The following is a 144,179-nucleotide window of genomic DNA, read 5'->3' as shown; positions in this document are numbered from 1 at the left end:
AAGGAATGGACACCACAAGTAAGTATTTTTAGGACTAATTTTTTGATACAAGGTAAAGTTTATAAATTGGTCATAGATTCAGGTACTTGCAGCAATTTAATTTCATGGGATGTTGTCAATGCATTGAAGTTACCTATTCAACACCATCCTAAGCCATACTATGCTACATGGGTGGAAGACAATCAGAATTTCATAGTGCATCATTAGGCCATGATAAGCTTTTCAATTGGTGAGTACACTGATCAAGTACTATGTGATGTTGTAAATATGAACTGTGCACATGTCATCCTAGGTAGAACTTGGCAAGTATCTAGGAGAGTTACACATGACTGCTACACCAATATTTATACCCTATGGAGTAATGGGAAGAGGATTGATTGGACACCATTACCTTGCAAAGGACATGAGTCTCTTCTTATAGGAAGCATCAGAGAACTTGATACTGGTCAGGCAGAGGGTAGAATGAAGATGAGACAGCAGCAACTGATGACAGACAAAGGACAGAACATACTGAATTATGTGATAAAGATGAAGGCAAAATTTCAAGGTGGTGAAGGACTGTGGATTGGTGAAGTCTACTGTCCTATCAGAGGACATGAAAGGTACCATGAAAAGAGGGTACAATAGCATGTGGGAAGAAAGAAGGAGTACTGTCTCAAGGGGACTGGAATAAAGACTGTCCAAGCAAACAGAGACACAGTTGAAACAGTAATGGTGACTACTGCAAGGGCAGGAATTAAGATTTCTAATAAATGTTTGAATGTTTTGCATGTAGGTAATAAGAAGAGAGGGCATTTTACACTAGGAGATTTCATTCCTAAGCAGTATATGCAGCAATATGGAGTGAAGGAAACCATCCATGTGAAACAATGTTCTTGGGACAAGAACAACTTTCAAGGTGGTGAATTTGATGCAGGAGCATCCCATACTCATCTGGGGCACATTGGAGATTCAAGGACATATAGAGGTCTTGGAGCATCTCATGATATCAATTGGTCTATTTTACAACCCATCATGGTTTTTGAAAGAACAAAAGGTTATAGTTTTGTATGATGTATGGGCTGATTCCAATGTTGAAGAGTTGTAATTGATCTTTGGAATGGGATCTAGTGGTTGTTTAAGGTAGAGAAGTCATTAGTTAGGGTCTATTAGTATGTCATAACAACCCCAAGTCATTGCATACGTTAAAATAGTCAATAAGTCCCTTTAGACATAGTTTCATGCTTTAAAAAAATTCAAATTTTGCATAAAAGCTATTTTGGAGGGAAACCTTCTAATTTGAATTTTATAAAGGGATAGGTAGTGAAACGAATTGGAGTTAGTTAAGGAGGTTGAGAACTATCTCTTGAACATATATATATATGTGTTGGTACGGCCTGTACCTTAAGATAGTACGGACTGTTATAGAATTTGCAATACAAGTGCTTCATTTCAAGAGCAATTTGAAGAATCCTTTGTTTTGTAAGCATTTTTTGATATTGGAATGAATGGTAATATCATTTTAGATATGTATTGAGGTGATTCACAGGGTTTTCCACTCAGATTTGAAGATTTGATCATCAAAATTCTGTACTGTTGGCTGTAACAGTCATATTTTAGGCATTTTTTACAGTTTTCTTTGATTAATCATGGTATTTCCATGAAATGTTTACTGTTTCTTCATGGAATACCATCCATTTAACATGTATTATGATTACTAACCTTGTATTGAGCATTTAACCAGTGATTGGTGGCCACCAAAGCAATTAAGGTGTGAAAAAAAGAGGAAAATCCAAAGGGACAAGTATAGCAGCAGAGAATCTACCTTAAGGAGGTAGGGTTTTTACATTTTCTGGAGTTAGGGCATGCCATAAATATGGTGTTCCATCTTTGAACAGATTCTAGAAGTGATTGGAAGTGGGAGAACCGTAAAGCCCTTGTTTTATGCCATTTAATGAGAGGGTTTGTTGGAAATCGTGCCTAGAAAGGTCAACTTGGAAGAAAGATTGAGGAATCCTTAGTTTGACATCAAAATACCATACTGTAGAAAGTTTGAGAGTCAGGGGACAAGTTTGAAGGGTACTTGCTTTGTAAAAGTGGCTTAAAAGGCCTAATTTTGAGACAAAACTGTCCTATTCTGTACAATCTTTCTAAAATAGTGATATCTGATTTTTTAATATGTTATAAAAATCTGAAAAGGGTATCTAAAAATCATATTTTTTTGCTTGGTGTTTTGTAAAGTTTGGAAGAAAAGTCAAGAAAACAGGGTCTGCTGATCCGAAGAAGAGAGTAGCCTAGTCAAGAGGGGTAACTTGGGTTTGTGCATGAACTTGGTTTTGGGATTGTAAAACCTATTTATACATGTCATTTTGAGTCTGTTGAAACACTGTGTGGGGTTCAAAGAGATAGTTGAGGGTCTATTCCATATTTGTGGTATTTTCCCTTTAAGGTGTCTTAGAACCTAATAGGAACCTTGGGAGTTTGAATCAGTTTTGTGGGAATCCATCACCTTTTGCATGCCACTCTGCATCATGCTTGGTTGTCATGCTTATCTTCTAGTTGTTTCTAGAGACACTCTAGATGCATCTTAGAGGCCTTTAAATAGAGGCTCTCCTAGTGTGTTTGGACAAGCCTTATGGAAGCTTAATGGAAGCTACAAGTTTCAAGCTAAAATGGAAGCTTCAAAGCTTACATGCATTGGAGAAGATTCATATGCTCATATATTTTCTACTTGCTTCTATGCTTCTTCTAGCACTTCTAGTCACTTGGAGGTTTTCGGTTGGTTTGGATCGTGGAGGAATTGTGAATGATGGAGAAGGAAGGGATTTTCTATGGACTTTTGAGGCATGGCAAATTTAGCATCAATGTCCAGGTGCACTCGTGATATTCGCATACTCTCTTTGCACTATTTCTCTTCCTATCTTCATCATGTTTGCTATATGTGTCTGAGTACTCTCTGTGATTAAATCTATAATTGAAATAGGAATCTAGATATGCTATTTGGTTAAGAAGAAAACATTAGAAAACCCTAGTTCCAAATGAGAAAGAAATTAGATCTAAACGGGTTTGGGTCCGAATTAGAATCAAATTGAGAAAGATGATTTCAAATTTATAGTTAAACCTATTGGATGGATTAATGGATATGTTTAGAAAACAATTATTACAAAACTCCTTTTTATTTAAAAAGTTATAAATATGTTTCCTCTAGAAAAATACATATACATTCAAATCTACATACATATAAATAGCAGTGCTGATATATATACACATATATATGTATATATATACATATATACATATACGTATACATATATACATACATACATATACATATATATATATATATGTAATTGTCTGAATGATGTTTTATTAAATCTGAAATCGCATTTAAAATGCAAATTGTGAAACATTATTTAAGAAATGTTATAAAAAAATTATTATTAAAAAAAGGTGGGGGCGGAGCATGTCCTCACGCCTCCCCACTGCCACAATGATGCCGGCAGACATCTTCTGCGCAGGTACCTGCATCAGCAGGCCTGCGACAGTAGAGGCCGCACGACGACTGACGACAATTTTGTGTGTACAGTGCTACCTGTGACTAATAAATCACAAGGTATGATTTGGATATTATAATTTTGTTGTATGTTATAAAATTATTTTAAAATATTATTATAATATTATAAAAATATATATATATATATATTATTATATATTAGTAATGTGTGAATAATAATAATTATAAATAAATAAATAAATAAATATATATATATATATATATAATCATTAACTAATATAAATGAAGTTTCAATAATAGTTTTAGATTTAAATGTCTACATAGATTCAATTTAATTGGATTCATTTAAGTTGAGATATTTAGGATGATATGTGATTTAAAAGAACAAATTTTCAAAGAAGTATAGAGATTTTAATTTAAAGAGGGATCATTTCCAATGTAAGTTGTTATTGAACTGTCAGTATGAGTATTAGCGAGTTGGATTATAATTGATTTTTAATCAATTGATGTTCTTTGGGTCATTAATATGGATATTTTAATAGTAAAGATTTAAACAAGAAATATTGAATTCATTTTATTTAATGTATATTAAATATATTATTCAATGTATATTAAATAATTTAGAGATGGTAATTTAATATTACGAGATGATTTTAAATTAAGAAACTTAAATTTTAATGTTACATTGGGTCATTGTTACATTTTGACCTTGTTATAACATAGCTGCGATTTGAGTTATTATATTGATTATAAATTATTGATATGCCTTGAAGATTAGGTAAATATTAACTAATGGGGATTATGGAAATATAGTTTGATGAGTTTATTATTTATTAATGATTGTTGGGTTTAACAAGCTATTAATAAATAATGGTTTAAATAGTTATCAACAAATTTGATTAGAGATAATCTAGTGAAGATTATTTAATGATTGAAGTTTTGTAAAGACATTAGTTTTTGGATTTGGATTATAATTGATTTTAATCTATTGATAATCATTGAGTTGATATTATAACTATGATATTAATAATTAAGTTGTGCGATAGAATTTTATTATAAATGATTAATGATAATACGAATTAGTCAAGAGAATGTTGGTATTCTTTGAAGATGACGAATGAGGTCACACAGAATTATTATTAGGATTCCCAATATAGCTTGTATTTAAACATTATCAAGATATTATTATTGAATTATTAATAGGATCATTTGAGTATTGAATTAGAGTTGACTTTTAACTTACAAAATTATAGTTAGTTATTAGTCAACTTATATTAATTGGAATGTTGCCTTGGATATGTAATTATTAATTAAATTAATTAGAGTTAATTAAATTTAATTAATAATCAAGTTATGTAATAGAGTTTTAATATCGATTCCTCTAGCAAAGTTGTGAAGTATTTACATCGAAGTTGATAAGTCATACTCTCATGACTTGATTAATGACCTTAGATGTTTTAATGGTGAGACTTAGTAATATTGAATTAGAAACTATTAGATGTTAATAGGTCATGGATTGTGTACCTATGTTAATTGGTTGATTTAATTGATCATTTTAATAAAGTTATAATCTTCTTATTCAAAAATTGATAATTGATTCCCTTATAATTTAGATGAATAATGATCCTCTGATTATGTAGAAAAGTTGAAGTAACATTAAAGAAGAGTTAGTCAATTGAATATGGATCATGGTTAAATAGAGGACAATTTAATTAAAAGTCAATGATGATCAGTTTAGTGAATATTTATCCTCAAGTTATTTTGTATAATAGAAGGATAATGCTATCGGGGAAAATGGGTTGACTTGTAGGTCAAATGATGAAACTTAGACACTTGAGGTACACTTGAATAATGGAAAATGAAACTCCACACATTATTCAACTATGAGATTTTAGTAAACCAAAACATGTGTCTGCATCGTGTATTCTATATGCTTCTTGTTTTTGGGTTTTTGGGTTGACTAGTGTTGACCAGTACTAGGTTGTTACCAGAGGCTCGGGAGTTACGAGATGTGTTGGCAAGTTGATCTTATTTGGTTTCAATCTTTATAAGCCCAACTATGGTTATGTGATCGTATGCTCTATGAAATGTTTGTTATTGTTCATCAATCTTCATGTATATGTATCTAAGAAACTTGAGCTAATCATTTTTGAGTCATCGATCAGTTATCCTTGGTTTATTTTATAGTCACCATGATGAGACTGAAATGTTGATTTATTGATGATGTCATATTGTGACATGTTTCACTCAACCATTTTGGAGTCTTTGATCAGTATGATTTTGAGATATTCTTGGTTGCTTATTGAGAACCAATGGATATTGTGATTTATTATCAGTGATGCCTTCAGTTGCCAATAGAGAACTGTTCTGGTCATGATTTTCTATGGATGTTTTTCCAGACGCTCATGGATATTTTGATGATTCTTATTTGGGGGATTTGATGATTCTTATTATGGATATTTGATGCTTTTATCATGGATATTTGATTTTTCATTTTATGGATTATCTTTTGGATTTTCTTTACAGTCGCTTGTATAGGACTGTGGTAATTTATGATTTCATGAGCATTAGGGTAGGTAATCTACTTGTAGTGTCGGGAAGTGGCTTGCAATGGGGGCCGAGGCCCTAAGTGGCTGCCAGGGTAACTCATTGTAAGTTTGGTTAATAAGTGATAACATTTACACACTAAATGGGGATTAAATGAACCTAAAAAGATAATTGTTTTGATGTTCTCGCCCATGCCTCGAGCGCTTGTACAGGCTAGGATGAGAGTAGTGAGAACACATGGTTGCGACCTTGCATTCCATAGTATGCCTCGTCAGTATGAGAGGATACTAGTAACCACATGAGATCAGTATGGACCCGTGGAGTTTAGCTAACTGCCAGGGTAACTTGTACGAGATAAATGTGATGACACTTTCCCGCTTGTAGAGTAGGTTTCCTACATGTCATTATTGTGCCTCTAAGAATTAGATGTCGATTTTGTACCTTTGAGTTAGTATACTTTTAGGATTCTTGGACTTAAAGAGATTTATGCTTTGTGGTTATGATAGCCTATTGGGGACTTGAGATTATCTCCTCAGCACGGTGGGAGTGGACCACTTAGGTACCGCACGATCGGGTGGTAGTGTTTTATCACTCTTATCATTTGAGATCTGTCAGAGACACCATGGCTGGAGTATTATTGGTTGGTATTTATCTTCATTCTTTTCGTGGAGCATTATGATAGACGATATACTTTATGATGGATGTATTTACTGGTATGTTCTTGTATTGATGATTTGCATATGTTAGTTGATGATATATTATGCTTTGCTTTGCATGTTAGTAGGATGTTTTAGGAGTGACATTCCTACTATGATAATACCGATGATCTCTTCAGTGCTTTGGAATGTTACGCACGGAGGGATGGCTAGGATCCATGATGGTCTAATGATGCTATTAACGGTTGGGAGGAAGCATGCACTTAGTTAGTTATGTTTGTGATGTATGGTTATCTTCTATTATGGATGTTTATATCTTTATGATGATGTTGTATCATGTATGGTTATGGTTTCATTATGTTATTGCATCATGGATTAATATTGGATGATGATGTACTTTATTTACATGGATGTTTATTCTTTTAAGCTTTTTGTACCCTGTGATATGTACAGTGGATGATTGAGCAATTCTAAAATGTAATTACTAAAAGGACACTTGTATATGGTTTAAGAACATTGGATGTATCCTGGTTATTTCATTGTTAAGGATGTAATGCTAGATGAATAAGTTATGATTAGAAGTAATTCAACGTTAAGGGATCTTTAAAGAATGTGATCTGTTATGTTATGTTATTTTTAGTTGGATTTTACTATTGCTTCCGCAAGTGTTGTGTATGGTTTTACTTTCATGTTTAAAAAAAAAAAATTGTTTGAAAAACTTAGTGAAATTCTTTGGATCCCTTGGCGGGGCATTACATTTGGTATCAGAGCCCGAGTTTCAACATTGGGAGCTCTGGGTATATTTGAATGCCACTAGTTGTTAACTAGTTGAACAAAACGAAAATCTTGAATTGTCATGTGTATCTCTTTCAAATTGGAACTTGAAACTAGGTGAACTGAAACAGAACTTGAAACTGTTACTTGCATATTTTTCATACTTCAACACTTAGCTTTCAAAATTGAAAATTCTACTGAAAACTTAAACGAGGGCAAAACTAAAAATTGAAACTTATTCTAGTTGCAAAACATGTATCTTTTATCTAAGTTTCAAGGTAGTATACCTTTGTTTATCTTTGCAAGCATTAAGTTGCTCTTGTTTAGAATGTATTAGGGGATATATTTTAGTAGTTGTTAAAGGAATGATGTTGGATCGATATGGTTTTTGGTTTACCATTAAACTAGAATCATATTGCTCTAAAGATGTTGTAATATCTTCAGTGGAATCATGCCTCCCTACAGAGGAAAAGGGTTCAATGGGACCCACATAGTGAATATCTTAGTTTTTCATTCTTGTAGGTTTCCAGGAGTAAGCCTAATCCCAGGGGGGGTGGATGTAGTGCCTGCCCCTAGTTCGCATTTTGTTATCATTGTAGAACTCTTTTGGAGCTAGTTTTATGTTGATGGCTAGCAACATTGTTATGAGATTATCAAATATTGTGCTATGGATTCAGTTTATTATGTGATGAGATTACTTACTCTATATTTCATGTATGTATGATGATTATTACATTTCTTTCAATTATTAATGATGATTAGTTAGATAGTTTATTATCATATGTGTTTTATTATGGATACTTATCCTATACCTGCATGTGTATGGTGTGTGTGTTTGCTTTGCGTGCTTGCTTTTGTATGGCATGTCTGATATGGTTAAGGAAGGGAGTCGTAGTCACCTGCTAGTCAGGATCTACACGATGCACCACTTCCTACCATTTCCTGTTTAGTTTAATATATATTGTGTTTGTACATGCGTGGATTTTATGCAGGTTGCAGGTACCGAGTATCGACTTCTCTGAATTGCCAGGATGAGCGTACCCTATCACATTATCTCAATGATAAGAGAGGGGAGATAAATTCTCAAGTCCAAATCCCAACCCTTTAAGCCATTTGTTCTAATTGGAAAATTAGGACAAGTATCTGAGTTGAGTACCATCCGAATACGCTGGATAACGTAATTCGTGATATTAACCCTTGGTTTGATTTTGTATGTATTTTTGTTATGATGAGTTTTCGTATTTCTACCTTATGAGTCTTTGATGTATTTTCTATTAATTAAGCCTAATTAAAAGATTTAATTAATAGTTTAATTTAATGAAAAATTAATATGGTATTTTAATATTTATTTTATTTAATTAATTGAGAAATTAATTAAATAAAATAATTAAATGTGAGATAAAAGTTAAAAGTTTAAATTTGGAATGTGACAATATTTATTTTAATAATAATATATTTGGAGTTCATTTTTAAATAAATGACTAAATAATATTATTATTAAAGCTAATAAATATTTTAGCAATTAAGTTTTGGAAAATGAAATTTAAAAAGTAGAAGATATATTTAAATTAATAAAAGATTCTAAATCTCATGTGATTAAAATATAAATATATTAAGATTGAAAAGTGAAATTATTAAAGTAAGTGCATGAGATTTAATAAATAAATAAATTAAATTGGAAAGAGTAAATTAAATATTATATTAATTAATGTGCATTATTTTCATGTTTGCTCACATAGGAGTTGGCAAATTCTCGGGAGTTGTCATATAGACAACACTGGAGTTTGCACTTTAAGAATGCATAAGTTTTCTACACTTAGATGTTAGAATTTTATTTGAGCACATGGTGTCTACAACCTTAAGACTTATCTAGAAGGTTGGAGAAGGCTCATGCTTAGTTGTCATGCTTATCTTCTAGTTGTTTCTAGAGACACTCTAGATGCATCTTAGAGGCTCTCCTAGTGTGTTTGGACAAGCCTTATGGAAGCTTAATGGAAGCTACAAGCTTCAAGCTAAAATGGAAGCTTCAAAGCTTACATGCATTGGAGAAGATCCATATGCTCATATATTTTCTACTTGCTTCTATGCTTCTTCTAGCACTTCTAGTCACTTGGAGGTTTTCGGTTGGTTTGGATCTTGGAGGAATTGCGAATGATGGAGAAGGAAGGGATTTTCTATGGACTTCTGAGGCATGGCAAATTTAGCATCAATGTCTAGGTGCACTCGTGATATTCACATACTCTCTTTGCACTATTTCTCTTCCTATCTTCATCGTGTTTGTTATATGTGTCTGAGTACTCTCTGTGATTAAATCTATAATTGAAATATGAATCTAGATATGCTATTTGGTTAAGAAGAAAATATTAGAAAACCCTAGTTCCAAATGAGAAAGAAATTAGATCTAAACAGGTTTGGGTCCGAATTAGAATCAAATTGAGAAAGATGATTTCAAAATTATAGTTAAACCTATTGGATGGATTAATGGATATGTTTAGAAAACAATTATTACAAAACTCCTTTTTATTTAAAAAGTTATAAATATGTTTCCTCTAGAAAAATACATATACATTCAAATCTACATACATATAAATAGTAGTGCTGATATATATACACATATATATGTATATATATACATATATACATATACGTATACATATATACATATATATTTATATATATATATATATGTAATTGTTTGAATGATGTTTTATTAAATCCGAAATCACATTTAAAATGCGAATTGTGAAACGTTATAAAAAAATTATTATTAAAAAAAGGTGGGGTTGGAGCATGTCCTCACGCCTCCCCACTGCCACGATGATGCTGGCAGGCATCTACTGCGTAGGTACCTGCATCAGTAGCCCTGCGACAGCAGAGGCCGCACGGCTGCTGTTCAAGTCGCACGACGACTGACCACACTTTTGTGTGTACAGTGCTACATGCAACTAATAAATCGCAAGGTATGATTTGGATATTATAATTTTGTTGTATGTTATAAAATTATTTTAAAATATTATTATAATGTTATAAATATATATATATATATATATATATATATATATATATATATATATTATTAAATATTAGTAATGTGTGAATAATAATTATTATGTATATATATATATATATATATATATATATATATATATATATATATATATATATATATATATAATCATTAACTAATATAAATGAAGTTTCAATAATAGTTTTAGATTTAAATGTCTATATAGATTCAATTTAATTGGATTCATTTAATTTGAGATATTTAGGATGATATGTGATTTAAAAGAACAATATTTCAAAGAAGTATAGAGATTTTAATTTAAAGAGGGATCATTTCCAATGTAAGTTGTTATTGAACTGTCATATGAGTATTAGCGAGTTGGATTATAATTGATTTTTAATCAATTGATGTTCTTTGGGTTATTAATATGGATATTTTAATAGTAAAGATTTAAACAAGAAATATTGAATTCATTTTATTTTATGTATATTAAATATATTATTCAATGTATATTAAATAATTTAGAGATGGTAATTTAATATTACGAGATGATTTTAAATTAAAAAACTTAAATTTTAATGTTACATTGGGTCATTGTTACATTTTGACCTTGTTATAACATAGCTGCGATTTGAGTTATTATATTGATTATAAATTATTGATATGCCTTGAAGATTAGTTAAATATTAACTAATGGGGATTATGAAAATATAGTTTGATGAGTTTATTATTTATTAATGATTGTTGGGTTTAACAAGCTATTAATAAATAATGGTTTAAATAGTTATCAACAAATTTGATTAGAGATAATCTAGTGAAGATTATTTAATGATTGAAGTTTTGTAAAGACATTAGTTTTTGGATTTGGATTATAATTGATTTTAATCTATTGATAATCATTGAGTTGATATTATAACTATGATATTAATAATTAAGTTGTGCGATAGAGTTTTATTAGAAATGATTAATGATAATACGAATTAGTCAAGAGAATGTTGGTATTCTTTGAAGATGGCGAATGAAGTCACAGGGAATTATTATTAGGATTTCCAATATAGCTTGTATTTAAATATTATCAAGATATTATTATTGAATTATTAATAGGATCATTTGAGTATTGAATTATAGTTGACTTTTAACTTACAAAATTATAGTTAGTTATTAGTCAACTTATATTAATTGGAATGTTGCCTTGGATATGTAATTATTAATTAAATTAATTAGAGTTAATTAGATTTAATTAATAATCAAGTTATGTAATAGAGTTTTAATATCGATTCCTCTAGCAAAGTTGTGAAGTATTTACATCGAAGTAGATAAGTCATACTCTCATGACTTGATTAATGACCTTAGATGTTTTAATGGTGAGACTTAGTAATATTGAATTAGAAACTATTAGATGTTAATAGGTCATGGATTGTGTACCTATGTTAATTGGTTGATTTAATTGATCATTTTAATAAAGTTATAATCTTCTTATTCAAAGATTGATAATTGATTCCCTTATAATTTAGATGAATAATGATCCTTTGATTATGTAGAAAAGTTGAAGTAACATTAAAGAAGAGTTAGTCAATTGAATATGGATCATGGTTAAATAGAGGACAATTTAATTAAAAGTCAATGATGATCAGTTTAGTGAATATTTATCCTCAAGTTATTTTGTATAATAGAAGGATAATGCTATCGGGGAAAATGGGTTGACTTGTAGGTCAAATGATGAAACTTAGACACTTGAGGTACACTTGAATAATGAAAAATGAAACTCCACACATTATTCAACTATGAGATTTTAGTAAACCAAAACATGTGTTTGCGTCATGTATTCTATATGCTTCTTGTTTTTGGTTTTTTGGGTTAACTAGTGTTGACCAGTCCTAGGTTGTTACCAGAGGCTCGAAAGTTATGAGATGTGTTGGCAAGTTGATCTTATTTGGTTTTGATCTTTATAAGCCCAACCATGGCTATGTGATCGTATGCTCTATGAAATGTTTGTTATTGTTCAATAGTCTTCATGTATATGTATTTGAGACACTTGAGCTAATCATTTTTGAGTCATCGATCAGTTATCCTTGGTTTATTTTATAGTCGCTATGATGGGACTGAAATGTTGATTTATTGATGATGTCATGTTGTGACATGTTTGACTCAACCATTTTGGAGTCTTCGATCAGTATGATTTTGAGATATTCTTGGTTGCTTGTTGAGAACCAATGGATATTGTGATTTATTTTGAGACATATTTTGGTTATTGAGAACCAATGGATACTTATGATTATCAGTGATGCCTTCAGTTGCCAATAGAGAACTGTTGTGGTCATGATTTTCTATGGATGTTTTTCTAGATGCTCATGGAGATTTTGATGATTCTTATCTTGGGGATTTGATGATTCTTATTATGGATATTTGATGCTTTTATCATGGATATTTGATGATTCATTTTATGGATTATCTTTTGGATTATCTTTACAGTTGCTTGTACAGGACTGTGGTGATTTATGATTCCATGAGCATTAGGGTAGGTAATCTACTTGTAGTGTTGAGAAGTGACTTGCAATGGGGGTCGGGGCCCTAAGTGGCTACCAGGGTAACTCATTGTAAGTTTGGTTAATAAGTGATAACATTTACACACTAAATGGGGATTAAATGAACCTAAAAAGATAATTGTTTTGATGTTCTCACCCATGCCTTGAGTGCTTGTACAGGCTAGGATGGGAGTAGTGAGAACGCATGGTTGCGACCTTGCATTCCATAGTATGCCTCGTCAGTATGAGAGGATACTAGTGGATGCATGAGATCAGTATGGACCCATGGAGTTTAGCTAACTGCCAGGGTAACTTGTACGAGATAAATGCGATGACACTCTCTTGCTTGCAGAGTAGGTTTCCTACATGTCATTGTTGTGCCTCTAGGAATTAGATGTTGATTTTGTACCTTTGAGTTAGTATACTTTTAGGATTCTTGGACTTAAAGAGATTTATGCTTTGTGGTTATGATAGCCTGTTTGGGACTTGAGATTATCTCCTCAGCACAGTGGGAGTGGACCACTTAGGTACCATGCGGTCGGGTGGTAGTGTTTTATCACTCTTATCATTTGAGATCTATCGGAGACACCGTGGCTGGAGTATTATTGCTTGGTATTTATCTTCATTCTGTTCTTGGAGCATTATGATAGATGATATACTTTATGATGGATGTATTTACTGGTATGTTCTTGTATTGATGATTTGCATATATTAGTTGATGATATATTATGCTTTGTTTTGCATGTTAGTAGGATGTTTTAGGAGTGACATTCCTACTATGATAATATTGATGATCTCTTTGGTGCTTTGGAATGTTACGCACGGAGGGATGGCTAGGATCCATGATGGTCTAATGATGCTATTAACGATTGGGAGGAACCGTGCACTTAGTTAGTTATGTTTGTGATGTATGCTTATCTTCTATGATGGCTGTTTATATCTTTATGATGATGTTGTATCATGTATGGTTATGGTTTCATTATGTTATTGCATCATGGATTAATATTGGATGATGATGTACTTTATTTACATGGATGTTTATTCTTTTAAGCTTTTTATACCTTGTGACATGTACAGTGGATGATTGAGCAATTTTAAAATGTAATTACTAAAAGGACACTTGTATATGGTTTAAGAACATTGGATGTATCCTTGTTATTTCATTGTTAAGATGTAATGTTAGATGAATAAGTTATGATTAGAAGTAATTCAACATTAAGAGATCTTTAAAGAATGTAATCTGTTATGTTATGTTATTTTCAGTTGGATTTTACTATTGCTTCCGCAAGTGTTGTGTATGGTTTTACTTTCATGTTTTAAAAAAAAAAATTGTTTGAAAAACTTAGTGAAATTCTTTGGATTCCTTGTCGGGGCATTACACCTGTATTGTTTTGAAATCACCCTGACTCTTTTCTTTTTGCAAGGAAGAGAAGTATTCATATATGGGCATGTCATTTATCCATAAGCATGGAGAAGTCCAACCCATTCTTTGCATCATGCCAATATTTAGAATGAGTATGAGCTCATATAAAGGTCAAATACTTGAGATACTTGGAAAAATTCTACATGCAACCTATCAGTTTTGATTTCTTCCCAAACAATGTGTTTGTTCTTGTCACTTAGGATGGCTTGAATAAAGAAATAAATCCAATTTTCCCAGAGGAAGGCATGTTTGTTTCCTTTGACTCTGTTTAGGAGAGTGATTAGATCTTTTATTTAAGGAATCATGTGTTCTCTTGTTAGAGGGTGAGGAAGATGGGAACGTTCTTTCTCTAGCCTAAGTGGCCAATTTTTTGCAATTGCATTGTTGAATGTGTTTGGAACTAATGCAAATTTGGCATCTAAAAGATCGATTGTCCAAGTTTCATATTCTTCATGTGGCAGAATCCTCAAGGTGCCCATGACTATAACCCTATTAACATACACTAGAACTTCTCCTAGGTATATATTAATACATCTTTGGGTTGCATCATACCTATTTTTGCTTTCTAAAACAAGATCTGGGAAAAGAACTAATTTTAGAAAACTAGCGGCCTGCAACAATCCACTTTTAACTATCTTTTTTGTGATGGACCTAGGTTTTGGCTTTGAAAACCTAGTTAGTAGTTTGTCAATTTCCTCATTAGCTAGGAAAGTGTCTTTTATGGCATGCAGGAAATTGGTAAGGGAGGTGGTAGGATTTTCTTTACGTAATTTTGGGCAAAACCCAGCCATGGAGACAATAGCTAAAATGATCCCTTTTAAAATCAATAAGAACAAATGAAAATGAATAAAGTTTAATAGGGCTACCCCACTTAAAGAAGGAAATGTAATAGTAACCAATGAGGGGGGTAAAAGGACTCACCACGAAGAAGAAATGATAATGGACTTCCATGAACAAACCCTATTGTAGACTACTTATGGCTCCATAAAAGGTACGAACACTTACCTCATTCAGAAGATATCATAATGAAAAAGAAAGGTAGACTAAAACAACCTTAAACATGTAGTTGCATCATGATTTGATATGGAAAGTGCCAATTTCACAAGAGCATTTAATCATTAATGAGTTTATTTTCCTTTGCATGTAACAAATCTTTCTGCCACCCTTCATACCAATTATTCATTACAATGTATCACTTCAACGTTTTTAGAAAGATTTCAGTAAATCTTTATACTACCACTTTTCATCTCTTGTGAATATTTTGGATTAGTGAAATGAACTCTTGGACCATTTTGAAGTTCAAGATTTCAATTTCAAAGTCGATAACTATATGAATTCTAGTGTATATAACCATCATTGACATTGAGAAATAAAATTTAAATAATCAAATTATGAACCTAAATGAATGATTACTCAAAATTCAATTTCAAGCATGGCCATAATTTGACAAATAACATTGATCTCACTGAACTTAGACAAACAAATGGACACGAGGAATGAAATTTGAACTTTGAACTTAATTAATTTAGAGCCCAAGTTCAAGGAAAGTAAATAAAAATATTTGAACATATTGACCAGATAGGAAAAATAACAGATGAACATTGAACTTTTAACTTAATTGAGTTCAAGTTTCAAGTTCAAAACTTAGATTAGAGGAAAAGTCATTGAAGAATTTGAGCAACATGTACGAGGCTTTTACTTAGGTAACAACTGGCTCTGATTGGTGATTTAGACCATCAAGGATAGAAAATGAATTTAGCATCTCTTGTTTCTTAAAAGACAACTAAACAAAATAGGAAAGGAGAAGGAGGAACAAAAACCAAAACAAGAAGCAAACTAAATGAAAACACAACTAAACATATATATATATATATATAATTCAAAAATGATAAAGCTTAAGCCCTTGCCCATTATAGGACAAGGGAAGCTCCATTCCATCCAAATACTGAAGTATGAAAGAATTGGGGTTGAGAACTCTACTGATTTAAAAGGGGCCTTTCCAAAGTGATTCAAACTTACAATGAGAACCCTTTGGTTCTCTTCACTTATTCCAGAGAAATACCTGATCACCCTTCATGAATTTCCTTGGCCTAGCTCTATGATAAAAAAAAATTCTTAACTCACATTTGATGTACAATATTGTGATTGACCACCTTTTTCCTCTCTTCATCTCTCTTAATTAGGCAATATATTATTTTCTCCAGAGAATCCTTAAAGGTAACATCTTCTAAAGTCTTTTGGACATTAGCATCAACTAATTCAAGTGGAAGTGATAATTGGGCCTCTACACCATAAATCAATTTAACAGGGGTCAAGCCAATAGCTCTCTTTGACATTGTGCAATCTTCCCATAAGACTTCATATAATCTTTTATGCCAGTCCTTAGCATTACCACCAATGAACTTTCTCATGATAGAAATAAGATTCTTATTGGAGGACTCTGCTTGACCATTTCATTGTGAGAAACAGTATGAAGCATGTGAGAGCCTTATTCCATTATCATAGTAGAAAAACTATAATTTTTGTGAGGAGAAATTCTAAGCATTGTCAGTTACCAAATTTTCTAGAACACCAAATAACCAAGATGGTTTCTTTTAGAAACTAGTAAACTACTTTAGATGTAGTTATCTTCACTAGCACTACTTCCACCAACTTAGTGAAGTAATCTATAGTGGTTAGGATATGGGTGTCTCCTACTCTAGAGATAGGATTAAGTGGACAACCAATAAAGTCTAATCCCCACTGCCTAAAAGGCTCTTCTATCACCACAGGTCTAAGAGGACATGCGACCAACTTAGGTCTACATGTACACATTTTACATTTTTCACATCATCCTACCCATTTGTATGCATCACCAAACATACTTGGCTAGTAGTACCCATTCTGAAGGATTTTAAAAGTAGTGGTCATTGATGAATAATGTTCTCTGCATGCTTCATTATGAAATACCTGGATTATCTTTCCTTGTTGGTCATTATCAACACAACATAGCAACATAATGTAATACCCCAAAATTGGCACATTGCCATGTTAACCAATTCTAGTCTATTTTATGAACCCTAAGTCCTTTTTTACTGGGCAAATTTGATTCTGATTAATTGCTACTTAACCAAGGTGTCAAATGCAGAAAACCCTAATCTGTATTAATCTACTCTTTATTTAATTCCTAAGTATCAACTCAAATTATCTTCATTAAACATATTGATCAAATTTGATTTAATTGAAAGTGTTCATACATTGATTGAATTAAATTACTTCTTTAGCTAATGTGCAAGGGAATTAAATGTATTTAATTTAAAAATGTCTTCACTTTAATTATTGAATGTAATTGTTCAATTAATTGAAAATATGAATTTATGAGGTCATATCTCATTTTATTATATTAAATAATCCCCTCAAATCTTCTCTTCAGTTTAGGAATGTGAATTTTGAGTGATCTATCTCTCAAATTGAAATTGATCTAATCAACTTTTTCAAACACTTAGGTGAATATCAGATAACTCTTTAATACACTCAAGATCTGAGTTAGCTAACCTCACCTACATAGGGAATCTTCTATCCTGACTAAATCTCATCTTTGATCTTGGCTGTTCATCCCAGTTGATCTTAGCCATTGATTGATTTCAAGAATTCTATTTAAGAAGATTCTAATTCCTTATTAAAGAGGTTGAATTGAATTGCATCAAATTACTATCAGAATAGATACTCACTTTCTTAATACTTTCATAGATTTCATAATTGTTTAGCTTTAATATCGTCTAGATTAAAATGCACTCATATAGCTTAATTTTCTTTTTGTATTATTAGATTAGAATTGCATCTCATCTAGATTAATTTCACTATCATACAACTACATAAATCCTTCATATTAAAAGGTCTAGTTTCCCATTTCTCAGTCTAAGAGCAAAGGCAAAATCCATCTAGTTAGAAGGCAACAGGTCACACTATTGGATTACTCAGATGAACAATTCAATATTCATTCTAGGATGATCTCTCAAGTAATAATTGTGTTAAAGTGTGTGTGATGATCGAAGGTCCATAATTCACATATACATTTCTGGTGCCCACTGTGGGGTTGAGAAATCAATTGTTTTGGCCTCATATAATTTGTTTTCTATTTTTTAATGATTCTGTCACATTTGTCCATACAAATTTCCAAATTTTTGTTCAATAAATCTAATTTTCACATTAAGAACTGAAGATTTTGCCACTTTTATTACACTTCCTCATTTGAAAAAGTGCATAATTGTGTGGTTTCTCGTGTAGAGCACATCATTTTCTCTCATGGGCTTGTGTAGGATTTTGCATGAAATTTTGCAACAACACATGTAAAGTACAATTTTCTAGAATATAGTTTATCATTATGTTTAACTAATGGTTTTCTTTGAAGCATTTTCTTTTGGATTTCTAATTTTTGGTAGCATAACATTGGTTTGTAGGATGCTTGATGAAGACACCTTTATCAAAAATAGCTTGAAACAGATACTGACTATGTGATTACAAGATGCTTGTCAAAGAAATACATGTTAACGGATTATTTCAAATCCACTTTGCATGTCATGTCTTTTTTTTTTGCTTTCCACACATAGTATTCTTAGGGCTTGTGAACTTCATAGGGTGCAAGAAAAGGGAATAGGGGAGTATGCTCTTTACTACTTGGAAGTGATGCCCAAGACTAAATCGAAAACCTAGAAGCCTTTGAAATATGGCACCTAAGGGAGGCAAGCAAGTTAGTGGTTCTCTAGAATGAGCCTTCTCTATGAAGAGATGATGATTTCCTTTTAGGGAATCAAAATCTTGAGAAAGGATAAGTCTAGATCGATTAAGCTAACTTGGTGATTAATATGTCTTGCATGTTTGGGTGAGGTGATGAGGTAGAGGAGTATGCTCTTTCTCCTTGAGGGAAATGAGAAACTTGGACCCTTAGATCTAAACCACTAGTCTGAATCAACCCTTAGAGGGCCTGACAGAGCAATCAAAACTCCAATAATGACCCAAGTGAGAACACTCCTTTCGCTGAAGATTCCAGCTCACTATACTAAAGAAAATTTGTAGAGAAAAAGACTCCAAAGCCATATTACTTTCATCTTCTTCATTCTAATATAGCATATCAAGAAGAGGCTTTGTCTATTGCACTGGTTAGTGTTGACCCCAGTCTTGCTAGTCAAGTATATACACATTCATATGCTGGTGTGGGCTGCTAGCTTCAACTTCACTTGTGAAGCCATTGGAGGTTAATGTGAATGGAATCCAAGTAAAAACTTCTTAGTTAGTTGGTACCTGGTTCACCACCAGAAGGGGGCATAATCTTTGTGCAAGGAGGGGGAAGAATCTCTCCTATAGAACTCACCATAGGCATGTACCTAGGCATTGGAAGGTAGTATACATGCTTGACCCCTACCACAAGGGTGTTTGTTCAATGTATATATTATTGAGCTCTTTGAATATACCAAAAACATAGGTTCCCTCTACTGGGGTGACATGGCTATGTGAGGTGAACACATGCACATAAGTTGTGGAGCAAAGATTTTGCTTCCTCTACCATTTTTTATTTTAGAAATAATGCATGTCTATTATTGAGTCTTTAAACTTGTCCAAACCTATTAAAAAAACTTAAGGTCAAGACCCCCAATCTCGCTGAGTTTCTTTATCCTTGGTTGGACTATTTGTGACTATTGCTTGCTTCCCATGTTATCTGAAAACAAACTATCTTGTTCAAAACCAAAATGCTATTTAACAACTTGAAAACCATCTTGCTATCTATCTGAAATCTATCAAAACAACCAACAATCTATTTAGAACTATTTGAAACTTGTAAAATCTCCTCAATATTGTCTCTATCATCACTCTAGTCCCAGTTTTCACACCTAGTTTTGCAAAATTTTGTATGAGAACCTTTTGGTCAGCACTTCTTTGCATGACCCTATCCAAGTCCTCATACTATCTTGTACAAATCTCTATGTGAGATCTTGAAAATCTATCCTTTTATGTTAAATTATTGTCCTTTTGTCAAACTAGCACATTCTTGTGTGGCTTTGAACAAGTTCTCACATGAAAAAACTATCTAAAATTTGTTGTTCTAAGTCTTCGCCTAGTTCTTTGTTCTTTTTCACATGGTTCCTTGGGAATCTTTGCATGGAGTCTTGTCCTTGAAACTGTCAAAACTATCTGTCAGAGCTATTTGCACTCTAAGTCTGGTTAGTAATCTACAATATTTTACCTCTTTTTTTGGTCTACAAATAGTTTCAAACAATGACATCTTGCTTAGCTAACAAATTGTGACCTACACATGAAGTAGTCTCATCTCTTGTCTATCTCATCTTTTTCTTTTTGTTCTTGTCATAATTTATGTCATGATAGTCATTATCTTTGGTTGTTCTAGCCATTACTTAGACAACTCATAACTTAGTATATAACACTCTTATCTCACTTTTTGAGACTACGTTCTAGTGTGGTCTTTGTCTAGGTTTTTCTTTTTGTCCTTGTTTATAATTGTAGTAGAGATTGTTTTCTAGTTTATACATCATGGTCTATGTCTAGTTCATATAGTGAGAAGTCTTCACAATCTCCTTTACCTATTAGATCACCTCATGTTTAGAGAACATTCTCTATAAACTTACAACAAAATAGGAAGCCCTTGTACCAAGTGGATCCTAAAACTAGCAAAGGTCATACATCTCCAAACAAAACAGTTGAATTTTTATTTAGAGGACCTTTCCAACAAAAAAACACTAAAACTTATCACATTCCTACAATGGCTGATCAAGAACCCAAACATGGAGAACATAGAAAAGACCAAGATAAAAATAGGAATGAACAACACAAGGGATCTCTCTTCATTGATGAGAATGAGGAAGAGGTAGAAATACTCCCTAAACACATTAAAAAATGTTGTAATGAAAAAAACTTCTAGAAAGTCATGGAATCTTGCTTAATGAAGAGAAAGAGAAATACTTTCTCAAACTTGCTCAAGAGGGAGCCAAGATCTCCTTACTCATCCACGTGGGTTTTGGATAATGCTACAAGACACAAAAAACTTATAAACTATGTTGGTAGAAGGAGATTCATAACAAAAGAAAAGAAAATTAATTGCATTGTAATTTCCTTAGTAAGGATGATAAACAAAAAATCCACTCCCTATCATGTATTAGCATGGGAAAAAAGTATATTAAAATGACTAAATGTAAAGTTTTTTCCACCCAAACTTTGCCACATGTTGTTGTTGATATGAATAGCACTGTATGATATTGGAGGATGTTTGTGAAGTGTTGAATTTCATTTGTGGGTTGCTCCCCTATTCCATTCAATTCCAACTAAGATGCCTTTCATTGTTTTACTTATTTATCCATTCATCAAATGTGATCATGATGCAAGGCAAGGAAAGAGTATCCCCAAAGGAGATGTCCTAGCCCCTAGCTATATAACCACATAGCAAAACACAACAAGAAGAAGGAAGAATGCAAGATATGACACCGACTTACAATAATATATTCATAAAATATAACTAATTACATGCAATATGCCAGGCTGTAAGGCCTTCTTGGTTATGGCCAAATACAAAGCAAGTAATAGTTCTGCAAGATACCTAAAGATCCAATCCCAAACCCTAGTTAGTCCAGATCCACACTCTAGTAGAAACCTCCAAGGAAGATCTCAACTTGTGCTTGCAAGCCCACCAAGCAATCTCCTTGTTTTCCAAGCTATAGCTACTAGCTCTTCTCCAATTTTTCTCAAGATCCAAGAGTAAATTATCTCACATTCAGTGCTCTATCCACACATTCCCAACTCCATCACAATCCTACTATAAACTACCTCACATTTGGTGGTCTATCCATAGACTCAAGAAAACTCACACTCTAGCTACTCCCCACACTCACTCCTCTTCTAAGTGAATGAATAATGAAAAAAGACTTCACAAAAACCCCTACTTATACCAATCTAAGCCAAAAGTCAGCCCAGAACATAAATTAAATACAAATACATAAATTAAATGCCAAAGTTGGCCTCCAACAACAATTAAATTCCTAAAGTTGATGTCTTAGTAAAATTGTGATATCTCCGAGCTCCAAATGAATTAGAACTCAAGCTTTGAACTATAGTTAGAAATCTAGGCCCTGTTTAATCCTTTAAATTGAATCCTCTAACTTGTTGTAGAAAATTAGTTACACTACCTGCAATAGGCACCAAATTCCTAAGTAATGTTGAGCTCCATAGATCATGCTGAGCAACCAAAGACCATGTCGAGAAACCAAAGACCATGATGAGCAAGCAAGACATTGCTGACCTCCAAAGAACATACCAAGCTCCAAGACCATGCTGAGCTCCATAGACCATGCTAAGCTTGAAGACCATGCTGAGCTTCCAGACCATGTTTAGCTCCAAAGGCCATGTTGAGTCCCATAGACCATGCCAAGCTCCCAAATCATGCCGAGCTCCAAATCATGTCAAGCACCACTCCTTCTTTGACTGAGTACTAGTCCAAGCACTCTCCAAACTAACTACTAAGCCTCCACCCATGAACTCCAAAGTAGTCACCAAGCAAACCCAAGATGCTCCAGCATCAAACTCCCCAGGTAAATAGAAAACTGTGTCCCACACTTTGATGCTTGAAGAAAGAAAAAAAATCATCTTCATCTTCACCAAAGGCTTCCACTCCAATAGGGACAAGAAAACCAATCTAAATGTCATCTACATCTACATCATTATGTCAAACACCAGAATCTCAACTACCCAATCAACATGCTCACTCCTAGGAACAAACTGAACATAAAGCTTCATTGGAAAATCCTCATCCACATCAACAACTAGTGAATCCACACTAGCAACGAAAAAATCCACATTAGCAACAACATGTAGATATCCATCAACATAGTCCAAACTCACAACCCTAGCAATCTCATTGCTCACAACAAGATGCTCTTCATGAATACACAACTCACCACCAACAACAACTAGATCATCCATGACCAAGTGCTTTGTAATTTCCATGTCAGATCCAACCACCTAATAATGAAAACCAATCTCTATCCCAACATCAATAAGGTTAGGAATATCCTTAGAAACAACCTCTAGCTACTCTACAAGTTCTATATTAGACTCCACAATCTGATCAACAAAACCAACCTCTTCCACCTCAACCTTGCTATGCCATCTTCTTTCATGAACAAGTATTTTAACTGCCCTAACAACTCTCTTCCAGATCAATAGACTCCAACTCCAAAAAAAACTACAAAATTCCTTCCTTACCTCATCCTTAACATGATTAGCCAAGCTAGCTTCAAATCAAGCAGTCATCTCAGAAAACCTCCTCTCTACCACATCAAACCTCCTCTCCACCACATCATGGAGATTCACAATCATCTCAAGGTCCAATCCTCTCAGAGCCATCTCCCAAGATCTTCATAAATCCTCTACAAAAAATCCTTCCTATGATCCTTGTGACAACTTTGAATTGTTTGCAAGTTAGATCATAACTTGTCACCTCGCATGAACAATCAGGAACCAAATCACAAGCCCAAGACCACAAATCTGCAATCTTCAAACTCTCTACAATCATGCTTGAACAAGATCAGTCTTCCATCTTTGCATCCATCAATCCATCTGTAAGCCCTCTATAATTGCAAGCCAAAACCAAGATCTGCCACCTCACAACCAAAAGATCTAGGACTCCAGAAATAAAATCCACCACTAGATCAAGATCTCCTTAGATCTACTTTTCCAACCCAAGTCCTGGTGCAAACTTCCTCAACTTAGATGATCTATCTACATGCTCAATAACAACCGTCACTCTAATACCACCTCATGTAGGGCAAGGAAGGATTATCCTCAAAGGATATGTCTTATCCCCTAGCTATATAACCACGTAGCAACACCACAACAAGAAGAAGCAAGAATGTAAGATCTAACACCAAATTACAATAATATATTCATAAAATATAATTGATTACATGCAATGTTCTAGGCTATAAGGCCTTCCTAGTTATAGCCAAATAAAAAACAAGTAATAGTTCTACAAGATCCCTCAAAATCCAATCCCAAACCCTAGTTAATCTAGATCCACACTCTAGTAGAAACCTCCAAGGAAGATCTTAGCTTGTGCTCACAAGTCCACCAAGCAATCTCCTTGTTTTCCAAGCCACAACTAATAGCTCTTCTCCAAATTTGCTCATGATCCAAGTGTAAACTACCTCAAATTTGTTTCTCTATGTACACATTTCCAACTTCATCACAATCCTATTGTAAACTACCTCACATTCGGTGGTCTATCCATAGACTCAGGAAAACTCACATTCTAGCTACTCCCAACACTCACTCCTATTTTGAGTGAATGAATAATGAAAAAAGACTTTCCAACAGCCCCTACTTATACCAATATAAGTCAAAAGTCAGCCTAGAACACAAATTAAATACAAATACATAAATTAAATGCCAAAGTCAACCTCTAACAACAATTAAATTCCCAAAATTGATGTCTTAGTAAAATCATGATATCTCTTAGCTCCAAATGAATTAGAACTCAAGCTTCAAACTGTAGTTAGAAATATAGGCCCTCTTAAATCCTTGAAATTTTCATCCTCTAAATCATTGTAAAAAATTAGTTACATGGCCTATAATAGGAACCAAATTCCTAAACAATATCGAGCTCCACAGATCATGCAAAGCAACCAAAGACCATGCCAAGCAACCAAGACCATGCCAACCTCCAAGACCATGTTGAGCTCCATAGACCATGCCAAGATCCAAGACCATGCCAAGCTCCCAAACCATGCTGAGTCCCATAGACCATGCCGAGATCCAAAGCATGCTAAGCACCACTCCTTCTTTGATTGAGTACTAGTCCAAGCACCCTCCAAACCAACTACCAAGTCTCCACCCATGAACTCCAAAGTAGTCACCAAACAAACCAAAGATGCTTCTACATTAGATCATTGAGTTTCCCTTTCCCATCACTATGCTTGAAACCATTAAAATGATTCTCCACAACTATAACACTATTTCTTAATTAATGAGTCTTAAACCTATCGTGAACAATGTCCAATGTTTTTCTTGTTAACATATCAATCAAGTTTGTTATTAATGACACACACTTATTTAGATTGTGTATAGCTACTAATATTATTGTATAGCTATCAACATTTTCCATGTATTTCAGTTGTCACTGATTTCTACAGTTTCTACTAAGTCCTTTGGACAAATCTCAGTGGTTACTGAGCAATCACAATTATAGTAAATATGAGTAGTGTAAACCATGCATCTTAGTGTTTGTCAAGTTTACTAGTGCAAGCTAAGCTATATAGTGTTCATCGAGTTTGTAGTGTATGTGATGTGAGTCTAGTGTTAACTGAGCTACTCAACATTAACCAAGAGACTTAGTTTATACTAAGCTCAAAGTGATAGTGTTTGCTAAGTCATACAATATAAATCAAGAGACTCAATTTATATGACAAGTTTCAAAGTATCTACTGAGTCACCAATGTAGACTAAGTTCAAGGCTACTTGGAAGTGATCAGTATGGACCAAGCTTCTATGTATATGAAGTACATGATGATGTTGAGCATTGATAGTGGATGTCGAGTATCATAACCTCACCGAGTCAGTCTTCAAAACCCAAATGTCTTCATGTGGACTGACAATGTAATATTTGTGAACTTGTATTGTGGCCAACTTTGAAATTTGTGTAATTGGATTGATATATGTAATGTATTGCATCATATCCAAAGTGTGTGAGAATAATGAGAATGAGCATGAAATCAATGTAATCATCAGAGAGGAGCAGAAAGAGTGAATTGAAAAGGCTATAGCAGTATAAGGAGTAGCAAAGACATATCTATCACAAAAAGGTGATTAATACATAAAGGAATCTCATTCAACAAACCAAGTTGCTGATCAAAGATCATCTACTATTTCATCCTAATAGGTGGATAAGTCAAATCCTTTCACAAGATATACCTAATAGTCTTTTTTAAATCTCTTTACCAAGTGCATACGTAGTTGTATGTTTGTAAATCCTTTCACAAGGTGAACCTAGTAGTCCTCATTTCTCCTAATAGAGCAGATCATCAAAAGTGATCAATGTAAGTTTAATAGGCTAACTTTATACTGTATTACTAAAGTTGTGGGTGTCATCCCCACCCTAGTTTTACTTTCTATTTGGAAGGTTTCTAGGTCACCAAATCTTTTTGTCATAGTGTTATGACTATTTTCATGTTTTTTAATTTTTTGTGCATGTAATTAGATCAGATTACATGTGATAAATTCAATTCTAATTGAATAGTTAGATTAAGAGTTGAAATTTTTGAAATTTTAGAAGTTACTAATTCACTCCTCCCCTCTCAGTAACTTAGCATAGTCTTCAATATTTCCAACAATTGGTATCAAAGCATTGTGCTTCTTAAGAGAAAGCTTAATAGCTTGAGCAAAGATCAAGGCTATGGATATATTTAAACTTGATAAAGCTATTGATAACGAGAAGCTAGATTTAGAAATGACCATTGCCCAACTCAAGAAAGCAAAGGAGCAACTCTCTCAATCTCCAAAAATAAGAAAATAACTTGCAATTCAAATGAATGATCATCTCTACATTTAAGAAATAATTTAAAACCTTCATTTAAGCAATTCAAATGAATTGCTAGATTTAGCAATTCAAATGATTGGAAAATTGCAATATGTAGTATATAATAGACTTGGTATTGTATTAGTAGTGGGGATAGTAGCAAAATTCTCTACTAATAGCATAGAGAATCACTTGATGGCTATGAAAAGAATAATGAGATACTTGAAAGGAATAGAAGAGTTTGGTTTATACTATAAGAAGAATGAAAATTTTGAACTGAAAGCCTACACTAATGCTAGTTGGGCTAGAAACATTGATGAAAGAAAAAGCACTACTGGAGGAGCATTGTTCTTAGGTAAAGACTTGTTACATGGACTAGCAAGAAGTAGAATTGTACTTCCCAATCTACTATTGAAGCAAAGCATGTTGTTACTGCTATTAACTACACAAATATTGTATGGATCAAGCAGCTACTTAAGGGAATAAAGGAAGAAATCACAGAATCAGTGACACTTTATTGTGATAATATAAGTGCTATCAATATATCAAAGAATCCTATGATGCATAAAAAGACAAAGCAAATTGAAATCAAGTATCATTATGCAAGGGAATTGATTCAAGATAAAGAGGTGAAGATGGAATATATTAACACAAAGGAGAAAATTATTGATATCTTCACAAAAACATTACCTAAGGATGCTTATGAGAATCTAAAAGGTAAAATAGGGGTGATACCCCTATCAAAGGCTATGTAAAAGATAGAGAGAGTGCCCTACATCAAACAAGGTGACATTCATTTAATACAAATTGATGTAGTGGATCTTGCTTTAGGAATTTCCTAAAGTACTCACAAAACTAGAACTACAAAATAGTTACAAGTAAGGTGATAGAGGGAAAAATAGAAGAACCTACAAAAGCCTATATCTGCATATATTAAAGATTCCAAGTGATTGAGTATATGTCTTTGGCATTATTGTCAAAGAGGAAGAATGTACAATAAACTAATCAAGTGCAAAAGGAACAATGGAGAAAGTACATCATCAGAAGATCAAGAAAGAAAGAGGGAGAAAGAAGAAAGCAATCAGAGAAAGGATTAGAACAAAGAGGGAGATATTTTCTAATTAGAGGGAGTTATATTTTGTAACCTAATCAAAAGATGGAATTTTTTGATAGAGGGAGAGATTTCAATACAAGTTTTCTTTTCGGTATTGGCTTACTCTTTTAACCTAGTTAGTTTGATGGAATAAGATGTTCATAATTTGCTTGACTTGGTTGATTAGTTTGGTTTGCCATCAATGCCAAAGAGGGAGATTATTGATATCTAATTGAAAAGATCATTGGTTAAAAATTTTGTTGAAGAAGACTATGTGTTTCAATCATTGTTTTGTCACTGATGTCAAACCTGCTATTTGTTGGTAAGACAATTGCTTATATGTTTCAAGTACTATCACTTAGTTGATTGATGAGGAAGATTTGATCAACAAGATGTAACAAAAGTACCTAGAGGAAAGTTTGAGTTATGATTATGTAATGAAGTACAAGGATCAATTAAGACAATGATAACATAATGTATTGATGATCTACTTAAGGTTACAAAATGGCTTACTACAATTAGAAAGTTTAGAAGAATAAGTTAAACAAAGTTTATTTTCCAAGCTTGACCAAGTGGATAGTAGGCATCGAGAAAAGTTAGTTCAAGCTGAGCAAAAAGTTATTTGGAGCCAAGTGGAAACAAATTCAAGTGGATGCTAAGAAAGATACTAGATGCTGAGTAATTTTTAGTTGATGCCAAGCACTAGTAAAATCTAGTTGATGTTGAGTGATTTTATAGTTGATGCCGAGTGACACAAAATGTGTCAAAAATCATAAGATTGATAATGTCAAGCTATTGCATTATGACAAAGATCAAAGATTTACCAAATAAAAGCTAACAAGTTTGTTTTCTTAGAACTTGTGAATCAAAAGGAAGATAAGATTGAAGAGCTAGTGGCATAGAATCATATGTAAACCATTTTTGAGGTGAATTCAAATGGATTCTAAGATAATTTTCTAGAAAAGACAAGACATGGGGTAAATACATTGTATCCTACCTAATCCATCTAAAACCCTAATTTAGACAATGGATAATGAGCATGAAAAGTTCTAATTTCCTGTATATAGGAATGTCTAGTCATGAAGAAAATCAATTAGAGAGTTTGATATGAGAATTTGACAAGGAGAAGGAGAAAGGGGTTTTTCTTCATCAAGTGACCCAAGAGAAGAGTTTGCGTTAGCATATTAAGTAAGAAGGCTTAAGAGGATGAATGCTTGAAGGGTGAACAAGCTGTCAGAGCTACAAAGAAGGCAAGCCAAGCAGAGTTGAGGATTGAATAGAGATTTATAATTTGCAAGTAAGGTTGTAAGTTATATCATATCAAAGCTCTACTATTACTTTCTAACAGTTGTATTAGTCTAAGGTAAATTCTTTGGAGTAAGGTTGACTTAACAGTCATTAGAAAATCCTTTAACAAGGTGGCATTCCAAGTGAATGGCCTAAAGTCCTCTAACAAGGCTCACTTTTAATAGGGTGATTGAAATCACTTAACCCAATCACATTTAATAGTGTGTATTGTAACCTTTAATAGGGTTGGCCTTTATTAGGGCATCACTTCAGAAGAGTGAAAAAGGAGTAGCATATTATTGGTGAATCAAGGCTAAAATTATATTAATGCCCTATTTATCCTTTTCTTCATCCTTCTAGAAGGAACTAAAACATTAATTATTTGCAAGAGCTAGAAGCTTCCTCCTTCCAATAATTAATGCATACCCCAAAAATTCCTCCTTGGCAATAATTAATTAAATCACGAGAGGCTTCCATCCTTCCAATAATTAATACATACCTTAGAAGCTACTCCCTTGTAATTAATAATTTAATTAATTAAATACAAAGTCACCTTTTAATATTTAATTGAATGACTTTATAAAAAATTAATTTAATTTCTTCTTATCCTCCACTTAGACTTTGGAGAATGTGAGAGCTAAAAGATGGGGTCATTACAAATCTGCCCTCCTTGAAATTTCTTGTCCTCAAGAAATTAACATAATGAACTCCAACTTCCACCTGGATCCCAATTGAAGTAATATGTGATATTCATATGGACATTAAAAAAACTGCAAATGAACATCATTAAGACCAACCACATGTCCTGTAAGTTAGCTCCCAAAACTTGTGTTGATGAAGTATAAGTCTGGATGTCACTAGAAGGTAGCTCCATAGAAGATCTATGAAATCTCTTCTTCCCAATTGCTGCAACACAAAATTGAATCTTTTTAGATGGTGAAAACAAAGCCCAAATCCACTCAAGAGAGTGATCAATATCAACTGCAAACATCAAATTGTCATAAGACAATGTGGCATCCATGTTGAACATAGTACTATCACAGAAGTGAACATCAACACTTTTTTGATTGATATTATAATATGATTTTGTCATTATATCACTCACCTCATTAGAAATAATAGGTTTACCATCATCAAAACACACATCTACAACTACATGAATACTGCTAAACTCCTTGTTGGATGGTTCAATTGACATAGAAGTGGTTGCTGATATGATAGTATCCTTGCATTCTCCTAATCCCATTATTTTTGCATCACCATCCTCTGACAAAGCTTCATATGTGGACTCCTGACTATCACCAACAACATAGCTCAGTGGTGTCTCGACCCCATATAAAGAATCAACTATCTTTTGCTCTGGAGCAACATACAAATTGTCAATGTTGATGCCCATCTTTTTAGCCATAAGTTGCAACATCATATCCATTCGCCTATTTTTCTCCTGTTGCATCCTATTCTACTCCTGTTGCATATGTAACCCCTTCTCTAATGTACCCAATAATCTAAATATTACATTTTCTTGGTTGAAACTGGTATTTCTATCATCTCAATCACCCATGTTGCTATCTTGTTCAAAGAATGTCTCCTCTGTGTTTGTATGAGTGGATTAAATGCTTAAGATCTCCACAGGATGGTAGGACTTATGGCTCTGATACCACTGTAATGGATGCTTTGATACCACTGTAATGGATACCCTAGAAACTATTCCTTTAATTAATTCAATACAAAGTCACCTTTTAATCTTTAATTAAATGACTTTATAAGAAATTAATTTAATTTCTTCTTATCCTCTACTTAGACTTTGGAAAATGTGAGAGCTAAAAGATAGGATCATTACTATAATGGATACCCTAGAAACAGCTCTGATACCACTATAATGGATACCCTAGAAACAAATCTGATACCACTGTAATGGATACCCTAGAAACAACTCTAATACCACTGGAATGGATACCCTAGAAATAGCTCTGATACCACTATAATGGATACCCTAGAAATAGCTCTGATAACACTATAATGGATACCCTAGAAATAGCTCTGATACCACTATAATGGACACCCAAGAATGCCCATCTATCTAGCCATAAGCTGCAACATCATATCCATTCACCTATTCTGCTCCTATTGCATATGTTCAACAATGAGACTTTCAACCCTATTTATCCTTTTCTTCATACTTCTAGAAGGAACTAAAACATTAATTAATTACAAGAGCTAGAAGCTTCTCCTTCCAATTATTAATGCATACCCCAAAAATTCCTCCCTGGCAATAATTAATTAAATCACGAGAGGCTTCTGTCTTCCAATAATTAATGCATACCCTAGAAGCTATTCCTTTAATTAATTAAATACAAAGTCACCTTTTAATCTTTAATTGAATGAATTTATAAGAAATTAATTTAATTTATTCTTATCCTCCACTTAAGACTTTGGAGAACGTGAGAGCTAAAGGAAGGGATCATTACAAATCTGCCCTCCTTGAAATTGCTTGTCCTCAAGCAATTAAGTAACATAATGAACTCCAACCTCCACCTAGATCCCAATTGAAGTAATGTGTGATATCCATATGGACATTAAAAAAACTACAAATGAACATCATTAAGACCAACCACATGTCATGCAAGTTAGCTCCCAAAACTTGTGCTGATAAAGTATAAGTCTGAATGTCACTAGAAGGTGGCTCCATAGAAGATCTATGAAACCTCTTCCTCCCAACTGCTGCAACACAAAACTAAATCTTTTTAGATGGTGAAAAATGAGCCCAACTCCACTCAGGTGAATGATCAGCCTCAAACAGTAGATTTTCATAAGACAATGTTGTATCCATGTTGAACATAGTACTATCCCAAGAGTGAACATTAACACTTTGTTGATCGATAGTATAATATGGATCTATCACTATATTGCTCACCTCATTAGCAATAACAAGTGTACTATCATTAGAGCACACATCTACAATTGTATGCTTACTGCCAAACTCCTCGTTGGATGGTTCAACTAACACAAAAGTGGTTGTTGATATGAAAGTTCCCTTGCATTCTCCTAATTCCACTATTGCTACATCATCATCCCCTGACAAGGCTTCATATGTGATCTCCTGACTTTGCATGCATGTCTCTACTAACTCTACCAAAATTCTCACATCACCAACATCATAGCTGGCTGGCTCTATACATGTCTCGATCCCACTTGAGGAATCAACTACCTTCTACTCTAGAGCAACATAAAAATCGTCAATGTTGATGCCCATTTGTTTAGCCATAAGTTGCAACATCATATCCATTCACCTATTTTGCTCTTGTTGCATCCTATTCTACTCCTATTGCATATGTTGCCCCTTCTCTAATGTACCCAATAACTGTCTGAACATCACATCTTGATATGGACTAATATACATTTTTTCGAACACTTTTCCCTTTATCCGGCTATCTATATGATCTCCATAGGATGGCAGGACTTATAGCTCTGATACCACTGTAATGGATACCCTAGAAACAACTCTGATACCACTATAATGGATACCCTAGAAATAGCTCTGATACCACTATAATGGATACCCTAGAAACAACTCTAATACCACTGTAATGGATACCCTAGAAATAGCTCTGATACCACTGTAATGGACGCTCTGATACTACTGTAATGGACACCCTAGAAATAACTCTGATACCACTATAATGGATACTCTAATACCACTATAATGGATACCTTAGAAATAGCTGTAATACCACTATAATGGATACCCTAGAAATAGCTCTGATACTACTGTAATGGACACCCAGGAATGCCCAAAAGCTAAACCAAGGCTAAAGTTATATTAATGCTGAGAATGCTGCAATCAATTACAAAGAGATGTATTCCAAAGGCCAAACCCTGAAGGAATGACATCTAGAATGTTACAATAGAGAATGAACGTCCTCTATTACCAAAAAAAAAGGGAGTGTGATTCACACATCCAAGCTCTTATCAAATGCAAGTCATAATCATCCAATGATCAACAATGAGACTTTCAACCCTATTTATCCTTTTCTTCATCCTTCTAGAAGGAACTAAAAAATTAATTAATTGCAAGATCTAGAAGCTTCTCCTTCCAATAATTAATGCATACCCCATAAATTCCTCCCTAGCAATAATTAATTAAATCATGAGAGGCTTTCATCCTTCCAATAATTAATAGATACCCTAGAAGCTATTCCTTTAATTAATTAAATACAAAGTCACCTTTTAATATTTAATTGAATGACTTTATAAGAAATTAATTTAATTTCTTCTTACCCTCCACTTAGACTTTGGAGAATGTGAGAGCTAAAAGATGGGATCATTACATTTGTATTGTAACCTTTAATAGGGTTGGCCTTTATTAGGGCATCACTTCAGAAGAATGAAAAAGGAGTAGCATATTACTGGTGATTTTTCCTAAATTGGGTTTCTACATTAAATCATTGTGTCAAATGTGCTGATGGATGTGTTGTGTTTCATGCTTTACATTTCTAAAAATTGATTTGATAGTAACATATAAGTTTTAGTTAATACACAATGAATGCATGCATGGGTATGAATGTTTTATGGGTTAACTAAATTATGAAAAGTTTTATTTGTACATTTGGACCTTGAATAACTAATTCACCCCCCACCCCCACCACTCTCTCAGTTATTCTAAAAGAATTCTAACAATATTTTTTGTCTTTTTCAAACTTTACTCTCTCCTCAAAAAGATGGGCACCAATGGAGAGAGTTTTGACTTATGTCAAAACTTTGATCAGCCCCAAAACATCATTGTCTCCAACATTGAGTGGAAAGTGGGGTAGTATGCTTAGGGTTCTTAAGACTATATTATTATTATTATATTGCTTGACTTGTCCCTTTTATAAGGTGGCCACCCATGCTCTAAATTTTCTTTATTAATATTATCTTTTCTTTGTAACATTGTTTGTTTATTAAAGCATATATGTCTCTTCTAGGATCACAGGGGCCTTGTTGGGGAGAATTTTAGAAGACCTCTTATTATTAAATTCTCTAAATTTATAGATTCTTACTAGAGGACCAAGCACAACCCCTTATTATTATAAATTCCAGAGACCAAATTATGTAGCTACAAGAAGGTAAAATTTGGTGTCAAAAGTATATTTCTTCTCCATAAATTTTATTTTGTTTTAGGAGATCATATTCATGAAGTGTCAATGATTTGACTCAACTTCCCTACAAATTTCTTACTTGTAAATGGATGTCACTATAGAATTCATCTCATTTAAGGAGTCATTAGAACATTGAAAAAAAAATGGATTATTTTTCTCACATGAGTTGAATTATGAAATAAGATATCTTTCTTCCATTGTAAAGAATGTATAACATATAAATTTACAATACAACTATTTATGTGTTAAATTAAATCACTCTATCAAAAAGGATGTAACCACTATGAAATATTCATACTAATTGCATTATAAGAAGAAGCATTTCATTTACATGATTCTCCATATTACGTTAGTCACATAATGAAAAAATTACAATGAGTATTTCCTTACAAGTAACATATATATAATTTCTCAATCCTTTCTTTCACAATTTTAAACAATGAATATGGATAAACAAATCTCTTTTACATAAAAACAAAATGACAATGAAGACTTGATATCACAACACATCTGAGATGACATGGGACATTGGTCTCTTTTAAAGATTTTTTTAACTTTTTCAAGGATGAAACACTAATATATTCAAGGAATCCATCTTCACAAAACCTGCACACACACACAAAATAGGAACCATGGAGGCTCACCTCCCATCCTAGGCTTTTATGAAGCCACCCATTGAGAAAGGGATGCAAGATTCAAATGAGATACACACACACATCACTTGCTATTGCATAAACACAACACATGACACAAAAAAAATCCTTCTCATGGCTTACACATTGATTCACCATTGGAATCATTTCACATTGGATGAAGGTGGAATCTTCTAAGAGGAGATGTCATTACCAAACATAAACATCATATTACAATTGTATTTTCCTCTTAAGGCCATCATAAAAGAATCTCCTCCTTCTTACACACAAAACCCCTTGTATCTCCCAAAAACAACAAAGATATATGGCTTCAATGGAGCCCATACTCCATGAAAGAAAAATAATTCCTCATCATGAGGTAAATCTTCTCAACTAAAATGTTGAGCCCAACTAATCCCTTCACCCAAGGCTTCTCTTCCCTCCCAAGGGTGAGTGAAGCCTTCACACCCATGATCACATTCAACATCCAAAGAAAACAAGAAAATTCAAGAAAGAAAACTAAGAAATTTTATAGAACACAATACAAATTTACACCATCTTCCTTGGCTATACCATGTTCACATTAGTTTGGAACTTGTTTCCCCCAAATATTTCCATTGTTCACTTCCTACACACTAAACTTGAGCATCAGTAGTCCAAGGAGGTCATATAAAATACACATCATAAATGTATACGAATTGAAATGTTATGTAATCCATATTAACATAATTCAATAGAATTCCTTTACTTAATAATTTCAAATAAGACATTGAAAATGTTAAAATATCAAAATCTGCACACCAATTTTAACATACTTCAATTGTCATAATCAACTTTTATTTCTCAATAATTTTCATATAAAGATTTTCAAATGTTAAAATGTCATAATCCACATATCAACATAAATTTCTAATAAAATAATCCAACTAACATTCCAAACCTCATCCTAATCCATTTCCTATCAAAATTTAAAAATGTTGGGTCTATATTGCTTAATCAGCCAACATGAAAATTAGTTCTGATTACCTACCTTAGGTCGAAACTACCAAAATGTAATCATCAAAACTAGTATACTTGATTTAATTAAATATAGTTTGATTACTAATACCATCTTTTTATCATTATGAGATATTACATGATAAGGCTTATGTCTCAAAATCACTAATGTCAAGGACTCAGGATGTTTTCATAATCATATTTGCGTAGATTTAAAATCAGTCATTAGGTAAACCCATTATTACTTATTTGACAAATTGACTTATTATATTTAGATCATGTTGATCCCTACCGAGTAGGCTTTATCTAAATTGATAACAATTTTTGTCTATAATTATTAATATTAGTACTCACAAAGGTGGGTGTTAATTCATCTTTTCACAATGGCCTCTTAAAACAACTTTCCTAATAGATTGTAATCTACTATGAATCCATCGACATAGTTTTCTAAGTTATAACATCTTGAGTCTTCATTCCATAGGGTCATAGCTTACCAACTTGGTAAAATTTTGAATACAATACTTATGACAATAATGACTACAATGTATATTAGTCTTAATTAAGATCTGAAGTCCAATATCAATAAGAAGGATGCCACTCATGAAATACCTAAATCCTAGATCCTAGTTATCATCATTCTAACATAAGGAGTATGGTAATAGTCTATGCTTCATACATGAGAGAAAAGAACATGAAAAAACACATCCTTATGCTTATTAGTTCTAACTATGCTTGTGTTTTTTAGGGTTTATAATATGGTACTAGGGAAGGGACCTTACAGACATGACAATATAATGAGAGGATGCCACGTACCAACAAGCCTGGTCAGATGTGCCATTTCAAGAGAAAATCAGGTGGTGTCACATGGTATCTAGGTGGTGGAGGTACCCAATGTGTTTGATAGAGTAGCATGATAGGGCAGTACAAACCAATTAAGAACTGGCATGTGCTAGGCTTGGTCAATCAAGTTTGGTCTGAATTCAAGATGAGAGGGAAAATTGAAAATATCAGAATATCATATATTTAATTATTTTTCCTTTTGAACATATAGGATTGATTTAAATGAAAATGAGTTTTATTATAAAGTTTTTACTTTGGCATAAAATTAAATATTTGTAAGAAATTAGTGCTCGAGAATCAATTTCTAAACTTGGTTTTCAAATGGCTTCCCTGAGCATTTTACTTAAGAAAGTATAGGCTTATCATATATCAAAAGGAATCTCTTTGAGTCTACTTTCCATATTTTCTATTAATTTCCACATAAGTATCAGATGGTAAAAATTATACTAGGTTCTATCTAAGGTGCTCCTTATGCAACTACATCTTAGTATGGTTAGTTTAGATTCAATTTCTTAAAAAATTGGAAATGGGTATTCACAAAATTTGGAGAGGGTCGTATTAGTAGTATTATTTTTCCTCCAAATTAGTCTATTATGGGTTTTGGAAAATTTTGATATCAAATCTATTAGTTTATCAAAATAGGGCTTTTCTCATCATTCTTGGAGATATTTTTAGAGCTTTTTGGGTAGAATGATGGGATTTGATCAAGTTTCTAGTTCTAGAGAGATGAAAGAGGTTTTGCAACAACATTGGAGGGAGATTAAAGTGGACACATGTCAATTCCATATTAGATCCAAGATTCCTTCCTCATCTATATCTTTCTTTCTTCTTTTATTGTATAGGGTTGGTTCCCAAAGTTTTGAGCAAGTTCTAAAGTGGGTTTCTACCATTCTTTCAACATTTTTCTCTTGTATGAACAACAATAGTAAAGATAGAGCATAGTTCTAATCTATTGGTGTGTTTTATAGGTCTTTCATGCATCTTGAATGTACTTGTTTGAAAGGAATGAATATAAAGAACAAAAAATTACTTAGTTTCATTTGGATTCTTGTCTCATTTCTTTGTTGTTTACAATCTTTTGTGGTTTATGGACAAAGAAAATAGATCTAGTTGCATCTCATTCTAGGTTGTCTATCTTGATGTGATTTTCCTTTGATTCAAAGATTCATGTGAATACTTGACACATTTTGACATGATTATGAGTTTCATGATAAGAAAATTTGATAAGTATGAGGTTTAGATTGAACATAAATGTCTGAATCAAAAACTGAGAAGATAGATCACCAATACCTTATGTATGTTGTGATTTTTGGAATCCACAGTGGATAGAACACTCATCAGCTACATGATCAATTTAGTTATTTTGCTACATATGAGGTTTTTTTATTCAAAATAAAGTATCAATTATCCATTTTCCTTTTTAGTTTAGTAGTTGAAAGGATACCCTCACTCATCCTATAGGTTTCATAGGTTTTGTAACTTTCTATTGTATAAATTTGTTATTACATAAGTATAAGAGAAATAAGGGTTTAATCTTCTTTGTATAGATTTAGTTGTATGCTTTTAATTGGTACCATATGAATGAATCCAAAGATCTATCCACCTAGCTTTTGTAGAGTCTAAAGTAGAAGAAGGAGTTAAGGCTTATAGTTGGCCCAAGTTCTTAAAAAATTGTGTCCATCATAGGAGATAGATTCCCTTAGATGCAAGATTTTCTTGGCTACCTAGTAGTTAAAATCACTGTTAAATCAAGAGCCAACAAAATAGCAACTCCACTAGCGATGTATTGAATGTCTTTTGTAGATGAACCTTGAGAATCTGGAAAGAGATTCAATACAACAATAATAAAAGCATGAAAATAATTTACTACAACAACAAGGTTGTGATATTTTTTCCATTTTCTTGCTAAAGATACATGTCTTCCAATAATTTGTTACTCATGGTAGCAATTTTTGAAAGTTGAATGAAAATTGTGTTTTACAACCATAGTAAGTTTATCATCAATCAGTTCAGCTAGGTAATGTTTTAAAGTGTTGTTGTAAAATTTAGAGTCAAGAATGATCAAATTTTTTTTTCCTCTTTTCTAAGTGGGTAACTCTTTAGAAGTGGTTTGATAGTTGACAAGTTCTCCACAAATTGAAACTCTAATTCAGATTTGTCAAGTTATAGTTTTATGTTTTAAAATCTTTCTTGCATGAGTGAGTGGAGACTCTAAAATATCTTTGTACTAGTTCCTAAGTGGTTTCATGTAAATATTTTAAAAGACTCAACATTTTGTTGAGCATATCTCAATCTTTTGATAGTAGTTCTTAGAAAGGAAAGTTATAAATTCTTGAATAGAGAGTTAAAGTGTTGTATGCATCTGTTGTTTTATGAAGTTGAAATGTTATAGGGTAAATCATAGAATTGATTTCATTGTCCTCATGCAAGGAGATGGTAGTTCTACATGGTTTTTTAGAATGGTGTGGAGAAGTTCATGTTTGCACCCATGCCAAATGAAGAGATCTAGTTGCAGCATCAAGACTAAAAGTTATTTTAATTTTCATGAGTTTTTCTTTCCATGAAAGTTAAGTGATTAGAATGGTTTCCTCTATTCAGTTATTTCAGCATTGAAGAAAGAGGTAGACACTTAGTTTTAAAATGGAGTCAAATCTTAGATCTGAAAATAGTTTGGAAAATTATGAGAGTGTTTGCTATAAGGATATTGTGAAATTGAGAAAAGAGTCATTTGATCTGATTATCATTTTCATAAGGACTAAAGTAGGATATTTTCAAAGTCTAAATGATGTACAAAAGTACCTAACATTTAAATCAACACTTATGAATCTTCATATTTCTATAAGACCCGAGGAGGTTTCATAGCCTATTATTTTCCTAGATGTTTTCATTCCTAATTTAGCAAAGTGGTCAACAAGATTGAGGTTAGAAAGGGTTATTCACATTGAAGAATCCTTGAAGAAAATTGAGAGTTATTTTATTGATAATGAAACAAATGTTGACTATTCTGTTGATCAATGTGAATATGCTAAAAGTTAGAATGAATGTGATGAATCCATATATAATGATAATACAATATTCTGATTGTGAAGAAAATGATTCAAGTTTGAGGGAATAAAATGATTGAAGTAAGCATGAGAAATATAGATATATAACTAAGAATGAATCATGTGACTATATATACGAGTGAAGAAAACTCTAGTAGTAGTAAGGGAGACTATTCTTGTGACAAAAATGAATATGGTGAGGTCCCTAGTCTTGAGGTATTAAGAGAAAACATGTCATAATAAGGCTTCTATTTTTTTAGGTTTTTTTATTGATGATACTTTTTCTATAAGTGTTTCAAATTGGCTAGATTATGATCATAGCCAAGGAGAACTAATTTGTGATGAAGTCTTGCTAAACAATGATGAAATTTTAGAACTATTGGTTTGAGATTGTGAAAGGTATGCCAATGTTTCCAATGATGCTCATAATTTCCCTTGTTGTGTGATTTCCCAAGATGAAGTCCCTTCCCCAAAGTTTGATATTGAAGAAAATATAAAATTAGAATATTTTGTGTCAAGTTTTGGAGTTGTATATGATAGTAGTTCAAATTCCAATACACATGACGAGTTAACTGATGTGGGGAGTACTACTAAGGGGAGACTTAGTGTTGATTCAAATTATTCTGATGTTGATGATCCTGGAATAAGTTTTGATTATTCATATGATGAAAAGGAAAGGGCTTGAATTTTTTATTCTTATTCTAAGGTTTCCTTTTGTGATGATGTGTCTTGAGATGATAAGTTTAATAGATTCAAAGTTCACTCTAATGACTTTTTGGAAAAGAACAATAATAGTAATCAACATGTTGTATGTGAACACTTTCATGATATGTTTTGTGACTTGGTGACTAATCCACTATTTGAGTAATGTGAAGGAGTTTTTAGAACATGTGAAATCTGATTAGATGACAAAAAAGATTGAAAAAGAGGAGAAATTAGGTTTCATATACCTTTCATATCTAGTTATACAAGGTGAGTTTCAAATTCATGACATATGTGACTCCTTGAATCAAGTAGAGTACAAATCCTTTCTGTTTCCATTGGATAGAATGCATAATTATTGTGATAAAAATTAATTTTAGCAATTTTTAAATCCTTGATGTCAATCCGTACTTTCATAAGAGCAAGTTTTAGGCAATGATTCTAGTGTTTACATGCATTATGAAAGTGAAGATGTAGATTTTGTTTTGCCAAGTGAGTTGATTGATGATGTTCTTCTAATTTTTAAAACTAATGGAATTGATATTCTAATCTTACTTCATGAAAGTAAAAATGAGAATCAAGTCAATGATAGACATAAGAAGTTTTGTTGAAGTTTCAGCGGCTTGGGCCATTGTTTGTAAAGTTTAAGATTAGTTTTCTTGCTTTTGAAATAAAGTTGTTTGAGAGAAATTTTTGGAGTGGTATTCTTATTATAGAGATCTAAATCCTTTCCATGCCTAAAAGGGACATACATCCCCTAATAGAGCCACTGCTAGACTCAAAATTGAAGCTCTAATTTTGAGTACCATCCTGAAAATTGAGTCAAATTAAGCCCCTATAAGAGCTTTCCATACATATGTACCCATCCATGATTTTTTGGCATATGATTTTTTTCATATATTTAACACCTTTCATTTAGTATATTAATGAGCCCCATAGTGATAAGTTTCCATTCTGAATCATTCTATGAAGTTTCATTTTGAGCATTGTTCAAATCTACATTTTTGCTCAAGTGTCAAACAATGATAGGAAGCTGAGTTTGCAATTGAATATCTCTCACCGAATTAAGTTTCATGATTCATCACCTTAGGAGTGTTTATTATTCATATTAGAGAACCTATATTTCATATTTGAAATCATTTTGACATGTTTTGATCAGGTTTTGAATCCCTCAAAGTTGGTTGTTTACTATTGTCATGTTGATGCATATTGTGTTAGAATATATAGTCCACTAATATACTTGAGAGTGGGGGGAGGGGGGTGAATAAATTATAAAAATATTATCATGATAATTGACTTTAATAATCTTAAACAAATGAGTAATGTTAATTGAAACCACAACAAGATACTCATACACAATTAACACCAGATATGTTAACTAGGGAAACCCTTGATCAGAGGGAAAACCTCGATGGGGATTGTACCCACAAGATGACATACTAATATAAAAATTATTTATTAGAGGATAGACCCGATTAGGAGTCTACTACAATATTCAATACATGTGAGTCCTTGTTAGGAGACTTTGAATCCCTGTTAGGAGTTGTGCCAACCCTGTTAAGAGTTGTGGAAGACAACTTGACCCACTGCCCAAACAATTTCAAGGTTAAGATCAAAGAACCCACTATCCAAATGATCTCTATATTATTCCTTGTAGAATAATATAACTGAAATATTCTTCCTTCCTCTATATTTTTCCTATCAATTGAACTTCTACTCTTTTAGATCTTGTAACTAGATCTCAAATTGTGCATCCAATGATCCCTTGAAGTGCTTACATGCATTCAACTCCATCTTTCACTATGAACTAATAATTCACATTACACTTAATCCTCTAAATAATGACCTCATCATAATTAAGGGAAAAAAATTCTTTTATACCTTATCTTCATAATAATTCCTTGAGTCGGCCTTGAGGCTTTCTAAAATAATAAATATAGAATAGTTAATTATTTTACAATTATAACAACACTGTCAGCTCATACTCTATAAAAAATTCACACGTGTGGAACCATGTCTAGCACACATGCTTGTTCCACTACATGATTGACCTCTATCACTATGTAACTGTGCATCTCTTCATTACGTCTTTGATGAAAGATAGTGATAGATCATCAGAACTCTATTTTCTAGTACTCTATTTTTGCACTACTTCCAGTAAATCAAGTGTAACTTCTATACACCATTGACTTAGACTTATTCCTCTTAAAAATATAATTAGGAAAACCTCAAGAACATGTCCTCCACTGCACATCATCTAAAGCTTCCCAAGCTTTTGTACATCTTAAAGTTACTAATTTCTATTCTTACAGTCCTAATAGAATTACTACTATATTGACATCAATGAAAAATATAGTCATGAATGGAACATATCAATACCCATCAATACTTAGGATACTTCCCCAATGTATTATCATCATCATTCATTCTAATAATCCTCCTCTTTGGAATTGGTGGCAACATAGATGAAAAAAATCTAATTTCCAAGAATACCAAACTCTACTCTGTTGCTGCTACTATTGTTGTCATCTTCTCAAATCCTCTTCAATAATCTAAAATCTTCTGGATGATACTCATGAGTTGTTCATGATGAACAACTTACAACATTGTTTCCATAGAGATATCATTTTACACACTAACACATTCCTCTATACACTTACATGTTCTTCTATGCACTTACATATTCTTCTATACACTTACATGAATCTCAAAGAGATAACACTCCCCCATTGACATCTAAATAGGTGTCTCTTTCATAATTTCCCCTCCCCACTGCCTAGGAGATGTTTTTCTTGTACAAATTCTCTCCCCTATTAACATCAATGTCAAAGGTATCAACAAGTATACAATTATACTTCTTCCAACTCTTTCAATTAGCTAAAGTGTCCAAAGACACTATTTAATACAAAATACCAAAATACCAAGAGTCCTTAATGATTCAGTACATACTAGATACTCCCACATACATGAAATATTAACATTTAGTCCAGTCTAACCATAGTGCTCTATACCACTGGACTGATGCACTCCTTACATCAACTACTCCAAATTTGGTAGGGGCATAACCACTAGCATACCTCTTAGGTACTCAAAAGTATCTGTAGGAAAAGGTTTCATAAATATATCTACAATCTAATCTTTAGTACTTAGATAATCTAACCTTATCTCTTTCTTTGATGCCTTCTCTCTCAAAAAATGATACTTTATGGATATGTGCTTTGTCTTAGAATGCAATACTAGATTCTTAAACATAATTATTGTACTTGTGTTATCATAGTAAATGATAATAGGTTCTATAAACTCAAACCCAATATCCTTCAACACTTGTTTCACCCAAATAACTTGATTATAGTTATTTGTTGCTGCAACATAATCTAGCTTAGTTATACTTTGAGATAGACAATCCTATTTCTTGCTCAACTGAGAAACCAATCTTCCTCTTCTATCATCCATACTACCTGCCTAATTTGTATCAGTATATACACACAAAATGAAGTCACTTGATCTATCATACCAAATTCCATAATTAGATGTACCCTTCAAATATCTGAATACCCTCTTTACTACTGCATAATGATACTCTTTTGGATCATCTTAGAATCTTACTAGAATCCCTAATATATTTTCTATATCTAGTCTAGTGTGAGTCAAATATTGCAATCATCCAATCATAGATCTATACTTCTTCTACTCAACTATAGGTGTTTCATCTTTACTAGATAACTCATGACCAATTATCATGGGTGTACCAAAAATTTTACAACTTTCTAAACCAAATATTTTCAACAAATCTTTTAGATACTTGGTTTGTAAAATAAATATCCCATATTTGTTCTACACAATTTGTAATCCTAAGAAAAACTTCATTTCTCCTATCATGCTCATTTCATATTCATTTTTCATCTCTTTAGAAAACTTATCACTTTCTTTATCATTTCCTCCAAATATTAAGCCATCAATGAATATTACAATGATTTATAAACCATCATCAATTTTTCTCAAATACAAATTACCATCTGTTGTATCTTTAATAAATCCAAGCTTAGACAAATGCCTATCAAACCTTGCATACCAAGTTCTAGGTGCTTTCTTTAGACCATGCAAATCTTTCTTTAGTCTACATACAAAATCTTTATCTTCTATCAAAGGGAATCCGTTAAGTTGCTCAATGTAGATCTCTTCTTAAGTTCTCCATTCAAAAAAGCTGACTTGGCATGCATCTGATAAACCTTGAAATTCTTGCTTGTTGCATAAGCAAAGAACATCCTTACTACTTCCATTCTTTCCACAGGTGCATATGTCTCTTCATATTCTAAGTCTTCTTATTGTGAGTAACCTTTGCAAAAAAGTCTACCTTGTTTCTCATGACTTCTCCTTGCTCATTCATCTTATTTTTGAATACCCACTTGGTTCCTATAACATTTTTGTCTTTAGGTCTAGGAACTAATTCCCATGTCTCGTTCTTCACAATCTAATCTAGTTCTTCTTTCATTGCTTAGATCCAATGATCATTGTTACATGCCACATTTGTGCTTTTAGGTTCCACTTGACAAATCAAAAATAATTCCTAATTCACTCTATTCCTTGTCATTACACCTTTATGTTTGCTCCAAATTATCTACTCTAGAGGGTGATTCTTTTTCCTAGAAGTAGGAGTTGACATATCAACTCTTATCTCTTCTCTAGGTTTAGATCTTTGTTCTTCTCTATGCTCAATAGATACATCATTTTGCAAGTCATTGTTAGTCTCAAAAGGAACTTCAATATTCTATCTAACAATTCTAGAATTATCCTCTTCTTCATCTAAAATATAATCCACCATCTTCTCTTTAGTATCAAACTTTTCATCAATCCTTACATTTGCGCACTTAACTATTGTCTGAGTTCTATAGTTGAAACATCTATTTTCTTTACTTTTCAATGATTAACCAAGAAACATAACTTCATCACTTCTATAATAAAATTTAGAAATATCATCATCTCTCCTCTATGCAACACTTACTTCCAAATATTCTAAAATAGTCGACTAATGGTGAGTGACCAAACCATAACTCATAGTGTGTCTTTCTCATACCTTTTTTGACCTATACTCTTTTTAGTGTGTATAATATAGTGTTAATTGCTTCTATCCAAAATGTCTTTGAGACATCATTCTCAAAAAACATCACTCTTGTTGCTTCTGCTACTAACCTATTCCTTCTTTTAGCAATCCCATTCTATTCAAGCATTCTAGGTGAAGATGACTATCTTTTGGTTCCATTGTCTTCATAGAACATGTTGAAAACTCCTCCTTTATTTTATCTCAAACATTTAATCTTGACACCAAATTCATTTTCAACTCTATTCATCAATATCTTGAATTTATCAAAAGCTTCAAACTTCTCTTTAAGAAATGATACCCACATCATCCTAGTTAAATCATCAAAAAAAATCATAAAGTACCTTTCACCATAGAATCCTTTGGTTTTTGTAGGACCACTCAAATCTACATGAGCAATCTATAGTTTCTTTGTAGTAGAGAAATTCTTGCTAGGAAGTGACACTTTCCTCTACTTAGCCAAAATACATTCTATGTAGATAAGATCAGTAGGCTATCTCTTACTACAAATGTACGGGTAACCTTCACAAAATTATCAATTTTGATGTAGGAGCATCCTGGGTCTAAGAGAAATCTTGCATCACCCAAAGATATTTTCATTTCAGTCTTTTCTATTTTTATAAGGACTAGTAGACATGGTGGTTGCTATTTATGGGTGTGTGTAAAAAATGTGAACAAATATGCAAACACACTTCTATGAATCCTTATACTTGAAATCCTTCAAAATAACACCATGAAATCATAAGATCTCAAGAATTGACTCATAGCTTCCTATCATCAATGTGTAAAGATCCTCAAAGGTTTGTAGTGGTCGCTCTCATATGAACATTAGCCTTGGTCTTCACAAGTACATCCAATGAATGAAATATTCAAATGATCATGAACATGCAAGAATGTTCCAAGTCCTTAAGGAAATCACATGAAAGCTCCAAATAATGGCAATAATAAATTGCCTCCAATAATGGTGATAACAAAATTTGCCCCCAATAATGGTGATAATAAAATTTGCCTCCAATAACGGTGATAATAAAATTATGCCTCTCTTAAAATGAATGAAGGACGTCTCCTTATATACCAAAGCCAAGAGGCATTCTCAAATTGGAGGGAAAATGAAAATTAAATGAAAAGGTGTGATCCACATAAGAGAATGTGCAATTGGCATTTAATTAAGAGATGTGGAATGTAAAACTTCATAAAAATTATAAGATGAGGGGTGTTTTTATTTAATTTAAATGTAAAATAATCCCTTTTCTTATAAAATAAAGTGTGTGACATTTATTTAATTATTTCTTTTAAAATAATAATTGTTGCACATAAAATTAAGTGAGGAGGGGATTTTATTTAATTAAAAGGGAGCAAATTCCTTTAATTAAATAATACAAAAATCAAGATGATCCAACCATTTATTTAAAAATAATTAAATAAATTATCTCCAATTTAATCAAGGAAATTGATGTAAAATAATAATGATTAATTAAATAATTCAAATAAATTGAATAATCCAAATAATTTAATTTGATCAAAAGAAATGGTGATGTAAATATCTATTCAAGCTTGAGATAAATTATGAAACTAGGGCACATAGTCAAGGTGACCATTTAAGGGTGCATACGTTTGCCCCTCTTTGACTAATGTGTGTCCACATACATGACAAGCACATTAAGTCAAAGAACTATAAAATAAAGTGTGTATAAAGATTTATTTATGTCAAAAATATATAAAGATTAAGCATCCAACTCTTGTTCCCTTAACATGCCATATGGGTTCTTACAGTACCTAGAACACAATATGTCACTACGAGTCTTATAATTGCAAGTTTTCAGAAAGAGTTTTTAGCAACTATAAAATTCATGCAATAAATATAAAGATAAAAGAAAAATATCAACACCTAAAAAATGAAAAATTATGCATTGACTTTCCCTGGGTACAATAATCATCTACCCCAAGCTAGGCAAACATAGATGAGTATATTTTGAATCAACTTTGCAAATAATGAAGCTCAATAGAGTGTTCTTGCCCCCTTAGGATAAAAATTGAAATGAAGGAAAGGCTTAGCAAGAACAAGATAGATATGACCAAATCAAAAAAAGGTTTAGGACAAAAGATAAGCAAGATATAGATCAAGAAACCAAGGTTAAATCACTAAGTGTGAAAAGCATGCCCCAAATCAAAAGAAGGAAGGGGGGCAAATGAAATACAAGAAGATGGAAAGAAGAAGAGGGAAAATGCCTCAAAAACTATCAACTATGTAAGATATGACATTTCAATTGAGATCATGAACAAGTGATGTGTACTAAAAGGCACAATCATGATCAAAGTTGATAGCAAATAAATAATGAATGAGACCTCCAAAAAGTAAAAAAAAAAATCAAAACCTCTAAAAAAACAAGGGGATAAATTGCATGTTCATATGACACTTCTATCCATTCTATGTACTTACTCATTTTGGCCAAGATTAAGATCCTAGTTTTAATCATCGAGCTGAGCTACACAACCTTCACTAGTCAGAGGCATGAAGATATGAATGTAAATCTATTGGAAAGACCACAAAATCATCACTAATCACCAAATTAATCTGAAGATATGAATGTGATTAGAAGCCTCCCACAATCATCACTAGTCACCAAGGAAACTATGATGGTATGAATGGGATCTGGTAGTGTTGAGAAACACTGCAAGTCTTGAGATCAAAACCGCACAAGCAAGAAATCAACCAAAAATGTGTCTCATTGTCCATAGTTCTCTAGCTATGCATCTCGAAGAAAACCATAGAGACACTCATCAATACTAATCACATCACTCATAAAAAAAGAAAAACCACATGCTCCTAGTGCAAAAATGACTGGGGGGGAAATAAAAGAAAAATACAGATATAGTGCAGTAAACATGTATATATAGAAATGAACAATCATCATACAAAGAAAGATCAAAGCATAGCTCAACATTAACTATAAACTAAAGCATGATAATCAAGAAAAGACTCTCAGGGTAGTGTTAAGAAACATTGTTTTGGTGTTTAAGATATTTAAGGAACACCATTGTTGATATTGAAAAATACCATTTCTTTTCTTTTTACTTTTATATTTTTTTTTGTATTTTTTCAAGACCCATAAATATGTATGGATGCCCCCATGAAGAACATACATTAGGAATAGAACCTTTTCAAATGAAGCCCCTTGATAAGATCAAAGAGCTGATCTCCCTTAGGTGTAGACAACAACCCCAATCCAAAAGTAGCTATAATAATGAAAGGACCCAACCAATTAGGTTCAAATATTCCTTTTTGAGCTCTATTTTTCTGATTCTTAGGATTCTCATGCAAAACAAGATCTCCCACTAAAAAATCTCTAGGGAAAACTTTCTTGTCATAAATCTTAGAAAATATTTTCTAATAAAATCTCATGTGATCAAAAGTAGTTTTTTTCTTCTCATCAACTAACTCAAGTTCTTGTAATCTCATAACTCTATAATCTTCATTTGTCACTAATTTGTTAAGAGTAACTCTCAATGGTGGAATCTCATCCTCTAAAGGCTCATTATTTTAAATATGAATAACATCCTTGCTGGCAACTATAGAATCAGAGTCTATCAAGTTCCTCTCAATTTCTCTTGAATCATAAAGTTTTCTAATAACTAGAGAATCCAACTCATGAGAAATAAGTAAGTTTGAAATCTCATTAATTATACTAGGTTGAGAATCATAAGCATGAATCACATCAATACCCAAATCAACTGTAGAAGACTCTAAAGATAAATCCAATTCATACTTATTTGAATATGCTCTTTCATCATTTTTTGTATATCTAAATCATTTTGAATTTGTGAAGAAGAAGCTTCATTAACTAAACCATGTCCATCTCCCCAAAGAAGATTAGCAAAAGGGATCAAATCATCACATATATCTTGTTGATCAAGTATATAGACTTCCTCCTCATCATCATCATAAACATCAAAGATTGGTCCATCATCATTTTCTTCTTTGTAAATCCAATCTCTGACAACACTTCCTACTTCGACTTCTTCCATAGGAAGTAAAAGTTCAATAAAAGAAACAACCTCACATCCCTCCATTTCACTATTAAATATCTTAGATTCTATCACACATTTTCAAGATTCTTCAACTATCTCATCTAAAATTCTATCCAAATGCATATGTGATTCTGTTAAAATATTATTGATAGCCAAAGTATTAACTCCTGAAATACACATATCAATCTCATTATGTGCAAATGTAACACACCAATGATATGATGAAGGAATGGCTTTCATTTCATGTATCCAAAGTCTACACAATAAAATGTTATAAGAAGGGTTACTAATATCAACCACATGAAATGGAATATCTCTCTCAACTGACTCAATTTGAATAGGCAAAACAACCAATCCTTTAGATTGTCTTTCACTACCATCATAAGCTCTAATAGTAACCTTCTATCTAGTATCAATATCTTGTTCTGAATATCCCAACTTTTCAAGTATGTTGAAAGAACAAATATTCAACCCGACACCCCCATCTATCAACATACATCTAACAAGAGTTCTGTGAATCATGACTTCAATATGTAAGGAAAGATTATGTGGATGATTCAAATCCTTATCATTTTCCTTAATTGTAACCATGTTGATAACATTGTCTACATTGGAATATCCATAATTTTGATAAGAATAAGTATAATTCACTTGATCTTTCCCATTCTTGGATGATTCACCCTTTTCATGCTTAGGCAATGGATCCTTATAAGCTTGATGATCATTATTAGTAGCATGACTGACACCACAAATTACTAACTTTCCATTATCAATCAAATTCTGAATATCATGTTTTAACCTTGGACAATTTTTGTAGTATGACCAATTTTTCTCTACTGATATTTACAATCGACATTATCATCCCAGCATGGTCCCTTTATAGGAGGTGGTTGCTAATTCTCAATCAAATTTAATAGCTTGCCATCAACCAACTCTTCCAAAACATCATCATAAGGTGTATAAAATCTTTGCAAAAGTTCTTCTCTCTTGAGGATTTCTATAATTGTATCTAGAATTATCTCTATTATTTTGTGAAGAAGATGCTTGAAGTTTCATAGCATGAACACTGTCTGATAACTTATAAACTACTTGGTCATCAAACTTAGGTGCATCAACTATACCATCATTAACCACACATTGATTCCCTTTATAAGAAGTGATCCTATTCTTATTTCCATTGTTGTTATTATTCTCGTTGCTATTATGCTTGATAATTCCTTGATTCTTCAAAACATCTTCAATATAGAAAGTTGTTTCTACCATATTATGAAAAGTCTCAAACACCCATTTGCCAATTTCCTTTCTCAATTCAAGAACCAAATTACTCACAAGTATATCAATTTTCTCTTTTTCTAGAATTTCTCTAGAATAACTAGAGCACAACTTTCTCCATCTTTGCAAAAAGGTAACAAAGGATTCTCCTTGATCTTGTTTGAGGTTGCATAAATCCAACATAGACACTGGTTTTTGAACATTGTAAGAGAAGTGTTGAATATATTTTTGAACAAGGTCCTTGAATTTCTTAAGTGGGGGAGTAATCTTAGTGAACCATTCCATAGCTTGACCCTTTAAATTCCTAGGGAAAAATCTCATAAGATAAGTATCTTTATGTGCAAATTCCAAGCTTAAAACATTAAACTATCTCACATGATCACTAAGGTCTCCATTCCCATAATAATTATCATAATGAGGAAACATTGTTTTCTTAGGGAATTCAATCTCTAGAATACTCCTCTCAAAAGGTAGAGGACAAACACTCTATAGAGAAAATGGATTCATAGGTGTAATTTTTATCCATTAACATCTTCATATTTTTCTCAATTTGTTCTTGAAATGAGGGATTTTGTCTTTTGATATTCTTATTTACATCAAAATCATAAGGTACTTGAACACCTTTTTGATTAAATCCATGAAGTATTTATCCTTATTAATATGAATTTATTGATCCATGTACTTGTGAAACTCTGGGTCTTGCTCTAATAAATCATAATCCACACCAAAACCATGTGTAGTAAATTAAGGGTGTTGTTGTGAATTCCTTGGAGGAGAAATTTGCCTTTGTTGATATCTAGGAGGAGGAGATGGTGTTTTCCAATTTACCTTAGAAGATTGTGAAGGTGACATATGTCTAGTAACTCTTAGAGGAGGAGAAGGAGGTGGAGAACCATTACCACCACCAACCAAAAGTTTCTGGCGTGCTATTTCATGAGCTCTCTTTTCTGCTTTATGTTGTATGAATGCATCCATGTAAGATTTTTTTTCTTGTAGAAGATGTCTCTCCTTGTCACCTCTAGGAGATATGGGAGGTGGAGAAACATTACCTCTCTAAAAAAGAATATCATTAACCATTTGTTGAGCCATATCTTTAGCCATTTTTCTAGCTTGGGCTTCTGTATACATACTCGCTTTACTAAACTAACCATTAGGGGTTCTTGGAGTTTTGTTGATAAATTCTTGAGACCTAGCCAAACTTTTATTGATTTGTTGTGCTACTTTTTTCTCTTGCTTCTCCAAGTATGCTATCTTTTCCAATTCATCTTGTCTAATTTTATCATCCATTGGGTGAGAAGATTTAGGTGATAATCTAGGAAGAGCAAGAAATGGAGAGTGGTGTTGATTTCCTCCAAAAAAATCATTTGCTAAGGTAGCTTAATCAATATCTTCATGAGTTATGCGAGATCCCAAAGGTTCAACCCCATGTTACCTCAATAATCTATCATTTATCATGTCATCCATGCTTTTATCTTTACTTCTAGTGAATAACATTTCTTGCTCAAAAAGTGAAGAGGGCCTAGCTATGCTCAATTTACTAAGATTGCTAGGAGGAGTAAACTCAATTTCCATTTTTCCCTTAGGTGTTTGATCAAAGATAAGTTCTTTTCCTTTACATTTTTTATGAGTTGGAACTAAGGTTAATTGACCAAAGTTAACTTGAGGTTGTTTACCATGGCTCACTTGAAAACTATTCGTAACTGCCATGAGAGTGAAAACACTAGTAAATAGGAAGACTCCAAGAAGCATTGGTATCACTCTTGGGTAGTAATTAATCACTTTTCCAATTAATAAGGTGTAATAATGTAATTGTCTATCACTCTCATTAACTTAATCATCCAATAGAGGTCTCACGATTAGTTAACACAATATGCCATTGTTGGTCTCACAATTGTGGAATTATCCAAGAGTTATAATGTTCTATAATAAAATGTAATCATATGACATCAAGTGATATGTTTAGACAAGTGAACACCCACAATCCAAAGATGAAATCAAAGAATCCCAAAGAGAACTTTCTCCACTAGGAAATCTCTAACTTTGCAAGTTTTGATGTTGGCGACAAGATAAGAAAAGACTTACTAACTGAAAGATAGTTATGATGCAAGGATCCAAAGTGATAACAAGTTTGGATGCTCAAGATTAGGTCCAAAATGGTCAAATAAACTTAGGAATGACAAAAAAATGATTACCCTAGAGTCCAAATGATGAATGATGAATTGTCCTTTTTTAACCAAGATCAGTTTTAGATTTATAAATAATAATAAGGCACATATAACAATAATCAGGGATTTCAAGAAAATGTCTACAAGAAATGGGTAAGGAACAAAGTAACCTTGAACATGAAAAAGAATAGTGTCATAATATGAATCTAATCCCTAGAACCACTACTGTGTATTTTCTCAAAATATTTTTCAATCACGTACATAGTCTTAGAAAAGAAAATTTAGCAACACTAAGGTTCTTAGTAATGGTCAACTTTGTAGCTTTTGCAATCTAGAGTGGGAAAAATCCAATCCTAGTGTACCAAAGTTTTGACATATTTTGAGAATTTAATCAATTAGAGATACTAAGGAGATCTGACAACCCAAAAAAAGACAAAACCTATGCGGATTTCCCCTACAAGGTCATTTATATAGCAGTTGCTATTACTATGTCAAAAATGGCTATTACCACTTGAGGTATCATCCATGTGGTTGACCCAATAAATGGAATTCCCACTATGGTTTAATCCTCTCTAATAAAAAAAGACTCACAAAGTTGTATCACATGTGGACTTGGTTTGGATTCAAGGGTTCCAAGTTTCTAATGTATCCAAAAGGGAACAGAGCATACTCCTCTAGCCTGTTCATCTTACCCAAACATAGCAAACAAGATTCTTTGACACACTAATTTGAAATCACCTTACCAAATTTTTGAAAAATTTAACAACAAACACCACCAATCTCAAAAGAGAAAGTATTAATGGATGTTGAGGACAAATCCAGGTAGAATAGTGAGATAATAACAAATATCCTTCCCTACCTACAAGGGGATCTATCGTCAAGAGGAGCTTCACATGTAAAGAAAGTGAATGAAGCTTAGTCTCTCAAAATCACTAAATAGTGTTCATAGGGCCTAATTACTATGTGAAACATATATGTGTGAAAGCAAATCTAGATCCAATTTTAGAGCACCAAATGAAGTGTGAATCTATGAAAGCATGTAAAAGCACTCAAGCTAAACATATGAGATTTTAATTTTAGTTCCAAATACAAATGCTACAGAGATCCAAAAAAATACCTGGTAATCCTTGCAATGTGCCTTTTCTCTATTGTAGCTTTCATTTACACTTGACCGCTTGCTCGCAATGAACAAAGCAACAAGCAAAACAAGCAAACACAAGATATGTAATATATATCCAACTTATGCAAAACTAGGGTTAGATCTAAAAATTTGATTTTTAAGAGTGATAATAATCAGAAAATAACCCAAATGAAAGCTTACATCATGCATTGATTAATTGTAAAAATTAAATACAAGCTATTCATTAAATCCCCTTTTTAAATTTATTTTTGACCTAGTCATAAAGATTGGACCTATATTATATGAATTTGGATCCAAAAACCTAAATTTAGAAAAGAGACCCCAATAAAAAATTAGAGTGCTTTCTAAAAATGTCAGAATTTTGAAAGGATCTTTTAATTTGTGCGCTAGAGAGCCATTTTATCAAAACAGACTAGTTTTTGTAAATCAAATTATTGAGCCCTATTATGATCTCTAAAATAAATAAATAAAGAGCCAAATCCATTTATAATTTAGAGATCTTTCAAAAAATGTAGACTTTTACAAAAGGTTCACTAATTTTCTCCTTAAAATGATTTTTTATTAAAAATAAAGAAAAAATTATAAAAAATCAAAAATAGCTCAGAAAAATCTAAATTTTTTATTGTAGCTTCTCTACCATGTCATCACCTTCCAAAAAAAAAACTTAGATCAAAATAATTAGCCATTTGGGAGATATGGTTGAATCTTTTAAAATCTAGGGTTTTCTTCTCCAAGCAACTCTACACAAGGGGTTAACTCCAAAAATATCCAAAACTAGAATGAAAGAGGTGGGTTGCCCCATGGTGGGTGCCAAAAGTGTGTGTGAAAAATGTGAACAAATATTCAAACACACTTATATGAATCCTTATACTTGAAATCCTTCAAAATAACACCATGAAATTGCAAGATCTCAAGAATCAACTTGTAGCTTCCTATCATCAACATGAAAAGACCTTCGAAGGTTTGTAGTGGTGGCTCTCATATGAACATTATCCTTGGTCTTCACAAGTACATCCAATGAATGAAAGATTCAAATGATCATGAACATGCAAGAATGCTCCAACTCCTCAAGGAAATCACATGAAAGCTCCAAATAATGGTGATAGTAAAATTGCCTCCAATAATGGTGATAATAACATTTTGCCTCTCTTAAAATGAAGGAAGGAGGTCTCCTTATATACCAAAGCCAAGAGACATTCCCAAATTGGAGGGAAAATGAAAATGAAATGAAAAGGTGTGACCGACATAAGAGAATGTGCAATTAGCATTTAATTAAGAGATGTGGAGTGTGAAATTGCATAAAAAGTATAAGATGAGAGGTGTTTTCATTTAATTTAAATGTAAAATAATCCCTTTTCTTATAAAATAAAGTTCGAGATATTTATTTAATTATTTTTCTTAAAATAATAATTGTTGCACATAAAATTAAGTGAGGAGGGGGTTTTATTTAATTAAAAGGGAGCAAATTCCTTTAATTAAATAATACAAAAATCAAGATGATCCAGCCATTTATTTAAAATTAATTAAATAAATTAACTCTAATTTAATCAAGAAAATTGATGTAAAATAATAATGATTAATTAAATAATTCAAATAATTTAATTTGATGAAAGGAAATGGTGATGTAAATATTGATTCAAGCTTGAGATAAATTATGAAATTAGGGCACATAGTCAAGGTGACCATTTTAGGGTGCATATAATGGGATCTTGGTATTTTTATTAAGTTTTTCATATAGGATCAAAATATTCTCATTTTCCAAATGAAGGTTCATTTAAGAGTTATAAGCCTACCATAAAAATCTCATTGCTCCAGCTTAAGTATTCTAGAAGTTATTGTAGATTTTTGGTGGAAACATTTGAAAAAATAAATTATAGGCTCACAATTGGAGGTGTTAGAGTGCCTAGATGAGGTCCAAAAGCTCAAAGGAAGGGTGCTTGTGCCATTTTGAGCCTGTAGATCAGGAGCTACCATTTTTGAAAAGAGGTTATAATAGCCAATCAGAGCAACAGTTTGAGTGTTATGACCTTTCAAAGTTGGGCTACCCAAAATTCCTAAAAAAATGTCAAAAATGAATTTGGCTAACTCTATATGTATTGTTAGAGTCTATCGGTCCTAGGTATTAAGTTTGAGCATTTAGAACCTTCCTAGGTGGCATAAAATTGCCTATTTAAAAAAGGCCCAAACATTGTCTAGAATAGCTCTAGGTGGTAGTTCATAGCTTGTCTTGTAGATTATTATAATGAAGGCACCCATGTGGGTTAGCATATTTTACTTTTGAATTCTATTATTTTTCATTTTATTTTTTGTTGTTTCTTAGTTTTCTAGTTATAGTTTATGGTATTAAGGGGAGCACCTTTCTTCAAGTGGTATTAGAGCTAGAGTTCTTGAGTGTGTTGATCGATTGCTAACTGTGAGGCAGTTCACACCAGGACTATGGTTTGGGCTGTGAAATGTCCCTTTACTAATTTTATATGATATTTCATGCCTCTAATTAGATTTTCAAAATCAAACAACCAATATCACAAAGATCTACCAAATTTCTCTATAAATCCCAAATCGGGTATGCCAAAAATAGTGCCAAAAGCTTCATAGCTTCACCTATTATTAATAAATCTGAAAGTGGAAATTTTTAGAGAAATTTGAGCATCATAATAGCCTATAAAATGAAATTTCCAGATCTGTGTAACATGCACACAATAACTCCCAAACGGTGGACAAAAACAATGCTCATCGGGCTCTCGAAAATAGCACAGAATAGCCCGGAATCACCACAAAAACTTAATAATCTATCACAAAAGTATAGTCATATCCAAATAAATATTTTCAGCTCTATTTTAACATTTAAAAGTATGATATATAGCAGCAACCCAAACTGATATGAAATACTCAACCAGAAACACCAAACTCTTACAAAAAATACACCCGAAAACTCACAAATCTGCACTGTTCAGCACAAAGGCAAACTCTGCATGAGCATGCACATGGAATGGCTTCAAACTCCCATCCTTAGCCTTCTTGGAAAATTGAAAAATCCTATTCTTGGGTCTCCCTGGAAACCTGCAAACTCCCGTTCTTGGGTCTCCTTCTCCACAGGTTTGGCAGCCTCTGAAGAATAACAAAGAAATGAGCAAAAATCAAGTTCTGGAATGAGCCCAAACTGCCTCCAAACCCTTTATAAGAGGGCATAACACTAAATCACGTCCAAGAGGGGTTAATAAAATATATTTTAATAATAATTTTCATTTATTAGTCCATTCACTTCCAAAGATTATCCCCTTTTGCTAAAACTTCACCTTTTTGGGCCTGCCTGCCTTAGCAAATATTATTATTTTAAATTATTTGAAAAGGGGACATGACAGGCTGAGCATGTAGATAGGTCATTGATTGTGAGATAGTTTACACTAGGGTTAGTGGAAGCATGAAAATTCCTTGACAAAAAGAGTGTGGTGGAAGAGTCAAAGGTGTTACACCTGAGGATTTTAGAAGCCTCCAAAGACAAATGCAAGAAATGCAAGAATAGATTAGCAAAGGAATGAATATTACCATAGGAGATGATAAAAGTGAGGATGAAATAAAAGAAGGAAATGTGGACCCATACATAGTAGAGGAAGTTCTTAACCTAGAGGAGGCAGAGCTTTTTAGGGCCATTTCAAATATTAAAAAAAACCTAAGTTTGATGGTCCCACATTTTTGGGAAATGTCAAACTATAGGAATTGATTGATTGGATCAATGAATTAGAGTACTTTGAATATGAAGATATTGAAGATCTAGATAGGATCAAGTTTTCAATGGCCAAAATGAAGGGCCATGCAAAGATTTGGTGGCAGGAGATCTAGTTGAATTGAAATAAAAGAGGAAAGGACAAAATCACTAGATGGGATCAGATGGTAGCTAAAATGAAGTGATAGTTCATTCCTTTAGATTATGAGCTTGATCTATTAAAGAAAATGCTAGGGTTGATGCGAGTGGGAAAATCTATTCAAGAGTATAGTAAAGAGTTCTATTGAGTTCTCATTAGAACTGGCCATGTAGAAGTTGATAAGGAGAAAGTCACCTATTATCTTAATGTGTTATGACCAAGCATTTAGGATGAGATGAGTCTTGTTCAAGTGACCAATATTGAGGAGGCATACTAGTTTTCCCTAAGGGTTGAGGAGAAACTAAGCAAGAAGTTTGATAACAAGAATAGTGGAAGAGGTCGTCATGGAAGATCTGGTGAACAATCTTATGGAGGTCATAATGATGATCAGAAGAACAAGGATGAGGCTAGAAGTAGTTGTTGGAATTATAATATATTTTTCATTAGTGAAAAAACTTATTTGATTTTGAATGCTTACCGTGCTCATCACTTAGTCTACAGTGTATACCAAAAATTTAGTGGTTACCTTATAAGTTCAGCAGGAAAACAGTTCTCACTGAGCATTCCAGAGGATATCGAGTGAATGGGCAGTTCAGCAGTGTTCACCAAGAAAAGCAAGGTAAATGAAGAACTCAGTGTTCACCGAGAAAAGAAAGGTAAATAAAGAACTCAGTGTTCACCGAGTAAAGAAAGATAAATGAAGAATTCAGTGTTCACTAAGCAAAGAAAGGTAAATGAAGAACTCAGTGTTCACTGAGCAAAGCAAGATAAATGAAGAACTTAGTGTTCACTGAGCACAGGAAGGTAAATGAAGGACTCAGTGTTCACTGAGTACAGCAAGGTAAACGAAGAAGTTAGCTTCTACCGAGTGATACTATATCTAGTGAGTCACCAATGGTTACCAAGTTCCAAGCAGTATTGTGTGGCTAGTACGAACTGAGCCTCTACTTCTACTGAATGCATGATGATGCCAAGTAATGTAGTAGATGCCGATTATCAAAAGGTCACCGAGTCAACTTGAGGAACCTAACTTTTCTACTATCTAGCTGACTCAGTAATGTTTTGTTCACTTATGTTTTGGTCAACCTTGTAGTTGTAAATATTGGAATGATATATATGTAATGTATGATATCATTTGTAGGATGGTATGGTGTAGTAAAAAAAAAATTGTTCACATATGAAGAAGGTATTGATATATTTTGAGAAAAGTGAAAGTGAATCAACAGCAGAATAAAAGGAACATTGCAAGGTCAACATAGGAGCAGAAAGGTTATATCTATCACATCAGGTGATCAATGCAACAAGGATCTTATCAGCAAACAATTGAAAAGTAGATCCACTGCTTCATCCTAACAGGTGAATCAATTTATAAATCCTTTAACAGGGTGGACCTAACAGTCTTTTTGTAAATCTCTTAATAGAGTGCATACTTCACTATATGTTTGTAAATCCTCTAACAAGGTGGATCTAGCAGTCCTACTTGCTCCTAACAAGGCAGATCACCAGAAGTGATCATTGTAAGCCTTAACAGGCCAACTTTATACTACAATATTGAATTTTTATGGGTATCATCACCACCCCAATTTTACTTTCTATTTGAAAGTTTTCTTGGTCACCAAATCTCTATGTACATGTGAAATGAATGTTTGTTCTTTTAGTTAAGCAATAGTTTAGATGAATGAATGGTGAATAGTTAAAATGCTGAATTGTTTAAAAAAATTTATAAGTTACTGATTCACCCCTCCCCTCTCAGTAACCTATCTTATCCTGAATATTTCCAACAATAGTAGTTAGAACTAGAGGGGAAACAATTTCAATTGTTTCCATTATTAGAGTAATAGAGATTAGAGAGGAAGAGGTAGAGCATAGGGATATGGAAGAGAAGGCTTTCATAGGAAATCTTTTCACTGTAGACAAGAGAGGCACAGAGAATTTGAATGTACCTAGTGCCAAGAAAGGAAAGATCATAGAATAAAAGGCCAAACTAGAGTTAAACATGTAGATGAAGATGCTAGATCATTGCATTCTAAAGATGTTGAAAGAGGAGAGGTCCTAGTTAATAGAAGAGTCTTGTTGAGTTGTGAGAATGAACCTAATCAAAGAAGGAGCTTGTTTTGCACAGGATGCAAATTTGAAGATAAGTTTTTTGATGTGATCATTGGTGGTGGAAGTACTAACAATATGGTGTTAGAAATGATGGTCATGAAATTGAGGCTAAAGAGATAGAAACACCCACATCCATATGATATTGCTTGGGTGTAAGATGACCAAAAGGTCATGGTCAATGAGCAGTGCTCAACAAAGTTCAAGATTGCAAGCTACTAGGATGAGGTACTGTAAGATATCATACCTATGGACATATGTCATATGTTGCTGGGTAGGCCATGACAGTTTGTTAGGCATGCTATACATGATGGGAGAGAAAATATCTACACTTTGACCAAGGATGGAGTAAAACATAAGTTGAAGCTATTAAAGGAGAAAGAAGAAAATGTATTTAGTGTTGCTAGAATATGTCATGTTTATGGAAAGGAGTTTCTCAAAGATTTGAAGCATGAGTATATGTGTTTTGCTATAATTCCAAAAGATAGTAAAGAAGAAGTAGAGGAGGTGCCTACAGAAGTTGATGTTATGTTGATAGAGTTTTTTGATATTATATTAGATAATGTACTTGATGGACTACACCCAATGAGGAAGATTAGTCACTAGATAGATTTGGTTCTCAGAGCTAGTTTTCCAAATAAAGTAGCATACAGAATGACACTAGCAGAAAGTGAAGAGTTGAATAGACAAGTTCATGAGTTATTGTAGAAGGGGTTGATTTGAGAGAGTCTGAGTCCATATGCTATACCAATAGTATTAGCACCAAAGAAGAATGGAGGATGTGCATAGATTCTTGTGCCATCAACAAGATCACAATCAAGTATAGATTTCCATTGCCAAATATTGATGATATTATGGACATTTTGAGTGGAGCTAAGTATTTCACAAAGATAGATTTGAAGAATGAGTACCATCATATACATATCAAAGAAAGTGATGAGTGGAAGACCACTTTCAAGACAAAAGGACTATACAAGTATTTAGTCATGCCTTTTGGGCTAACCAATGCACCAAGCACTTTCATGAGGCTCATGAATGATGTACTAATGGAGTTTTTGGATAATTTTGTCATTGTTTATGATATTTTTATCTTTAATAAGACATTAGAGGAGCATTTGATTTATATTTGCAAGGTGTTTGATAAGTTGATGGAAGAAAACTAGTTGATAAACTTTAAGAAGTGCAATTTTGTAAAGGAGTTGGTGTACCTAAGATTTGTAGTCTCAATAGAACGTCTAAAAATGGATCTAGAGAAAGTGAAGGCTATCCTTGATGGACTACTCCAAAGAGTGTGATAGAGGTAAGATGTTATCATGGAATAGCTAGTCTTTCTAGAAAGTTCATAAGAGGTTTTAATAATATTTGTGGACCTTTGATTGAAATAATGAGAAGGGATAAGAGAGAATTTAAGTGGACTATAAGAGTAGATAAGATTTGTAATCTATTGAAATAGAAAGTTATTGAACACCCTATTTTAACACTTCCTAATTTTAACAAGGTGTTTCAAGTAGACTGTGATGCTAATAGTACTACAATAGGAGGTGTTTTGAGACAAGAAGGTAGACCTGACACTTATTTTAGTAAGAAATTGAATGACACAAAAAAAAAAATTCTATTTATGATCAACAATTTTATGCTATAGTTCAAGCATTGAAGAAGTGGAGACACTATCTTCTTCTTAAGGAGTATTTTTTGTATATAGATCATCAAGCTTTACAATATCTAAATAGTCAAGGGAAATTGAACAAATAGTCAAGGAAAATTGAACCAAAGGCATTTGAAGTGGGTTGAGTTTTTCTTGAGTTATAAGTTTGTTTGGAAACATAGGAGTGGGAAGTCTAATAGAGTTGTAGATGCTCTTAGTAGAAGACAACTTTTGCTGATAGAAATGTAGATAGAGGTGGTTGGGTTAAAAAAACTAAGTACTTTGCATCCAAATGATGCTGATTTTGGTGAAGTGTGGAAGGCTTATATAGAACCTATTACACTTGTCAGGAAAAAGTGGTTAGATTTCATGATCTAGGATAGTATGTTGTTTAAAGGAAGCTAGTTGTGCATTCCTAAAAGTTCAAAGAAAGAGAATCTCATCAAGAAGAAGCATAGTGCAGGATTGGCTAGAAATTTTGGAAGAGATAAAACCATAGCTTTGATTGCCAAGAATTATTACTGGCCACAATTGTAGTAAGATGTGAAGAAGTTTGTACAAAGTTCTAGAGTATGTTAGATGGAAAAAGGAGTAAAGAAGAATACAAGGTTATATCAACCATTACCTGTACTAGAGAAACTATGGGAGGATTCCAACATGGATTTTGTTCTTGAATTATTGAGGACACAAAAAGGGCATGATTCTATTTTTTAAGTGATTGACAAGTTTTCAAAGATGACACATTTTATTCCTCGTTAGAAAACTAGTGATGTTGTTCATGTGGTAGAATTATTTTTTCTAGAAGTGGTGAGACTACATGGTATGTGCAAGAGTATAGTAGATTGAGATATGAAATTTTTTAGGTGTTTCTAGAATACATTGTGGAAGAAAATGAAGATAGAGTTGAAGTTTAGTTATTCACATCATCCATACATTGATGGATAGACAAAAGTTGTGAATTACAGTTTGAGAAACTTGCTAAGATGTTTGGCTGGAGACAAGCCAAAAGGATGGGATCTGATTTTACCACAGATAGAATTTTTATATAATAATTCTATCAATAGGAGTACTAGTAAATTACCATTCCAGATTGTATATGAGAGTACTCTCAAAAATATTTATGAATTATGATAGTTGCATAAAGGAGAGATGATTAGTGTTGAATATTTGAAAAATTCCATGAAGAGGTGAGGAAGCACATCATAAAGATGAATAAATAGTACAAGGATAAGGTAGGTGTGAAAGGGAGGTATAAGGAACTTTAGGTTGGAGATGAAGTCATGGTTCATTTGAGAAGGGAGTGTTTTCTAGTGGGTACATATAATAAGCTAAAGATGAAGAAGTTTGGACCATGCAATATCATGAAAAGGCATGATTCAAGAAATTCTTATGAGGTAGAGTTGCTTTCTGAATTGAATATTTCACTAGTATTTAATATTTTATCTTTGATAGAATATTATGATATAGGTGATGGAGATAAATTTTTGAAAGTACAGTGGAGTATTCTAGTAACTAGTTCAACTACAAAGGAGATTGAGGAGATACTAGATAGTAATATTGGCAAAAGTATAAGGAATAAAACTTATGAGGAATACCTAGTCAAATTGAAAGGGAGGCCAATATAGGATCCATCATGGCTATCAAGGGAGGAGGTTAACTATCTTGGTTTTCCTTTGAACACCTGAGACATGATGGTGTCACTTCTCAAGTTATCCTGAATGTCTGATGCAAGAGCATCTTGGGTTTAAGAGCATTCTTGCATCACCCAAAAATATTTTCATTTTAGTTTTTTCTATTTTAAAAAGGACTAGTAAATAGGATGGTTACTATTTATGGAAACTTACTATTTTTAGTATGTTTGTCATACAATCTTAGAATTTTCTCTTTTGCTACATGAAGGTTTATTTTAGAGTTATAAGCCTTCCATAAAAACTTGATTGCTTTGGCTTAAGTATCAAAGAAGTTATTATGGATTTTTGGTGAAAAAATTTATAGAAAAAACTTTAGGCTCACTTTTGGAGGTCTTAGAGTGCCTGTATGAGGTTTGGAAACTCAAAGGAAGGGTGCTTGTGTCATTATGAGCTTGTAGATCAAGAGTTGGTGTTTCTAAAAGTGGTTATAATAGCAATCAAAGCAACACTTTGAGAGTTATGGCCTTTCAAAGTTGGGCTACCTAAAATTTCTAAAATAAATGGCAAGAATATATTTGGCCAACTCTATATGTATTTTTAGGGTTTGTCGACCCTAGGTATTAAGTCTGAGCATCGAGAACCTTCTTGAGTGACATAAAGTTGCCTATTTAAGAAAGGCCTAAACATTATCTAGAACAACTTTGGGTGATAGTTCATAGCTTTTTTTGTAGATTATTGTAATGAAGGAACCCATGTGGGTTAGCATATTTTACTTGTGAATTCTTTAATTCCACATTTGTGGTGCATATAAGAAGTCCATAATTTGTTCTCACATTTGTCATTGTTTCTTTGTTTTCTGTTATGGTTTATGGTATTAAGTTGAGCACCCTTCATCAAAAGTTTATATGATAGAACCTTCTATTCCATAACCAACTATTGTTAACCTTTGAAACCAAACATGTTATTTTAGTAGGATTCAACTGAAATACACTACCTTTATATCTAGTTCCAGTACTAATCAAGTTATCATCTTTATCTTTGATAATGCAAGTCTTCTTAGTGAACTGCAATAGATATCCCTTGTCTACCAACTGTCCAACACTTAAAAAATTATGTTTCAAACAATCAACAAAGTAAACATTACTAGTGTTAGTTTTACTATAAATAGTAATAGATCCAATCTCTATAATATGACAGGTTGCATTGTTACCAACTCTAACAATACCTCCATCATGATTTCTAAACTTGACAAATTTGTTCATATCACCAATCATGTGATGTGAACATCCACTATCAATTAGCCAATTTGATTTCTTCTCAACTTGGGTAACTAAACCTCTCTCTTCTCTAATTTCTCTATTAATATTATCTCCCTTAATAGCCACAAATCCTAATTCATCATCACTTTCACTTTGATCTTTTTCATCAGATTCTTCATCCTCATTAGCATATAAACAATTTCTATCCTTATCTCTTATATGCCTAAGTTTTCCTCTGAACATTTTCTCTCGTTAAGAAAATTTAGATGCATAATGACTATATTCATCACAAGTCTAATAATTAAATAATTTCTTACCTTCTTTCTCTCTTCTTACTAGAAGGGCCATTCCTTCTTCAATCTTTTTATCTTCTTTAAATCTACTACTACTAGAAAAATCACCTCTTGTGCTTGTACTGCTTAATAGATTAGGTTGAATGTTTAAAGCACTAGAAGTTATCTCACCTCTGGCTAATTGTCTAGACTATCTCATTTCTACTTCTATAGATTCTAATCTTCCAAGCAATGTTTCCTTTATGAAATCTTTGGTGCATGACATTACTAGCTGAATCATCTGAGCTATTTTCTTGAATGATGGTGATAAAATTTTCAAGATCTTCCATATAACCCAATCATCTTGTTTGGTTCCACCAAGAGATCAAATACCTACAAAAATTTTAAATATTCTACCAACATAACTTGTTATGGATTCATCTTCCATCTTCTTAGCATCTTGAAATGAGCAAATCAAATTTTGCAATTTCACTATTTTTGCATGATCATCACCTTCAAAAGTAACTTCAAAGGCTTTCCAAATTTCATGAGAAGTTTGAAATGACTTTACCTTATTATATTCATTTTCTAGAAGAGCTAACAATAAGGCTCCTCTAGCTCTCATGTTACAGATGAACAAATTTCTTTCTCCCTCACTACATTCCTCTAGCTATGATTTTTCAATAATTGCCTTCTTAGTTTCCATCAAAAGCCAATATCCTGGACCCATGCATAACAGACGAGTCTTGATCCTTTCCTTCCAACTATTATAGTTGGCCTCATCGAATCTTGGACTATTGTTCTTGAACATATTCGACATTGATCTCCAAAGCTATTAAGCCTTATCTTCAAGGACCTGATGCTAAGATATCAATTGCTATAATATATATTCCACTGATATAACTAAGAGGGGGTTATGGGGGGGGGGGGGGGGGAGTGTGGGCATGAATTGGTTATACAAATATTATCACAATTATTAACTTTAAAGAATCTTAACCAAATGAGTAATGTTAATTGAAGCCATAAGAAGATACTCAAACACAATTAACACTAGATTAGTTAACTAGGGAAACCCTTCATTAGATAAGGATACTCCCCTTGATACCATAAACTATAACAAAAATAAAGAAACAAAAAAAAATATGAGAACAAAATATGGACTTCTTATTTGCACCGAAAATGTAGAATTAGAAAATTCACAAGTACAATATGCTAGCCCAGATGGGCACCTTCATTATAGTAATATGTAAGACAAGCTATGAACTATCACCCAAAGCTATCATAGAAAATGTTTGGGCCTTTCTTAAATAGGCAATTTTAAGCCACCTACGAAGGTTCTAGACATTGAAACATAATACCTAGGGCCAAAAAACCCTAAAAAAACATATACAATTGGTTGGAATAGCACAAGTGACCTTCTACTGAGTTTTTGAACCTCATTCGTGCACTCTAAGGCCTCCAACGGTGAGCCTGAACATTTTCCTAAAAAAAATTCCATTGAAAATCTGCAATAACTTCTCTAATACTTAAGCTAGAGCAATGAGATTTTTATTGTAGGCTTATAACTCTAAAATGAATCTTCATGTCAAAAATGAAAACATTTTGAGCTCATATGACAAGCTTACTAAAAATAGAAAGTTATCATAAATAGTTACCACCCTATTTACTAGTACTTATTAAAATAGTAAAGAATAAAATTAAAAAAATATTATTGGGTGATGCATAATTGCTCTTATACCCAAGATGTGCCTGCATCAAACACCTATGGTAATTTGAGAAGTGACCCCGTCATGTCTCAGGTGTTTAGAGGAAATCCAAGATGGTTAACCTCCTCTTTTGCTAGCCATGATGAATCCTCTAGTGGCCTCCCTTTCCATTTGACTAGATATTCCTCATAAGTTTTGTTCTTGGTACTTTTGCTAATATGACTGCCCAATATCTCCTCAATCTCCTTTGTAGCAAAACTAGCTTATGGAATACTCTATTTTGCTTCTACAACTTCATCTCCATCACCTCCTTCATAATACTCTATCAAATATGAAGTATTAAATATTGGTGAAATATATAATTCAGCAGGCAACTACACTTCATAAGAATTTCCAAAATTATGCATTTTCACTATCTTGCATAGTCCAAACTTCTTCATCTTCAACTTATTATATGTACCCACTAGAAAATGCTCCTTTCTCAAATGAAACATGATTTAATCTTCAATCTAAAATTCCTAATACCTCCTTTCCACATCTACCTTAGACTTAGACTATGTATTCATCTTGATGATGTGCTTCCTCACCTTCTCATGGATGTTCTTGAAAAGTTTAGAAAAATCTTCTACTTCAGCACTACTTATCTCTCCTTTACCCAATAGCCTCAATTCAGAAGCATTTCTAGGACTACTCCAATATACAATCTAGAATGGTGATTTACTAGTACTACTATTGAAAAAAATATTATATGCAAATTTTTCCTATGGTAAAATCATATCCTATCCTTTTGATTTATCTCCAACCAAGCATCTCAAAAAATTTCCCAAACTACAATTCACAACTTTTGTTTGTCCATCAGTCGATGAACTAAACTTCAAATCTATCTTCAACTTCTTCCACAATGTATGCTAGAAATACCAAACAAATTTGTTATTTTGATATGAATCTATACTCTTTTGTAGACCATGGAGTCTTATCACTTCTCTGAAAAATAAATCCACCACATGAACAACATCAATAATCTTCTTCCAAGGAATAAAATGTGCCATCTTTGAAAGCTTTTCAACCACCAAAAAAATAGAATCATGCCCATGATGAGTCCTCGGTAATCCAAGAATAAAATTCATGCTAATATGCTTCCATGACTTCTCTAGTATAGGTAATGGCTGATACAACCTTGTATTCTACTTTACTCCTTTTGCCATTTGACATACTCCACAACTTTGTACAAACTTCTTGACATCTTTTTGCAACTATGGATATCAATAATTCTTAGGAACCAAAGCTATGGTTTTATCTCTACCAAAATGTCTAGCCAACCCTACACTATGCTTATCCTTGATGAGATTCTCTCTCATTAAAATTTTGGGAATGCACAATTGGCTTCCATTAAATAACATACTATCTTGGATCATGAAATCCAACCACTTTTTCCTATCAAGTGTAATAGGTTATGTACAAGCCTTCCATGCTTCACCAAAATTAGGATCATCTAGATACAAAGTACTAAGTTCCTTGAACCCAACTACCTATATTTGCATTTCCATTAGCAAAATTTGTCTTCTACTAAGATCATCTTCAACTTTGTTAGACTTCCCACTCCTTTGTTTCAAAACAAATATATAACTCTACAAAAAATCAACCCACTTCAAATGCCTTTGGTTCAATTTTTCTTGACTATTCAAATATTGAAAAGCTTGATGATCAGTATACAAAACAAACTCCTTAGGAAGAAGATAATGTCTCTACTTCTTCAATACTTGAACTATAGCATAAAATTCCTGATCATAAACATAATATTTTCTTTTTGAATCATTCAACTTATCACTAAAATAATCAATAAGTCTACCTTCTTAGCTCATAATAACTCCTATTGTAGCACCACTAGCATCACAATATGCTTGAAACACCTTGTTAAAATTAGGAAGTTTTAAAGTAGATTGCTCAGTAATCTTCTATTTCAATAGATTAAAATCCTTATCTGCTCCTATAGTCCACTCAAATTGTTTCCTATCCCCTCTCATTGTTTCAATCAAGGGTCAACAAATACTGATAAGACCTCTTATGAAATTTCTATAAGAACTAGCTAGTCCATGAAAAGATCTTACCTCTATCACAATCCTTGGAGTAGGTCATTCAAGGATAGCCTTCACTTTCTCTAGGTCCATTTTTAGACCTTCTGCTGAGGCTACAAATCCTGAGTACACCAAATCCTTCTTTACAAAGCTCAATTTCTTTAGGTTTATCAATAACTTTTCTTCCCCCAACTTATCAAACACCTTACTAATATGGACCAAGTGCTCCTCCAATGTCTTACTACATATCAAAATATCATCTAGGTAAATGACATAATTACCTATAAACTCCTTCAGTACCTCATTCACGAGCCTCATTAAAGTGCTCGGTGTATTGGTTAGCCCAAAAGGTATGACTAACCACTTGTAAAGTCCTTTTTTTGTCTTGGAAGAAATCTTTCACTCATCACCTTCTTTGATACAAATCTGATGGTATCTACTCTTTAGATCTATCTTTGGGAAATACTCAGCTCCACTCAAATAGTCCATAACATCATCCATCCTTGGCAATGGAAATGTGTACTTGATTGTGATTTTGTTGATAGCATGAGAATCTGTGCACATCCTTTATTCTTCATTCTTCTTTGGTGCTAATGCAATTGGTACAACACATGGAATCAAACTCTTTCAAATCAATCCCTTCTACAACAAATCATGAGCTTTTATGTTGAACTCTTCACTTTTTGTTGGTGTCCATGTCATTCTATACATTTCCTTGTTTGGAAAACTAGCTCCTGGAACCAAATCCATCTAGTGATCGATCTTCCTCATTTGGGGCAATCTATCAAGTACATTATCCGATACAATACCAAAAAACTCTATCAAGATATCTACAACTTCTGTAGGGACCTCCTCTACTTTTTCTTTACTATCTTTTGGAATTATAGAAAAAAACATATGCTCATGCTTCATACCTTTGAGAAACTCTTTTCCATAAAAAAAACATATTTTGGTAGTGCTAGATACCTTTACTTCTTTATCCTTCAAATACTTCAACTTCTATTTCATTCCATCCTTGGTCAAAGAGTAGGTATTTGCTCACCTGTCATGTACAACATGTCTTTCAAACTCCCATGGCCTACCCAACAACATATGACATATGTCCATAGGTATGATATCACATAGTACCTCATCCTAGTAGCTTCCAATCTTGAACTTCACTAAGCACTACTCATTAACCATGACCTTTTGGTCATCATTTTTGACACTAGATTATTAGTACTTCCACCATTAATGATCACATCATAACACTTATCTTTACATCTGTACCTTATGCAAAACAAACTCATTCTTTAATCTAGTTCATTCTCACCACTTAGTAGGACTCTTCTATTAACTAGGACTTCTCTTTCAGCATCTTTAGAATGTGAGGATCTAGCATCTTCATCAACATGTACAACTTTGACCTAGCCTTTTTTTCTTTGATTTTTCCTTCCTTGGCATTGTGTATTTTCAAATGCTCTATGCCCTTCTCCATAGTGAAAATATTTCCCATAGAAGCCTCCTCTTCTAGACCCTTTTCCTTTGCCTCTTCCTCTCTTATCTCTATTATTCTATTCATAGAAATGGTTGGAACTATTTCCCCTCTAGATCTAACTACTACTCCCACCCTCATCCTTGTTCTTCTGATCATCATTATGGCCACCAAAAGATTGTCCACTAGATCTTGCACCACAACCTCTTTCACTATTCATGTTGTCAAACTTCTTGCTCAGTTTATCCTCAACTCTTAGGGAAATTTATTTTTCCTCCTCAATACTATTCATTCAAACTAGACTCAACTCATCTTGAATATTTGGCCTTAACCTATTAAGATAATGGGCCACTTTCTCCTTATTAGCTTCTAATGGCTAGTTCTAATTAGAACTTGGTAGACATCATCAGTATACTCTTGAACAAATTTTCCTGCTTGCTTGAACCCTTGCATCTTCTTTAATGGATCAAGCTTATAATCCATGGGAATGAATTTTCACTTCAATTTATCTGTCATTTTCTCCCATCTAGTGATATTTTCCTTTCCCTTTCTATTTCACTCCAACTGAACCTTTTGCCACTAGATCTTTGCATGTCGCTTTAGTTTTTCTTTCACAAACTTTACCCTATCAAGATCCTCAATATCTTCGTAATAAAAGTACTCCATTAGTTCATTTATTTAATCAATCAGCTCCTCTAGGTTAATATTTTCTAAAAATGTGGGAACTTCAAACTTAGGTCTTTTTGCAATCTTGGAGATGGCCCTAAAAAGCCTTTCTTCCTCTAGGTTTAAAACTACCTCTACTTCGACATTTTCTTCTACTTCATCCTCATCATTGCTTTCATCTCTTATAGGAATATTTATTCCTCTATGCATTTTTTATTCCAATTCTTGTATTTTTCTTTGGAGGGCTCAGAAACCATGAGGTGTAACACCTATAGCTCTTCCACCATACTCTTTGTGGAGGCATTTTTGCACTTTTGTTGAAACCTTATTGCAAACTTCCTCAAAATCTCTGATCTGTCTATACACTTAGCCCAAACCATAGTCCTAGTGTGAACTGCCTCACAGTTGGTGATCTTTCCACACACTCAAGAGCTCTAGCTTTGATATCACTTGATGAAGGGTACTCCCCTTAATACCATAAACCATAATAGAAACAAAGAAACAACAAAAAATTTGAGAAGAAAATATGGATTTCTTATTTGCACCAAAAATGTAAAATTATAGAATTCATAAGTACAATATGCTAACCCACATAAGTGCCTTCATTAAATTCATTTACAAGAAAAGAAACTAACTATCACCAAGAGCTATCCTAGACAATACTCAGACCTTTCTTAAATAGGCAATTTTAAGCCACCCAAGAAGGTTCTAGTTATTGAAATTTAAGACCTAAGGCTGATAGACCTTAAAAAAACATATAGAATCAGTCAGAATAGCACAAGCCCCTTTCATCAAAATTTCAAACCTCATCCACACAGTCTAAGACCTCCAAGAATGAGCCTAAAGATTTTTCTACAAATTTTTCTATTGAAAATCTGCAATAACCTCTTTGATACTTAAGTTGGAGCAATGAGATTTTATGGTAGGCTTATAACTCTAAAATGAACCGTCATGTAGAAAATGAAAACATTTTGAGCTCATATAACAAACTTACTAAAAATAAAAAGTTCCCATAAATAGTAACTACCATGTCTACTAGTCCTTATTAAAATAGAAAAGACTGAAATGAAAAAATATTTTTGAGTGATGCAAGATTTCTCTTAGGCCTAGGATTGTCCTACACAATATATGCATAAGGTGTCTATTGTCTAGTTGTAGCTTTGCTTTAAAGTTGTATGCCATTGAATGCTTTTCTATTAGGTCAAGGACTTGAGTAAATTGCTTGATATATATTGAAAAAATTGTAGGGATCATGGGAGGATATGATAAGCATGAATTTCATTTTGAAGATAGATGTCTATTTAAAAGGTAGATAGATAGATCTGATATCTAAATATATGAGTATATTTTGGGTATCCAAGTTTATGTTATGAATTAGTTAATGCCCAATGGATAAAGGATTGATCAGCTTAGGGAATACATGTTTGTATTGTTCATACCTAGTTTATACCTATATTCAAAATCATTTATCAAATCTTTTCCCTTTAATGTTCAAAGAGCTAAAAGAGTTAACCTCACTTGTCTTATCTAATTCATAGGTTACGTTATTAACTATTCCATGCCTATGTTGTCTATATAAGCATTAGAAGATTAAATGTATTATCTGCTTTGCTAGATTCAAGTGTATGCTTTAACACTGGTACTATATAAGTGAATTTGAGGTACACCTGCTTAAGTTTTGCAAAGTCTAAACTAGAAGAAGGGTGTAGCCTTATAGTTGGCCCTGGTGTCTAAAAGGGTATGTTCTAGATGGAAAGTACTTGCCCTTAGATGTATTTTTTTTCTCATTGGGGATTTTAAAACATGACATTTTAAAACACCAACAAAATGGTGACTCTTCTAGGGAGTCTATGAAGAATTTCATTGTCAAAAGTACTAGAATCTTTGGTATAAATTACATTTTTAGAATTTTTATGCTAGACAAACCTTAAGAATTAAAAAAAAAAAGGATTCAATATAGCAGGACAAATTTGTTACAGCAGCAAGGTCATGAAGTGCTTCCCATTTCTTTTTTGAAGATTCATGTCTCCCAATAATGTTTTATCCATTTGTAGTAGTAGCTTTGAGGGTTGAGTGTAAATTGTGTTGCTAGTAAGAGAGTTCATCTCAATCAATTCAGCCAATTATTGTACTTAAAGTGTTGTAAAGTTAGAGTCAAGAATGAACAACAAGGTTTTGTTCTCTTTTTCATGTTTGTAAATCTCCAAGAGTGGTTTGATGATTTGTATTTTTCCTACATCTAAAAGACCAGTTAAGATTTTTCAAGTGAAAAATTATGTTTTATTTCTCACAAGTGTGAGTGGCGACTCTAAATCTCTATACTAGTTTTCCTCATAGATTTCATGTTAAAAGTTTTGAAGGACTTTCAACTTTTATGGGTAGATCTGAAGCTCTTGAGAGTGATTCTTAAAAAATGAGTTTTTCACTTCTTGATATATAAATCTAAAGTGTTGAATGCATATGCTATTGTAAGAAATTGAAATGTTAAAGAATGAATCACAATAGTGATCTCATCTATCCTCTTCAAGGAGGTGATGGCTCTACATGGTTTTGATCAGTGGTGAATTTAAAGCTTGCACCCATGCCAGATTAATAGATCAAAGTTTAATGCATCAACACTTGAAGGTATTTTGATTTTCATGTTTTCTTTCTATGGAAGTCAAGTGTTAAAAATGGTCGCCCCTATTTAAGAGAAAGAGGTAGGAAGTTTTTTTTTTTTTTTTTTTCCAGAATGGAATCAAATCTCAAATCTGAAGTTAGTTTACCAAGGTATGAAGATGTGCTTGAAGATACTATAGAGATAAGGAAATAACTCTAAAATTATATTATTAGTTTCATAAGGAATTTAGTGGGAAGTGTCCAAGGTACTAGAATCTCTGGAATCTTTGGTATAAATTGCATTTTTAGAATCTGTATGCTAGACAAAAGTACTAGTTCATTTCATTTTCAAAAGTACTGGAATCTCTAGTGTAAATTGTATTTTCAGAATCTATATGCTAGACAAACCTTTAGAATTAAAAAAAAAGATTCAATATAGCAAGAAAAATTTGTTATAGCAACAAGGTCATTAAGTGTTTCCCATTTCTTTTTTGAAGATTCATGTCTCCCAGTAATGTTTTATCCATTTGTAGTAGTAGCTTTGAGGGTTGAGTGTAAGTTGTGTTGTTACTAAGAGAGTTCATATTCAATCAATTCAGCTAGTTATTATTTTCAATGTGTTATTGTAAAGTCAGAGTCAAGAATGAACAACAAGGTTTTGTTCTCTTTTTCATGTTTGTAAATCTCCAAGAGTGGTTTGATGATTTTCATTCTTCCTACATCTAAATGTCTGGTTAAGATTTGTCAAGTGACAGATTATATTTTATTTCTCACAAGTATGAGTGGTGACTCTAAATCTCTATACTAGTGTTCCTCATAGATTTCATGTTAAAATCTTTGAATGACTTTCCACTTGTACGGGCAGATCTGAAGCTCTTGACAATGGTTCTTGAAAAAGAAGATTTTAGTTCTTGATTGATAAATCTAAAGTGTTGAATGCATATGTTGTTGTAAGAAATTTAAATGTTAAAGAATGAAGAGGGAAACTCATAACTCATAACACCATATTTTGTTAACTAGAGAAACCCTGGTCAAGGGAAAACCCTAGTAGCGATGATATCCACTAGATAATATACTTCAATATATAAGTTCCTTGTTAGAGGATGGACCTTGTTAGAAGTCAATGAGAAAATTTAGTATAAGAAGTCCCTATTATGAGACTTTGAATCTTGGTTAGGATATTCCAACCCTATTAGGAGTTGTGGTACAATAAATGAAAGATGAGGCCACTGGCCAAACATGCACTTCCAATTACGAGAACAACTTACTACTCAAACAAGTAATTAGACTTCTAGAATAGGTATTGTATCTTCTTCCTTGACTAACCTCTAATCTTCATCTTGATCTTAGATCACCAAATAGCTCATATAAAAATTTTCATATATCACTTTCAAAAAAGTTCACCTATAATCACAATTACAAGATAGCACTTGCGATTATAATCGCTCACTTCACAATCTTACCACAAAATGTCCTTTGCATAAATACCATGCCTTTATAAAATTTTTTTTTGGGTTGGCTAAGACCATAATCCATTTTTCTATCTTAAATTAAACATCTAGGATGCCAACCCTAATTGGATAACTAATTATCTTGTAAAAAAAATATTTTTTCCCTCAATTTTGCTATCATATTTGTCTTCAAACATGATTATCTCTATTCACTACAGTTCGTACTAACTTTCAAGTTTATACACATCATCACCAACATGTATACTATTTTCATCTAACTTTGGTAGTCATAATATGATGTCAACAACAAGTTATAAATAAAACAATATACTATTATAAACCAAATTCTATACTTAGACAATTTTTTGATTACCAAACATTTTCTTTATTTTTGAGGTTTCTTGTAAACATGTACATCATGTGTTTTTGTAAATGACAACAATTACATATCACTATTATCCAATTGTCAAAAATCTCCCCCTTTGGCATTGATGAGAACAAAATAGGGAAAATTGGTTAAGTGACAAAAACAAACTACATATATTATATTATTTGTGTTAAGTTTTTACATATTCACCCCCTTACAATATACTTTACAATGTTTTGCAACTACTCCCAATTTGACAATTCAATTTTCTACTTTCCAATCTTTTGCAACTACTACTCCCCCTTTGACATAAATGAAAAAGGTCAAAATGTTAGAAATCTATTAAAAAACTATCCAAAAATGTTGTCCTTCCTTATGTTGATATGATCCTCATGCAATCATCAAAGTTTTCCTTTAGATCATCTATACCCTTAGTCCATGTTTCCTTGGTAGATTTAGTTGAAGTGAGAATTGCACATAAAGCATATGATGCAATCTCAATTGCATTAGGATCTAAATAAAAAGAGTCAAAATATTTGTCCTTGGCCTTAACACATTCCTCCAACTATTTCTCAACAAAAGATAATTTTAGAGCAATAAATTCTTTGAAATCTGATATCCTCTTCAAAATCTGTTCTCTTTGAAGTTCTAGTTTCCTGATATTATGATGGATACTAGCCACTTATCCTTCAAAATCATCTACTTTGCAAGATGGATGCTAGAACTAGTTGGATAAAGCCTCTAGCTAACTCATTTCTCCTTCTATTTGACTATCAATGTATTTAGTTAGTTTGTATGATAAGGTATACTTAATATACAAAGTTTCCCATCTTGTTAGTATTTCTAAAGTTCCTTTAAACAAATATCAGGATTGGCCAAATTGCTCTTGATGTTTTGATAGATGGTGCTAAATATTTTAGCATCATGGGAAATTTGTGCCTTTGCCTCTGCAAAATTCATCAAATTATTTCAGCATTGCTTGTGCCCTCTATTCAGGATTTGATTCAGTGTGTTTTATTGCCAAGGTACTATGTAGTATGTCAATAACTTCCATTAAGGTTCTCTGTAAACTCTTCACTTTCCTATTCTTCTCAATAAGCTTTGTTAGGGATGAGATCATATCTATTTGATCATCATCATTAGTAGCTAAACTAGAAAGAGAGAGCAGTGTAGATGAACCAAATGGTTTAGTATCATCCTCCCTTTGCTTCTTAGCTACCTCCTTCATTCTTCTCTCTTCTTCTTCTTTCTTTTCTCTTTCCTCTCATTCCTTTTCTATCTTCTCTTCCAGTCTCTTCTTCTCATCTTCTTGTATTTTTTTCCTCATTTCTTCTTTTGCAATTTTCCTCTTTTTCTCCTCTTCCTTTCTTTTATTTTCTTCCTCAAGAAATGTATACTTGGCTTCCTCTATTTTCCTCTTCTCTACTTCAAGTAGCCTCTTCTCCTCTTCAATTTGCCTTAACTTGTCGTCAATATTCTTGGTGTCTAGTTCATTAGGTTTAGAACCACCAAATGGATTGGTATCATCAATGTTAATGGTAACATTGGTTTGATTAATTTTCATAGTGTCACCACTCACTAACACTTTTAAGGTTCTAGGTGTTGGAGGAGATGTTTTCTTTGACTCTGACAACATTTGACTGATAGCTACCGCAGTCTCATTCCTTAGTTTATCCTTTTCACCAACCATAAATAGAAATTATCTCAATTTATTCCTCAAATATGGTGGAAGGTTATTCAACAATCTTTTGATTTCTTCTTCATCATTAGTCTTGTAAATAGTTTTCAGGATAGACTTCTAAAGTTCAAGATCTTCTTCTCTTGTAGGAACCTTCTTCTAAATGAGTCTCTCATAGATTTTGTAGTTAATTATTCTCTCAAGATCCTTCAATTTTAGATTGTTCGCTATAATATATATCATGGTAGATTTATCAATCTAATCCTTCTCAAAATTGTTATACAAATCATAAAACTTGTTCATCTAAAAAAAGTTACCTTCATTAGCAATAGTGGTATTGATCTTCTCTATATTTGGCTTCCAAGGTTTTCAAGCTTTTCCTATTGATTGTTTTGATGGAGTCACTTTCTTTAGCTTTTTAATCTCTTGTTCTTCTTCATCTTCATCACTTGACTCAACAATTGTGAACAATGTTTTCTATCTTTTACCTAGTCTAGTAGCTTGCTATTTTACCTTCTTGGTTTTAGTAGATATTGCTTCCACCAATCTTTCAGATTTTCTTTTAGGTTCACTTGGTTGAACATTTGACACTGCTACATACAAAATTCTCTATTCTAAAGATGTTTCTACAATAGATACTAATAAAGGTTGAATATTCAATATTCATTTCTTCATTTTTTGTCTTATAGCCTTAGATTCACTGTCTATCGTTCAAACTTTTGATAGTGCCTTATTTATTATAGACTCAATCTTCTTGTGTGATGCTTTCTCCAAGATTGTTTGATGAGCTAACTATGTGATCTCATAATATGTACCAAATTTGTATTCTTATTTATCTCTATCTAAATTCAATAATAAATCAATATAACAAACTGCTATATCATCATTTAATGCATAACTAAAGAGATCAAGAAATGTTTCCCAAGGTTCCACTACTTGAATATAGGTATAATCTGTACCAACCAAAATACAAACGTCTTCCATAAATCTGTCAACAATTGTAGGTTCAATTCTAAATTTTTGTTTCATTTCATTCTGAAATGTTCTCATTATCAACTTGGCACTATCCAATATCTTGTCTGTAGGATGCCTTCTACATACTTTTGTAATCTTCTCCATTCACCTATCACTACTCATTATGTTTATGACTGATAAATAAAGAAATATTTTAAATACATGAAAGAATATGTGATTGATCAATGACTCAAATCTAAACACACTATTCTTTGTCCTCTTAATTATTTCTAGGTTCTCTCAGAGTTACATTCTCAGAATTTCACTAAGACTCACTTATTCCTTCTCTATACATACATTATAAGCTACATAGGTGAATCCTGCTAAAAGTTCATTAATCTTTGAACTTGAAGAAATAGAATAGGTAATAATTCTACTTAAAATCCTTACATCATCTTTTTGAAGGTTCCAATCACCATAGCCTTTCCATTATACATTGCTTTAGTATAGGTTTGAATTTTCTTCTTAACCAATTTCTCACCTATAGGTACACTGCCTTGTTTACTAAGACCAATTACCTCATGAATAAGGTTGGTAGAAATATTAATTACATTATCTTGCATCCATAATTTAGCATCATGTATCCTACTCAATATAATCTATGTCCATTCATCTATGTCTAACTCATGGTAGAAGTGATATTTAAACAAGTCTAATTCCTTTAGATGTTCAAATCTAGGCTTCATAGTCTAGTCATGATTGAAAACCAATTCCATATCTTTCTTTATGAATTCACTACAAATAGACTCAAACTTACTATTCAAATAACTTCCTACATCTTCAAAATATACTATGTTGTTTAGAGTGATAAACAACGTTGAGTTAGGGTTTCCTTCAATAGGTTTTATGGAAACAATCTTCAACTTAGATCTATCTTCATTCACAACATTGTGCACTACTGACATATCCATGATCTTATCAATTAGAAACTTTTATTGAACAAATTTATGGAAAAATGATAAAACGCCTCTTTCTGAAAATAGGATTTGGTTTGAAATCACCCTAACAAGTCACTTTTGAGTGCTCTACACTTTAGATGAGTTTGCAATGAAGTGAAAATCAATTATGTACTCTATTTATTCCATCATCTTAAACTTGCATTAATTACATACTTTGCAACCATGACAAAGTTGTCAATTATATTTTGCAATCAAATAACTACTCAAGATCATTTACTCAAACTTTAAATGCCACCTAAGGTTTTCCATAACTAGTTTCCATCATGAAAAAACTCTACAAGACTTCACATCATGAAATTCTTTACAAAAACATACTTTTCATCTTTTGCCACAAAATTAGCCTTTACTGTAATACTAGTAACTTTGAATTCCTTCATAACATGCTTAGATGAGCTCCAAATTACAAGTGAGCTTAGGTACCATCTAAAATTATCTCTATACAACTTTTCCTAACTTTTCTACCTGTAATTCGATCTCTAGATGAAGTTTCAAATTCTGATGTAGTAAACAAGCTTAATTCACTTAATTGAATCGAACTCAACAATTGACTTTGATCTTCCTATATCATTAGTATTTTGAGATATCTATTCCTTTTACAAATGAATAATTAAGCTCTCAAAGTTCACTAACAATGTTTCTATGTTCCTCATTGTCTCTATTAGTTCTAAAATTACTTTCATAGTCCATTCTATCATTTTTGAAGTTCTTTCCATCATTCATTCCATTCCTAAATTTTCTTCCATTGTTCCTTCTATCTCCAAAGTTTCTATCCATTCTATAGTACTTCATTGTGTGTCCAAAATTGTTGCATAAATGACATATAGGTGCTATGCTTCTAAGATTCTACTGATCATCACATGCATGACAATTCTGAGCAATGTGTCCTAAGTTGTTACACTTATAACACATGATCTATCTTCTTTCTTCATAAGATCTTCCTTCTCTTGATGTACTTTCATTATATTTTTCTATTATTTCTTCTATCATTATCATACTTAGGTTTCCTACAATCAATTGCATTATGACCCATACCATGATAATTATGACAATTAAAGTACTTAACATGATTAAATGACTTATTAGTACAGTCTCTTTTCATATGACCTATTACATTTCACAAAAAACACTTACCTCTAAATTCATACCTAGTTTCCTTAGGAGATTCCACATGCTTTGGTTCATCCAAAGTTTCAACTTCCTTGTTTTAGTCAATTTCTTTAGATTTATCATAAGATTGACTAGATTCAATCTTATCATTAGATTTATCATTTTCTTTTAGATATGATCTAATCTTAGGTTTCTTCATAGACATGTTAATTAGATAACCAAGACCACTCTTATCATAAATAGGTCTTTGTATTGACATTGAATCAACAAGCTTTTCTCTGCTAGAATAAAGCTTCTCAAGCAACTGCTTGCACTAGGTCAATTCACCTTTCACAATAGTATTGTACTTATGAGGTTTTTTGCGATATTCTTTCAATGTTTCAAACTTAGATGTTTTCTTTGCTAGACTTTCTCTCAAATATGCATTTTTAGTCTTCAAATTAGATTTAGCTTTGCTAGGACCATTTCTCAACGTCAACTTCTAATTTGTAATTTTCAATTCATGCTTTAAGATCTTGTACTCTATCTTCAATTTTGAATTATCATCATCACTATTTCAAAATTTAGTATATTCAGGCTTAGATTTGAGATGTTCAATCTTTTTCTTTAATTGACCAATGTATACTTTTTGGAGTCTTCATATTTTTCCTTTAGCTTATCTCTTTCTTCAGTAAGGAGATCAATTTGTTTAGGAGCTTCTTCAAGGTTCTTCATCAACTATTACATATCCATAGGTATCTTACTCAAGCTATTAAGCCTCTTAAAAGTAACTATGCTCTAATACCAATTGTTAAAAATAGGGATTACTGAGAGGGGGGTGAATCAATAATCTACAAACTTTAGCCACCAACTGGATATTATTTCTTACTTTAAACCATTTATAACAAAGTAATAAAGTAATTCTAAATAGTAACAATAAAAATGCACAAAGATAACTCATAACACCATATCTTGTTAACTAGGGAAACCCTAGCCAAGGGAAAACCCTAGTGGGGATGATGCCCATTAGATAATATAGTAATATATAAGTTCCTTGTTAGAGGATGGACCCTATTAGGAGATTCTAACCTTGTTAGGAGTTGTGGTACAGTAAATACAAGATGAGCCCACTTCCAAAACACACACTTCCAATTACAAGAAGAGCTTACTGCTCAAACAAGTAATTAGACTTTTGGAATAGGTACTACATCTTCTTCCTTCACTAATCTCTGATCTTCAGCTTGATCATAGATCACCAAATAGCTCATATAAAACTTTGCATATATCCTTTCACAAAAGTTTGCATATAAGTAAAATTATAAGATAGCACTTGTAATCACAATCATTCACTTCACAATCTTACCACAAAATGTCCTTTGCATAAGTACCATGCCTTAACAAAATTTCTACTAGGTCAGCTAAGACCATAATCCACTTTTCCAACTTAGAGTAAACATGTAGGATATCGGCCCTAATTGGACAAATAATTATCTTGTAAACAAAATAATTCTTTCCTTCAATTCTACTATCCTATTTTGCTTCAAACATGATTATCTCTATTCTATACAATTTGTACTGACTTTTGAAGTTATACATGTCATCACCAACATGTATACTATCTCCATCTAACTTTGGTAGTCATAATATGATGTCAACAACAAGTTATAAACAAAATAATACATTGTTGTAAACCAAATTCTATACATAGATAGTTTTCTGATTACCAAACACTAAGTATCTTTATTTCTAAGGTTTCCTATAAACATGTACATCATGTGTTGCCATAAATGACAATAATTACATATCACTATTAGCCAATTGTCAACACATTTTCCATAAACTTATAGCAAACTAGGAATTCCTTGTATCAAGTGGATCCTAAAACTAGCAAAGCAGATAAATGTCTCCAAATAACATAGCTAAATTCTTATTCAAGAAACCTTTTCAACCAAAATATACTAAAAATTATCATATTCCTGACATGGCTGATCAAGACAAGAATACAAAGAACATATTAGAGAACAAGATTATTGAAGGAATGAAAGATGTAAGGAACCTTTCATTGACGAGAATGAGGAAAATGAAGAGATACTTCTCGAAGATGTCAAAATATGTCGTAAGAATAAACACTTCCAGAAAGTTATGGAAATATTGCTTAACAAAAAACAAAAAGAAATACTTTCTTGCACTTGCTCAAGAGGAAGCCAAACTACCTCATCAATATATTGTTGAAACAATTTTTATACCTAAAGAGGAAACTAAAATGTCTAAGTTGCAAAAATAATTGAAGATCAAGCAAGAATAGTTATCCCAAATGATGCGTGACAAGGAAAAACCTACCAAAATGTACACATTAGAAACTCTTCATCCATTTCCTTTTCATAAGAGTATAGGCATGCCTCCTTTTCCAAAAGGAGTTGACTTACCAAAGTATGATAAATACTTCAAAACCTCTGATCCCTAAGATCATTTGCAGGAATTCAATGCTTTGTCTATGCAATTTATACATAATCAAACATATCTCATGCATCTATTCCAATGAAGTCTAGGTGGTCAAGCCATGAAATGGTTTTCATGATTGTATACTACTATCAAATCATTTGATCTGATTATGAACCTATTTTTTTAATAGTTTTCACACAACACACAATATTTAGTTAACATTTGTGACTTGTGTAACCTTAAATGGAAGGTTGGGGAACCTTTCCTCACATTCCATTAGAGGTGGCAACAACTTTAAACCAAATATTCATGAAAGATTCCTGAAATGGAAAAACTTGACATCTTCATAGATAATCTTTTACCTAACTTTGGGTACAAAGTTCAGCTTCAAGGTCCATGCACCTTTGAAGATATGGTCACACAAGCTTTACAAATAGAGGAATTCATGGTCAAAAAGAGAAAAATAACCCTTCAAAAGGACACTAAACAAGAATCAATCTCTAGTAATAATAAGTCCAAGTATGTAAACAAGAACTGAGAGATAGTAAATGATGGAATCATTGACAACATTATTCCTAAACTTTCTAAAGTAGCTTTCAATCTTATAGACAATCACGAAACATCTAAGAACATTGAAAAATATCCTCCTAACAACAAGACATTTGGAAAAAAAATGAAGAACTCATCTTGGGTTACATGCCAAAAATGAGAATATATACCTCTTGGTGAACCTCTGGAAGTGGTCTATAAGACCTTGCTACAAAACAAGCTCATTTCTCCATTGGATAATTATTGGTCTTATGATCTACAACCATGACCCCCATGCTAGAATGAAACCACATTTTGTGAGTACCATTAGAATAAAGGTCACAAAAATAGAAATTACATCAACCTACATCAAAAAGTTCAAGACTTAATTCGTGATGGTGAAATTATTGTGGATGGACATAGAAAGAACTTAGATCACAAGGCTTTCAAGGAGCCATTCCTCTCTTATGAAAAAGGAGAAAATTTTAAGTAAAAACCTCATAAAAAAGTCAACTATATGTACTCTAATGATGATGATGTGATCAACATGGTTGAACCTATGGATTTTTATTATTGCAACATCATCACCATTAAGGAAAACAAGAGAACACTAAACCTAAGACACCATTTGTCTTAAGAGGTGCTACACCCAATACATCTGACAAAGAAATATCACAATCTTATGCCAATGTTGTTATACATTCTTGTGCTAAGATAGTAATCAAAGGCTCTATGCCTTTTGTCCCTCAGTTAAAACAATGCAAAAAAAAACCTTTTTTTGTTCTATCTAGAAAAGGTACAAAGATTGTAACATATTTTGTGGCTACTAGCTATAGTATCCTTGATCAATTACAATGGACAAGTGCTCAAATAATTGTTTTTGAATTGCTCAAAATATCACCTACTCATAGGTAGATTCTCGATAAAGCCCTCACTAAGGAAAACATACCTCAAGATCTTGATCTTGATAAGTTCCAATCTGTGGTAGGTCACTCGACCTCACCTCATTATATGTCCTTCTTTAAAGGAAGATGAAAATTCATTGAGTTATTTGCATAACTAAATGTTACACATTGAAGTCATGATACACTAGAAGCATGTCTGTCATGTGCTCATTGAAAATGGGGCTAGTTTTAACATTGTCTTTGCTACTCTACTCAGAAAATTGGGCTATTTTGAATAGTACATTGATCCTTATCATAGGATAACCATCAAGGCATATGATGAAGTCAATCAAAAATCCTTAGGTTTTATTGTGTTGCCTCTCAAAATTGGTCCTATAGAAATGGATGTCACTTTTCACATCCTTGACATCCCATTAGCATACAACATCCTACTAGGGAGACCATGCATACATGAAATGAAAGTTGTACCTTCAACTTATCATCAACATGTCATGTTTCCATTTCATGGCTTTGAAGTCACCATACTTGCAGATACTAGTTAAACCTATAACATGCTGAAATTTGTTGAAAGATTTATACCAGATAATAGGGAATCCATAAAAGATCATGATGATAATCTAAATCAAATCAAGTAGTCACTCAAGTGGAAAGAAACTAGGATTGGTGAATATTACATAGAACTGGTTCTATCATTGACATCTCTTCCTAAGTCTCCCCATTATTATGGGAGACCATCTAAAGTGAAGAGAACTTTTGTGTTGTCATCTCAAACTATGTATAATAGTACCCTTTTAAAAGCTACTATACCTCTTGAGGAGGAATATGAAAATAGAGCTATTACTGCATGATATACAAAGAGGAAACTCTAGTTGACCTCATAGAATAGTCTCATGAAATTACTCCTAAAAAGTATGGCCTAGGTCTTAAACTCATGAAACACTTTGGTTACAAAGGGAATGGTCCAATTGGATGGAATAAATTTTTTCTAATTGATCCTGTTAAAGCTATAGCTAGAAGGTCTCAAGATACATCTAGTCTAGGTTTCAAGAAGATTCCCTTCCATCTAGGGATTAATAACTTTATACCAGAACTTGAGATTTCATCTAAACATAAGTCACAAGTTGAGTTAGATTACCATGAGTATGATGCTAATGACAAGGATCCTTATCCTTATCCAATTCCTATCTATCTTGCTATATTCTTTGTAAAACTAGATGACTTTGTACCACATGTCGGCATTATGGATGGTGATAACAATTCTTTTGACAACACTACTGATTCTCCCCATATCCAACAAGAACAAGGACAGTCCAGTCATGCTTTATTCATTGAGAGACTTTGTAAAAATCTAGGTGATGAAGGAGAATTGGTCCCTATTACTATTGGTGAATCTATAATTCGAACACACTTGTGGACAAATCTGCTCTAGGTCTCAAAGTTCTTTTCCAAGAATTTGATGATTACACTGTGAACTATATTGAACCCACCACATCTATTTAACTCACATATCATGAGGTTATAGTCTGGAATTCCAATGCATATAGTGAAGTCCCTACATTCTAGAATGACTATGCTCTTGCTTGCTATTTCAATGCTATTGAACCTATAATGTCTTCCACCAGCAAACAAAGTGTCAACATGACTAAAGATGACATCAAATATCTCAATCACACAATAAAAAAGAAAAGAAATAGAAGTTACATTGGTGAAAGCCACATTGTGGTAGTATCAGAACCTAAAATAGTAAAAATAAAAGATGTATCCAAAGGTGAAAACCTCCCTGAGGCACCTATAGATGAGATATTTGATGCACTTCCTAGTCATTTTAAAGAAAGATCATCAATATTGATAGAGCCAACACAACCAATCAACTTGGGAACTAAGGAACAATATCACATGATACATCTTGCATAGTCATTATCTCCAAAAGAAAAAGAGGAATTTATTGCCTTCTTCCAAGAGAAAAATATAAAATTTTCATGGACATACTTAGACATGCCAAGCTTGGATCTTGATCTCATAATGCATCATTTATCTATTGCACTAGGCATTAAAGTAGTCAAACAAAGACATAGGAAAATGCATCCTCATGTTGCATTACTTGTTAAAGTTGAGCTAGAAAAGCTTTTGAAAGCTGGTTTCATCCATGTTATTGATTATGCTGAATGGATATGAAACATTGATCCAGTCTCCAAACATGAAAAATTAATCAGAGTTTGCACAGATCTCCAAGATCTAAGATTATCATTTCTAAAAGATGATTTTCCATTTCCCAACATTGATATGATAGTGGATATCACAACATGATATGAAATGTACTCACTCATGGATGGTTTTTCTAGTTATAACTAGATCAAAATTGCACCCAAAGATCAAGAAAAGACTATTTTCACTTGTGGATGGGGAACCTTCTATTGGAATGTGATGTCATTTGGTCTAAAAAATTTTGGTGCCACATATCAAAGGGAAGTTACTACAATTTTTTATGATATGATGAATAAGACGATGGAAGACTATGTCGATGATAGTTTGGTTAAGAGAACAAAATAAAACACTCACCTTCAAGATTTGTGACCCATCCTAGATTGCATGGATAAATTTAGTTTGAGACTCAAGCCCAAGAAATGTGCATTTGGTGTAACATATGGAAAACTACTTGATTACATTGTGTCTATAAAAGGAATTGAGGTCAATCTAGAGAAAGTTCAAGCAATCATGGACATGCCTCCACCTTGTAACATCAGTCAAATGAAGGGCTCACAAGGAAGACTTCAATCTATTTGTAGATTCATCTCATAGTTGGAAGATAGGTCACAACCGTTTATGAAGACTCTACATAAAGTTATAAAATATAATTGGAACCAAGATTGTGATAAGAGTCTAACATAGATAAAACAATACCTTACTAAAGCACCAATCTTGATGCCTCCCATCTATGGGAAGCCTCTTATTTTATACATGTCCACAATAGAGTCATCTCTTGGTATCTTGCTAGCTCAAGAAGATAATGATAGCAAGGAAAGAGCTATCTACTATCTGAGTCGCATGCTGATTTCTTATGAAATGAATTATAGTATCATTGAGAAAGCTTTCTTGGTAGTCATCTTTGCTTTCCAAAAGTTGATAAACTACATGCTAGCTCATGCCACATGACTAGTTGCTAAAATTGATCCACAAAAATACTTACTCAGCAAGGAAGCTCTAAAAAGAAGGTTAGCTAAGTGGGTCATGGGATTAAGTGAGTTTGACATTTAATATGTTGAGAGAAAGGCTATAAAAGGATAGAAATTGCTGATCAATTAGTAGAAGCACCAATGATGCTAATGTACCAAACGTGGGTGATGTTCTTTGATGGTTCCTTCACCCAATAGGGATTTGGTGCTAGGCTCTTATTCATAATACCATAGAGGTATTCACTACCTAAGGCATACAAGATTTAGTTTTCTTGTACAAAACAACATTGTAAAATACGAAGCCCTAATTAATGGCATGAAGATTGTAGTTCAATGAAGAGTGGATGAATTAAATATCTTTGGTGATTTATAGCTCATAATCAACCAGGTCAATGATGTGTATCAAAAAAAGGATGATAAATTGATCCCTTATAAATGCATGGTGGATGACATGAAGAAATACTTCATTCATATCACTATTCAATAAGTTCCTTGGGAAGACAACAAAGTGACTGATGCAATGGCTTCTCTTGCTTCCATGTTACAAATCCTATAGAATGATATTTGATGCAAATTCCTATTAGAGACATTACTCTACCCTTCCTATAATTCCCTTGAATCTTGGATGATTTTCTCTATTGTAGGACATGACTCATCCTAATAACACCATATATACTCTTATCTGTGTGACCAAACAATTCTAGAAAATCTAACTTGGAAAGAAAAATGTCACGTTATCCACAATGCTTAATGGTATGTTATTATTGTTGATGAATTTTTTAGGAGAGGACTCTATGGAACACTCCTTAGGTTTCTAGAATCTGATGAGCCAAAATGTGTATTGATCAATGTACACAAGGGCATTTTTAGATCTCACTCTAATAGCTTGACACTAGCTTGTAAACTTATTTGAGCTAGTTACTATTGGTCAAATATGTAGCAAGATGCAACCAAATATGCTAAGTCCTACAAACAATGCCATCTCCATAGAAACCTAATTCATCCTTGAGCTAGGGAGCTAATTCCATCTATCATGTTTTGGCCATTCCAATAATGGGCCTTTGATCTTGTGGGTTAGATTCACCTATCCTCTTCAAATGGAGACAATTTAATCATTACAGATACATACTACTTCACTAAATGGGTAGAAGTAGTACCTCTCTCTATAGAAAATGGAAGAAATATAGCTCTTTTTATTATGAGTTACATCATATGTAGGTATGGTGTACCTTCCTCTCTCATTACTAACAATGGAGGATAGTTTAAAAACAACGATCTTAGGGAGTTGTGCAAGTGGTTTAAAATCAAACAACATTGGTCTTTCATTTACTACTCCTAGGGTAATGGCCAAGCAAAATAATCCAGCAAGGTGATCCTTAAGATCTTGCATCACACAATTAAAAAATTTGGAAGGGACTAGCACCTTTGGATTCATTCGACTTTATGGGCTTATAGAACTAGTATTAGCACTCCAATTGGTATAACACCCTTTCCTTTGGTATATAGAGCAGATGTTATGTTTCTAATTGAAGTTGAGATTCCTACTTTGAGATTCTCAATGAAGGGCCCCATTAATGATGATGGCTATAGAATATCTTGGCTTCAAGAGTTGGAATTGTTAGATAATTTCAAAAAGTGGCATGCAATCATCTTTGAGCTTATCAATAGTGTATGTCTAGAAGCTACAATAAGAAAGTTAAACCATGTGACTTCCAATTGGGTGATCTTGTTCTGAGAGGAAACCCTAAGAATCAGCAACAATATGTACAAAAAGGGAAGCTTGAATCCAATTGGCTTGGTCCATATATAGTTACTAAAGTATTTGGATCTAGTGCTTACCATCTTTCTATAGCCGAGGGAGAGATGCTCAAGGAGCCCATCAAAACTCTCCATCTAAAGCTACTCTATAGCTGATCTAATTTCAAAAGCTCTTTGTATATACTTAAATGTCTTGAAAAAATCATTATCTTGGTGAAAACCTAGCAATAGGAACCTTGGTGATACTTAAAAACATAAAAATTGAAAAGCTCAAAAATACAAAAAAATTGAAAAATAGAAAAGTTCCATTGATGATAACTTAGCAAATAGGAATCATGGTAGAAAAAAAAAGAATTTCTTCCAATAAGGTGAAAACCTAGTAAATAGGCACCTCTTGTTTCAAATGCTACCTCTCATAGTGCATCTTCTAGCTCTTGTATAGTTTCATTCCTACTTTAGTTTGTAATTTTTTCTCATGCATCTATGGATTGAATCTTGTCATAACTTGAGGGAAACACCCTATAGTTTCATAAGAATATCTAAAGCATTAGTTACTAGTTTTTCTAATTATGTCTGCCTACTATTGCTAATGTCACTCTAGAGATTCCTCTCATGGAAGATCTCATTTATGTCAGTCACTAATTATAATTATGTCTATCTACTATTGCTAGTGTCACTTCAAAGATTCCTCTCACAAAATATTTCATAAGAATCACTCACCAATTGTTCTAACTACATCTACCTAATGTCGCTAGTGTCACTCTAGAGATTCCTCTCATGGAAGATCTCTTTCACATTAGTCACTAGTTATTCTAACTATGTTTTCCTACCACTGTTAGTGTCACTCTAGAGATTCCTCTCATAGAAGATCTCTTAAGAGTTAGTCATCTATTGTTCTAAATATGTCTACCTACTATCACTAGTGTCACTGTAGAGATTCATGTCATAGAAGATCTCTTTCACATCAATCACCAGTTGTTCTAACTGTGTTTATTTATTGTCGCTCAATTTCCTCAAAAGGTCCTTCTTACTAAAGATTCCTCTTTGACTTTAGTCACTAGTTGTTCTAACTATGTCTATCTACTATCGTCACCCTACTAAAGAAATTTCCTTTATATATGTTCTAAACATTGGCACTTGACATCAATCCTATAACATAGAAACATAACTATAAAAGTTGAACTTGTTTGGAATATGCTGAACTTTTCTTTTCTTGTTTGGTTTTTTCTTTATCATGTCTCTTCAAGTGACTTAATGATGTCTCTTTGTACTAAAGAAGTGAGGACTAGGGGGCATGATATTTTATTTTCTTTCTATTTTATGGTTTAGTTCCAATGATCTAAATAATCCATATAAAAGAGGTGTCCACTATAAGAGCCTCTATCTCATATTGGATGGTCACATGTATCTCGACTCCTTTTATATGGATAACTCAGTGAGGTTTGTTCTTTTTTGTGCTTGTTTGAGTGAATTCTCTATACTACAATAAATACTAATACTCATCCTATTAGGTGAACATACATGTCACTGGGAGTATACTTAGCACACTTTTATTTCAGGTTACAAATGCAAGGGTCATTGCAGACAAAATACTTACTGATTACTTAGCATAAGAAGGATCTTTTGTGTGTCTAGTGTGTCTACACACAAGAAGCATTCTAATCATCCTATTATTTATGCTCTGATGCTTATGTTTGCTTGTTATATTAAAAGGGACAAATGTTCTAGTCATTCTGACATCTTGTGCCTCAAATTCTTACATTTAATCTTGACAAAACTAAAACATATGTTCTATTCATATTCTCATGAGTGCAATATAAGTGGGAACTACATGACATTTGGGATTTTACTAAACACTTAGTTTTATGATACTTTTATAATCTTGGTAACCAGAACTAGGGTTGCATCTAACATAGGACTGCATTACATCAGCACATGGTTCGATCATTAATTTAATTGCATCCTTCATGATGAGGGATTCTTGGTTTCTTCATAGTGTCATATTTCTTCATGATTGCAAAAGCATTTGATTCTTTGGTTTGTCCTCTCGATCTTCATAGATACCTATAACTATCAACAAAATGGAACACTACATGAGGTGCTAATTCATTCAAATTTTGCATTTCACATACATACTTTCATGATTCATCTCATCTACACTACATTCATACATCATATCAAATTTACATTCATAATCATAAGCATTAACATCTCATGTACAACAAAGTATATAGAGAAAAAGTGACACATGTGAAGCTACTCAAATCAAAAATCTCATGTATGTATGTATGTATATATATATATATATATATATATATATATGAAGTCAACTGTGTACATCATTTCAAAACTAAATGCTACTCGAGCACTATAATTCTTAGCATAGTACAAAATAATGTTGGCATACCAATTCATACATTGCTAGAACAAAATTGGAAGAAAAGTGAGCTAGCTTTTCTCCTCTCCTCACCCTTGGGTGGAGGAGGAGGGGGCATCACTAGTCCAATTGGAGGTCATGCACCTCACAACTCTCTATCATACTAAGAAAATTGTGGCACTTGCTCTATCTCAGATGGTACTACTACAATGTATGCCACATAGTAATACATTGCTCTCATTGACTGCAATTAAATCTCATGCTACTACTACTCTAATATGTGAGTTCATTGCTCAAACTATTCTCATAATCCATAGATCTCTTGATCCTACTCTGATATCTGAGTATCCCTAACAACAAGCTCTATAATCATCTCTACCAATTGTCACTACACTACTCAAACTCACTCTCTGGAACTCTAAAGGGCATCTCGGGTCTCTACCAGGATATCCCCACCCTGTGGCTTTAAAGAAAGCTTATCCTACATCTCCTCATTGCCCATCCCTTGCTCTATCAGTTAGGCTAGCTGCTCCTTTGTATGAGGCCTTTGTCTCTCTCCTCCAATCACTCCTAGGGATCCCATCTCACCACGAGGATATCTATGTCCTATACCACTACCATTGGAATCTAAATCCAACCCCTTCTAACAAGGAGGAATAGGCACCTATCATATCCTCTATTTGGATCTCTCTCATTGTGGCTATTTTAGTGGTGGGTGTGGTGCTAGCATTGGCTGTATAGGTAGGATGGTGCCTACTAGGTCTATGAATCATGGGAAATGATTACTCACAAAATTTTCTTGATATGCTATGGTCATTTCCCCATCTACTACAACTGGCATGTAATCCCACTCTGTCACCACTATGGTCCACACATTAATCATCAAATCACCTTGGTATAACCTAAAAAACCACCCATGATCTAGATCTGTTGCAAACCACACATATGAACAATACTCCTTTGAGTTGTCTTGCAATTGACCATATTGTCTCCAGACATGAGTTTGTGAGAATCTCTCAATAACCTACACAGAGTGACCAATCAATGGTCAAGATGCAAACACATACCCTAGCTCTACAGGTGCATTATCCCATGCCTTGGTCTCTCTCTATGGTCTCCACACCACTGCTACTAGGTCATCTAGTCAACCTCTCCACTACTTAGTCTTCCTCAAAATTTTCTAGGTCAATTGCCCCCAATATCTGCATATGTATGGCTCCAAAGCCTATCTATAATAAGCTAAAATGGATCTCATGATGGGAAAATGCTCATATGCCCACACCTAAAGAACATAGACCCCTATGGCCATGCTCTTACTCTCATGGTAAAAAATCTTGTGCATCTCATGAAACATATGGGCAAGCATGCACTGACCCCATCCATAGTATATTGGCTCATCTAACATTAGCCATAGCATTCTACCCCATCCACACTCAAGTTCATGTTGGCCTCTATCAAGCATCAAAAAGTAGCTAATGAATATACCCAATACTATGGCCAACCTATGGCTAGGACCATATGTATGCACTATCTCATACCATATGATGCCTCTACCTATGATGAGGTCCTCTAGGAATATGGCCCTCAATGTTGTTGTGCCTATTTGTGGCACTATGTCATACACTACTCATGGCCCATGGAATTAGATCCATAGAATCTTGTATATGTCCTTTAGGGTGATACTCATCTCTCCTTGGGGCAAGTGGAAGGTAGTCATCTTTGAATGGAAATGCTCAACCAATGCTATTAGTAGGTCATGATTCACTAGCAATGTAGGAATTTGGCAAAGATATGATAGACCAAGGGCATCAATGTATGCCATGTTGGCATCATCTAGCTATCAAATCAAAGCTTTGTAGGGTGGATAATGTGACCTAAATCTGATGTTAGGAAAGCTAACTTGTAAACATGAACACAACAAGCAAACAATTAGTCTAAGATAGGTAAAAATGACAAATGAAAGCACAAAATGTCAATGACAAATCAAATTTCAAACATTCAATCTTGCAAATTACACCAAATTGTTGTGCAAGATTTGATCTACTCATGTAAGCTTGTACCTTTTCACATGAGGAAATATATTCTCATGTGAGAAAGTTCAAAACACTTAGCCCACAAACTATCAATTTTAGCATTTTTTGCATGAGAAATGGGTCTTTTCCACTCAAAGAAACCCAACATGTGAGATAAAGAAGTACTAGGATGGTACTTCTTTTCATGACAGGTGATCTAGACTCATGCAAGGAACAAAATTCTCACACAAGATCTGACATTGTGACCTCTACAAAACCCTAAAAAAATGCTAAAATAGACTCAACACATAAAAAATTTTAGTGCAAAGTGAGATTATCAATGATTCCATGGAGGTCCTTAATCCATTGGTTGGCTGTGTCACCTAGAGCACTCAAATTGATGCATATGCATGTGGACCACCATCTTTCTCCTCAAAGCTCTCTTCTTCACAAAATAAAAAAGGACAAATGAATAAAAAATGATCCTTTGGGAAATTATATAGGTTTTGACCTAATTTTTCAAAGTGCTCTAATTAGTGTGAAAACCACCCCCCGGCTAATTTGGCTACTCTGAACCCATTTTTTAGATCAAATTCAAAATCCAACACACTTAAATAGCTCAAAATCACATTTTGAAATTTTGAGATCAACGTAATCAAACTTTTTTGTAGTCCATTTTTCTAATACTTTGTGAATCTTGGAATCTTTTCATTTTCTTCAAAATTTCCAAAATTTCTACATAAAGTCAACCATTGTCAACCTTGGTCAAACTTGGTCTTTTGGACCTCAAAATCATTTCAAATCAACTTCAAATTTTCTTGAGATTCTACTTATTTGTTCTACATTCTATTGAATCTTAGATTTCTTAAGTATCTTTTAGTATACTACTCTGCATCACTTTTCTGGTGTGTCATCTTTAGATTTTGCTCCTGAAGGGGGCAGGATGATTACATCATTGAATCGTTCAAAACTAGCTTCAACTCAATCTGAATCTTATGTCCTTATCAATCAAGGAATCTCATTAGTCAAGGCATCTTTGTTCCCTCTCTTTGGCACCATATGTCATCTATCTTACCTTTTGATGAATTGATCATTCTTATAACAATCTTGTCAAAGTTTGATGGATAAGTATTGGGATAGTCTAATCTTGACTCCTGAGGATCAAGCCTAATTTTGATAATGATTCTATGACTCATTATAGGTCATGTTATTTTTTTCATAGACCAGTATTCAGGTGTTATATCTAAACTCTAGGGAATTAAGTTTTGTTTTGGAGATAATTCCAAATTCTTGTTGAGGGTTAAACTTCATTCTGGAGATAATCGTAACTCTTGCTGAAAATTAAGCCTTGTTCTAAGGACAATTCTAATCACTTTCTTTCAATCACTATTCAATGGACATGTATCAGGATAGTCTAACCTTGACTCTTGAGGATTAAGCCTCATTCTAGGGATAATTCTATGAATTTTGATTAATCTTATCATCTTCTAATTGATAGGTATCCGGATGATCTAACCCTGACTCCTAAGAATTGAGTCTCATTTTGGGAACAATTTTGTGAAGTTTGATAATCTTTGTTCTATAAATTCTAGTATCTAGGTGTTCTATCTAGATTCCCTAAAGCTAAGCTTGATTCTGGAGATAAGTTTAAAAAGCTTATCAATTTTGATATCTAGGTGTTCTATCTAGATTCCCTAAGGTTAAACTTCATTATGGAGATAGCCTTAAAAAACTTATCAATTTTGGTATCTAGGTGTTCTATTTGGATTTCCTATTGTTAAGCTTCATTCTAGACAAAACTTTAAAAAGCTTATTGATTGGTGTCTATATCATCAATTTTGGAACCACTCTCATTTCTTGATTTATGCTTCATACTTTTGATTTCTTTGAATCAACAGGTTGTTCACACATTTATTCAAAGAGGGGCAAATGTAATACCCCAAAATTGGCACATTGCCATGTTAAATCAATTCTAGTCTATTTAATCAATCCTAAAGTCTTATTATATAAGGTAATCTTAAATTCTAATAAATGCTACTTGACCTAAGTGTCAAATGCAAAAAATCCCTAATCTGCATTAATTACATACTCTATTTAATTCCTAAGTCTGATTGAATTAACAAAGTAAGTCTTAGCACTTTGGTCAAATTAAAATTACCCCTTTTCTTAAAATACATATTAAGGAATTAAATGTATTTGATTTAAAAAGATATATCCTCATTTTAATAATTGAGTTTAATTATTCAATTAATCAAGAATATCCATTTATGAGGTATATTCTATTTTATTAAATCAAATATACCCTCCAAATGTTCTCTTCAGTTCATAAATGGAAACTCTAAGTCGACTAAAATCGAAAAAAGAATTAAATCAGTTAACTCCTTATTCCACTAAAAAGAAAATTAGTTAACTTCCTTTTCATAAGGAAACTTTCCATTTTGTCTAAATCTTCTTCAAATCTTAATCATTCGTTCTATTTGATATTGACCATTGATCAAGTTCTTAGATTCTTCCTCATTTCAGAGGTTAACAATTGAATTGCATCAAACTTATGGTGAATTGTTGACTCAATCATTCTTGCATTTTTAGCTTATAGTTTCATATTGCTTTCATATAGATTAATTATGCATACATATAAATTTCTTATGTTAATACTTGCATCTCATCTAGCATAATATTGCATTTCATATAGCTTAAAATCCTTCATTCTAAATGTTTGGTTGCTAGTTTCTCGGTCTAAGAACCCCCTCCATAAAAGGATATAAATTTTTGGTGAATCTTTCATTATTTTAAAAAAAGAAATTATTTTTATTGGTAAATCTCTCAATTTTTTTATTTTAAATATTATTTACATTGGCTATTATTTTAGAATCATAATTTTTTAGTAAAAAATATTGGCGAATCTCAATAATAATAGGAAGTTTGGTAATCATCATGGAATATTACAAATCAAAATTGAAAATGTTTTATCTCATGCAAATTATGAGGATAATTACATTATATTTCAAATCAATAGTGAAAATGAAATATTGGTAATATAACCCTAAAGTAACTAATAATTATGATAATTATTGGTGAATTAATTTTAATTTCTTCGATAATATATAATATTTAGGTGAATAAAATCTAATCATGTATTGAATATTATGGCGAATCTTTGAGTTTAAATTTTTTAATAAAATAAATTAATTCAGTGATTTTAAATATTTTAGAACCAAATTTAATAAAAAAAAGTGGTGATTTAGGTTGCATTAAATCTTAAATTATTAGTTGAATTACTAGAAATTTTTTTCTAAAATTCACAAAATTATGAATATTCACCACTGAAAAATACCCTAAATAGCATAATCATTCTAGTTAGGAGGCAACAGACCGACTTGTCGAGTTGTTTGAAATGAACAATCCAATGTTCATTCCAAAATAATTTTGCATATAAGAATCATGTTGAAGTGTGGTTAATTAACGTGCCATAATTAAGGCTCACACCTCCAAGTCAGTTTAGTGAATATTTTATCAACATTTCAAATGCATATCTAATATTTTATCAGAGCTAGGGTTTTTCATCATAAGTAAGAGATATTTCATGTTTTTTACACTCAATGATGAGATTCCTTTCAAATGTCAGTTGTAGAGAGAAGAGAGTGTTGGAAGCATGAATGATGATGATATTCCTATGGGGGAGTATTGTAGAAACATGATTAGATCATTATTTAGATGATATGTTACATTCATGACTATATTTGTCATTGATGTCAATATAGAAATTTTCTATGGTATCTAACAGAAAAACAACAATAAAGATCAAGTTGGTACATATAGATCAGTGAGTATTCTCACTAGTAAGGTTAAAGGGAGATACCACTAAGTGTCTAGTATTTGCAACTAACCTCAAGAGAAAAAGATATTAAGTATATGTTGTGGTGTTCACAACATGCACCCCATTCCTTACTAGGAATGGGAACCCCCTACTTTTTTTTGACTCCCACTCATAGTTTGGGAGTCAGGAGAAGAAAATTTGGTAAGAAGTTAGAATTAAAAAATAAAAAATATATATATATATATATATATATTTAAATATATATATATATATATATATATATTTAAATATATATATATATATATATAAATATATATAATATATATATATATATTAATATATATAATATATTAATATATATATATTTTAAAAAAAAGAATTAAAAATTTAAAAAAACAAATTAAAAAAAAAAATTAAAAATTAAAAAGGAAAAAAAAATTAAAAAGAAAAAAGAAAATAAATAAATAAATAAATAAAATTCAAAAATTCAAAACATTTTTTAAAAAAAAAGTAAAGTAAAAAATAAAAAAATTTGCACCACACATGGAGGCGCACGTGCCGCCAATGGAGGCACCATGGGTGCGCCCTCCATGGAGGTGTTTCGCACTACGCATGCCCCTCATGGAGGTGTGTCGCACATCACGTGCCACAAGTTATGCACATCCTCCATGGAGGCGTTGCATGTCGCAGGCACCCCTCATGGGGGTGCGTCACGTGTGCCCCTCATGGAGGCGCACCACGCGTGTGCCTTCCATGGAAGCACTGCACGCACCCCCCATGGAGGCGCGTTGTACCACATCCCTCATGAAAGGTGCCGCACGTGTCCCCTTAGTGCACACGTCCAAGTAAATAAAATAAAAGGTCCAAAATTTGTCTTTTAGAGGTGTTTGTCTTAATTAAGCATTTTCGACTCTATGGACTAATATTTGCTTATTTGTGTAGGTAGAAAAGGTATCCTTAACTTGTCGGGGTCATAACTTATGAATCGAAGCTCAAAATTCAGAACTGTTTACATCGTTGGAAAGAAGAATTGAAGATCTAATTTCAATCCCTAAAATAGTAAGCCTTTGGTTGCCCAATTTTAAGGACCAATGAAAGTTTCAACTTGAAATTTTGAGCAAAAGACCTCCGAAAAAGCCATTTAAAAATGTCTAGAAAATTTGCAAAAAAATATGAAAAAGTTTCAAACATTTGATCATCTGGATCACTTGGTTTCTTGCTGAGAAGGATAGGGCAGTTGGAGAGAAGACAAAGGTCGAAGATACAAAGGTTGGACACATTAAGTAAAAAAAGTTCCTCATCTTATGTAGCTATTAATGATGAGATTCAACACAAGTGCCTTGGGATTTTAGATTGAAAAAGTAGGAGTGCAAGTTTATGAAAGTGATTGGCTATAAAGAGGGTGTAAATCATCAAAAAAGGGCAATAAATGTATACAAAAAATGATCTAAAACCCCATTTGAGAAAAACCAAGAAACCATTTTCAAAATTGACAACTTTTGATTTTTTGGCAAATTGAGCTTTCGAGGTCCACAGCTCTGCATTTTTGAGCTCCGCAATTCGGAGGTGTGCCAACAATTAACTGCTAGTTCCAAAAATAGCATTTTCCTTGCATTAGGAGTGCATTTTTATGACAAGTTTACTCTAACACACATCAAGTGAAGGGCCAGCTTCCATTTTTTATGCCTCCATGCACTTCCACTTCGCCTGATGGCTTCCTCCTACTTTCTCTCTCATTTTTTCTCTATTTTTGACATGTAAAGGGCTCATGCATCCAACTAATGAATAAAATATGGATGGAGTCCCTCAAGGCACCTGTTAGTTGTCAGTTTGTATATATTTAGTTTTTTTTAATGTTTTAAAAGCATTTTATTGCATGAGGATATCTCTTACTCTCAACACAAATTGAGGAAACAATTTTTTATAAATACCCCATTGTAAAATGTAAGAAAGGCTGCCGTTATTATACAATAAAGTTATGCTTTTGGTGCTAGCATTCGGAGTGTAGTTATTCTTGCCTGAATGTGTCATTGTTTTGTGGATTTTATTCATGAGATTGTGATTGAGCCAAAGGTTTATTGCATTGTTTCTAGTTGTGCTATCTTTTAGTTCTAGTGTTTGCTACAGATATATGAATTCTATTGACGTAATGAGCATGAGAAGAGATCACCCGATTGTGTCTACATAGCTTTTTGTCTTGCATGAGCACACTTTTCGTGGCCTTGTGATTTGATGAAGAGTTAAACATCATTTGATTTGTTAAAGATTCTCACTGATGATTGCATTAGTGGATTCTAGGAAGCGTTGCTCCTGTTTTCATTGGTTTCCTACCGATTTCTTCAAAGGTTTAACTTGCAACGTGCTGTGTTTTGTCGCTTATGTCCATTTAGGAATTTCAATTTCAAGTTATTTGATTTCATGTTATTTGCTTTCAGTTTCATTATTTTCTTTGCTAACCCCCTGTTAGAGTAGAACCTCATACTAGTTGCATTGTTAGAATTGCATACATTGAAAAATAGAAAAATAGAAAAATATTGTTCTTTTGGTGTGATATTTTGAGACAGTAAATAGATTTTACTTCAAATTCTGAGATAAAAGAGTTTTTAGAATCAGGAAAGGCCTCCTTGTGAACATTCACATTTATCTTCTACTGAGCGGATTTTGGTATGTCGCAAGACAAACACTGAACCTTGAAGTGGATCCTTAAAAAGATTTTCTTTTCAAGAGAGGAATTACACTATGGATTCCTACCATTGACCTCATGCAAAATGAATGCCCAAAAGTATAGAAGAAGTTATGCAAGTTTTGGTGAAGACTATTTTGAGATAGAGTTTATAGAAGCATGTTTTGGTAAACTTGTTATATCTCTTAGAAGAATTTTTATTCTGAGAAGAAAGGTTAAAGGCATGTAGAAGACATGTTGGAGATGAAAGGGCTAAGGTCACTCATCATAATATTACATGTATAGAAATTTGTTCAAGTTATAAGGTGGCAGATTGAATTTATCACTAAGTATAACATGTTCTTAATGACATCCTATGATAATTAATTGAGAAGGTGTTATAGCTAACTCAAGGGAATTGTTTAATTTATTAAATCGATATAAAGAAAGGGAATTTCACTTTTTTACGTAGGAATTATTGTATAAAGCACAAAGAGCATAATAGAAGAGAAAAAAATTGATATGTAGGGATAAGTGGAGTAGAGAAAAGTTAGAGAAAACTTCATTGCTGAGGTTTTATTTTAAGATCTAAAGTTTGATATTTGTATCCGAGGTTTGTGACCTAGTCTACAAGGTCTGATAATGATTGGTCTAGTTGATAGGATACAGGAAATAGGTTAAAGCATAGTATGGAAAATTATTCTACAAGGAATAGTTGAGAGATCAGTTGAACAGTGAAGTTCATTGGTTTTACCCCAGAAGTTGTTTGGACAGTGGGTCCTTCTACCTTCTAGAACTCCTAACAGGGTTCAAATCTATTGACAGGGATTCAAAGTCTCATAATAAGTAATCATATATACTAAATATGTTTATAGACTCCTAACAAGGTCCATTCTCTAACAAGGAATATATATATATATATATATATATATATATATATATATATATATATATATATATATATATATATATATATATATATATATATATATATATATATATGTTTTTGGGCATCATTTTACTGAGGTTTTCCCTTTGATCAAGGGTTTCCTAGTTAACAGATCTAGTGTACTTGTGTATGTGCATCCTTTTATTGTTTATGTTTACTTTGATTGAATGGTTAATATTAATTAAAGTTCATAAATATTTTAATTGGATAACTGATTCACCCCCCCTCTTAGTTATCTTGGTGGACTATTATTTCTAACAATTGGTATTAGAGCATCAAGTCCTTGAAGGATAAGCTTAATAGCTTTGGAAGATCAGTAGCAAGTTATTCTAGAAAAAAATAGCTCTAAGTCCAGTGGAAGAAATTTTAACACCCAGAAGATGGAGCTTCTTGGTGAGAGATCAGAATTATGTACAAAATTGTTCATTGCATTACTAGATAGAAGCACAAGAAAATATATATCCAGATTTGAAAAAGACATGGAGATAAAAGAAGGTATTGATCTACTTATGAAAAGAGAGAAAGAAGGTATGGAAATTTTTTCTTGTTGGACATGTAAAGTGTTTTTTCATTTTTCATCCACATGCCTAAAGAGAGTAAGGAAAACTAGAAAGAGTTCACTTTCTAATGAAGATGAAGAATTTAAAGAAAGTATGGAAAGATTCTTGAATGATTGTGATAATGAGCTTGAATTATTTAAGGAAAAGGAAGTAGTAGAAGAGATATCTTTGGTAACTATTTTTGGTCCAAAGGATAATCATGAAAATATGGAAGTTATCATTAGCAATGATTTGTAGAATGGGAATCCAATTGAAGAAAAGAGAATCAATCCTAGAGTAGAAGAAAGAGTTGAGTTAAAGACCCCTGAACAAAATTGGATTGTTGAAAGAAGGAACAAGTTAGTAGAAGAAGCAACAAGAGTGCTCTATGTTAGCTAAGAATGATGTATCCAAGATATTGTGGAGAGAAGCTGTGAATACATCAGTTTACACTATGAATAGAGTGTAGGTTAGGAAAGACACAAATAAGACCCCTTATGAACTATGGTTTGACCACTCACCTATAGTTAAGCATTTCAGAATTTTTGGCAGCAAATGTAATATCAAAAGAGATAATGATGTTGGTAAATTTGATGCTAGAAGTGATGAAGGCATGTTTATTGGTTATTCATTGAAAAGAAAAGCTTATAGGTGTTATATTTTTAGAACTAAGACTATTGTTGAAAGTTCAAGTGTAAGAGTTTATGAGAAATTCATGATACAAGAAACAATAGTTGATTGCAATTCTGATGATGAGAATGTTGTTATTACTAAACAAAGGAATTATGAAGTATTCCTTAAGACTAGAAATAATTTGTAGAATGAAGGTGAGAAAAGGTAGGAACAAAGTTCAAAACCTAGAAATCAGCTAAGAGTTAAGATAAAACCTCCTACTTCTAGTAAGAATATGACAAAGAATAATTCACTAGAGCAGATCATCGATAGTAGAGATAAAGGTGTGATGACAAGAAGTAGAACCAATAAAGAACTATGTTTGATATCTCAAGTAGAACCAAATAATGTAGATGAGACATGCAAAGATGACTATTGGAAACAAGCTATGAAAAAAGAATTGGACTAGATAGTGAAGAATGAAATATGGGAATTGGTCCCTAAAAAAATAGACTAGAATGTGATAGGAACAAAATGGGTATTCAAGAACAAGATGAATGAACAAGGTGAAGTTATAAGGAACAAAAAAAAATTTGTATTAGACTATGAAGAAACCTATGCTCTTGTGGAAGGAATTGAAGTAGTAAGGTTATTCTTAGCCTATGCAACACATGAAAAATTCAAAGTGTATTAGATGGATGTCAAGTCATAATTTATGAATGGAGAACTTGAAGAAGAGGTATACATAGAATAGCATAAATTTTTTCTTTTAATAGATGATAAGGACATGGTATGTAGATAAAAGAAATAATTGTATGGCTTAAAACAAGAACCTAGAACCTGGTATGCAAGGTTGGACAAGCACTTGATAAAACTTGGATTTAGCAAAGGTATGGCAGACAATAATCTATACTATAAAGAAATAGATGATGGATTGATGATTTTGGTAATGTTTGTTGATGATATTATATTTGGAGAAGATGATAATGAAAGTGAAAAGTTTTTAGAATAAATGGAGAAGGAATTTGAAATAAGTATGATAGGGGAAATGAAATACTTCCTTGGATTACAGATTGTGCAGGATAAAGAAGGAATCTTTATTTCTTAGACTAAGTATTTGAAAGATCTATTGAAAAGGTTTGGTTTGAAAACATGTAAACTAGTTGGAACACCTATAATAATTGGAAACAAGTTATCTACAAAGGATGAGATGCCTATTGTTGAGAAGAAGAAGTACAAATCTATGATTAGAGGATTGCAGTATTTGACTCACACAAGGCTAGATATAGAAAATGTAGTTGGAATTGTTGCAAGATTTCAAGATGATCCAAGAGAAGCACATTATGTAGTAGTTAAAAAGATATTTAGATATCTAAAGGGAACATTAGAGTTTAGATTGTGGTATGACAGATCTAATGATTTCACTTTATATGCTTATATTGATGTTGATTTAGTAGGTAGTATGGATAACAAAAAGAGCACTAGCTGTGAAGCATTTTTTCTTGAAGGAAGATTGGTCTCTTGGTTAAGCAAGAAGAAAGATTGTATCTTAAAAAGTATAGCAAAGGTAGAATATGTTGTAGTAGAAAAAAACTGTAATGAAGTTGTTTGGATGAAGTAGATGTTGAAGGATATAATGATACAATTTAGTGAACCTGTTGTCATACATTGTGATAACACAAACATAGTGAATATGTCTAAGAATCTAGCGTTGCATTCTAAGACTAAGCACATTTCTATCAAATATCACATGTTGAGAGAGAAAGTTACGTAAAAGGAAATCATATTGGAGTATGTAAGCACCAAAGAGAAAATTGTAGATATTTTCACCAAGCTTCTTCCCAAGGAGACTTTTGAGTATTTGCAAGGTATGCTAGGGTTTATGCCCCTAGCTACATCAGAGTAGATGATGCAAGAGTGCATTAGTACAATGATATAGTGCACTATTTTTGGTCTAGATTGAATGTTGATGCTTCCTTTATGGGCTAGTATCTATGATGGATAGATTCATCTAGGACTTGATATATGTTGTTTTGAACAGTGTCTTTGGACACTTGAGAAGGTCAGAGATAGTTGTTACAATGATAGATGGTTGCTAAAACCTTTGACATTGATGTCAATAGAGGAGAGATTATAGCATGAAAAACATTTTGATATAGAGAAAATTGAGGTATATCAATGGGGATAAGAATGTATGATTGATGAAGAGGATTTGAAAAGAAATGACAATAGTCTTTAATAATTGGTATTTTTAGAACTAGATATTTTTCATCTATGTTTCCATCAATGCCAAAGGGGTAGATTGTTGGAAGAATGAATGCTAATGATATTACTATGAGGGAGTGTTGTGGAAACATGATTAGATCATTTTTTGATCAAATGTTACATTCATGACTATGTTTGTCATTGATGTTAACATAGCAATTCTATGTGGTATCTGATAGAAGAATATCAGTAAAGATCAAGTTGATATGGATAGATTGTTGAGTATTTTTAGTAGTGAGGTTAATCAAAGATAGTAGTAAGTGTCTAGTATATGTAGCTAACATCAAGAGAAAAAGATATTAAGTTTAGAAGAAGTTATGCAAGTTTTGGTGAAAATTGTTCTAAGATAGAGTTTACAAAAGCATGTTCTAGTAAACTTGTTATATCTCTTAGCAAAGTCATTATTCTAAGAAGAAAGGTTAAAGGCATGTAGAATACATGTTAGAGATAATGTGGCTATGTTCACTCATCATAATATTAGACATACGAAAAGTTATTCAAGTTACAAAGTGACACATTGATGTTATTACTAAGTATAATTTGTTCTTAATAAGGTTTTATAATAATTAATTGAGAAGGTGTAATAGCTGACTCAATGGAATTATTTTATGGACTTAGTATAAAGGAAGGATAGTTTCCTTTGTTATGTAGGAATGATTGCATGAAGCATGTAGAGCAGAATAGAAGAGAGACAAGTTGATATGTGATGATAAGAAGAGAAAAGCGACATTGGAGATAACTTTGTTGCTAAGGTTCTATTTTAAGATTTGAGGTTTGATATTTGGATCCAAGGTTTATGAGTTGGTCTACAAGGTTTGATAGTGATTGTTCTAGTTGACAAGATAGAGACAAGTGTAGAACAAGATTTAGCATGCAAAGAACATTAACAAATAAAGTAAACATTCACAAACCAAAAACTAAATTCACATATATGCTTAGACAAAGAAAGCAAACAAGAAGTGAAAACCTCACAAGAGAAAACACTCCATGCTTTCTTGATTCTATAGATGTGTCATTTTGTTGTGGATGTATGCTCAAGATGCTCAAAAGCTGCTTCAATGGAGATGGGTAATGGAAAATTGGTAGCTTTGTGAGCTCTCAATTTGGCATTATAAGGGTAAGATTGATGGCTTTGGTTCTCAAAATAGCATGGTAAATTTAGCTCAAAGATTGTTGCTAAAATGGCTTGGGATGGGATTCATTTTATAGGCTAAGGGGTAGAGGGATGGAGGGCTTAGATGCAAGGATGGATGAAGGCTTAAGGAGGGCTAGGATGCACTCAAAGGAGAGCACATGGATTGTGCTTGTTTAGCACCAATGGGAAGGTGACACTTGTCACAAGGAGGATGAGTGTGAGAGGGTAGGGTAAAGGGTTGGTTAAAGGCATGATGAGTGGGGTTGAGTATGTAAGAGGGATGTAAGAGGAATGAGTGTGGAAGAGGGAAGAGTGTGGAAGATGGGTGTAAGAGTCATGAGTGGGCTTGTAAGAGTCTTTTATGTTTTGTAAGAGCACTCATGACTTAGTGGTTGGGCTTTTTGAGGGGAGACTTTGGTTTGGATTAGGAAAGTCTTAAACTTGTTTAGGGAATGTGACAACATTAGGGGGTGGATTAGGCTTGGGTTTAGGATTAGATTAGGAATGTTAGAAATGTACAAGTGGATGGCATTAATGAGGGTGGGTGAGTTAGTGGCTAAGCTTGGTTAGTATGGGTGGATGGGGTGGATTAGGCTAAATGGAGGATTAGAGATAGGTTAGGGGTTTTTGAATTTGAGGATTTCATTTATCAAATAGATTTATTTAATAAATGGGGATTTTTGGAATTAGATAGGAGAAAAGGATTTAATTGATAAATAATAGATTATTTGATTTATCAATTAGGACTATAGATGATTAATTAAATTAATCAACTAGGGGATGACAAAGGATTAATTAAATAGAAATTTAATTAATAATGCCTTTTTAGATAACTAAATAGGATTACTAAAATAGTGTAATCAAATTTAGGTGTCTACATTTTGCCCCTCTTTGACATAGTGTTGAGACAACACTATTTCAAAGAAGTTTGAATGAAGACGACACGAGGAAGATGTTTTAGCAACAAGGTTGCCCCAGTCTCGAATAAGAAGAGGAGAGACTAGACTTAGCTTATGCCCCCTCAAGAAGGCGATAGGGAGAGAAATGAGGCTCGATGACTTCTTGAAAAGTACGAGAAATTGAGATGAGCTAAGACACAGGTTGGCAAAGAGAAGGGGCTAAATTAGCTCAAACTCTCACTACAGGAGAACGATAAAGGGAAATCAGAGGCACAAAAGTAAAGCAACCTTAAGACTTTCTAGGATTGGGAGGGGGTATGGAGGAGCGGAGTGCTATAAAAGGAATCCATGGTAGGGAGATGGATGATAGAATGATATAGCTGATGCAATAGGATTTCAAAGAGTCAAATTGGCGAAAGATGGGTTTTGGAGATCCGTAGGACTAGGATTGTGGATCTTGAAAGATGAGGCTTGGTGGATTGATTTGATTGGTGGATCCCTAAGACTAGGATTGTGGATCCCTAAAGCTAAGCATGAGGAGTGATTCAAAGAGATACTGATGCATAAGCTAGGGTAGGAGCGAGAGATGCAGAATATAGATGGGGGATAATGGAGATGAAGGGAATCCATTGAAGCTTTTTGAGCGAGGGGATACTTCAAAGAGAAGTACCACCATGTAGTTGAGCACTAGATTTGCTATAGGACTATTGGTTAATTTCTAGGGTTACCAAGAACATCAAGGCCTTTTTACCAATCGTCCAGAGGACTGATGAACTGACTCAAAACAAACACACAAGGATTGCCCTAGTATCACACATGAATCCCAGAGGAAGCAGCGTGGAAACGACACTAGGTAACCCACAAGAAGAAAAAGAAAACAAGCAAAAGACCTGATCAAGACCTTACGCTCTAATTGGCCCATTCGCAGCATACCATGATATGGAAGATCGTGGCAACCTTGAGGAGGGAACAAGGAGATTGCTTGGAAAAGATATTTCAAGACCCAAAAGGGAAGATCCCAAATCAAAAGAAAGCGAAAATCCAAAAGAGAACTATTTGCCAACGAGATGGGTAGGACTAGGTACTAACAGACCAAGATTAGACATGAGGAAAGCTATATCCTGCAAGGATCTATCAAAGAGCACCTAAGCTAATGGATCTAAATGAGTGATGCGTCTGGCAAGCTGAACTAAGAAGGATAACACTTTGGTGATAGGAGATCTAGCTAAAGGATGCATTGGAATATCTAACCAAGGTGTGCGATGTGTGCAAGATGTTGACCAAGGATGAACTAACATGAAAGCTGGATAGATACAATGATACTAAGCTAAAGATGATGTATAAGCTGACAGACCAAGATATGTTACAAATGTACAAGTTTGTTCATGTTTTTGTTTTTTATGAGATGGAAATGTTTGTGAAGGATGGGATGTCTATAATAGTTGATAGGTGGATAGGTAGATGGTTTGTGAAAAGCTTAAGGAAAATGGGATTCTGTGTGTGCATGTGATAGGATACAAGCTAGGATACAAGATTATTTACAAGATGGAATATGGTACAAGCTTTGGATAAGATTTGGATATATACAAGGTATGGTACAAGATTTACAAGGTATAATACAAGCTTTTGTACAAGATTTACAAGCTATACAGGAGGTATTGACAAACTCCATCAGATTTTGGATATTTGATTGGAACACCAAGGGAACAAGCAGGTGTTTTATGGGATGGTGGGTGAATGGATGAGGGATAGGGTAGTGATAGATAATGGATTAGTCTTTAGCACACAAGGTGCCTGAATTACCAAGTTTTCACCAAGGTACCTATCCAAGGCACTTGAATTGCCAAGTTTTCACCATTGGACGCTTATTTCTCTTTACTTTTTTTTTTTTTTTTTGTTTTTTTTTTTTTGTATTTTTCAAAAGCTGGGTATACTAAGGATCTTCAAGCATATAACTTCTTGAGATGAATGATGTTAGTGGGATCATTCAAGAGTTCTCCTTCTGGTGTAGATAATTGATAAGCTTCGGAGCCAAAGGAGGCAGTAACCACATAGGGACCAAGCCATGTAGGTTTAAACTTGCCTTTCTTTTCGCGATCTGCTTGGACTTTCATATTTTCTTTGAGGACCATGTCACCTGGCTGAAAGTGTCGTGGGAGCACCTTCTTGTTGAAATTCCTTTTGAGACAAGTTTGGTAGACTGTGAGATGGTCATAGGCTTGTTGTCTCTTTTCGTCTAAGAGATCTAGCTGGGTGAGTCGAGCTACTCTATATTCTTCATTTGAGATTTTCCCTCGCAAAGATATGCGTAGTGAGGGAAGTTCAACTTCTATAGGTAATACCGCTTCGGCACCATAGACTAGGGAGTATGGAGTTGTGCCTGTGGATGTACGGAAGGAAGTTCGATAGGCCTATAGAGCCGGATTTATTTGAAGGTGCCAATCACGGCTGGAATCATTGACAACTTTCTTTAGGATTTTGAGGAGGGTTTTATTAGTTGCCTCTGCCTGGCCGTTACCTTGTGGGAAATATGGGCTAGAAAAGCAGTGATGGATGCAGAGGGAAGTGCATAATTCTTCCATGTTGAGATTTTCAAAGTTACCTCCGTGGTCAGTGAAGATGGTGGATGGGATGCCAAAGCGGCAAACAATGTGGTACAAGATGAACTTGGAGACTTGAACTCCTGTAGCTGAGACTAGGGGGACTGCTTCCACCCACTTAGTGAAATAGTCTATAGCTGTTATTATCCATTTATGTCCATCAGATGAGAGAGGGGTGATAGTTCCAACTAGATCAAGGCCCCAATAAGCGAAAGGCCAAGGTGGTGCAATAGGCTATAGATCTTGTGCTAGAGCGTGCACAAGATTTGCATGCTACTGACATGGGAGACACTTTCTGACAAAGTCACAAGAGTCTTCTTCAATGGTAGGCCAATAGTAGCCTGCTCTAAGGATTTTTCATGCTAGGACAATACCACTCATGTGGGCACCGCAAAGTCTGGAATGTACTTCTTTTAATGCCATCGCGGCCTCATTTTCATCTAAACATCGAGAGAGAGTATCGTGATAACCTCGACGATATAGGGTATTGGCTATGATAACATAGTGGGATGATTTTTGAATAAGGTTATGGCATTGGGTGCATGTGAGGTGAGGGGATATGATACCATTGTTAAGGTAAGCGTGAATTTCATGGTACCAAGGGGATTGGGGACCAACCAAGATACAAACATGGTTTGAATCCTCATTCGCATAAGCAGGTGTGAGGAGCTGCTCAACTAAAAATTCATATTACGTAGCATCATGGGGAATTTCCAAGAGTGAGCCGATAGTGGCCATGGCGTCTGCTGCTTTATTTTGCATTCGTGGCACTTGTGTAAACTGAAGCTTTGTAAAATGCTAGGTCATCTGATCAATTAGCTCTTTGTAGGGTAATATCTTTTCATCTTTGGTTTGATATTCATTTAAGATTTGTTTGATAATGAGTTGGGAATCACCAAAGAATTGTAACTCAGTGATATTCCATTCTGCAGCTATCTTTAATCCTACTACAAGAGCTTCATATTCTGCTATATTGTTGGTGCTAGGGAATTGTAGCTTGAATGCTTTTGGAATGTAATCTCCTTGAGGTGTAACTAATAATATTCCTACCCCTGATCCATGAGAGGTGTATGAGCCATCAAAATAAAGCTTCCATGGGGGTTGTTCTTCAATTAGGAAGATATGCTCATCTAGAAATTCTGTGAGCAAAAGATATGCATCTACTAGAGGTGCATCAGCTAGGTGATCTGCTATAGCTTGCCCTTTGATTGCCTTTCTATCCACATACTGGATGTCAAACTCACTTAGTAGCATAACCCATTTGGCCAAATGGCCTGTAAGTGCTGTTCTGGAGAGCATATACTTGAGAGGGTCAATCTTGGAGACTAGTTGGATGGTATAACTTAGCATGTAGTGGCGAAGCTTTTGAGTTGAGAAAACAACTGCCAAACAAGCTTTTTCCATAGGAGTGTAATTGAGTTCATAACCAACTAGGGTTCTACTAATATAGTAGATGGCTCTCTCTCTGCTATAATCATCATGTTGTGCTAAAGGTGCCCCTAGAGCAGTAGGTGTTTCTGATATATACAAGATCAAGGGATGACTAGGAACTGGTGGAACCAAGATAGGGGGATTGGTGAGATACTGCTTGAGCTGATCAAAGTTGCACTGACATAAAAGATCCCACTTGAAGTTCTCATTCTTCTTTAGCAAGTGTGAAAATGGTGTACACTTATCTACAAGTTGGGAGATGAAGCGCCAGACAGATTGAAGTTTTCCCTGAAGAGAGCGAAGCTGTCGCAATGTCTGGGGAGGAGGCATGTTTAAGATAGCCTTGACCTTTTTGGGGTCGATCTCTATACCTCATTTAGAAACTATGAAGCCTAGAAGCTTGCCAGATGTGACCCCAAAGACACACTTCTTGGGATTTAGCATGAGATGATATTGGGCCAACCTATCAAAGACTTTCTCCAGGTCAGCAAGATGATCCATGAAGGTGTGAGATTTGACTAGGATATCGTCCACATAATCCTCCAAAATGCTATGGATAAGATCATGGAAAATGGCTGTCATAGCTCTTTGATAGGTAGCCCCAACATTCTTTAGGCCAAAAGGCATCATGGTGTAGCAAAAGGTTCCCCAAGGGGTAGTCAATGTTGTCTTATGCTGGTCCTCTTCTACAATCTTGATCTAATTATACCCGAAAAATCCATCCATAAGGGACAGAATTTCATGTCCAGCTGTAAGATCTACAATCATATCTATGTTGGGCAAGGGAAAATCATCCTTTGGACAAGCTTTGTTAAGATCTCTAAAATCAGTACAGATTCTGATGTCACCAGAAGGCTTAGTGACAGGGACCATGTTGGAGATCCATTCTGAGTAGTCGATAGGTCGGATAACCTTAGCAGCTAACATTCTTTCTAGTTCAGCTTTGACTAGTAATGCCACCTTGGGGTGCATTTTTCTAAGCTTTTGTCTGACGGGCTTGATCTTTGGATCGACTGCAAGATGATGAACTACAAGCTTTGGATCAAGTCCTGGCATGTCTTGATATGACCATGCAAATCGGCCAATGTTCTCTCATAAAACCTCAAAGAGGAGGTCAGCTTGGTCTTGTGATAGGGATGCAACAATGTGAACAATTCTAGGGATCTCTGAAGAACCAATGTTGACTTCTCTAGTATCCTCTATTAGAATAGAAGACACCTCTAGTCGATTATCTTGAGGAGGCAATACTAAATCCTCATGTTCTGCTTGTGGCTCTGGATTTTCTTGCTGAGGGGTTCTCTTTGCTGCCTTAGCTAGTCCCAGATTTACCTTAGTTTCAGTTTTGGGTGTATCGAAACTAGGTTGGGGATTTTCTCCAAAATACCCCTTGGGATCTAGCTTGTAGATGTAGGCAGAATCTGGATTTTTCTTCTTATGAGGAGTTTTGGCTCCCATGAATCTTAGAAGCACTTCCTATGATGTGAACTCATCAATATGTATGATACTTGGTTGGTCCCAATCTATGAGTTGTGGATGAGCGAGTGGTAGGTCAATGAGATGGATGGATAGTTCTTGGAGAATAGAGTCTCCTAGGAAGATTTGGTCTGGGATATCATCGTAGGCTCTCTTTTCAACTTCCTCAAGAATGTCTTTGATTTTGACAAGGTCGCGGTGCATGTTCAAAAAAGCGTGACCATTCTCGTTGGTGCCCCCAGTTGTGGGTATGCCAAAGCCAAGACTTGACTTCATTTCCCAATTATGTTCTTCGATGGGACATTGCATGCCCCTTTCTTTTGGTCCTAGTTCACCTCCTTGATAGTTCCATTTTTCAGTGATGAGATTATGTTGTTGGGGATACTTCTGGCTGAAGTGATCAAGGCGTGCTTGATTTCTTGGAGGTGCATCCTTATGTAACCAATTGTTGATATTTGGAGTGAGCTCCTCATGAAGAGGCATTTTTGAGGACACAAAGGTGGTTGGGCCAAACCATTTGTATCGAGGAGGTGGAATCTCCTTAGCTTTGTGATATGTTGGCCGTCCATGGGTATGTGGATCAAGTGGGATTGCTCCGACAGCAAATGCATCTGATAGACTATATTCTCCACAGCCTTTGTTGTTGATCTTTACAGTAGATAGGGTGGAGGTGAGGATGGTTTTTGCATCATTACAAGTGTGGGATGAGCTGGCGATGGCTGTGTCGATGTCTATTCTAGGGCAATGGTTTGTATATGAAGCTTCAACCACATTGCAGTAAGCAAAGGGTTCTGGATCGGCGTGGATGGTTACCTCAGTGCCCTGATGCGAAAATTTGATGCACTGATGGTAGGTGGATGGAATAGCCTTCATAGCATGAATCCATGGGTGACCGAGGAGGATGTTAAATGGTAGGTTTAGATCAACAACATGGCAAACTGTCTCTTGGATGACAGACCCAACCTTTATTGGTAGCAAAATAGTCCCTTCTATGGTCCTTTCCAAGTTGTCATAAGCTTTGATGGTGATAACCTCACTGATCATATCTGCCTCAATATACCTAGCTTGTTTTATGAATTTTAGGGTGCAAATGCTCAAGGCTGATCCATTATCTATCATTACTCTTTTCACGAAAAAATTGTATGCCATGATGGCTATGTGAAGCAGAAGGGTGTGATCTGGCTCAACCGCGGGTATGTCGGTGGGTTTGAAAGATAGGGCACATGAGGATGAAAGGTGTCCAACAAGATTACGAAAATCAGTAGCATTGATATTAGAAGGGACACAAGATTCTATGAGAGCACTATCAAGGATGTCTTTGTACATAGGACTAGTGCGGAGAAGGTCTAAAATGGATATTTGGGCTGGCATGTTCCCAAGGTGTTCCAAGATATTATACCAGCTTTTTGATGGAGCTAATGGTGCTGATGAAACTGGTGGGCCTGCGATGTTAAATTGCGCTCTTCGAGTGGTGACCACACACTCATTGTCTAGTCCTCGGATATTGATAACATTAACAAAAGGCTCTTTCTCAGATATACAACCTATAAGGCTACCATAGTCTATATAGGATGAAGTGTGGTCATTGTTCTTCCCATGCTGTTGGTTTGGCTGGCGGTTGTTGGTGTTGTTTTGGATAGGTGCTTTTCCAGGATTTTGGTTGTTGTGTGGAGGAAAAGCATTTTGATAAATTTGTAAGCCTGCATTGGGAGAGGTTTGGGCACCAACAATGATTTCCTTCCAATCAATGAGGTCCTACACATAGTCTTTCAGTTTCATGCATCTGAGGGTGGTGTGACCATTTACCCTATGGAATTTGCAATACTCATTATCCTTGTACCATGCAGATTTGGATTGGCTTGGATCAATTTGCTGGGTAGGAGGAAATTTTATGAGGTTTTCCTTAGCCAATTTCTCAAAAATAACATCCAATGGCTCACCAAGGGGTGTATAGTTTCTAGGTGCAGGTTGGAATCTGGGCTTTTTCCCTGCAGCTACATTGATGGCATTAGCTTGATTGTTAGACCCTTGAAAGTTGGGTCTTGTATTGTGGTTTTGATAGCTTTGGTTATTTTGTTGTTGGTAATTGATAGCTTTTTGGTTGTTTGTTTGATATGGTGGGTTAGATTGGTTTTGAGAGGGACCAATGATATTCACATGTCTGGTGTCAGTAACCCCATCTATTGCAACATGCTTGTTTTTGTTCCAATACCTAGACTTGTCATTGGAATGTGATTAATTTTGGTTGGCCTCTTTGTAAATCTTTACCACACCATATTTGATGAGTCCTTGCTCAAGGATCATTCCTTTCTCTTTGATATCCTTATAGGTCTACAAACAGTTCATGGTCATGTGATGAGCCAAGCTGGGATGTGCATTATCAATAAACATTTTCACCACATGGCATTCTGGCAAGGTGCAGGATATGCGAGTGGTAAGGGTTTGCCATCTTTGTAGGTATTCGACAAGGCTTTCTCCACCTTTTTGCTTGGTGTGGACAAGATCAACTATTGATAGCTCTGTTTCAACAAGATGGGCATATTGGGCTACAAATGCCTCAGATAATTCAGCAAAGTTTTTAATTGTGCCATAGGGGATTCTATAAAACCATTCAAGAGCTGGTCCAGCCAAGCTTTTGGAAAAAAGGCGCAAGAGGAAGACATCATTGTATGCCACGTCCTGGCAATGCATGTAAAATTCTTTGATATGTGTGACAGGGTCTCATTTTCCTCTGAATTTGTCAAATTTAGGTACCTCAAAGTGTTTAGGAAATGGTGTCGTGGTAATGGCTCTGTCAAATGGGTAAGGACACACATTCTCAAACTTGAATGTCTTTGGATCATTCCCTTCTTGGATGGCTTTCAGAGCTGTCTTCATTTGCTCCCACTCTGAATTGATAGGTGATGGTTGGGGTGCCCCCAATGTAGGAGTGCCTTGAGGTAGGTATGTGCTGGATGGGGCCACTGAATATGGATGGATGTGCAGGATTTGCTGATAGGGATTGTACATTGTTTGGGAAGCTGCATGGTGGATGACGGGTTGTTGAGGGGGAGGTGGCGCATATTGCTGCATGTGCTGCGAGGCTTGCTGTTGATATGGGATTTGAGGTTGGGATTGAGGAACATAAGCTAGCTATGGGATAAATGGATTTCTTTGTGGAGGTAAGGTATAAGATGGTTGTGAGGCTTGGGGAAAGGATCAGAGGGCTTGTGGGGTTTGACCAATATATGTGGGTTGTGCCCTCATTTGGGATGGTATCTGCAAATAATTGGTGGTTGGCTGGGGTGGTGGATTACCTCCTAGAAGTGGCATTGAAAAGTAGCTAGTAATTGGAGGTAATGGATTAGTTGGTGGTGGAGGTGGTGGGAATTCAAAGCTTGGGAATGGAACTGATGGGGTTTGATAGCTTTGTGGCTGGATTTGGAAGCTTGGTAGAGTGGTGGTGGGAGCTGGGGTCACTTGGGAGCTTGGTAGAAGATTGGCAGTAGCTTGCAGGTTTTGATAGCTTTGTGGAGTGAAGGTAGTAGCTTGTGGATTTGTGGCTGGTGGTATTGAGCTCCCAAGACTTAATGGAAATGATGGGATTGTACTTTGGGCTGTGGTGAACAAGTTGGGGGCGATGAAAGGTTGATTACTTGGCCCCATGGGTGGCATCCCTGTTGTATATTGCTGAGGTTGGCCAAAGATGCTAGCACTGATTTGGGAGATGGGTGGATTTGGAAGGCTGGGTTGGGGAGTAGCAGCAATAGTGAAGGGGGTGAACGGTGAGGTGTTTTGAGTAAAGGGGGTTTGGAGCGGAGAGGTATGAACCAAGGATGGAGTGGTGGTGGCTGGGTTGGCTTGCGGCATGGAGATTTCAACTTGGGTGGATGATGGTATGTTTGGGTCTGTTGGGTCATATGGATTGGCTGGAGGCTCTTCTTTTGGAATATATTGAGGATAATTTGGATCATAAGAGCCTATGGGTGGTGGAAGCTGCCCAAATAATGGGTGAGATGGATCTGATAATGGAGGGGGTCTTCCAAAGTCAAAGCTTCCTACATTGTCGCTTCGAAAATTAGCCATGATTGTCTCTTTGTTTTTGTCTATAATGGCATTTACCAATACTGCATTTCCTGGTTGGTTCATGAAAGCTTCAATGTCAGTAGGTGATGGCATAGCTTGCTCTGGGCTAAAGGATGGCTGAGTGCTCAAGGGGGGTGAGGCTGTTCGATCCAAATGATAGGGCTCCATTGTTTCTTTCTTCTTGGCTAAGCGAGTGACAGGTGGCATGAAAAATGCTCATAGGGATGAGATGCAATAATGCTGATGGATGCAAAAGGGGGAAGGCTTTTCTATGAAAATGATTTCCTAGGTTGAGGCAAATCTATATGAAAAAACCTAAGGAGGATTGGGTTGGGGATTCTAACTTCAAAGATATGTTGTCAAAGCACAAAAGGTCTGCTTTCCTATGTGCAAGCTTGGTGGTGATTGTGTCAACTTAAGGATAGACTGATGATCCTTTAGGAAGAACACAAGATTGACCACTTGCAAATCCCAACCTTTAGCTCAAGGTGATGAGGTATAACAAGTGACAAAGCTAGATTACCCTAGACAAAGATCTGTCAAAGGGATAACCTTGGTGAGATTGGTGGATTTGGAAGATTTTAGGAATGGCAAACTTTTAGCAAGGTGACAACAATTTTGAAAGCTTAGATGTGCATATTTTCGATTGCTGGCTAGATGGTTTGATTCTAAATGAGATGGATGAGCTAATAATGCTTAAGGGGATAACCTAAGATGGCTGGCTTTCCTACAAAGATGACTCTAAAGTGAAGCTTATCCAAGAAGATGTGGAGAAACAAGGGTGTCTAATCATAGAAATCATGCCTAGTTGGTAAGGCATAAGCAGGATTAACTCCTGGATGTTGGCTAAATTTGATGGTGTGCTCTAACTAGGCCTCTTGAAGTGCTTCGTTGGTAGCTTTTTCCTCTGCTTTGTGGAGTTTGGCAATTCGTGGGCTTGGTGTTATTTCTTTTCTCTTGGCTGAAAGTTCTTGGTATGCTAGAGATGGCTTGAGTTTGACCTTGTGAAACTTCTATTTGGGTTTGGGTTGTTTTGACATAAATTCCTGAATTTGCTTGGCTTTGGGAAAAATCTCAGTTGTTTTGCTTCAACTTGTTCAATCTTCTAAAATAGGCAATGACTACGCTAAGTGTGCCCTAAGCTAGGATTTGATGAAGTTTGGCAAACATTCATTCAACAAGTAAAATAAAAACAAGCAATAGATAGGAACACCCAGATAGAAGTTTGTGGTTCTCAGAATGTGATACTTGCACCGAGGAGTGTGTATGTACTACAAATGTTTCGATCAGTCACTCCAAACACATTAACATCCTAAATGGTTTTCTGCAAGGCTAATAGTTGGTTTAGCTAGGGATTCCTCGATATACACAAGGTACATGAGGCCCAAATCCGTAGATGAGACCAAAAGGATGTCACACAGTCGAGAAGAGCGGTAACCCACTTCTCCTCTTTCACTTCTCAAGGGTATAAAGTTCCTTGAGGCTTAGCCCGAATGACAAAATATTGATCCCAAGAGAGGTGTCTTTTGATTCACCTCCTGATTCTTATACTCCGCCGGAACGCTGGAGTTGAGGTCGTCCAAGGGGTGATGAAATCCCCAAGCAGGTCTCCTAAAAAGAAACAAGGTTTTGGATCCTAATCTTATGCACCGAAGATGGCCTCGAAAGACAACAAGGGGAGAGAAGACTTGGATGACCTTGGGCTAAAAAACACGCTTGTTCTTTTACCAACTGACTCGTATGTGTGCTAATCTAGACTTTGCAAGCACTCATGTTTAAGAGACAATGTTCAATTCCAACTTGAAGCGCCAACAAAAGTAAATCGATCAAAGAATGCAAACAATAAGAAGAGTTAGGGTCAACAAAAGAAAACTCGCGTGCCCGGAGGCCCTCCACGTCAAGTATCGATTAATTTTCTTTAAGGCATTCAAGATTGAGTGTGAGTTTGTTTTAAGCCCAAAACAAAAGTGTGTGAGATTCGATTTCAAGCGCGCGCCCGGAGGCTCTCCACGTTAGTTGTTGTTCAATTTTAGTGCCCAAACTTGAAGTGTGATTGATTTAATCTAGAGTTTTGGCCATTTAAGAATTTTGATAAAGTTAAAGCGAACGTTCAAAGACCAAGTGAGTGAGTTAGATTGTGAAACATTTAACACCCTTTTCAAATAGACCCATCCCCATAAATGGCATTGAGATTGCAACCAATGGTTAATGTTTGATGGGTGATTAGAAAAGAGGTGAGTCCAAGGAACTACTCAAATTGATTTTTGCAAATTTGTATTTTAACTTAACAAAGTTTCTTAAATATCCAAAAATCAAACTTCACCTAGATTGCATGTGGAAAAGAGATTTGTTTTATTCAATTTTAGAAGCTCCAAATGAAGTGTTTGATATTGCAATGGTTAATTGATCCTTGGAATTCAAGATTGGATTTGTTGTTTTAAGCATGCATTCCAAGGAAAGTTGATTTTAATCCATGACATTCAAGAGTGTGTTTTGAGCAACATTCATTCAATGGAAAATGTGTTTAACCATTCAAGTTATTTTTTTAGCAACATGCATTCAAAGACAAATGGTTAAACATTCAAGTTAACTTTTTTAGCAACATGAAAACCTGCAAGAAACATGGTTAGTGGTTCCATATGTGCTCCAACCTGCAATGAGACAAAAAAAAAAAAAAAGCAATTTAGTTATTTAGCCAAGATCTTCAAAAATGAGAGCTTAACTATGGAAATTTTTTTAAAAACTTTTTTTGTTGTTTTTTCTACGCATAAAAATATTTAAAATGGTCTAAATCCTATGGAACCACTAAAAGTCAAATTTTAAAGATTTTAAAATAGAAATGCAACATAAGCAGGCAGAGACGACAGTCTATCAAGAAGAGACGCCAAAATATGAAGACACTGAAATACAGAGACACTAGTATTCAGAGACGACAGAATAGATTTGCGACGCAGAAAATAGGTGACAAGCAGAGACGCCGATTTGCGCAGATGCAAATTTTTGCAAATGATGATTTGGAGACGCAGATCTGTAGAGATGATGGTTGAGGATGCGCAGATGACAGTCTGGTGGTAGCGCCGACAACATAAAACTAGGTGGAGACGCCAAAACTACAGAGACGACACTACGCGAAAAAAGTTGAAAAACGCGAATTTTTTTCAGAATTTTAAATTTTTTTTGCTATTTTTGGATTTTTAGATTGTATTTCTTCTTCCTAAGTGTGTTCTTTAACCTGCAAAAATAAGAAAAACACCCTACAACACACTCAAACAACAACAAACATTAGATGGTTTAAAAAAATGACATATAGATGAAAATAGATGATTAAATGACCAATAGTGGGGTCCCACCGGGCGTGCCAAAATGTAGAACAAGATTTAGCATGCAAAGAACATTAACAAATAAAGTAAACATTCACAAACCAAAAACTAAATTCACATATATGCTTAGACAAAGAAAGCAAACAAGAAGTGCAAACCTCACAAGAGAAAACACTCCATGCTTTCTTGATTCTATAAATGTGTCCTTTTGCTGTGGATGTATGCTCAAGATGCTCAAAAGCTGCTTCAATGGAGATGGGTAATGGAAAATTGGTAGCTTTGTGAGCTCTCAATTTGGCATTATAAAGGTAAGATTGATGGCTTTGGTTCTCAAAATAGCATGGTAACTTTAGCTCAAAGATTGTTGATGAAATGGCTTGGGATGGGATTCAATTTATAGGCTAAGGGGTAGAGGGATGGAGGGCTTAGATGCAAGGATGGATGAAGGCTTAAGGAGGGCTAGGATGCACTCAAAGGAGAGCACATGGATTGTGCTTGTTTAGCACCAATGGGAAGGTGACACTTGTCACAAGGAGGATGAGTGTGAGAGGGTAGGGTAAAGGGTTGGTTAAAGGCATGATGAGTGGGGTTGAGTATGTAAGAGGGATGTAAGAGGAATGAGTGTGGAAGAGGGAAGAGTGTGGAAGATTGGTGTAAGAGTCATGAGTGGGCTTGTAAGAGTCTTTTATGTTTTGTAAGAGCACTCATGACTTAGTGGTTGGGCTTTTTGAAGGGAGACTTTGGTTTGGATTAGGAAAGTCTTAAACTTGTTTAGGGAATGTGACAACATTAGGGGGTGGATTAGGCTTGGGTTTAGGATTAGATTAGGGATGTTAGAGATGTACAAGTGGATGGCATTAATGAGGGTGGGTGAGTTATTGGCTAAGATTGGTTAGTATGGGTGGATGGGGTGGATTAGGCTAAATGGAGGATTAGAGATAGGTTAGGGGTTTTTGAATTTGAGGATTTCATTTATCAAATAGATTTATTTAATAAATGGGGATTTTTGGAATTAGATAGGAGAAAAGGATTTAATTGATAAATAATAGATTATTTGATTTATCAATTAGGACTATAGATGATTAATTAAATTAATCAACTAGGGGATGACAAAGGATTAATTAAATAGAAATTTAATTAATAATGCCTTTTTAGATAACTAAATAGGATTACTAAAATAGTGTAATCAAATTTAGGTGTCTAAATTTTGCCCCTCTTTGACATAGTGTTGAGACAACACTATTTCAAAGAAGTTTGAATGAAGACGACACGAGGAAGATGTTTTAGCAACAAGGTTGCCCCAGTCTCGGATAAGAAGAGGAGAGACTAGACTTAGCTTATGCCCCCTCAAGAAGGCGATGGGGAGAGAAATGAGGCTCGACGACTTCTTGAAAAGTACAAGAAATTGAGATGAGCTAAGACACAGGTTGGCAAAGAGAAGGGGCTGAATTAGCTCAAACTCTCACTACGGGAGAATGATAAAGGGAAATCAGAGGCACAAAAGTAAAGCAAGCTTAAGACTTTCTAGGATTGGGAGGGGGGATGGAGGAGCGGAGCACTATAAAAGGAATCCATGGTAGGGAGATGGATGATAGAATGATATAGCTGATGCAATAGGATTTCAAAGAGTCAGATTGGCAGAAGATGGGTTTCGGAGATCCCTAGGACTAGGATTGTGGATCTTGAAAGATGAGGCTTGGTGGATTGATTTGATTGGTGGATCCCTAAGACTAGGATTGTGGATCCCTAAAGCTAAGCATGAGGAGTGATTCAAAGAGATACTAATGCATAAGCTGGGGTAGGAGTGAGAGATGTAGAATATAGATGGGGGATAATGGAGATGAAGGGACTCCATTGAAGCTTTTTGAGTAGGGGGATACTTCAAAGAGAAGTACCACCATGTAGTTGAGCACTAGATTTGCTATAGGACTGTTGGTTAATTGCCAGGGCTACCAAGAACATCAAGGCCTTTTTACCAACTGTCCAGAGGACTGACAAACTGACTCAAAACAAACACACAAGGATTGCCCCAGTATCACACATGAATCCCAGAGGAAGCAGCGTGGAAACGACACTAGGTAACCCACAAGCAGAAAAGGAAAACAAGCAAAAGACCTGATCAAGACCTTATGCTCTAATTGCCCCATTCGCAGCATACCATGATATGGAAGATCGTGGCAACCTTGAGGAGGGAACAAGGAGATTGCTTGGAAAAGATATTTCAAGACCCAAAAGGGAAGATCCCAAATCAAAAGAAAGCGAAAATCAAAAATAGAACTATTTGCCAACGAGATGGGTAGGACGAGGTACTAACGGACCAAGATTAGACATGAGGAAAGCTATATCTTGCAAGGATCTATCAGAGAACTTATTATTTTAGATTAGGCAAAAAACTCAAAATAAAAAATGAATAGTGGAAGGCTATATGTGAAAGTGGCAAACCTAAATGACCTTCCACATAAGGTGGAACTATTTTCTAAACTAGGGAAAAGAACCCAAGAAGTAACTTATGAGGATCTTCCAAATACATGTTTTTGCTGTAAGAAATAGCTTCATTGGGTTAAAAATTGTCCAAAAAAAAGTAAAAACCAAGATAAGATTATTAAGGATGAGAGGAAGAAGGAGGTAAAGACTCGGAAGAAAATTTGGAGACCAAAAACTTTTGCTCAGAATGAAAAAGGTAATACCAAAAACCCTAGAGTTGAAATTGAGAATGATGAATTTTTTATCCTAAATTCTAATAAGCAGGATGAAGGCCTTGATTTACCTAGGAATGGAATTCTTGTGCCTGATTTGATGAAATAAAGTTTTATATATCAAAAGAATGATATGGAATGGGAAGATCTTGCTGATTAGGAGGATATAGAGGAAGGGGAAATTTTGGAAGCACTATTTGAGGAAGACCAAGCAATGCAAAAGGAGGAAGATGCTATTGAGTTTTGACACAATGGGGATGTTCAAATTTTTGAGATTTAGAGATTTGAATTTGAGTCTCTTGAAATTCCATTTAGGGATCTTGAAGAGATAAGCTTGGATAAGCAGGATCCAAAACTGAAATAGAGTTAGAGGAAAAAAATTGAGAAGAATAATGCCTCAATTTTAAAAATGATTAAGACCTAAAGCAGTAAGGTGGAGCAACAATCTAAGATAAAACCAAATGTGGGGACACCGAGAAAACTAGGAAGAAGAACTTCAAAGAAGACTAGAGAAATTGAAAGCTTATAGAATATTGCAGATGGAATATAGGCAACTATTCTAGATTTTACCCCTAAAAATTTTTCATGAAGATCATTACTTGAAACATTAAGGGGATGAATAGTATTCATAAAATGGACATTGTTTGAAATTTTGTTAGGGACCAAAAACCAGATTTTTTTGGTTCAAGAAACAAAGATGGATAAGGATAGAGCTAAAAAAATTAAATCCTTCAAGAGTTATAGTTTAAAGGCTAGTAGTTCAGAAGGAGCTTTAGGGGGAACTCTTATTCTTTGGAAGAAGTCCCATTTCTTTGGATTAGTATTGAATGAAAGTATATACTTCATGGTGGTCAAAATGACTAATCTTTGCCAAAATTTTGAATGGTACATTGTTAATATGTATGCTCCTAATACTAAGAATTTAAGGAAAATTTTTGCACTAATTTATCTAATATAAAAAGTAAAGAATAGAATGGTAGGTGGATCTTTATGGGTGACTTTAATGTTCCCCTCTATGACCAAGAGAAAAAAGATGGCAATGCTAGCCAACTTGATGGGAGGTTGGATTTATTGGATTTTATCAATAACGTTGGGCTTATGAATATGGACCTCCATGGTTAAGAGTTTACTTGGACAAATAAAAGGGTAGGAAATGAATGTATTCAAGCTCAATTGGATAGGGCCTTGATGTCTCTGGACTGGGCTAATGAATTTGTTTGTAAATTGGAGGCTTCTCAAAAAGTTGGATCGGCCCATTTTACTTTGGTTTTCACTACTGTTAAGGAAAGTTCTAAGAAAAATTACCTGTTTAGATTTGAAAAAATGTGGATGCAACATCCACATTTTAAAAGTAAATTGGAAGAATGGTGTAACATTAAAGTTGATGGAACTGCTCTTTATAAAGTGGCTTCTAAACATAGAAATGTTAAAAATGAAGTTAGAATATAGAATAAAAGATGTTTTGGGAACATTTATTAGATCAAACCTAAAATTGAGGAAGACTTGACAATCATATAGGATAGGATACAGAAGGAAGGGTATACTCCTGATCTGGTAAGAGAAGAAAATGGTAAATTGATCGAGTATCATGAGATTGTTACTAAGGAGGAAATATACTAGAGGTAGAGGTCTAGACTGGTTTGGTTGAAGGAAGGGATTAAGAATACTAGGTTTCTCCACCTTTCTACTATGAAGCATAGAGCTAAAACTCAAATTTCTAAATTATTGATTAATGATAGGAATATTAGAGAGGAAAAGGATATTATAAAGGAAATGGTCTCTTTCTTTGCTTCCTTGATGACTACTAATGCAAATATTGATCCTCTTAACCAAGATAAAATTCTCAGTGTGATTTCCCCTTTAGTTTCTAGAGATCAAAACAAGATGTTGCAATCTATCCCAAATGATATGGAAATTTATCAGACTGTTTGTTCTTTGGGAGGGGAGAAATTTCTTGGTTTGGATGGATTTCCTATGTTCTTTTTTCAAACTATGTGGAATCTGGTTAGGAAGGATGTGTATGATGTTGTTAAGGAGTCCTTTGGGGCAAAGAGAATGCTAAAAGAGATTAATTCTACTTTTCTTTCCCTTATCCCTAAAAAAGTGGGTGGTGACTCTCCAGACCAATTTTGGCCAATAAGTTTATGCAATTTTTTTTGATCATTTCTAAGCTCTTCACTTCTAGACTGCTATTGGTGTTTTTGGATATTATTACTAATCAATAGAATGGCTTCATTCTAGGTAGACAAATTCTAAACTCTATAATTGTTATGCATGAGAATATCCATTCTTTATCTTGCTCTAATAACTAGGGATTTATTATGAAAATTGACATTACAAAAGCCTATGATAGAGTGGAGTGGACCTTCCTTGAAAAGGCATTATTGGCTTTTGGTTTCAATTCAAAAATTGTGAGGATGGTTCTTCAACTCATATCTACTTCCTTGATTTTTATTTTTGTCAATGGATGCTTCTCTACTTTTTTTAATCCCTCTAGAGGTTTGAGGTAGGGAGACTTGTTATCCCCTATTCTTTTTACTATTATGACTGATTACTTAGGAATGTATATTGGGAAACTGGGTTTGGTAGGTGACATTAAGGGATTACAACCCTCTTCCTAGCCCCTTATCTTCTCTCATGGTCAGTTTGTAGATGACACTATTTTCTTGGGCAAAGAAGATGTAAGGGAAGCTAGGAATCTAAAAAAATCTCTTAACCTCTATTCCTTAGCCTTAGGATAGTTGATTAATTGGAATAAAAGCTATTTATTCTTTTTGAATACCCCAATGTCTTGGAAAACTAAAATTTCCATAATTGTTGGTTGTTCAATTAGCTCCTTTCCTAGTTCTTACTTGGGCCTTCCTTTGGAACTTTTTGCCCCTGATTCCTTCTAGGAAGAAATTATTAAAAACTTCTCTAGTAAACTTGCTGGGTGGAAGAGAAATCTATTGAGCCAAGCTCATAAAGTTACTCTTCTCAAAGCTTGCTTTCAAAGTATTCCTACTTATGCTTTGAGTCTTTTTAAAATTCCTACAAAATATGTTGATTCTCTTGACAAAATCCAAAAGAATTTTCTTTGGTCTAGCTTTGAGGAGAAGAAGAGTATAGTTCTAATTTCTTAGGACTAGATTTGTAATTTGATCCAAGATGGTGGATTGGGAAGAAGGACTATCAGAAGCATGAATAAAGCCCTTCTTGGGAAACAAGGTTGGAGAGTGTATCATGATGACAAGGAATGGAGCTCCATATGGAAACATAAATATTTTTATAAAGCTCATTCTCTTTCCAATTTCCTAATGTACCCACCCTAATGTTATGTCCCCTTCTGCTATATGGGGGGCAGTGCAAGGTGTAAAGAAAATATTAAGTGAAGGGTGCTGATGGAAAGCTAGAAATGGATAGAAGATTAGGTTCTGGGAAGATTCCTAAATTTTGGATCATCCAATGATTGATGATTTTGACATGAATTATATTGAACAATGTAAGAAATTATTTGGTAGTTATGTGAGAAATTATTGGGTCAATAATACTTGGGTTAGCCTTACCATCATTATCTAGGAATTCAATAACATCCAATTATTGCTGAATGCTTACTATTTGTACCCTTATAAGGAGGATAGAATGATTTGGAGGAAAGATGCTAATGGGAATTTCAAAGTTTCTTCTATTTTTAGATCTAAAGATAAAGGACTTGGTTCATTATGGTCTAAAGCCTGGATTAAAGTCTAACTCCTAAGATTACTATCTTTTTCTAGATACTATTGTAGAATAAAATTTTGACCTAGGACAATTTCCAAAAAAGAGGGGTAAATGTGGTTAACCGATGCTATCTTTGCAAAAAATACTTGGAGGATAGGGATCACTTGTTTTTGAATTGTAATTATAGTCAAAATGTGTGGAACTATATCCTCATTTTTTATAATATTGCTTGGGTCCATCATAATAAAATTGAGCAATGTTTCCAGAGTTGGATTTTCCTAAATAAAGATAGTAATGTGGAATTTCTATGGAAAATAACTCCCCCTCATTTGTGGTGGGGACTCTAGAAAGAAATAAATAATAGAATTTTTAGAGAGAGAAATGCCTGATTGGTTCCTTGGCGAGAACATTATTGGTGCAATTAAGGAAAATCTCAAAGCTTAGAAAAATGTTCCTAATGGTTTCTTGATTGATTGTCCTATCCAAAATATTGGTCCTAACAAAAAGGGGGAGGATAAAAAATCAAGTGTTAAATGGAAGGCTCCTCCGGAGGGCTGGATAAAGGGGAACTTTGATGGAGCAGCTAAAGGAAACCCTAGAAAAGCTAGATGTGGAGGAATTATAAGGGATCATATAGGCAATTCTATTGATGATATTCTTATTCTTATTGGTATTTCCACTAGTCACAGAGTAGAAGCCATTGCAGCTCTCCATACCATGAGACTGGTTGTGAAAATTAGAAACATGTATCTTTGGATGGAAGGTGATTCTTTGAATATAATTAATATGCTCAATGAAAAACCCCAAGTACTTGGAGTATAGAAGATAATATAATGGAAATCAAAGCCCTAATGACTAATTTTGAAAATGTCATTTTTCCACATTCTTATCATGAGGGCAATGCTATTGTTGATTAGATTGCCAGCAAGGCTATGCAAAGGAACAGTACATTGAGCTGCCACAATGACCTTAGATCTAACATGGATTTAAAGTCTCTCATTAACTATGATAGGACATATACGATAGAGGGAAAGATCTTCCAAGATTAGTAATTTAATGATTATTAAAAGTGGGCCTTTGGAAGAGTGTTTTATAATCCCTAGATTGTACTTTGATGCCATTATTATTTGGACATGGCATGAAGGAAGAGTAATGAAACTTTGGCTAACTTTAGTGAGGTTTTTGGCTTCCTTCATTTTGTTGCTTTCACTGGATATTGTTTCTCTATCCATTTCAAGCTTATGTTTGATAATGGGGGGAGAGCTAAGGAAAATGAGACCAAAAATTGCAAGTACTGAAAGGATAAAGCTTCAACATGGAAAATTCTTGAGAAAGCTAAGGTGACTCCTTATCTAGAGTGTTTGCTTGGTCATAAGCCACACATCACTGAGGCCTTCTTTAAGAACTGGTTTGAGGAAAGGGTTATCTTGCATTGAGTCATGGTTCAAATCACAAAGGATTTTATTGCTGAAGTAACTAGTCTTCTAAAGGAGGGTATGAAATTTAGCAAGGAAATGACCATCTCAAATGTTACTTTAAAAAGTTCCTGAAATAGAGGAGGAAGAGAAAAAGCTAGAGATGAATGAGGACTTCTACATGCTCAAACAGATTAAAGTAATTTAAAGAGAGGTGTTGTCTTGTATTCAGGAATATTTCATTTTAGATGGAAGATCAAAAAGTGTCCATAAGTTCCACTTTGTATTTTTGAATCACATTTGTTACAAAGATAGGATTGCTTTTCCTTTCTATTTGAAGTTTTCATTATTGCAAATCCTATATGCCCATAAGAAGAAAGATAACCATCCTATTCTTCATGAAGGTCTTATTCTCTTAATTGAGAATCACTGCAAGAATATGTCAATTGTTACTTCCCTAATTTTGAAGAGGAAAAGGGGGTTGGTGAGTGATTCTAAGACTAAAAATGGAAAAAGGGATGCAAGACGAAGTGTGAAAAAGGAATTAATGATTAAGGATACCCCCCAAAAACATGAAGAGGAAACTACAGAATCCTATGATAAAAATGAGGATAAAAATGTGGAGACTGAGGAAGATACAAAGATGGGGGATATTAGTTCCAATTTGGGAGGTTATCCTATTAGCAAAGAAAATTAGGATGAAAGTCTAGATAAAAATGAAGGTTCAGAAAATGTTGGTAATGAGGTTAGTATCCAGGGCACTAATGGAGAGAAAAATGTGGAGGAGGAGGGGGGTAAGGAGAAAGATTTGGGAGAAGAAGAAGTGAAGGTTAAGGAGAACCCTAAGCACAAGAAGATGGATGACACAATTATGGGGCCTACACTCACCTTCCTTGATAGTACCAAGCTTAAAGTTGATTCCTCTCTTTGTGGTGACTCATGGATTTAAAATGAGATTATGAAGTTAAAGAAACATATGGGTAAAGTGGAGAAGGACCATAAGAATGACTGGACTAGACTTGTGCAGCTGGAAGCCTAGGTGGGGAATATACTTGGAAAATTGAAAGAATATGAAAAAGACCTCTGACACTTGATTAAGGAAAGTGGAAAAAAAATGGAGCAAGTGACTTCTCATCTGTGTGTGGCTGCAACAAGTTTGGGGAAGAAGACCAATGAGGTCGTGTCTCTGAGTGGACTTAGTAAAAGGACTAGATTAAGCTTGTAAAAGAAGGCTATTGAGGAAAAGGCCACTGAGGATAAGGCTACTAAGGATGCTATTGGAATAGGCCTTACCCCTACTGATACTATTGTTAGTACAATAGATGTGGGTAAGGAGGTTGCAAAGATAATTAAGGAACTACAGTAGTTCTAGTTTCCTTGTTTTTCTATGCTCATTTTGAAAATTTTGTAACTTTCAAGTTCTAGGCCCTTGTAAAACTTTGTTGTACTTTCTCGTTACATTATGTGGTTTTTGGTCCCTGTAAAACCTAATTTTGTGTTTTCTTTTTTCGTCCTCAGGGGCATGTTCTCCTGGTATGCTTAGTTGAATATCTTTTAATGCTATTAAGGGTTTTGGGTCCCTTCAAAACCTACTTTTACCTTAATCTAGAAAAAAAAACAATTATTCTGCAAGGAATAGTTGAGAGATCAGTTCGATAGTAAAGTTTAGTGGTCTTACCCCAAAAGTTGTTTGTATAGGAGGTCCTTCTACCTTCTACAACTCCTTACAGGGTCCATCCTCTAACAAGGAATATATATATATATATATATATATATTCCTTGTTAGAGGATGGACCCTATTTTATATATATACACACACACACACACACACACACACACACACATATATATATATATATATATATATATATCTTTGTGGGCATGATTCACACTTGGGTTTTCCCTCTAATCAAGGGTTTCCCTAGTTAATAAACCTAGTATAATTGTGTATGTGCATCTTGTTATGGTTGTCATTTACTTTGATTGAATGGTTAAAATTAATTAAGCTTGATAAGTATTTTAATTGGATAAATGATTCAACCCCCCCTCTTAGTTATCTTGGTGGACTAATATTTCTAACAAAGAGATTCTTTGCAACAACAGGGATGGAGATTCAAGTGGACATGTGTCACTTCAAGATCAAATATAATTTCTTCTTATTTTCCTATAAATTTCTCTTTTTCTCTCATTATAAGGGTTAGTTCTAGTTCTTAGACATTCTTCACTATTGTAATACCACAAGGATGGATCTAGTTAGGTTGAAATCTCTCTCATAATTGATACAGAGCTTGCAACAAAAGCAACAAATGCACTTTCAATTTCCAAATAGCACTTTAACTTTCCTTCAAAGTTATAGACTGATCAAAGGGGCTTTTAATAGAGGTATACTCTACCCTGCAAGTGGACTCAACTCAACACGCCCAACCCTCAAACCTAAGGTTCTCAACTGACTTAAATCAATAAAAACTTCTTAGTGACTCCCTATCTCCAATAGGCCTAAAAAGAAAAAATCCTCCTAAATGAGTTTATAACTAAACTCTCCAAATATAAATGGCTTATATCGACCTAATCCATCAAGAAACCTCCAACTTTGAAGTTCTCCAACACCCAACAACAGATTTGCATAATTGTTAACAACATTTCTACTAGGGCTAATCCTAGCTTTCTTGGTCAAACTCCAAAACCTTGCAAAGGACCACACTATCTTTTCAATTCTTTATACATCCCTTAACCACCTCTTAGAGATTTGAAAAGATCAATCTCAGACTCTATTCCAGCACCAACTTACACCCACTTCGAGTCATAGTCCTAATTGGCCAGATTAGGCTAGGTTACAAAGGAAGTATGAGAAAATGGGTTCAAAAACTTGGATCTACCCCTTAGAACTATTCTTAACAACCAATTTATTCTCCTATACCCTTCACCTAGGTCAAATCAATCAGTTTGGAATCCTAAACCTTCTTTCTTCCTCAAAACTAGACTAGACATATGACAATGTTCAGTCTAGGGATTGTTGGTAAAAATAGGTACCCTAATCCTATAGTTTTGAATCTCTAACATCTTAAAGTACCCTCTCCTAACTTGCATTCACCAAAGTTTCATTGAAATACCAGAATAGAATTGCAAGTTAAGAGGCCATCTTGATGAAACCCTCAGATTTAGCGTAAATCTAACCAACCTTTACAAAAATTGATATAAATTTTGTTGTATATAATATAAAGACTTTAAATCAATTGAAATGGAACCCTAACTAAATCCTCTATCCAACCATATCACACTTTCACTACTACCAATTTGTATAGGCCATACAAAATTGAAACAATAGAGAAAAAGGAAGAAATTCTAAGTTTTATTCAATATTTGTTGTTCACCCGTCCATACAATGGGTTCCTTCTCTTGTGGAGACCATAAATAAATGTTTTCCAATGGTTAGAACCAATTTTTGAATGGTCATGAGGACTTTACAACTCCCTAATAGTTTAACAACTTATTTTGCAAAAATTGCTATTTAGCAACTTTTCTTGCATTTTTGCAATTTTTTGCTCTTTTGATAATTTTTTTCCAATTGCCTGCCTATAATTATAAATCATTCCAAATGACTACTAAGGAATCTAAAACCTCTTAGAAAACTATAAATTCCTTATTCAACCTAGATTGACCAAAAAAATGACCTTTGGTTCAAATGACATCCTGGCTTATAATGGCATCAAGGATTCATTTGACCTTACATGTGGTCTTGACTCTCAAAGTCCTTTAAGATTACATTATTTAACCTATATCTATGAAACTTCTTCTTTTTTCCCTTTAACAATTATTTAAGATTTCATTACTTAACCTATATCTATGAAAAGATAGTGTGCTCGTTTGCAAGGTTTGGGAGTTTGACCAAGAAAGCTAGGATTAGCCCTAGTAGAAATGCTAGTAACAATTATGAAAATATATTGTTAGGTGTTGGAGAACTTCAAAGTTGGAAGTTTCTTGATGGATCAGGTCCATAGAAGCCTTTTATATTTGGAGAGTTTAGTTCTAAACTCATTTAGGAGGAGTTTTCCTTTTTAGGCCTATTGGAGATAGGGAGTCCCTAAGAAGTTGTGATTGATCTAAGTCAGTTGAGAGCCCTAGGTTTGAGGGCTGGGCATGTTGAGTGGAGTCCACTTGCAAGGTAGAGTATGCCTCTATTAAAAGCCCCTTTGATCAATTGGTAACCTTGATGGAAATTTAAGGTTTTGTTTGGAAATTGAAAGTGCATTTGGTGCTTTTGCTGCAAGCTATGCATCAATAACTGTGATTCGACCATTCTTTCAGCATTTCTCTTTGTTATGAACAATATTATTTTAGTTTCCTATAGGAAACTAGTTAACATAGTCATTTTTTATGTATATTATGAGTTTTGGCATATACAATGATGTATTGATTTCAAGGAAATTAATAAGAAATCCTCATTGAAAGTTTCAATCTGAAATTTGTCTTGATTTTTAGGGGTTTTTAATTTTCTATTGATTAATGCATAAGGTGCATATTTTCTAGTTATAGCTTGGCTTTGAAGTTCTATGTCATTGTATATTTTTTTATTGGGTCAAGTACTTGAGTAAATTGCTTGATATACATTTACAAAATTGCAGGGATCATGGGAGGATATGATAAGCATGAATTTCATTTTGAAGATAGATTTCTATTTACAAGATAGATAGATAGATTTGATATCCAAATATATGAGTATATTTTAGGTATCCATGTGTATGTTATGACTTAGTTAATGTCTAGTGGATAAGGGACTAGTTAGGTTAGGGAATACATGTTTTTATTATTCATTCTTGGTTTATACTGATATTCAGCATCATTTATCAAATATTTTCCCTTTCATGTTCAAAGAGCTAAAAGAGTTACCGTCACTTGTTTTATCTAGTTCATACATTGTGTTATTATTTATTCCATGCCTATTTTGTCTATATAAGCATTAGAAGATTAAGGGTATTATTTTCTTTGTTAGATTCAAGTGTGTGCTTTAACACTTGTATGATATAAATGAATCTAAGGTACACCCACCTAGGTTTTGCAAAGCCTGAAGTAGAAGAAGGGTCTAGCCTTATAGTTGGCCTTTGTCATGTCCCCTTTTCAAATAATTAAAAATTAATAATCTTTGCTAAGGCAGGCAGGCCCAAGAAAGTGAAGTTTCGGAAAAAGGGGGTTAATCTTTGGAAACCGTTGGACTAATAAATGAAAATTATTATTAAATAATGTTTCATTAACCTTTCTTGGATGTGAGTTACAGTTATGCCCTCTTTTAAGGGGTTTGGAGGCATTTTGGGCTGATTTCCAGAACTTGATTTTTGCTCATTCTTTGTTATTCTTCAGAGGCTGGCAAACCTGTGGAGAAGGAGACCCAAGATCGGGAGTTTGCAAGTTTCCAGGGAGACCCAAGAATGGGAGTTTGCAATTTTCCAAGAAGGCTAAGGATGGAAGTTTGAAGCCGTTCCATGTGCATGCTCATACAGAGTTTGCCTTTGTACTGAATAGTGCAGATTTGTGGGTTTTCGGGTGTGTTTTTTGTATGAGTTTGGTGTTTCCAGTTGAGTATTTCATATTAGTTTGGGTTGCTTCTGTATTTCAGACTTTAAGGTGTTAAAATAGAGCTAAATACATGTATTGGGATGTGATTAAACTTTTGAGATAGATTATTAGTGTTTTTGTAGTGTTTCTGGGCATTTTTGTGTTAATTTTGGGAGCCCGATGAGCATAGTTTTTGTCCTACATTTGAGAATTGTTGTGTAAAGGATATATGGATCTAGAAAGGTCATTTTTTAGGCTTTTATGATACTAAAATTTGTGTAAAAATTTCAACTTTCAGATTTATTAATAATAGGTGAAGCTGTGAAGCTTTTGGCACAATTTTTGGCATACTCGATTTGGGGTTTCTTGAGAAATTTGGTGGATCTTTGTGATATTAGTTGTTTGATCTTGAAAATCTGATTAGAGGTTGGAAATATAAAAAAAAATCAAAAAAGGGACATTTCAATGGTATCAGAGCCATGATCTTGCCAGCCTGAGGGTTTGTAGAAGTTTGCATGTCAGTTTTGACAACTACCCAGATATTGCATTTCAATTTTGAGAACTACCCAAATCTTGCATGTCATAATTTATGGTTGCATGTTGCTTCTAATCAGCTGCATGTCAAAATTTATGGTTGCATGCTACTTCTAATCATTTTCATATTAGTTCTTGGTGAATTTGGTGGTTGTGGAAGTTTGCATGTCAGTTTTGACAACTACCCAGATCTTGCATGTCAGTTTTGACAACTGCCCAGATCTTGCATGTCAGTTTTGACAACTACCCAGATCTTGCATGTCATAATTTATGATTGCATGTTGCTTCTAATCTGCTACATGTCAAAATTTATGGTTGCATGCTACTTCTAATCATTTTCATGTTAGTTCTTGGTGAATTTGGTGGTTGCATGTTGCTTCTAATCAGTTGCATGTCAAAATCTATGGTTTCATGCTACTTCTAATCATTTGCATGTTAGTTCTTGGTGTTTGAAGAAGTTATATCCTATTGGGGTTACACTCTACTTTATCCAGAATGGACAGGTATAGTACAGAGTCTCAGAGGACACAATCTTGGACAATTGATATCCAGAGTCAAAACAGTAGAAAGGATGGTTATTTAGACATTCGAGATAAACTTATGAAAATAAGCCATGAAATGTCTGAACAGTTGGTTGAGCACCATCGTATAATGAATGACATGTTGTCCGACCCAGCTAAGGTGGATAAGTTGACTGGATTTCTATTTGGCAAATTTTCTCACAGGATAGATGACACAATTCCCAAGAACTTGCATGAGGAGTTTGAGAAACTAACTGATAGCCAGGTAGAGGTCTCAGATTCTACTCTTCCACAGGAGGTGGTGGGAAAGGATATTACACAGATTGATAGTAATAGTCAACTTGATACTCAAATTGAGACAATTGTTTATAGGTCGTCAAAGGGTGATGCCACAGGTATTCAGGATGGTATAGCTACAACAGGCAGTGACTACAATGTAGTGGGTTTAGATGATGATTATGAGGATGTTGTTGTGCAAGATGGTGAGATACCTGGTAGAGATGAGTAGACATTGAGCATTCATGACTTTGTTGAGAAAGAGTACCAGGCATAGTTAGATGCTTCATCACATGAGATTGAGGCTGGTAGTACTTCACATGATTTGTCCAGCCAGCTGAAGGTGAACAAAGATAGTATTGTGACTTCATTATCTCATCATGATAGGTATGTGGAGTTAGTTGGTATTGGTCATATTACTCAGGTGAGGAGTTTTCTTGAGTTACCAGTTGATTCTAGTTTACGGATATTGACTCGAGATTGTTATATTGGCATTTGGGATTCAGTTGACTGGAGATCTTTAACACTTTTTGGTAGCAGTGTTTGTTTGGGTGCTATCATGGATTTGGTTAGCAAATTATGCGGTGTTGTTTTTTCTTGTGCCAGTATCTTGTTTGATGTTGGTATTAGTTTTTATACACCGATGTTGGGTTTTGTTCATATATCCAGTCGACCATACTTGCTGGAATGTGTTGATGATATTTCATATTTGGCAGTGTGTATAGATGAGTCCCAAGATCATATTGGCATTGATGACATCCAAGAGGATGCAGTGGGCAGTTTTGAAGACTTAGTTTCCTTGGGTATAGAGGAGTTGGACAGAAATGCTAATGTTTTTGATACTTTCTATGTTGATATGAGTTTTAGATTTGATTCACAGGATATGGATGGTAATACTCTAGAGACTAGTAACTTTGAGGATACTCCTTTAGATAGTGCATTAGAGGAGGTTTGTAGGAGACAGTCAAGCTAGTGCCATCATGTGTCTAATCAGTTGAGAGTTAGTGACCAAGACATTGCTATCACTTGCCAGCATTTCGATGCTGCTCGTCAGTTGTTAGCAGTTTATGGATGGGGTTCTCCTACTAGTGATGAGCAGGGAGGCTGTTATCTTTCCTTAACAGAGTTCCACTCTTTATGGGAGGCTATCCAGATTCTGAGATAGGATTATATGCAATTGGTAGCCGATAGAGATTATCTTATGAAGTGGGGCAGTACAGCATATGATGCATTGTTGGCCAAGGAAGATGAGGTGAGTGAGCTTACTGAGCAGCTTGAGGTGACTTTTGAGATTCTTGAGAGTACACAATTGGCTTTCAAGGAGTCACAATTTCATTTGGCTAAGGTGACCATGGAGTTAGAGTAACTACAATCTTTACCCGATTCTATACAGTCACAAGCTGTGGTGTTTGGTGATCCGAGGATGTCCATGGCTGAGATTGTCAGAGATAGTGGAGATGGAGATGCATTCATTCTTGATACTAACATTGGCATATCAGGTTCATTCCCACTAGAGTCAGGTTCAGTTGAGTTGGGTGTTGTAACAGATTGTTGTATGCCTGACATGGTGGTGGTCTCTAGTATTGATGGCATAGAGACTAGAGATGTATCAAAGATCATGTGTGATGTTGGTGAGTCGACAGTTGGCATGGTTCTTGCTAGTAATACTACTCCCTTGGTGATATCTTCAGAGGTAGTAGTCAGTTCCAATATCGTTAATGATCAATTGCAGTTAGTTTCATCTAGATTACAGTCTGAGCCACTAACTGAGATTGGCGCATTCTATTGGCATTACATTGTGAGGTATGCTCATCAATTTACCTTTGATGACCATGTTGATGAGATAATGATACAGAGATGTACTTTGGTTCCTAGTGCTTATCATCAGTTATGGGACAATTTGATGCCTCAAGATGAGAGTTGTGATGGGCATGACATGGTGATAGGTTTTGCAGTTGACAGCTTGATAATATGTGACTTAGAGCAGGAGTTTGGGAGTGATGCTTCAGTGGGTGTTGTTATTGAATCTACTCCTTTGGCTATGACATCTCCTGACTTAGCTAGTGATCAGTCACAGTGGGTTGTATCACTTGTTCATGGTGAGCTATTGACTAAGGTTGGTTTTTTTAATCAACATTATATTGCAGGGTATGTACATCAGTTAGCATTTGATCCTTGTTTTGAGGAGTTGATGGCAGGCAAATTTGGTTTGGATTCCATTTCTTACTCGTTATCTTGTAATTTATTTTCACCATCAGTAGTGCATGGGAGTTATGGTTATGAGATAGTGGCCAGTGATTTGAAGAGTTATGTTGACTGCAGGAGTTGTACAGTATGTGGATTATCCATACTTGGTACAGTTTCATTCGAGAGCGTTCACCATTGTTGCAGAGTTGGATTTTACATTCTGTATAGGCCAGTGGGATGCGTTGATGGTATTTACTATGTTGTTAGTTTGATTTGTCCACTTTACTTGGGTTCTGATGTTCTAAGAGTTTGTGTCTCATGGGTTTTTGACTGTGGTAGTGGTGATTTTGGAGTTTGGTTGAGCTATAATTGTCAGTTTGATTATGGATTCCTCTTGGTCATATTGCAAAGGATATTGCAGGAGCCTATGTTAATTGGTAGTAGTATAGTTCATGACTACATTTGGGATCCAGGTGGATTGATTGGTTTATTGTTCAGCCATTGCTTGAGGACAAGAAATGTTTGGGAGGGGAGGACTTGTCATGTCCCCCTTTCAAATAATTAAAAATTAATAATCTTTGCTAAGGCAGGCAAGCTCAAGAAAGTGAAGTTTCAGAAAAAGGGGGTTAATCTTTGGAAATCGTTGGACTAATAAATGAAAATTATTATTAAAATATGTTTCATTAACCTCTCTTAGACGTTAGTTACAGTTATGCCCTCTTTTAAGGGGTTTGGAGGCATTTTGGGCTGATTTCCAGAACTTGATTTTTGCTCATTCTTTGTTATTCTTCAAAGGCTACCAAACCTATGGAGAAGGAGACCCAAGAACGGGAGTTTGCAGGTTTCCAGGGAGACCCAAGAATGGGATTTTGCAAGTTTCCAAGAAGGCTAAGGATGGGAGTTTGAAGCCATTCCATGTGCATGCTCATATAGAGTTTGCCTTTGTGCTGAACAGTGCAGATTTGTGGGTTTTTGGGTGTGTTTTTTGTATGAGTTTGGTGTTTCTAGTTGAGTATTTCATATCAGTTTGGGTTGCTTCTGTATTTCAGACTTTAAGGTGTTAAAATAGAGCTGAATATATGTATTGGTATGTGATTAAACTTTTGAGATATATTATTAGTGTTTTTGTGGTGTTTTCGAGCATTTTTGTGTTAATTTCGGGAGCCTGATGAGCATAGTTTTTGTCCTACATTTGAGAATTGTTGTGTAAAGGATATATGGATCTGGAAATTTCAGTTTGTAGGCTGTTATACTGCTGAAATTTCTGTAAAAATTTCCACTTTCAGATTTATTAATAATAGGTGAAGCTGTGAAGCTTTTGGCACAATTTCTGGCATACCCGATTTGGGGTTTCTTGAGAAATTTGGTGGATCTTTGTGATATTAGTTGTTTGATCTTGAAAATATGATTAGAGGTTGGAAATATCAAAAAAAATCAGAAAAGGGACATTTCAGCCTTGGTGTTTGAAATGATATGTTGTAGATGGCAAGTAGTTGCCCTTGGATGTATTCTATTCTCATTAGGGATTTTGAAATACAACATTTTAAAACACCAACTGTAGCCACAAGATGATGTGCTAATTTAAATATTCCTTTTTAGAGGATAGACCTGTAATATCCCAAAATTGACACATTGGTATGTTTAACCAATTTGTAGCCTATTTAATCAATTCTAAGTCCTATTTTACAAGACAATCCTAATTCTAATGATCGTTACTTGACCTAAGTGTAAAATATAGAAAATCATTAATCTGTATTAATCACTTACATTAATTAATTCTTGAATATTCACTAAATTGGCTAAATTAACATTTTAATTGAATTAATTTAACTATAAGCCCTAGTACTTTAATTGAACTAAATTCACCCATTTAGCTAATATGTATGAGGTATTAAATATATTTGATTTAATTAAATATCCTCATTCTAATTATTGAATTTAATTATTCAATTAATTAAAATATTCAATTATGAGGTCATATTTAATTTTGTTAAATCAAATATCTTCAACAATATTCTCTCTTTAGTTCAAAAATGGGAACTTTGAGTTGACTAAAATCAAAAAAGGAATTAAACCAGTTAGCTCCTTATTCCACTCAAAAGAAAATTAGTTAATTTCCTTTTCATAAGGAAACTTTCTATTCTGATAGAATCTTCTTTAGATCTCAATTGTCCCTTCTATTTGATCTTAACCGTTGATCAATTCTTGGATTCTATTTAAGAAACCCTCAATTCCTCACTTCTATGGTTAACAAATGAATTGCATCGAACTTGTGTTGAATTGTTGACTCAATCATTCTTGCATTTTTAGCTTATCATTTCATATTTCCCTCATGTAGATTAATTATGCATACATATAGATGAATTTGTTATTTTTTGTTCTTAGATTAATACTTGCATCTCATGTAGCATGAATTCTACACATCATATAGCTTAAAAGCCTTTATTCTAGATGTCTCATTGGTAGTTTCTCATTCTAAGAGTGAATAGCATAATCCTTCTAGTTAGGAGGCAACAAATTGACTTTTTGATTTATTTTGGATGAACAATCCAATGAACAATCCAATGTTCATTCTAGAATGATTCTTCATATAAGGATCATGTTGAAGTGTGGTTGATTAACATGCCATAATTAACACTCACACTCACATTTTTGGCACCCATTGTGGGGCTAATAAAATAAGTTTCTAGTCTCATCTGTTCCTTTTTGTTGCATTTTTTAGTGTTCTGTCATTGTCATATGTACAATGCCTTAGTTTCTTGCATGGAAAATCTAATTCTCACATGAAGCAACTAAGATTTTTCCCCTTATTCTACACTTCCTCATGTGAAAAAAATTATAATTGTATGATCTCTCACACGGTACATGCCATTTTCTTATGCGGGCCTATGTAGGATTTCATGAAAATTTTGGCATCATTAAATTAAAAATGTCACTTTTAGACTCTTTTTTTATCATGTTGATTTAACTAACGGTTCTTTTTTAAGCATTTTCATTCTCAGTTTCTAAATTTTCAACAACTTAATAGTGGTTTGCAAAATGCTTGTCAAAGACACCTTATTACAAACTCTTAAACAATACTGATGGTTTAATTGCAAGATATGTTGTCAAAGATGTGCATGCCAAAGAATATATTCAAACCTACTAAAAAATTCTGTCCTCTTTACTACTTTCTTACACATAGTTTAATACGGCTTGTAAACTTTGTACGGATCTAGACAAAGGAATAGGGAAGTATGCTTTTTTCTACCTAAAAGTGATGCCCAAGAGTAAATCAGAAACCTAGATGCCTTTGGAAGATGGTACCAGAGGGAGGCAAGAAAGTTAGTGGTTCTCCAAGAAAAGCCTTTGATGAAGAGATGATGTTTTCCTTTTAAGGGCTCAAAGTCTTAGAATAGGATAAGTTCTAGTATTGATAAGCTAACTCAGTGATGAACATGTTTTGCACATTTGGGCAAGGTGATGAGGTAGAGGAGTATGCTCTTTCCCCTTAGGAAAATAAGAAACTTGGACCCTTTGATTCAAATAACCATTCATAGTCAACCTTTAGATGCCTTTTTGAAGTGATCTAACCTTTGGTAATGACCTAAGTGAGGAAACATCTTTTTTTGGTGATTCCAACTCACTATAATAAAGAAGCTTTGTAGAGAAAAAGACTCCAAAGGCATACTAATTTCTTCCTCTTGGTTCCTGATATCACATATCAAGAGGAGGCTCTATATGTTGTACTAGCCAACACCGGCTCCAGTCTTGGTAGTTAATTGTGTGCACTTTTAGATGTTGGCATGGGCTACTAGCCTTAACTTTGTTCATGAAGCCACTAGGGATTAATATGAACAGAAGCCAAGTAAAACCTTTTAGAGATTCTCTACATAGTTCACCTCAGAAAGGGGGCATAATCTTTATGCAAGAAGGGGGAAGAATCTCTCTTGCAGATACTCACCATAGCCATGTACCTAAACATTGGAAGGTGGTATACATGCTTGACCCCTACCACAAGTGTGTTCATTCAACATATATATTATTGATTCCTTGTAATACACCAAAAATGCAGGGCCCTCTAGTTGGGTGACATGGCTATGTGATGTGAATGCATGCACATAAGTTGTGAGACAAAGGTTTTGCTTCCTCTACCATTTTTTGTTATAGGGATAAAATGTGTATTTTTTGAGTCTTTAAACTTTTACAAATCTTTCAAAAAAAATAAAAGTTCAAGACTCCCCCATCCCTTTGAGTTGCTTTGTCCTTAGTTGGATTGTTTGCAACTATTGCTTGCTTCCATTGTTTGAAAGCAATTATTTACTTGAAAACCAAATGATGTCCAAAACTTGAAAACTATGTTGATATTTTCTTGAAACTTGAAACACATTCGGTCTACTATTCAAAACTATCAATACCATTGGAAATCTCTTTGAGTTCAGTAAAAAATTGTTAGTCTGTCCCTTTTCTCACACCAAGTTCTACAAATTTTTGTATGAGAAAACTCTCTATCAACCCTTTCTCATGGGGATCTTTATAGTTCCTCATGCAACTATATATGAATCTCCACATGATTTTGGCCAAACATTGTACTCTAATGCAAAAATTCTACCATTTTAGTCAAACTATCAAATCCTCATATGGCTTTGTACAAGTCCTTACACAAGAAAATTGGTGATAATTTTGTTTCTGAAAATTTTCTTGGTTCATTATGCTTTCTCAAGCAGTTCTTTGTGAATCCTCATGCAAGATCTTGTCTTCAAACTATCAAAAATTGCATATCAGTTGTGTCTACTCACCTAGTTGTCTACATTTTCTTGCCTTAGAGTCATTTCCTCATGTGAGTTTGTCAAAATTTGTCAAAAATAGTGAGCTATTTTGAGCGCTCTCTTCAAATCTGATTGATGTCTGATTTGTATCTAGAATACTTGATCATTTGTGTGTTTACGACAATGTCAAATAGTGACTTCTTGCTTAGTTTAAAACTTGCAATCTTCACATAAACTAGTCTCCTCACTTAGCTATCTTATTATGTCCTTTTGAGTTTTTTGTACTTTGTGTCATGATAGTCATAACTCTTAGTTGTTCTAGCCATTACTTAGATGACTCATACCTAAGTGTACAACACTTTTATCTTACTTTGAGGCTACATTCTAGTGAAGTCCTTGTTTAGGCTTTTTTTTTCGTCATTATTTATGATTTTTGCAACAAGAAGTGGAAACATGTTCAATACCCATAGACTTAGATGAGGTAGAGCTAGGGGTTGAAATTGTGGTAGAGGTTGCTTCTTAATTTATACATAGTCTGTATCTAGTGAATCTAGTGAGAGATCTTTGTGATCTCTCTCTCTCTCACCTATTAGAGCATCTCGTGTCCAATTTTTTTTTTCCATAAACTTAGAGAATACTAGGAATCATTTGTATCAAGAGGATCCTAAAACAAGAAAAACACCTATGTCACCAAACAACATAGCTAAATTCTTATTCAAGAAAATATTTCAACCAACATACACTAAAACTTATCATATTCCTAGTATGGCTGATCAAGACCAAGAAAATGGAGAACATAATAGAGAATGAGATCACCAAAGGAATGAAAGAAATAAAGAACCTTTTACTAATGATAATGAGGAAAATGAAGAGATACTTCCGAGAGAAGTCAAAAGATTTTGTAAGGATAAACACTTCCAGAAAGTTATGGAAATATTTCTTAATGAAGAGAAAGAGAAATACTTTCCCAAACTTTCTCAAGAGGGATCAAAGCTACCTCATTGCTTTAATGTCGACACAATCATTAAACCTGAATAGGAAAGTAAAATTTCTAAGTTGCAAAAAAAATTGAATATCATGCAAGAATAGTTAGCCCAAATGATGCATGATAAGGACAAACCTACAAAACCATATAGCTTAGCCACTCTTTGTCCATTTCCTTTTCATAACAGTATACGCATGCCTCCTTTTCCAAAAGGTTTTGAGTTACCCAAGATCATTTATGAGAATTTGGTGCCTTGTCTATGGAAGTTATGAATAATCAAACATATCTCATACATCTACTCCCACAAAGTCTAGGTGGTCTAGCTATGGAATGGCTTTCACAGTTGCCTACTAGTATCAAGACATTTGATGAGATTTCTTACCTATTTGTTCAATAGTACTTACACAACATATAACATCTAGTTAACATATGTGACTTGTGTAACCTTAAAAAAAAAAGGTTGGGGAATCTTTTCTCACATTCCTTCAGAAATGGTAACAACTTTACAACAAATATTCATGAAAAATTCTTGAAATGGAAAAACTTGATATCCTCATGGATAATCTCTTACCTAACTTTGGGAATAAGGTTCAACTTCAAGGACCACATAACTTTGAAGACATGGTCACACAAGCTATTTGAATAGAGGAATTAATGGTCAAAAAGGGGTAAACAACTCTTCAAAAGGACACTAAACAAGGGTCAACTTCTTGTAAAGATAAGTTCAAGTATGCCAACAAGAATTGAGAGGTAGTGCATGATGGATTCATTGACAACATTACTCCTAAACCTACTAAAGAAGTTTTTAATCTTATATACAATCTCAACGCATCTAAGAATGTTAACAAACCTCCTCCTAACAACAAGATAGTTGGAAATAAAATGAACAACTCATCTTGTGTTACATAAAAAAAAACAAGAATATACACCTCTTGGTGAATCTCTTGATGTGGTCTATAAGACCTTGCTACAAAACAAACTCATTTTTTCATTGGGTAATTTTCATCCTTATGATCCACAACCATGACCCCCATGGTGGAATGAAACTACATTTTTGTGAATACCATCCAAAGAAAGGTCACAAAACTAGTAATTGCATCAACCTATGTCACAAAGTCCAAGACTTAATTGACGATGATAAAATTATGGTAGATGGACTTAATAAGAACTTAGATCACAAGAATTTCAAGGAGAAATTCTCATCTTATGAAAAATGATAAAATTCTAAATAGAAACCTCATAACAAGGTCAACTATACATACTGCAATTATGATGATGTAATCAACATGTTTGAACTTGTGGATTTTGAGTATTGTGATGTCATCACCATTAAGGGAAAACAAGACAACACTAAACCTAAGACACCATTTGTCTTGAGGAGTGCCACACCCAATACATTTGACACAGAACTATCACAATCTTGTGTCAATGCTATTATGCATTCTCATGCCAAGATAGTACTCAAAGGCTCTGTGTCTTTTGCTCCTAAGTTAGAACAATACAAAGACAAACCTCTTGCTGGTCCATCTAGAAAAGGTACAAAAATTGTAACATCTTCTACGAATACTAGCTATGGTATCCTTGATCAATTACAATGAACAAGTGCTCAAATAATGATCTTTGAACTACTCATAATCTAGCCTACTCATGGGAAGATTCTCAACAAAGCCCTCATTGCGACAAACGTACCTCAAGATCTTGATCTTCACAATTTCCAATCTATGGTAGGTCACTTGACCTCACCTCATTATATGTCCTTCTCTAAGGAGAACCAAAATTCACTGAGTCATCTACATAACCAACTAGTACACATTGAAGTCATGATACACTAGAGGCTTATATTTTGTGTGCTCATTGACAATGGAGCTAGTTTAAATATTGTTTCTACTACTCTGCTTAGATAATTGGGCAATTCTAAAGAGTCCATTGACCTTCATCATAGGATAACCATCAAGGCATATGATGAAGTCAAGTGTAAATCCTTAGGTCTTATTGGGTTGCCTCTTTGAGTTGGTCTTGTAGAAAGGGATTTCAATTGTCAATTCCTTGACATCCCATTAGCATACAACATCTTGCTAGGGAGACCATAGATACATGAAATGCAAGTTGTACCTTCAAATTACCATCAATGTGTCAAGTTTCCATTTCATATCTCTAAAGTCACCATACTTACAAATATGATGCAAGGAAGGATAGAAGAAAATAGGGTCAATTGTACACCTAGCTCTTTGAACCACCCTGCCAGAGTTAACACAATGGAAGTAAACACAAAGAAAAATAGCCAAAGGAGGATGAAGAGTAAAATACTTTCATCAGTTCATCAAAAATTCAACATAAATGCTTA

Source organism: Cupressus sempervirens, chromosome 8 (genome assembly GCF_028749045.1).
Source record: "Cupressus sempervirens isolate cs-2001-9-10 chromosome 8, ASM2874904v1, whole genome shotgun sequence".
Taxonomy (NCBI): Eukaryota; Viridiplantae; Streptophyta; class Pinopsida; order Cupressales; family Cupressaceae; genus Cupressus; species Cupressus sempervirens.
This window is presented reverse-complemented; position numbering follows the sequence as displayed.